The sequence below is a fragment of the Amphiura filiformis genome, chromosome 13 (assembly GCF_039555335.1).
Source record: "Amphiura filiformis chromosome 13, Afil_fr2py, whole genome shotgun sequence".
Classification (NCBI taxonomy): Eukaryota; Metazoa; Echinodermata; class Ophiuroidea; order Amphilepidida; family Amphiuridae; genus Amphiura; species Amphiura filiformis.
In genome coordinates, this window is record NC_092640.1 from 13907259 (window position 1) to 14051437 (window position 144179).

At 37.1% G+C, this 144179-nt stretch overlaps 4 protein-coding genes across 4 annotated transcripts; all 4 read left to right on the top strand.

The window, feature by feature from the left end:
* Positions 1-2931: 2931 nt before the first annotated feature.
* On the top strand, positions 2932-37396 carry LOC140168024 (ATP-dependent RNA helicase DDX55-like). Its single transcript, XM_072191328.1, has 18 exons — positions 2932-3070; positions 9175-9225; positions 10042-10128; positions 11029-11183; positions 12478-12627; positions 13449-13596; positions 15401-15442; positions 16653-16709; positions 17396-17553; positions 18636-18728; positions 19346-19460; positions 19937-20022; positions 22227-22315; positions 23975-24101; positions 25845-25926; positions 28636-28728; positions 30047-30115; positions 35274-37396. The coding sequence occupies exons 1-18, from the start codon at positions 2975-2977 to the stop codon at positions 35358-35360; spliced, it is 1785 nt and encodes a 594-aa protein (XP_072047429.1). The 5' UTR covers positions 2932-2974; the 3' UTR covers positions 35361-37396.
* A 23810-nt stretch (positions 37397-61206) lies between these two features.
* Positions 61207-82804, top strand: LOC140167430 (peroxisomal sarcosine oxidase-like). The gene is made up of 8 exons (XM_072190737.1): positions 61207-61357; positions 62145-62293; positions 63955-64171; positions 65060-65242; positions 66472-66606; positions 75979-76140; positions 82067-82142; positions 82659-82804. The coding sequence occupies exons 1-8, from the start codon at positions 61229-61231 to the stop codon at positions 82787-82789; spliced, it is 1182 nt and encodes a 393-aa protein (XP_072046838.1). The 5' UTR covers positions 61207-61228; the 3' UTR covers positions 82790-82804.
* Positions 82805-87738: 4934 nt separating this feature from the next.
* On the top strand, positions 87739-107396 carry LOC140168025 (peroxisomal sarcosine oxidase-like). The gene is made up of 9 exons (XM_072191329.1): positions 87739-87862; positions 91936-92069; positions 92825-92973; positions 97976-98189; positions 99362-99544; positions 99809-99943; positions 101813-101974; positions 102651-102726; positions 105013-107396. The coding sequence occupies exons 2-9, from the start codon at positions 91941-91943 to the stop codon at positions 105141-105143; spliced, it is 1179 nt and encodes a 392-aa protein (XP_072047430.1). The 5' UTR covers positions 87739-87862; positions 91936-91940; the 3' UTR covers positions 105144-107396.
* A 4998-nt stretch (positions 107397-112394) lies between these two features.
* On the top strand, positions 112395-128930 carry LOC140167431 (uncharacterized). The gene is made up of 12 exons (XM_072190738.1): positions 112395-112698; positions 114463-114533; positions 115506-115666; positions 117204-117387; positions 121024-121070; positions 121568-121829; positions 123106-123181; positions 124564-124637; positions 125368-125525; positions 126000-126174; positions 126982-127031; positions 128445-128930. The coding sequence occupies exons 1-12, from the start codon at positions 112628-112630 to the stop codon at positions 128715-128717; spliced, it is 1602 nt and encodes a 533-aa protein (XP_072046839.1). The 5' UTR covers positions 112395-112627; the 3' UTR covers positions 128718-128930.
* The last annotated feature ends 15249 nt before the right edge of the window (positions 128931-144179 follow it).

Genomic DNA, 144179 nt, shown 5'->3' on the forward strand with positions numbered 1-144179 from the left:
CTGGGCCTAATATTAAAACAACGGACTATATCTCAAAACATTGATTCTCAGTGTCTTTCACAATTGTAAATACTATACTTCTTAAAAACATTAATTCTCAGTAGAATTCTTACCAACAAACACACGGGCAAACACAATACGGTTTGACGACTTGTATGGGTTTTTTTATGGTTTCCGAGAGTGTGTGGTTCCCAGTAGTTTCTCTCCCTATGGATAATATAGGTACACGGTCTGTAACACAGACTACATCGAAAAGCACTTGCAAAAAATTGCTAAATTTTGCGCTTCGCGATTATGCGAACGGGCCCATCAATTTAAAGTTCGGCATGCAGTATAGTGTAGACAGGAGGCGGAAGGTCCCCTGACAAAAAATGAAAGAGAAAATCTGGAGGGCAAACGCAAGGAGCCCATAAATTCAACCCGATCATGGGCCAAAATTGTAAATACAATACATTGTCACAATAAAGGCATTTTCATCCCATCATGGGCGAAATACACAATTTTTGCACGCGTTTTGTCCCAATAAAGCCTTTTTTGGAATCTCAAATACATGTACAGTCTCTCTAAAAAACAAAACCGGTATATGTATTTGCAACTGCAATTTCTTTTTTCGTCTGTGCCCCCGAAATTGTATTCACCCCCGACCAAGAAAACTGGCCACGCCCCTGTATTTTGGGCTAAAAAAGTCTTGTTTTTGCGCGCTTCGCCACAACAAAAAGTCCCAGTAAACATATATAGGTGTAGATCCCGGGGGATGGCCCATACAATCATCCCCCAATGTTAACGCCCCGGGGGTTGACGCCTGTATGTGTGTTTCTGACCGGTCGACCAAGCTCATATTTGGCCATTTTAACCCCCAAAGTACAAAATTTTGCGCTCTTCACACATATTTAATCCACTTTTGCATTAAATTTCAAGCGTTTAGCTTCCAAATGGCAAAAATGTTATTCTGTCATCAAACGGTAGGGTATACTCGATTCATTATACTTTTTCCAACCCCCCCCCCATGTCAAAAAAAAAAAAATCTATGCCACTGTCAGTAAAACCAGAACAAAATATACTCATCCCCGACCCTCCTAAATTATAATGCTTCCGTCGCCACTGATTCCAATCATAAATATATGGTTTATTAATACTGGGTTGCATAAACATACTTATGCTACTTAAAAACATTTTCACAATACCACATATTTTATATCAATGTAGTCATTAATATGTTTCCTCTGCCATTTGATGCAGTAGAATGGTACATTATGCGGGGGGCAAAATAGTTTTGAACCTATATGAGGGGGGGCCGGTCAAAAAGTTTTAGGTCCATTAATCGGAGGGGGGGGGGGTCAAAAAGGTTTGGGTTCGCGAAGAGGGGGGTTAACAATTTTTTCGACATGAGTATTTCTGAACACTCCCTTATGCCAAAACGATGATATTTTCCCCCTATAATAATTCACCACCCCCGTGTAGGCGACATAATTATTGCATCAACCACGGGACCACCCTAAAGGGTAGCTCCGGGGGGGCACTCCCACTTTGGAGGTGACGCGTATGTAGGACCCCCTTTTTCAGCGTTGCTCTCACCCAAAGACCCCATAGTATTTTTTTACGAACACATGTTCTGTCACCCGAAGACCCCTTATTTTCCATTTGATCTGTCACCCAAAGACCCTTATTTTTTAATTTGAACAGCAACTTTCATTTATCACTGATTTTGTTACCTATTTTTGAAAAAACAAAGAAATTTTAAGCCTTTTTGAACTAAAAATTTGATTTTCGAGGTTTTTTGACGCTGTTTCGGCTCTCACCCAAAGGTTCCAAATGTCATGTTCTCACCCAATGACCCCATATTTTTTACATTTTGCTCTCACCGAATGCCAAAATCATGCTCTCACCCAATGATTACATTCAGTTTGCTCTCACCGAATGCCCCTTACTGCGAAAGTGCCAGCCCTACACCTATATCCATTTCATATTGAAGTGCCCCCGGGGGTAGCTGATGTTCAATGTCTTTAAGGTAGTCAGGCGGGCACTTTTTTGGTGCTGGTAGGCCTATCAGGAGATTCCATTCTGGAAGAAAGTCATTAGTAGGCTAGTGGGTAGTAGGCCTAGGGCATATTTGTCTTTCTTGGTGGTAGATTTGATGAGGGTGAAAGGAGATTTTAGTGTGTTTTTTTTTGGGGGGGGGGGATGCTGATTTTAACAGCTTTGACAAACGTGCAATTTGCGGTGAAAATAGACTCCCCCCCCGAAGGGGGCCCCTTGAGTCACATGGGCCTGAAATCATATGATGACGAAAATATCAATGTCTCCCCTCACATTTGGTCCTTTAAAAGTGACTTACACATGTTTTTGAACGGTTCGCCATTTACAACAACAACCAATAATAGAAAATGCCCAAAAAGTGATAGGCCTACAATCTACATCAAATTGAGGCCGGCCACTACCATGCCATCGACTACCAAAAAATGTTTATTATATTAGGCCTAAAGGAGTATTTCGTGATCCTAGCATCCTCTTATGACATTTTTCAGTACATATCCACGAAAAAAGCATATTCCCAAAATTTCAGTTGATTCCGATACTTGCGTTTGCGAGTTATGCATGATTATGTGTATTACACTGACAATACGTTGTAATTTCGTTCTGGTGCACCAGAACGAAATTCAAATTTCACGATATCTTTGCTAAACGAATTAATCTGAAAGAAATATTTTGTACATAAACATTATGTAGCCAGAGGTTTCCAGTGATATAAATATCTCAACTTTTTTTGAGAAAAGTGGGGGATGAGGCTGTGGATCACGAAATGCCCCTTTAATCTCCTTGCCTCACGGTCAAAATTCGTGATTGCGCAATGTTGCTAGCGCCAGCACGTGGGCTTTTATTAGTCTATTTTGCAGTCTGATACAAATAATCCGGTCCATGCACAATTGACTTTAGACTTCCGAACAGACTACGCAAATAACAACATTGATTCAACATGGAGGGGGAATGGAAGTCTCTACGAACTCCTTTGAGTGAAAGTACACTCAAAACCTTGGATAAACTAGGCTTCACTAACATGACACCTGTACAGGTAACGTACCGTTTTAATAGGTTGACGTTTCGGTGTAAAACAAAGTGTTTCGAGTCATCTTAAGGGACATTTAAGCTTTATAAAGTAACAATTTTAGCATGGCATGGTAGTATTAAGTAGTGGACGTCACGAGTTACTGTATCTAAATTAAGACTATAGTCAAATGTAGATACAGACTTTAAGGTACATATTTCGAGGTGCATAACAGACACCAAATTTGTGTCATAACAAACACCAAATTGGTGTCGATGACCTGACATGCATGCATTCTTTTGTGATGGTCTTTCAATTTGTACCGAGTGTCCTTGGCAGACTTGACTATGCTTCAGTGGTCATGAAAGGATTCAATAGATAACCTCTGGCTCTGCCCCACTAATCCCCAGCTATTGTCTGAAATTGCACCTCGGAAGATATATTATAACAACTCAGTCCTCAAATGATAGTCATATAACGACCAAAAGATAAATGACTGACTATCATTGAGGACTGAGTTCCGCAGTCTAAGTCAAATGCAGCAAACCTTTGACGAGCGCGACTACTGTGATGTTGCAAATTCGGCGCTAACAACGCGTACGGCGCACAGTTCATTCATAAATTTCCACTCAGCAACAACATATCGCCTTAGCAGCCAATCAGAGACAAGTGAATGCAACGCAGTAAATACGCGATGTATCCTTACAATACGCGCTCGTCAAAGGTTTACTGCATTTTAGTACATGTGACTACGACCCTACCTTAGGACCTGCATAAACAAGTCACATGGATGGGCCCAAAAATGTTATTTATTTCTGACACCTAAAATAATGAAAATTCATGATGCATTCAAACCCATTGTGATGCTGATAACAATAGGCTACTTCAGTTGGAAGTTTCATGACAATAGCCAGTGGCCACTTTAACCAGTGGTGTGTGAAATTATACTAGCCAAATACTAGTCATATTCAGACAATCATACAATTCTTGAGGATTGGTGTGCTCGAGAATTATGATCCCCAAGTCAATCCCTGAGTATGTGTCCACATGACTGAATTACAGCCTGTTTTGCAATATCTGGAATTGCAACCGGTAGCTTATAGTCCATACAGGACCAACGCAATATTTAGCACTATAATCAGCGCCGTCAGGCGTTGGTCCTTATAGATTGGTGCTCTACCCCCAGCAGCGCACTCGAATTACCATAAGCAGTGACCTGAACCAACCCAGTTAATGACAACGTAATAACTCCAAATATGGTTGGTAACCCCGCCCATTATTTAACTGCATCTGTTATGTAACTGGGACGAGTACGCTAGTCATCTCAATCGATTGATTATGAGATTGCATGGATCAAAACACTTCACACTTTTGAAGTAGCTGGGTTTCGACCACTGTAGGCCTAAATCGTGATATCATATTGATTTATTTTGTAAAATCAGTGTTGTCTGGCTCTATTTTGGAAATGTGCTTATTTAAGCATGAAGCGGCAAGTTCGCGTAAAAGCTGGCAACCAAATTGTTTTGTTTAATTCGGGTATGCTGAATTCAAAACTTTTGTCTACCAAGCTATATATTGGAACTCCGTGGCCCTCAAAAAAGACCCTCAAGCACCCTACATGCTCATGTCATATAGGGGGGCAAAAATGCTCCAAATTCACTAAAAACATGTCAAATTATTTGTCTGGGTCTAAGGATCACAAAAGTGTAACATTATTTGCGCACGTAGGATATATTGAGTTTTGAGGTTTGACAGGTCCAAGGTCAATTTGCACGCTTAGGGTGAAAAATTAAAAGTTGCTCCGATTTTCGAAAAATGGATGCAAACTGTTCTTCAAGTTCAAGGATTCTTTGATTATCACTCAATCGTTGGTTCATTCAACCAACGATCCGTCCCAATAAGTATTCAACAAACAATCAAGAAAACAATCAGAATCATTATTGAATTGATTGATTAATCAATTAATTGATATGGTCATCCAATCAATCAATATAATAATATAATATAATAGAATCACAATAACTTATTAGATTGATATATCGATGAATTAATAGTCAGTCAATCATTGAACTACTCATCAAGTATCAATCAATAATCATTCTGCTTTCGATCAATCGATCAATTATTAACAAATTACATTGTAGTCTCGCAATTAATGTACCGTATCTTGGTGTTAAAATATCAATCAATCAAGTAATCGAGTCAAGCAACCACTCAATTTATAATCAGTCTCTCAATTGTCTCTTCATGGTCTTACACTAGGATCCACAACATGCTCATCTATAATTAATAAGGGCACAATTCTTTAACCCCAATACATTTGTATAGTCATTGAATGACCTTTGAAAATTTGGATACAAAACTCATACTCTGAAACTTGATGTACAAATTTGCACTATTGAGTATTTAATTGAGGTTATTGAACTATGTCATTATGATGAGGCCATTGTGGTCCATAGTGTTAGATCTGGCAATCTCAATCAGTCAGCCAAATAGTTATTGACCGCTCTTAACTTCATAACCAGTCTCTCAATCAACCAATCTACCAATCATTCATTCTATAATTCAATTACAAATTGCATTCGTTTATAATTCATATGCATGATATTCATTCATTAGTGACTGATTAAGCATCAATAATCATTAATACTCTGGTTCTGATATGATTAGTCTTTGATCTAAAAATCTCTAAACAAGCTCTCTAAGCAAGCAAAAATGAAAGAGATCATAATTTCTCGATATAAGCTATATATAAGCCTGATCAATGGCAATATATAAATCAATCAACGAAAATAAAATAAATAAATGAATAATTAATGAACACACATTAATAATAAAACATAAATGATGATACATGAAATAAATGTAATTATAGGCCCGTATTAAATAATGAAAGAAAGAAAGAGAGAAGGAAAGAAAGAAAGAAGGAAAGAAAGAAAGAACTTGCTGAACTTCTTTTTTTTTTCAAGAAAAGGAATTAAAGTAAATAAATGAGTGAAACCCAAAGTTTTTATGAAGCGCGTGTCCTCCAATTCTATATTTTTCTTAAACATGTTAAACGAATAGGCCAACTATCCCAATTAATAGAGGTTATGATATGACGATCATACCGTAAATATGGCGGTATACTCAAATCCATTCAACAAAAGCATGATTGCAATCTACCGAGACAGTTCGTCTCACACACATAACAAATGCACTACGATCAAATAGGTTTATGACAACATTTGATTGAATGGACTGCACTGCAATCAATAATTTCAAGCACAACCTTTATACAAAAATAGTAAGGAATCGAGGTTAACCATGCAGGACAATATTAAATGTAGTGATGACAAAAGGAATTGATTGTGTGCAACCTACAGGTCAGTGAACTGAAGGTAAGAAGAAAACCGAGTATTATAACAGGATTAACACATGCAACTGAAGAGGGTTAATAATCAATTTTGTTACGCAATACTGGTGTCAATTCCAAGCTGGAAGCTAGTGTTCTGGTAGCAGGTAGGCAAGCCACACCTACTGACAGCTATTGATGATATTTAGTCAATCGGATTGGCTGAATACCATTAGTAGCTGTCAGTAGGCGTGGTTAATCAGTTTGACATTTCCCTCGACTTTCCAGGTCAGGATATGTCTAATCTAGAAGGACCCACGCCTGACGGCGTGGACTATCGTACTAAATGGAGCGTGGTCCTCCTTGAAGGACTAGTAGCTTACTGTAAGCATAGATTTTAAATACTTGCTGTAACCCAACTAATTGAGCCGTATTAAATATATTAATACAGGGTCATGTAGGTTATGCTCAGCACCCAAGAATCGGAAAATGTATCGGTCACACACAGTGTCATCAACCCTATATCTTCATGGCAGGAATCGCCATGGTAGGTTAAATCCACAGCCACGATTAGCCATTTGGTTCAAACCTTTAAAGCTCTTTAAAACTGATAATTAGTCGAGGGACATAACTAAGGCTACTCACAATAGCTGGGTAATTGATCTTGGTCGTGCGTGAATAAGCTTGTATGCCCCATTGAGGTCAATGGTCATCGACTTTTATACTACCTACAGTGAGTGCAGCTGTACTACACGCTGCACGCTGTAGTCTGGATACAGGACCAACGCAATATAAAATGGTCAGATTTTGAGTTCAAAGCGCACGGCCAATTTTCAAAGCGCATTCTAGCGACTATCATATCTGTTCAACACGTATTTTCAAGTGTATGAGACCACATCTGGTTTCTTGAGAAAAATTCATTTATGGAGATATTCATCAATTTCTAACCCAGTATCGGAAGATTTTCGCCTGATATCAAAATCGTGCATAGCAATTCACGTGTATCGATCCCGTGTATTCATTTTAGTGTCTCTGCTCCACCAAATAATTATTAGCCAGGCGGTGTCGGTGTGTCACATGGCAGTGGAACCCGAGGATCACTTGGGAAATCATGAAATTTCTTGGGGATAAATTTGGGGATACATTTTGGGGCAGACTTTAGACATTAAAATCCTCCAGAGCGTTCATACGGCAGATTTCCCGAGGCTTTTGCTTGATAACTGCATTGCTTAAGCAAAAAGTCCTCCGTGTGGACGTGCCTAGTACTGTGATCAGTTTGTCCTTCATTGATTTATCTCTATTGTCTGGTAGGTGACAAATCTATGAATGGACTGTGTATTCAGTCCTATTCAGTCAAATGGATGAATGGGGTTTATTTGTTGACTTTCTTGGGATTAAAAGTGTGTCCCAGTGCAGGAGCCAAGGTATGCTCGAAGTGACATGTATAGTCACAGTTGTAGTAACTACAAATTTCGAACGTTTGACATGTTTGAGGACTCTGTTCTCAAGTTGTAGCAGGTCACACACGATACTGTGAAATTTCAATTGTAGTCATTATTTAATGTTGCCAAATATTGATATTGTCAATAATTTTTGGAAGTTTTTGACCTATCCATATATTCATACATTGCTTACCTATGTTTTTATAACATATTTTGTGGTGAACAATCATTACAAATGTGTAATTTGTGATCATTTGTGCAGCACACATTTCTCCGGTCCGGCAGCTAAGTACAGACAGCGGTGATCGATGAAATGAGTTGTGGGATACCTTACCTATTCGCGGATAAACACATGGTGGCGTGTTTACTAAAATTCTCCTTCAGCCGTATGCGGTGCGGTTGGTGCGAGGTTTTTGTTCTTAAATGATTTACTGCTTGAATTATTCATGAATGTGGACAATAGAATCATGAATATTCCCTGTCTACTTTCGCAGGAGTTTTCACTACAATATTCACTGTTGAAGGGATATGGACGGGGTTTTCTCTATATTTCTTGTTATCTTTATTTCTTTCTTTTTTTCAGCCATCTGTTTTCCTACTAATAGTAGGCCTATCGTATTTAGAATTGCGTAGAAATGCCACTTGTTCAATTCATGCCACCAATTTACACTTTAAACAATTACCACCTATTACTCCGGGCTTTTATTGCGTAACTAGGGGTAGCTTGGTTTTAGGGTCATGTTTGTAAGCATCGCCTAAATTTGACACATAATATTAATATATTTCATTCCTTTGCCATTTTTTGGACGGTAACGATATGAAGGAACAAACAGCGTGATTATTTTCTTTATATTTCGAAAAATGTAATTACCTTCGTAAACGAATTGAAGTTATATCCAACAGCAAGTGGCGTAGCCAGGGGGGCTAAAGAGGAGAAGCTGCCTCCAATGAAAAGTCTTGCCCCCCTGACAAGTGACAGAAGTGTGAGTACCTCAGGCTAACTTTGCTGATGTGTCAATTGAGCAACAGCCAACAACTATTCTAGGGCTACATCCATCCTTTTCGGCTTTGTTTACTTTACATCACATGCTAGAAAGAATGCCTGGCTGATATGATTCTGACACAATTTGAAATAGCTGGCAGGCTATCTATCATCGCCGGTTATCAGTGGACTGAATTGAGGATAGCCTTCTCCTCTATCCATCGTCTCGATCAACGCCTCACCCATTTTTGCTGCACAGATTATTTGGGTGTAAAAGATACTGCATTAATCACCCTTTATTTCTTGCATGTATGTATCAGTCATATGGAAATATTAACTCTGTTCAATTTGCCATTGTATTATGTTATTCCAGGCTGCAACAATTCCTCTTTTTATGAGCAACAAAGATGTAGCAGCAGAAGCAGTAAGTATACCCCCCGAGTTGCAGGGTTGGGAAATTACAAAATGTTACAAAACGCATCAGTTGGCTAAATCTCAGCTGACATGCCCCACCGGTGCTCCACGTTTCGAGGATGGGGGTGGGAAAGTACTTGAATAGTGCAAGTTTCAGTAAAAAATACATTTTTAGTTTTTTGTATTAAATGTGGTACTTGATCCACTAAAAAACAAACACAAAATCATATACTAAGTATATAATTATAAACATTTCTTATACTTTTAAAAAATGCAGATAAATTACATAAAATGTCCTTGTTTTTCCTTATTTTGAAGTTACAGAATAATCACACATGTTGTGCAGCTGTGCCTTTGAATAAGGATTGATCACCATGGGTTGTCTGAGTACAGTAATAATTATTGCTTCTAGATATAGTGGTGTCTCATGCATACATTGTAACTGTATCTTTATTAATCTGATAAACCCCCAAATATGACATCAAAATTCAAAGTGAAGATAAATAAATGTATGTTTGTACATTTAAGAGCTGTGCAATAATTACATGTACAGTGTATGTGTACCCCCAGGGATGGCGAATACTCTAAATGGTCTGCCAAAATGGCTTGCCCCCCCTTTGGCCATGCCAAAAAAATCTTTGCCCCCTTTCGATGTACCATAAAATCCTTGCTCCGCGTATACACATGCCAGATATTGGGGAACCTAAACATAGAACCTTATAAATTGTTAAATCATGTTATGCGAGCGGAAACACAGATGTGCACATCGTGTTTAAATATTTGTGCCTTGTGTAAAACTGTACATGTACTTAATTCCTTCTCACAGGTTACTGGAAGTGGCAAGACATTGGCGTTTGTCATCCCAATACTAGAAACACTACTGAGGAGGGAAACACCACTCAAGAAAAAAGAGGTATGAAGCAACAATAAGTGAAAATCGGAATAAGTGAATTATGTTTAATTCTGCATTGAATACATGTCTGAAATGCTAAAATGAGGACAGCAAAAGTTTACTCAATATTGGGTAATAATCAGGGGAACAGCCTTTAAAGATGTCAAACCATTTAAACAAAAGCATGTTTTCCTGTGAAGATCACATGTCCAGATAACACAGAGCTCCATATAAAATAAGTCCTGATATTGGAGGTTGGACCGCATAACATTATAAATATTAGAGTGCCAAGCAGGGTATGTATGCCAATCAGGGGCGTAGCATTGACAAGGAGCAGTGCGGTCCTTTTACCATCTCCTTTATTAGCCCTTACTTAATTTTCAATTTTGCTCAGGGCCCCTGGACTTGTCCACCCTGTCCACCTGCTTGCTATGCCCCTGATGCCAATCATGATTGGCTTGTAACCCCACACCAAATGACAAGTATTATACAATACAGAATATTGTTTGGTTATTGGATGCAGGGGTATGCTGGGCAAGGTATACAAGGCAGGCATGAGAATTTCCAGTCAAAACTCTGGAACCAGTCTTTTTTGATGTCAAAATTTCCGCAGTTTTATTTATTGTCAGGTGTTTTTGTCCAATTTTACGCGCTTTCCAGACTTTTTCATAAATGCGTAGTCCTATGCCTGACAAGGGGGTAAAACTGCACGGTTGTTCTTTGGTTAACTCTTATATTAATTAAGGGGTAAAATGGATGTAGGTTGGTACAATAATTAAAGTTTGCTTTTCTAAACTCGGTCAGTCCCCCTTTGCAAACTGAAACCACAGATAGATGAGGTCACTGCAAGCTTCCTGGGGGGGAATTGACAAAGTTTCAGCAGCTGCTTCTGATTGGAGTCTCTCTGTTTTTATTTTTCAGGTTGGTGCAATTATTGTGACTCCTACCAGAGAGTTAGCTGCACAGATAAATGAGGTCATTGCTAGCTTCCTGGAGGATTTGCCACAGTTTCAACAGTTGCTTCTGATTGGAGGAGTGAATCCTATTGCTGATGTTAAAAGGTTGCAGGGAAATGGGTAAGAGACAAATTTATAAAATCATTGTTGCTCTTTGTTCTCTATGTCATCAGCAATATCATGCCATCATGATCATCATTGTTATTGTTGTTGTCATCTTCATCATTATCAATGACATGGTCATCTTTATAATCATCGTCGCCATCATCGCCAACGCCATCATTATCATCATCGCCATCGCCATCATCATCATCATCATCATCATCATCATCATCATCATCATCATCATCATCATCATTACATCATCGTCATTAGCATGGTGGCGATCGCCACCCCTCCTCACCATCTTCCTCCTACTGCCCCTCATGCTCCTGTTTCTTCTCTTCTTGCTCCTCCTCCTCCACATCATTATCATTATCGCCATACATATTGAGCATTTATACATACATATTGAGCATTTATAAAGCGCTGCTACATTAAGAGCGTAGCGCTACAAACAATATTGAAGGTGGCAAAAGGCCAAAATATATACACAAGCAAAATATATACAGAGCAACAGAACAATTAGAATGAATTATACAAATGTGTCTTAAGAGCCTTCTTAAAAACAGCAAGTGATGTAGATTCACGGATATTGATAGGTAAATAACTATTCCACATTCTGGGAGCATTATAGTAGAAGGCCCGCGCTTAGCAGACTTCAGCAGTTTAGATGTATTGTGTTCTGTCAGTCGTGTGGTGTCAGATGCTGAGCGCAGTCCAGCTCTACCAGGTTGATTGAGAGTGATACAAGAGGAGATGTAATTAGGAGCCATATGATTCGGGCATTTGTAAACAAATAAAAGTACTTTACACAAAATTCTTTTGTCATCATCACCATCATCATCATCATCATCATCATCATCATCATTGACATGGTGCCATTGCCACCATGCACCACCACCTCATCATCATCTTCCTGCTGCTGCTGCTGCTTCTCCTCCTCCTCAGGATCATATCATCATCATCATCACCAACAGGATTCATTGTTCTCGTCATTGTCATATTCATCATTATCATTGACATGGTCATCATCATCATCATCATTATCATTGACATGGTCAATCATCATCATCGTCATTGACATGGTCATCTTCATAATCATCGTCATCATCATCATTGACATGGTGCCATTGCTATCACCTCCTCATCATCTTCCTCTTGTTCCTTCTGCTCCTCCTCCTGCTCCTCCTCATCATCATCATCCAACATTGTCAACATGAATGATGATGTTGTTGTCTTCAACATTATCAACATCATCACCAACAGGCATCAGCAAATACATGATTTTATCATCTTTTTATTTTCTACACAGGGCCAATATCATTGTAGCTACACCTGGAAGACTAGAGGGTGTTTTCCAGAAGAAAGAACCAGGAGTAAACTTAGCCGCCATGGTGAGGTCCTTAGAGATGTTGGTCCTGGATGAAGCGGATAGGTTATTAGACATGGGATTTGAAGCAAGGTAAAGATGGAAGAGAACTCATTTAAAATATAGGTTTTATTACTGTAGAGGTCATCAGCCTTCCGCCATCTTGTGGTTAAATCAATACGGTTGCATCCCCCTTTATTGTCATGGGTGCAAATCTGTGTAATCTTGCCTTGGTTATCGCATGATTTTCTTTTATACTTGAAGGTTTTATTTTTTTTTGCCTTTGCCCTCTTAGAAAACTTAAATAATATCACACTGAGCATGTCAAATACCCTCCAAAAAAAAAAAAAAAAGGATTTTTACAACCACCACACTGCACCACATGATAGATGGTGCTATGTTGCACTCAGACAAATGGCATTTATGATGATGACAGAGTTGCAATTTATGGGACATTTAGCCTTGAAATGGCCACATTCACTGAAACAACCTAGACTGTTGCCCTCATTCGTCAATCTTCTGGATTGACGACTGAGAAAACTACATGGAAAAAAAGTGGTGGACTTTTGCAACCAGATTCTGGTTGCACATGAATATTAAGCAGGTTGCAAACTTTCACTGAGAATGCGCAGTTGTGTCCAAGACCGAATTTGTTGTTTTTAGAACTTCAGAGCGTGATTTTGTCACAACGGCGCAGTACACACGGCGCGGTACACGGGTGTCGCTAGTCAGTCGCGCTATGGCGCATTAACCAAAGTAGCAAGCATGGGTCCGCCACAATTTGAACTATAAGATAATCAGTCGTCACTACGAAGCATAACGCATTATATGCGCAGTGTAGACGGCTGGTGGAATAAGTCTATGAAACAACCATATGCTTAACAAACCTGTACTGTTGCTATTGTTTATTTCAGTATCAACACCATCCTCGGCTATTTACCCAAACAGAGGAGAACAGGTTTATTTTCAGCCACGCAAACTGATGAAGTTGAAGCATTGATACGAGCAGGTCTTAGGAATCCAATGAGGATTACAGTGAAAGAAAAACACACAAAATCTTCTGTAAGTATTATCAGTGTAAATGTAGAGGGAGGGTCCTATTATGTAATAGGTTTATTTTCAGGGACATAAACTGGTGAAGTTCAAGTGGAGCATTTATTAGCTGGAAACAGGAGGAATTCTGATATCCGGATAGAATTTGCATTGGAAGCTGATGATGTAAGTCACCTTTTGGAGGCTGGGTTGTTCATATATTCCAGCAATCCAAACATACAAAAGTTAATGAAAACATTCAAAATCTGCAAGTTCTATTAGCCCCAACTCCCTCTCTGCTTTTTGCCTAAGTGGAACGAAAGAAGGAAGAAAGAAGATGAAGAGAATTTTTTCCCTTGCCCAGGATTTAACCCACCAACCCTTGTGCCAAGTAGCAAAACCATGCGTGTGACCTTTGCCCAGCCAACAATTTTGTGTATATGTGTAGTGTGGCAGGATTATGTAATCTGATCATGTGGGATGCATGGTCTTGCAGTCACTTCGTGCTGTATGGTTTTGTATGGTCTTGTAGAGTTAGGGTTAGTGTAGATTTGACTGGGTGGCAAAATGATTTCTCAAAAATTGTAACAAACATGAGAGAAACTTTAAATGGCATTCTCTATTAAGATTCAATTGAGTTGTCATAATGGGCTATTCCAGTTGAAATCCATACTCCCCTATGGAAGACATGACCTTAATCTTCCACATAGGGAGTGGGGATTTCAAATGGAGTTTCTAGTAGAGGTGATTCCATTTGAAATCTGCGGCACTCCCTGCTTGGGAGATTAAGGTTTGACATCTTCCGTAAGGAGTGTATGGATTCCACTTGGATTAGTCTCTAATTCTTGACCTAATTGATTAAAAGCAATAATAATGGATAATTGTGTTAAATGCAGTTTGATACCACACTTGTAAACAAGAATTCCAAATTGTCCAAATTTTAGCAATTTTGTGAGAATTGGTGCTATTTGAAAAAAGCAATCTACAATCTGAACAACAACATTCCACTGGTTGACAGAGTCAAGACAACCCAACTCAGATTTCTTGGCCATATACTTGTCTTATACAACAAGCCTGTGAAAGAATAAGCCCTTAATATTCCACAACATGGGAAGAGGAAACCAGGATGACCGTGCACACTGTACTTGCAATATGTTCAGCACCTCCTGGGAGATATTGAAGGGATGTTTCAGCCAAAAACATTTGCTTTGCTAGCCCAAGATTGCAGCAGTTGGAGAAAGCTTAGTCAGCTTGATGATGATCAATAAATGATACTTCTTAAAATAAATCGAAAAATATTTGACGAAATGCAAACATGTAAAAAGGTATGGGTAGCCTTATTTGTTTTACACATATGGACCAATTTATAGCGTCACATGTCATTGCGTTCAGTCACAGTGGTTCATTATGTAAAAAAAGAGACCATTTTAAACAGTGTTAAAAGTTGCATCTGAGTCCATAGGAGTCAGCTTTCAAACAATACAGTAGGCCAGGTCTTTTCATGTGTTTGTTAACGAAAACCTGACTGCTATGGACTCAGGTGCAACTTATAAAACACCCTCTTTTCTTACACAATTAACCATTGTGACTGAACGCAATGACGTGTGACACTATAAATTGGTCCACATGTGTAAAACAAATAGGGCTATTATAGATATTTGTTTACATTTTTACATTTCGAAAATATTTTTTGACTTATTCTAAAAAGTATTAGGGGGAACTTATAAGTTGTGGACCATATATATATAAACTGCTCAGGCATAACCAACTTTTTATAATGAATCTAAACAAATTAAAAATAAAGATATCAATTCTACTGTTTGTTCTTTTTCAGATTGTCCAAAGAACTCCATCCACACTCACAAATTATTATACAGTAAGTACTGATATTTTATGCCCGGGGTACTCAAGTTTGGTTTTGGTAGGGATGTGCCGCTGAGATTTTGGAAGTAGACCCATAAATATACCAATTTTTCAAGAAATTTGGACCCATTGATATACCAAAAGTCAAAATTTTCGGCCGAATTTACCCAAAATTGTCTTAGTTTTTACAAATTTTCCCAAAATTTTGGGAGAATTTTGGCTAGATTAAGGGAAAATTGGGCTGTTTTCCAAAAAATTGAGAAAATTTTGAAAAAGGACCCATTCATATACCAAAATAGGCTTTGAAAAGGGGTCATTGATATACCAGAAGGCTGAAAATGCTACCCATGTTTATGCACGTCCCGTATGGTCATTTGTACTGAGTACCCCCGGATTTTATGTTCATATATTGTGATGAAAACTGTTTTTGCCAAGCGGTTAAAACCACAGTTAAAACTGCCGTTTTTTCCACTTGCGGCAAAAACCTGCGAACCCTGATTGCTGGAGACTTCCTTTAAGTTGGTATTACACCCCTTGATAAATTTGTGACTATTTTTGCATTTTTCTCAAAAACTAATAACACACTGGTAACAAAAGTTATGTATATTATAGGGGCAAGGAATCCAGTTACCACACTGGAAATTCAGTGACTCAAGACAAGTAGTTATTGATTTATTGATCAAATATTGGTTTCCCTCATTTTTGACTGTAACTCCACCACTGTTGTCTGTGCTGAAATAAAATTTCCAGTGCAGTAATTGTAGTCCTTGCCCCTATATAATATACATATCTTACTTGTCACTAATGCGCTATAATTTTTGAGAAAAATGCAAAAATTGGCCAGGGGTGTAGTACCACCTTAAGTTTATTATATGTGCCATTGTGAGAATTATTTTTAACAGTCACATTTATATGCTTATCCTTTTCATTTCGCATTAAGTAGGAACCTACATGTTATTAACTTAATTTCGCACGTTTTAGTGGAAAGTTTTTCTATCTTTGTTTTAAAAAAATCAAATTTTGCAAGATTTTTAAAGCTTTTGGTGATATTTTAAGCTCATTTTTGCCTGACCGACTCTACTTTAAAAGTCTGTTCGTCTGTAAAACAGGAGTTTTTCTAGCGCATAAGCCTTCCATTTATACACCACTGAACAACTTATCTTGGACAACACTACTACAAAATAGCTTGTTTAAATTTTTCATATTGCCTCCTTTTCCTGTAGGTATGTGAATGTCAGCAGAAGTTCAATTTATTGGTAGCTTTTCTCCGGAAACACAAGGTAGGAAGATGATGAGAAAATACACATTTTATTATCAATGTGAAAGTGGATGATCCGATTGGATGGTCTCATCCATCACTAAACCCCCATCAAAATGGAGCTTATGGTATCAGGTGAAGAAAAAATCATATTTTTCTTATGTTTTCTTACAATTGCAGTCACAAAATTCACAGACTTGGTACAAATTTAAGCATTCAAAATCTTTAGTATAGGCTAAGGGGAACAGCGTGGCACACTGCTTATGGTCCTGCTTTGGTACGAGTGGTCCCAGGTTCAAGTCCCCGCAGGACCAAAAAAAAATCTCCGCTCTCCCCATGGTTCATCTGGTAATGGCAGGGCAGATGATCCATGATAAAAGACCTTGTTACAGTCAGTTCCGATCAGGGTAATAAGCCCGATTGATGGGCTACACTTGCTTGTCCTGTAAAAATACCACGACCAGCTATCTACGGCGACCCCCTTCATCAGGTCACCTGTTCCTGACCGAAGTTTTGTCTGCGTTATCTCCTAGATTTCAGCTGTTAATGCCTAAATATGCTCAACATAAAAAAAAAGGTTCACTCAAAGTTTTAATATTTTATGTTAATTTCCGCCTTATATAAGCCGAACAAACTTTAATCACTGTCAAAGTTTAATACCTTAATCCTTTAATACTTTAATCCTGTTATGTTTTTTATTCTCTATAGAATTTGAAACACATGGTATTCTTCAGCACCTGTGCTTGTGTAGAATATTTCTCTAAAGCGTTAGAAACACTTCTCAAGAACGTAGCCGTTCTCTCATTACATGGAAAAATGAAACACAAACGTAACAAAGTATTTGATGAATTCAGGAAACTTAGTAGGTAAGTATGGTTTGGGTAGGGGTGTGCTACTGGAAATTTGAAAGTGAACCCATGATTATAACAATCTTATTTGTACAACTTTTCCCCCAAAATTTTGGCTGTAGTGAGGCAAAATTAGGATATTTTCAAAAAAAAAGTTTGAAAAAAGGATCCAAGGATATATTGATATACAAAAGGCCAAAATGCTACCTATGTTTGCGGCAAATCCCTGTATGGTCATTTGTGCCGAGTACCCCCTGGGGTGTCACCAGACTGCATTTCAAGGGGTCAGTGTAAGAAGGCCCTATCTGCAATAGCTGCTCTATAGACATTTGACAATTTCTGCATTCATTATATAATGTGTTCAATCCAAATATATGACACCTGGCAGCTGTTGGAGAGGTGTCCCATGTCTTTTAGAGAATAAACGATAGGAATTTTTATTTTGCCTATCCTCTAGTAGTGGATGCCGGCGCAGCCGGTATCCACTACGATAAAAATATTGGACCTGCCTGTCGTCTATCATAGGTTAGGCAAAATAAAAAGTCCTGTCGTTTATTCTCATTCTTAGTCAATTAAATATTATATTAATAACTATAAACAATTTTTCAAAGCAAAAACTAAGTTACCGTCATAAAAACTCCCATCATTATAAAATGAACAAAACTTGTTTACAATTTCACGTATTCTGTTGCGCGACTGCTAGCGCGTCGCAGATTCCGCACTAGTCTCACGCATACTGCGCGATACATACGCCAAGCGCACCTCTACAAGCGCAGTTACGCATTATCAAGATGCATGATGATGTGGGGTCGTCTATGGCCTGATAGACGACACCCGAAATCATGCGATTGTCCAATCAGAAATGTGTCTACGAACTAGACCACTCCCACTGACTAAGAATGAACAATGGTGTTCAGTTGGAGGGAAAACAATGTTCAAAGAGGGTTAATGAAGTGTTAACTTGCATTTTGACATCACAATTTATCATACCAAATGCCTGTAAAACATACGGTCAAGGACAATTAAGTTTGTCCCATTTGTTTTAAATTTTGTTTAAACTATGTTTTTGTTTTCTTCAAATAATCTTGTTTTTTTTACAGTGGTGTATTAGTATGTACAGATGTGATGGCGAGAGGAGTAGATATACCTGAGGTGCATTGGGTGCTTCAATATGATCCACCAAGTAGTGCAAGGTAAGCCAATTAAAACTATAGCAAGGGTCAAAGGTTGAAAGGTCAAACATGAGTAGATATACACAAGGCTCATTGAGTGCTATATGGTGATAAGTTGAAACAATTCACCTTTTCGGTAAATCCCATAACCCTTTGCGAGTACACCTGAGAACTCGTCATTTGACGTCACGCCGACTTGTAATTCGCGGTAACGATGTTCGAAAAACGATGTGCACATCGGCGCGACGCAGTATGACGAGTTCTCAGGTGTACTCGCAAAGGGTTATGTGATTTACCGAAAAGGTGAATTGCATGCAACATATGAAACTGGATAAAGCTAATATGATAACATTAGGGTTATTGGCCGTCGTAGTGTGTGTTAGAATATGACCGTTGCTAGGTCAACTGGCTCACGCTTTCTTTGTTATGAACCACTGATCGAAATGATCACAACACAAAGCTTATAGCATATCAAAATTTAGAACAGGTGTACGAGCCCAGGCTTGAACCAGTAACCAATGGTTACTAACATGCACTACGGCAGCGAATACTGGGGGTATTTATCCCATATATCCCCCAAAGAATACTCATTACATGTATTTAAACTTGACTCCTTCATTTTCCCCCCCTGCACTCAGTGCCTTTGTTCATCGGTGTGGCAGGACAGCTAGGATAGGCAATTTAGGAAATGCTCTGGTTTTCTTGTTACCTTCAGAAGATACTTACATTGACTTCATCAATATCAACCAGAAGGTAAGTGTCATTGACGAAAAATATACAGACCACTTTCACAGCAAAATAAGTAAGCACATCACATATTTTGCAATTTTGAAAAGTTGGACTGTCGGTACACTTGCCCCACGACCATCATGTAACAACGCATATGATGTCTGGGGAAGGGAGGGCTGTAGCTAGCTCCTGGTTACACCACTGGTTTCAGTCCATTTTCAGTGTGATATGACAATGGGCATTTGCATACTGAATTAGAATAACAAAGAACTATTTTAGTGTTATTTTCATTGATTGTATTATTTAGATTTTCAGCATTGATTTCAGATATCAGTATGACTTTCAGTGTTAGTCCAAATAAGTTCAGTAAGACTCTGAATGTGAAAATTAGCACTGACCACCAATGTGACAATTAAAGTCAATTATGGACAATTATAAAATAATGAATTACCGATACATCAAACCTTTAGCATGTGTAACTATGTTGTTTCTAATTGCAGGTGCCACTTGAAAAATACCCCAACATTGATGAATTAGAAATAGTCGATGTGTTACCAAGGTTACGAAAGATATCAACAAAAGATAGGTAAGATTACACTTTAAGGTGGCTGTGTACTCTCAGACATGCATGTAGTAAAAGTGCAATAACTTTGTAATTATTCACAAAAACATATAAAAGTATACATTTTTATGAAGGCAAGACATCAATAAATCTTAATATAAATACAGATTTGGGGTAAAAACAACAATTTTGAAGAAAATTACAAAAAAGTGAGTTTTTGTTAATTTTTGTTAGGTACATCATAACAAAAAAAACACTCTTTCCAAAATATTTTATTTTGTTTTTAGCTCAATCTTGAGGCTCCATTCCAAAAACTGTTTTTTATTTTTTGATATTGGCCTTATTTTTTGAGATATTGACCATATAAGGCATCAAAATGAACTTTTAAAATTCAAAAACGCCTATTTGCCCAAAATGATGCCCAAAATCGGAAATAGACCAAAATATAAAAAAATGAGAAAACCGTTTCTTGAGTCGATCATGCTTTTTACGATGATCATATTTGTTTACCTATAGATGCTGTATTTATTGAGTTATCGTGTACCTAAATCGTCATTTTACCGAGAAAATGAACATTGAAATAATGGCCGTTGAAGTTTAAAGTGGTCACATTTTGCACTTTCATCGAATCTCACAGGAGAATGCGACAGTTTTCGTTTTTGTAACTTATATTACGTGAACATCGGGTAAATCTACAGCCCCTTGAGAAGTTTGAGCGAAATCCATTTATAACTTGACATTTAAATCGGGGAAAAGAACTTGAAAAACCCCACATTTTATCAGCTAAAACGGAGCCATTTGACCACTAGGTTTTTGTGAAATCAGTGCTTCCGTGGTGTTTCCATAAGATGATTGGCCAGCGGCAGATATAAGCGTCGGCGTATCGCCGCGTATTTGTGCGTTAACAAATTGCGCGATACGCAACGCGATGAGTTGTTGCGCGCGTGTACCTTGCTGGTACAACAAAGATTTTCTTTCCTTTTCAATTTCAAACACGAGTGGAATAGTGAAATAAAATCCTTAAAATATTGCAGTTGGAGTTTACAAATCTGGATTTTCATTCCTTGTATTTATAAAAAACATAACAAGGTACAAACATATCATAAAAACTCAATTTTGAGAAAGAAACAATGGCTAGAGTACACAGCCGCGTTAAGCCATAATATACAATCAATCTTTTTTTACAAAACTGATATTTTGGCATATTAATAATGTTCCAACTTACACGTAATTGGAACCAGGTAAAGATGTCATGTTTGTTTATATCATTATTAGACAATAAAAAAACACCACCCTGTTCTACGGGTAGACGACCTTTCAAGTAGGGTTCGATTGGTCTGGCGTTTAATTTTCTTCCTTTTTTTTTTTTTTTTCTGAAGGCTAAAATTGGAACCAGGTAAAGATGTCATGTTTGTTTATATCATTATTAGACAATTAAAAAACAACACCCTGTTCTACGGGTAGACGTACCTTTCAAGTAGGGTCGATTGGTCTGGCGTTTAATTTTCTTCCTTTTTTTTCCTTTTTTCTGAAGGCTAAAATTACCCTAAAGTATCACCAAAATCTGACAAATTGGGAAAAAATCGGAAGATTTTTGCAAGCATATTTTCTAAAAGTTCAACCGAAATTAATACATTTTGGCTTCAAAACGGATGATTTTTCATGATTTTAGCTAAATTAAAAAAAAGTCTGACAAATATTTTCTAAAAAAGTTCAGCCAAAATCAATACATTTTGGTTCCCAAATGGCTGTTTTTTTGTTGCTGTTGTTGCCTTAGCATGATTTGGTAAGTGGTTTTTCTTTATCGTTAAGAAATATTCAAATACGAAATTGAGAGCTGTCCCTTATGAAATCTGTAATGTAAGAAGCCTCTTATCATTTTGAATAATATTGTTGCAAAGTAAAGTTTAAACAGTCATTCAACATAGAATTAATTGAGAACTTACCTCAATATTTCGACATGTGACACACATCTTCATCAGGAGAACTCCAAAGATGTTGTGAAAATGTTACTTCACGATTCACCTGAGAACTCCAATAATGTTGTGCACTCATGCTTCACAACATCTGTGGAGTTCTCCTGATGAGGACGTTTTTTGACACGCGTCAAAATATTGAGGTTCTCAATTGATTCTGTGTTGAATGACTGTTTAAACTTTACTTTGCTGTATAACGTACCAACACGTAGGAATATTCACTTGATTAATATTGTTGTTGTTTCAATGTAGGGCCCAGTTTGAGAAAGGCACCAGAGCATTTGTTTCTTTTGTACAGTACTATGTCAAACATGAGTGCAACTTGCTCTTCAGAGTCAAAGGTAAGATCAGAGGTCAATGGGTAGGGTATAGTATGAATTTAAACCATTGAATTGGGCAGGGAGAACTACGACTGCTTGATCTATCGTTATTAAATATGAAATATATATTATGAAACTAAGCGAAGATATTAAGTTTGTTAAGTTAAATCAAAAGAGATTTACATAGCGCATCATACAGAAGTCCTGATTGCTTTACAGAGCATAAAACATACATAAAACCAAAAACTAAGTAAGTGTACAAAAATGCTATAAGAATACACCTTAAAATACAAACTTCATTAATTAGGCTACACCAAGCATCCCTCGCAAGGAGCGAAGAACACTTAAAAATGTGACCATCCATCTCAAACCGCTCGTAAAGTCGGCAAATTGTATTTCGAGTTACAGTGCAAAATGTGCATAAAGCTTGTATTCATAATGTACCCAATAATTGTCCTACATGTTACTCATTTTAGTCCAGTAAAACACCAATCTTTAATCCCATTGTTGAAGAGGATAATAAGCTTATACTTATAGGAAATAGCTTTAGTCTTTGTTTGCTTTGGCTAAATCCTGTTCAAGTGGTGGATTAACCAACAATTAACAATGAGAGGACATTCCTGAACCTCGTTGAGTTGGGGATGATTTGAAGTGACCGTCAATTATGACCATTTGATATTTAATACCAGCAATGTAGAAAAAGAGAAATATTGTAGCACCAAAATAATGTACCCTTTTACTGAAGGAGCAAAGTTTAACAAGCCATACCTCCGCTTCTGGACATCGTGTGAAGTCAAATGATATTATCATTGTAAAGCTAATGATATATATTTTCTAAACACGGAAGAAAACTAAATTGACCAGGGGCCGACTTTACGAGCGTTTCGAGGTGGATGGTCACAAATGAGCAAAGGGTCCCAAATCAAGTGAAAGACCCATGGTAGCACAACATATGCATACAAGCAATATAAACAAAGACCTTATTATACTTGCAGGCCATACTTAGCAAAAACAACTTCAACATGATCAGTATAAAACATAATATGAAATGGCAAATAAGATCAAATCAGACAGAAGCTACAAACATTCAAGATTTGAATTACAGTAATATGATGGTGGCACAGCACCCTGCTGAGGGGAGAAGTTACCAGCACGCCACCCTCAGCTGGAAACATAATAAATAAAGCAGCACAAATTAATAACAAGATATATTAAGTCACAAAATACGGGGTGGCACAACACCCTGCTGAAGGGAGAGGTTACCAGTATGTCACCCTCAGCGAGAACAAACATGAAAATACAATTAAAAAGGAGTTGGCGAGACCTGCAGCAAGGACAATAAACATTGACGCATCAATGCTAAAAAGGAACCCCTACTTCATGATAATTAGTTGGACTTAATTTCAGCAAGCTATTTACATCTGTAACTATTATATATAGCTTAGTCAAACATCAAGTGTGTCGATTTTTGCACAAAAGCATTTTTGTCAGTTAAAACAGGGCTTCATGGATTAAAACATTTATACAGGGCTGTCAACTTTTTGGAATTGCTGGGCGTGAGACACTGTCAAACACAGGCATACCGGACAGAATTATTATTTGCCGACTACAATGTTCATTTTGCAGGTTGATTAATATTATTATTGTTCAATTATTGCTTGTATTGTTTGATTTCTATAGATCTGGATCTAGGCCAGCTAGCCAATGGCTTTGCATTATTGCGTATGCCAAGGATGCCAGAATTAAGAGGGAAGAGTTTTCCAAACTTTGAAATCACAGAGGTGGATTATGATGCCATTAGGTTCAAGTAAGTTGAAGCCATTATATTTTGTTTGCCCTTCCAGTTTGGAAGTGACAAAGATGCATGTTTTGCTAGTCGCAGTATTAAATTGCACATGTTAACCTAATCCCATAGTAAACACATAAATACAAGTGTAGTTGATCAGCACACTTGCAGCGCAACAGTGTAAAAGTGTGTTGTCCTACAAGTATGAGGATAAAAGTAGTCCAACAGGGCAAATTTGTTTTACTCTATACTTCTACCAGTGGAGGAGGCACTACGAACTTACACACTATACCACTGTACCTAAATACTTGACAGCTTTGTAAGGTCAAACTTTTCACTGTGAGGTTACCACGCTTGCGCGGAAGCTGTTTTGTGTGACCTTTATGCTAATTTAGTGACCCGTGTTCACTCACGCTGCACTGCACTGCACTGCCCGCCGTGAATCAAATCATCCTCCAGACACGCTCCATAAGATATGCTAATGCATGGAGTACAAAGAATTACTTTGATCAATACCAGTTAAACAGGTGATTGGTATTGTACTCCATGCATTTGCATGTCTTCTGGAGCGTGTCTGGAGGATGATTTTAACATAGGCCGAGTAAAAATAAAAACATGTTTCTCGTCCGGATTTTTAAAAAAGGAGGAAGAGGGGCTTGAGGCCCTTTTTATTTTATTGTTCTGGTAGGTATGCCCCTCTAGTGATCACAGAACCATCCAGAAGTCTTTCTTGCATTATTAGCAAGGCTATAGAGAACATCTCAACTTCCAATCTTTCTTCAAAAGTTTTGACTGAATTAAAAAAAAAAAAATTAATTTGAAGCGCCCTAAAAAAAAAGCAGCGGGAGGGGACGAGAAACATGTTTTATTTTTTTCGGCCTTATGATCTTCCGTGCAAGCACCCTATACACGTAGAGACGGAAAATCCGAAATATTACTCAAATTTGGTCCAACTTTGGCATAAATGTAACACAAAACTCAAAAATGTAACACGTTAAAACTTGCACAGTGTTATACTGTGTAGTTTTCCGATGATGAAAAAAATCAAAGTATTCATCGAAAAAATCCACAAAATTGTGAATTTTGCGATGAAATTTATACCTCAAAATGTTCCATAATTGTCAACTTGCCTAAAAATTCTGATGATCAAAAAGATGTGCGCTGATAAATGTCATTATTTTCCTTATTTCTTCACCGATTTTCAAGGTTTAAAAATCTTTGTGTAGATTGCCATTTTGTCTAAATGCGAGTAGAAAGTTGTCAGATTCAAAGCATCATTGAACCCTCAAACACCTTCCTAAAATCCCAGTGCCGAACACACAAAGATGAAAAGTTCGGCTGGTCATTCGGCAATCATCGGCAGGATCTCGCTGAGTCGACTGTGATGGGTCCAGCGGCTGGAGCATGCGCGAGTAATTTAACAAGCATTTGGATACAGTAATATTTGTAGTGGGAGGAGGTCATTGTTACGTTCAATGTAGTCCTGCAGTAGAATAATAGGCCTACTGTTAGTCATACAGGGAGGAGATTTTACAGTTGTCTTATTTTATAGTCACATTTTTTTAGTCGCTGCACAATTGTACAGGGGACTTTTATTCTTAACGGGAGGGGATTTCTCCCCTCATGTCTTCAGCAATTTCATCTTCATGGCCACAACGTGCAATGATAAAAAATAAAGTCCAAACTCTATGCATTTACGAACCGCGAAAGACGGGTGATCTGCTAGTCATAATAATTATAGTAAATTTCATTTTTATTTTCTAGAGATAAGAACAGAGAAAAGCATAGACAAGCCAAACTACAGAAAGCAAAAGAAGGCAAAGTGTTTAATAAGAGAAGACCCAAGGTAAGCTTTATGTCACAAGCCCCTAACCCTAACCCCAAACTGCAACAAGCAACATTATATAAAAAATTAACTGTGTATGAGTAATGGTTTAGAGGTTAATAACTGCGCATCGGTTATTTGGAGGGCATTGTGAAAAATCTAAACATTTTGCCTTTGGAACCGAGGGATATTCCGAGGTCCAAAGCAAGTTTAGATTTTTCACAATGCCCGACATATTACCGATGCAAAGTTATTAACCTCATTCATAACCGTCACTTTAATTCTCTTCACCTTACAAAATAACACACAATTTTGCTCAAAAGTTTATAAAATAGATGATTTTTACATCTTCCCTTGCCAAAAATCGATCAGGCTAAAACAGAACGACCAATAACAAAAGTGCGTATCACAATCTGTGCAAATATGGTAGCGCGCAATCCAAATACGACAGCCAGCGCAGCAAGCAGTTTGTTGGATGCACAATACCGCGCACGCAGAAGTCAATTGTGTGCGACATTGGAACAATTACGCATTTTGCGGTCAATTGTGAGATATTAATGACCTCGATTTGCGTTCGCGTTTTCGCAAATAATAAAATATGATTGGACCGCACGCATCGCGTTTATTAATGAGGTTATGAATAAAATATAATCACATGGTGAAAGATGGATTGTTCCATTTTACAAGTGATTATATTTCTGACATTCAAGACAGTTAATATTTGTTTTATATCACTCATGTATAAATTCATCGTACAGGCTAATGTTTTACTCATCAACACAACACTCAATTTTTTTAGCTTTGTCAAAATTAAAACAGCCATTTTTTGGCCGAAATGGATTGATTTTGACTGAAATGTTGTGAATTTTTTCTTCAGATTTTTCAAGTTTTCGATGATTTATTAGGGTCATTTAGCCTCTTCCAAAAAAACAAAAAACCCAGACTGACCAACCCTTTGGCAAGTCCATCCGCTCATAGAATAGTTTTTTGTTTGTTTGTCACCTTACATAATTCATATTTCCAGTTTTTAATTTACCCACAACTAAGTCAGCAAGCCCAAGAGGCTCACATATGTCTGGCTTGGTCAGAACACATTGCTTGATTATAGGTGTTGTAAAATCTATCAATCAGTGTTGGTTGATGGTAGACATATTGAATGGTAATCAACTAACGAACTGTCTAGAACAGGCTTCCTCAAATAGGTTTGTTGAAGTGCCACATGAAATAAAAGAAAACTGTAAAGCGCCACTCAATGTTTTAGCACCGCTGGAGGGGGGAGTCAGGGGGGTGTATCCCCCCTCTGAAGCTATCGATTAAAAAAAAATATGAGGTGCAAATGACGCCATTTGGTGCAACATTTAGTACTATTTTAGCCGTCAGTAGAGGACATATTTTGAGGGCAAACAAGATGGCAGCCCGCAGCGGCGTAGTTTATCGTGTCATGTCATGCTTCCCGTCGGTGCCATAATTTCAGCTATTCTAACATTTACAATTCACAATTCAAAATGACTGAAATAGATTTAATGTTGAAATGTAGAATATTGGAGATATTCCTGCTGGATGAAGTTTGATCAAGGGGTTTGATTTTATTTTTTTTAATTTAAAATTTTTTTTAAATTAAAAAAAAATCTAAACGGCGCCGCACGCCACTCGGGAAGCCACAGCGCGCCACAAGTGGCACGTGCACTGCTATTTTCGGAACGCTGGTGTAGAATATATATGAGTGATATAAAAAACAATGTGACCAATGAAGAAGTTCTGGTATTTTTATCCCTTATTTAATCCCTAGGCTTTACAATGATTTGATTACTTCATCAAATATTACTAGCAGTGTTAGAAAAATGGCAGACCCTCGTACCAAAAGCCAGCGAAACTCACTCAGGGCCCACTGATATGCTATCCTGTGACATCAAGGCCTACTCAATGCTGACTTTAGCATCAATCCTTCTTCAGTCCTGTAAAGTGTCGCAAAATGTAGACCATTGTAACATTAAAATACCATATTTCCTCAAATAGTCGCCCCCCTCAAATAAACGCCCCACCACTTTTTTCACCCAAGATGTTTAAAAAATGCAGATATTTCCATGCTATCTTGTGTAGTAAGCTTTGCACACATGGTCAATACTAGCGTTGATAATCGGTGAAAATCTGGTTGGAAACCTGGAAGTGAACCAGAAGTCAGTGTTTCTAGTTCATACTTCGTCATTTCAGCGTGAGTTTTAAGCTTACCTAATGATTTTAACGGAAATTATCATTCTGAAAATGACCTCTAATAAACGTCCCCTGTTTGGAAAATGCAACACCCCTGGGGCGTTTATATGAGGAAATACGGTAAACAAAAAATGTATATAATGTGTCGGCATGAGTTTTCACCCACAAAAAACAACAGATAGGCAGCAATTTTGCTCCGATTATGATAGGTACAGACCTTTCTTGGAATAGAGAATAAAAAACAGCTTCAAGATAGGTGATGACATACCACAACCTAAAGGTGCACCTGACATTTTTGTCAAAATAGAGTTTTCACTTCTGGTGATTGATATATCTACTTATGTAAAATCTGAAGACACAGTTTCAAGCCCATATCCCCAAACCAAAGTTTTGAAATTTGTGCACATAAACAAGTCAGTCCATTACCCATAATGCACATGCATATGCCAGTTGTGCCCCTTTGTTGTGGTAGGTCAGTATTATGTAATGTGAAAATAATATTTTTTTTTTGATTTGCAGAAAGTTGTACCTTGGTCCAAGAACAAAGAGAGAAAAGGGAAGCGTAAAGATAGAAAAGAAAGACAAGAAAATGCCAAGAAAAGGAAACAAAAGGTGAGCTGATGACCCCATGTCACAGATTTGACCTCATATTATAGATTTGACCCCCTCCCCATGTGACAGATTTGGCTAAATTCAATCCATCAGTAATCTACACTATGGCTACTGCTAGTGATTGTGTGCTTGGCATGCAAGGGGTCTAAGGTTTGAATCCCAAGGGCACCAAATGACTTCTTTGTTCATCTTTTCTCCTTTTTTTGTTTCTTCTTTTTCTTTCTAACACTGAACACCAAACAGTGTTCAGTGTAAGGGTTAAGGTGGCATTTTATGTATCTACATTGGTTACATTGAGAAACATATCAAGTTTTTCATATTGTATAATAATTTATCATTTTATAGTAGACACAAATGCAGTAACTTCATTTTCATACTAGCAGTGGGTGTACAGTTTGTTATCACCCACTGACTTTAGGTGCTTTATTTAAATCGATTGTACATCAGAATTAAGGCTGCCATGTCCATAGGTCTTTAGTACTATATAATGGCAATACCAGCTACGTTTTTAGCTACGTATACATGTAACATATAATAAGTACTGGTGTAGGCCTATAGAAAAGTTGTTTCACAAATTGACATTTAATTTTATTTTAAGAAGTAGATTGGCATATACAGTGGGGGGGGCAGCTCTTCTGTGAGAGGTCTTGGGAGGGGATGAGGGAGGAAGAGGTGGAGGAGGGGATATGGAGAATGAGAGGGGGACTGGAGGAAGAGAGAAAGAGGAAGAAATGAAGAGAAAAAAATAGAAGTAAATAAATAGAAAGATAAGGAAAATGATAGGAATGAGAGAGGACAAAAAGTAAGAGGGGATGGAGAAAAGGAGAGGGAGTGATACTTTAGCAAGGAAAGAATAAGTACAGAGAAAGGGAAAGAAATGAATGATAAATAAATGTAGGCCTAATAATAATTATTATAGAAACTAAACACGGCCCCCACATTGGCCTAACACTAACAGCACTATAGGCAGCCATTCGATGATGTCAATGCCATTATGCGTTCGTAATTAAAATACCCAGTCAGATGTACTTCACACCTACCAAGCACAAGTCACCCAATTTCGAAACTTGGACGTTGAATGTACACTCTCATGAATATTGATTGGCAACATTTTCCAATATGTGCAGCGCTCAAATCGGACACAATAGAACAATAGACCTTGCAGTGCGTTGTTCAGAGCGGCCTTGAAGATGGCACTCGCTAGAGTTCCGAAAGCTCAGCCCTCTGAAAAGGATTTCTCTAGGGAAAGATTAAATCTTACTCATGTTTACCGACCTAGTACCAAATCCTAATCCCTTTGTTTGTACATTGTACACAGTTTGATGAAGATGAGTTGGAGGAGTTAGCCAAAGATGCTCAGCTTGTGAAGAAACTCAAAACTGGAAAGGTGAGAAATGGGCTATTCCATTTGAAATCCACACTACCCCTGTGGAAGATTTTGGAAATATCTTCCACAGAGGGAGTATGTATTTTAAATGGAATTAGCACATTAGGCCATTTGAATTTCATACACCCTCTGAGAAAGATTCAACCCGAATCTTCCACAGAGGGAGGGTGAATTTCAAATGGAGCTGCCTAATGTGCTAATTTCATTTAAAATTCATACTCCTCTGTGGAACATATTTCCAAAATCTTCCACAGGGCAAGGGTCGCCTAACCTGCGCCATTGCATCATGGACGCTTTTCTGGAGCTTCTGACGCACAGAAATTTGTTTCAGTAAAACCCATAAAGACTTTCCGGGCCGACTGTAATGTAAACAATGTCAAAACTATCATCATTCTTAGCTTGGTTTTCATCAATATTGACAAATGCACTTGATTTTACAGTAGATTAAGAATCAGCAATGATGACTTTATGGTTGAATTTGCAAAGATCACCAAGTTTCATAAGTAAATTGATGGAAATTACATAGCAATTTCTGACTGACGAAAGCAAAAATGTCACCGAAAGCCTGACAATCTTTACAACAAAAAAAATGGTTGCTGGGAATTGATCAATTTTCATAACTTTAACAAAAGAAACCTTTTTCATGTTTCATAAGAGCATAGGATAGAGTATATTTGACCTCAAACTGTTAAAATAAGACTGTTTTGTTGCCCCAAAAGGGCAAAATCTGAGCTAAATAGGTTGCTAAAAATAGAAAAAATTGGACCATTTTCGGACTTTGCTATATCAAGCCTGTATGCCATTATTGTCATACGCCCACATTGCTCAATAACAGGCAGTGATTGGTTCATTAGATGCTAACAGCTAATGAATATTCATAATTCTATCAGGAGTGCTGAAAACTAGTAAATAAATAAAATAAAGAGATAAATAATGAAAATAAAAACCTAATAAGGCAGCACACCACTAAATCCTTCCGCATTTGGTGTAACCCTTGATAGTCCCGGTAAACATAGGTCGGTAGTGCAAACAAGTGGGTGTCCCTTGGGAGCAAGATGAGTAGCCATGATTGTTTATTATATTTAAATTAAAAGATATGCAATTGGTAAATGTTCAGAATATCACAAAATGGTGCATCTTGATCTGGTCAAAAGTTTGGCTCCCAAAACTAATCCAGCGTGCACGGACATGGTAAGGAGGCATTCGTGCAAGCTGAAAATAAGGGTGGCGCTGTTCAAGTCCCCGTAGCTTAAAAGTTAGTCTCAAATTAAGACAAAAAACCCATTTTAAATTAAATTTTAATCTTTATTTAAGACATTGGTGCTACAAAAATATGAAAAATGGTTTTACATGGGGTAGAAAAACAAACTTACTTTCATGTATATTTACACGTATTTCAATGGGAGTTTATTTAGTGGTGTGCGCCCATAATTAATGCAAAATTAAAATAAATAAGAGTAAAACAAAAATATAAAGCAAATAAATTTTAATAAAATAAAAAATGAAATAAAAAAAGAAATTATGAAAACTCCAAATAAAATAAAATAAGAAAATGCAAAATTACTAAATAAGAGTAAAACAAAGAATAAAAGAAATACATTTGAATGAACTAGATAAAATCAAAAACCAAAATAAAATAAGAAAATGCAAAATTGATATAAATAATAGTAAACAAAGGAAAAAACATAAATTTTTAAATGAAATAGATAAAATCAAAAATCAATTAAAAAAATTATGAAAAATCCAAATACCTTGTGTGGGTCCAGAGGTTGGGGAGCATAAGCATAGTTACGTCATGAGAATTGTTCACTTGACCCCTAGTTTTAACCTGCCAGCGCTACCCCTGCACAGGGGTAGTGTGGATTTCATATGGAATAGCCCAATCATTGTGCTGGCCACTGCTGTGACATTTCTCCGCAAGGTTGCCAAAGCATCGCATGTGTTCTGTTTATTGCATGAAAAGTACCAGTAATTACAGAACCACATTTTTCTTTCTCATTAAGGGCTGGGGTATGAACGTTTGGACAGTATTTATTTTGGGACGTTAGAGCACATCCGACATATCGAATTGCATTCTGAATACGAAATGTCATTCTGATATCAAATAATTTTGATTTTTTGAAATTCGCAATTTAATACACAACTTATGGCAAATCATTAAAAATTGATATTTTTGATATATAACAGTACTTGAAGTGAACTTTATAAATCTGATGATTTATACTTAAAGTGTATGTTGGTGAGATGAAAAGCCGACGATCAATTGAAAATTGTGACCTTTCGTATTGAAGATATTGATTTTTTTCCCAAAACACCAACAAAAAATAGGTCTTTTTGGGAAAAAAATCCATATCTTCAATATGAAAGGTCAAAATGTTCAATTGACCGTCGGCTTTTCCTCCCTGCTACATACACTTTAAGAATATATCATTAGATTTATATAATTTACTTCGAGGACTGTTATATATCAAAATTTGAAAAATATCAAATTTTATAATTTGTCATAAAATTTATATTATATTGTGATTTTCAAAAATGAAAATTATTTGATATCAGAAAGACATGCTTCAGATTCAGAATGCAATTCGATAGGTCTGAGGTGCTCTCATGTCCCACAAAAATACTGTCGAAACGCAAATAAACGCTCATTTTAGATCCCTTAAACTATTTCAGTTTTAAATTTGCCAGCATGCTCAGAGTTTTGTGGGAATAGGTCACATATGAGTGCAACATCGGCATAGTGCTGACTGCTGAATACCTAATAACTACAGATTTCAATTGAACGCCCGACTACTTTTTTCAACCCAGATGTTTCAAAAATGGTGATATTTCCATGCAATCTTGTGTAGTAAGCTTACCAAAGTGCACACATAGTTGCTAATGGCGTCAGTAATTGGCGAATATCTGGTTGTTAACCCGGAAGTGAACCGAAAGTCATCGTTCCTAAATTCATAGTTCGTCATTTCAGTGTGAGTTTAAAGCTTACCTAATGATTTTAACAGGAATTATTGTTCTAAAAATGACCTCTAATAAACTCCCTCCTTTTGGAAAATGCAACGCCCCGGGGCGACTATTCGAGGAAATACGGTATGAACTGTTCCATCTCTATTATTACCCATGGATGCATTAGGCGATTTGCCTGCATGAGTAGTGGCCAGGGCAAAAAGGGCTTTGTATTATAAAAAAATTGACAACGTCATCCTTTGAAGTCAATATAAGGTATAATTACCGAATAGAGTACAACTTGCTAGATTTGAGTCCAGACCTCGTTTACGGAGTTTAGGGTTAGGGGTGGGGTAGGGCAGTCATGTAATAAGACTAGTAGAGTTGCACCCAATTCAGTAATCGCTCCCAATACAATACACAGAGGTGCATCAGTTGTCAGCTGTTTGTCAGCATGTGATGCGCATAGGGTCATGTTTTTTATGTTGGGCACCAGTTGCGTAGCATGTGTATTTTTCAAACAAATCACATGCTTTTACAGGTTTGGTACCGGTACTATAACTTCAAAAGTTTACATTAGAACCCAATAAAAGTATATATTCTGAGAGCATATACTCAGACGATTTCAGAAACAATACAATGGGAGTCATTATACAGGGTGACCCATATAATATACAGGGTGTAACAAGCAAAATAAGGATGAAAATATTAATTCAGTTAGGGGTGTCACCCCTCGACGTACATTGATAATGTAAAGTTTTGACACATGTTTAATATAGTTAACTTAATTGCCCACCCAGCCATATGGAACTTTTAGCGGTCAAGTACTTCAATTATGTAAATACAGGGTGGTCAAAAATCTATCAATATTTATATAAATTTCTTCAAAACACCCCTTATCTGGCACTGGAGATGCAAATTTTCATGATTGAGGCATGTAACTAGATGTAAAATAAGCTCAACAATCCAGTTTTGAAAGTTAAAAGAGAATTCGACAAAGCGTTTTCGTAAAAAATGGACTTTTTGGATCAAAAGTGAGCATGAGGGCGCTCTTTCAGATTTGTCGCAAACTTTCTTTGTTTTACTAGTTTTTAGTTTACTGAAGTAAAGAGGATCACAACCAAGGTCTGCTTAAGAAATTTGAGTCTTTTCTCATGTTTCGTTTGTCCATAGCACCCTTTTGAATGTTGCCTACATTAAATCCCTATTCAAATACATAGAGGGTAACGAACTTTATTAATGTAGCAACAAGTAATTAGTAATTTGTAATTGTCTAATTAACACATACTGAGGCAATGAATGCTAAATATGAGATCACTTGGCTGAGATCAAGTACAGATAAGTAGAAATCCATCAATAATGTTTATTGAAGATCATGTGGCGGAGGATCACCATTGTACAGCATTGTGATCCTCCGCCACATAATCCTCCGCCACATGAGCCACCCCTGACTAAATAGACTTAACGAGTTACAGTAATTAGTACAAATGAAAATCATAAATTTTTGTTTCAGAAATTGAAAGACCAATGTCTAAGGAAAAAAATAGTACTAAACAAGCTCGTAATAAATATCAAATAAACAAGCTACATGCATGTAAACACGTCTTGATGAGTAAGAATGCAACAAAGCCACCCTTTTTAGGTGCCCAGTATACAAAACATGACCATAGGAGGGGGGAGGCACTCAAATCCAATGTGTTGTCATCAGCAAGCAGGAATGCAGTGGAAAGGGTAGTGATTTCATCCAACATCACTGACCACATTGAGAGTCCCAATTTCAGCCTCCTTTGCTAAAAGGACTAATGGCACTCTGTTTAGTGTAGGAATCTCAATGAGGGCTATATTAAACTCTTTTTTCCCCCAGCCATTTCACTCTGCGATTGCACACACAAGCAAAAATAAACCGTTACCCAAAACATTGATCAGGAAAAACGATCCCCTTTTCAAGAAGTTGTCAAGGAAGATGAGTGATTATGGTTGGTATTTGTACATGAAATATTTGTTTTGTAGGTCAGTGTGGACATGTGAGGGCCCGGCCTGCTCCAAAACTGATCGTTTGCAAGTGGTCTCGCCCGGGGTTACTCATGACAACATTATTTTATGAGCGACATCTTTATCTCCACCATCGTACATTTACCTCCAGGCTCCAGTCATTTTCATTGAATGAGAACTGAGCATCGTGCAATAATGATTTCCTTGCTTTTATTTCTTTCAGATTTCTAACGAGGCTTTTGACAAAGCCATCGGGATTGAAGACGATGATTCTCCTAGTAGTGAAGCTGAAGCGGATGAACAAGTGTAGCTTGGCATATGATCCCGAGTTCTGACTCCACCATGATTTACTGTAGCGTTATGCACAATGCAATTCTGTGTCTGGACATTTCGAGAGTGGCACTAAAAATATTGCTTGTTGCCATAACAGTCTGAAATCAAATGAAAATGTGGTCGATAATTTACTCATCTGCTTTTTCCCAATTATTGGAAAGAGTTATTTAAGAAATAAAGGATAATGCAGTATCTGATACATTTAAATAATGTGTCAGAATCAGTAAGCACATTAAATAATGATCCCATGTTTTGGCATAAAAATCTCACACCAAAAGACACTTAGATTTTATCTAACTTTGAAAGTGGTGAAAATTGTTCAACTCCTTCTACCCTATGCAGAGATTCGTCAAACTTTGAGAAGTAGTTTGAAATAAACACATATACTGGTACTTTAGTACACTCTAAGAAATAAAGGTTCTATAAAGGTTCCAAAGTTGTCCTCTCAGGAGAACCCTTAGAGGTTCTCTGAAGAACCAAAAATGGTTCCAAAACCATCAAAAATGGCCCCAAAAATGTGATACAGAACCATTTTTGGTTCTTTAGAGAACCTTGAAGGGTTCTCCAAAATTAAAGAAACTTTTTAGAGGTTCAAGAGGGAGGGTTCTCCTGAGAGGACAAAACAGGTTCTACAGGGTGTATCAAAATTAAGTATACAGTTTGAAAAATGCCGCTAGATTAAAATGTATGAGGTCTTTGGTCAAAATTCTCTAGTTGATAACTTAATCAATTCAACATCTTGTCCTCCTATAGCTGAAAAATCACTGGTGTGTGACCAATAATAAGGATTTGGTGGCTACTTTTGTGAACCGAGTACAAAAAAAGCAGTCAATTAAAATCAAAACACCATACAAATCTCAAAAAAGTCTCACCACTTTCGTTACTGTTTACAGTTATTGACAGTTTTAGTCTTAGTCTTCCACATGTCCGCAATTCTTCTGTATGCAGATTTCAGCTCTTCTCAACATGGCGTTCACACCACGTCTAATGAGAGGTTTGTCCTGGCTGAGAATATCAACTTGTGCAATTATGCGTCCCTAAAGTTCATCAAAGTCTGCAGGAGGACTTGTGAAAACATTTAATGCAAACTCTGCTTCATCGCCAATGATGAAATCTTCCAGGAAACGTAGAGGACGGGCAAGAAGCCACTGACAAAACACAATGCGACATTGGTGATCTGCTTGCTGAACTTGATGTCTCTTTATCGTCTGATAAGGATGAAATCGCAAGTCATAAACAAGTTATTCTGTTAAAGGTTGCAGAGGGTATTCCTTTCGACGGCAGCTAATTTGACCTCCTGCTTGCCGCGCCTGCAGAGTGTTACGGACTGCTAGGATATTAGCAGCAGATCTTCCAGTTCGGGGGCGACCACAATGTTCTCTGTTCAGATTATGACTCGTTCCAGTTATCTGATACTTCGCAACATTTCAGTAAATAGCGCCATGTGAAGGGGGACATAAATCTTCAAAGCACTTCTGCTGGACTCAGGGTGCGATGGTACACTGCAACAAGGAAGGCCCTTTGCTCTGGCGTGTGCTGTGGAGTATCCATTTTAATGTTGCTATTCTCCTTGTCAAGTAAAACCTAGCATATGTAAGGAGATAGTTGCCCAGATTTACCAAAAGTCACGTGTTATGTAACTCATGCACAGAATTAGAACCCTAACTGCGGACAAATGAGCTGTACACCTGCATGTTTCTTCTGGCTGCAAAAAATAACAAGCACAGGGCATTTAAACCCAATTAACTTTGCGCAACTGCTTTTTGTACTCGGCTCACAAAAGTAGCCACCAAATCACCAAATAATGGTCACATGGCAGTGATTTTTCAGCTGTAGGAGGACAAGATATTGATTAAGATATTAACTAGAGAATTTTGACCAAAGACCTCATACTTTTTAATCTAGCGGCATTTTTCAAACTGTATACTTAATTTTGATACACCCTGTATATAGAACCTTTATTTCTTAGATTGTATACTTTTTTGTGTTTTATAAAGTAACCCCGTTATAAAGTAATCCGACTGTTAAGACAAATGCATACTTGTCTTAACAGTCGGATTTGTATTACAGATATCTGTATTTTGTACTCGGCAAGCACAATACCTTTTTGACTTCATTCGCAATAGGTTACTAAAAATGTGTAAATGTTGGGTTATAAAGGGTATAAAACGTTTTCATAACATTCAATAACATTTCTTGAAAGTTGCTGCAAAATATTCTAACATAATGTAATTCTAGTGTTGACAACATTTTAAAAATATCGTTGTAGTGTGTTTCATACAAAACGTTTGAAATGTTTTCATCAGTAGCGTAGCCAGCGGGAGGGGCTACTGGCGACACCTTAAAATGGGGACGGAGAAGCGGAAAAATGGGGACGTGAAGAAGTGGAGAAAAGAGAGAAGGAGAGGGAGAAAGAGAAAAGAAAGTGGGAGGAGAGGGAGAACGAGAAGGGAAAGGAGAACGAGAGGGGAAAGGGGAGGACAGGGGTGCAAATTGTGATTTCTTCCTCAGAAGCAAGGTTTTTAGGCTCAAGATTTCCTCAATCATACCAGACATAAAATAGCTTTATTCTGTACTTCAAAAGATGAGAATGGTAACATAGCATGTATTTTTGGAGCAACATTATGTTAGGCCTTATGAAGTTTTGAGGATAATGTGCGCGCGTAGCGAGCAAAAAATGTTATTTTACACTAGTTTGTGGTCAATTTTTTGTGGGACACAGGATCCTTTCTCCTTTTCGTTTCCTTTGCCCACCCCTCAATTTCCTCTTTCATTTTTTGTCAGAGGGAGCACACTTTGGTCAGTGCTTTATGGTTCTTCTTTTTGAATTTCCTCAATATTTTTCAGGTCGTCCTCTCCTCACTGGCATTAGTATTGATACACTGAATTCCTTCATGATTTTTGTTCCCAAAATCCTCATTGCCGCCTCTCTATTAGTTTCCTCAGATATGATTACCGCCTCTCTATAAATTTCCTCAGTTATGTGCCCTAGTTATGTGCACTATGTGCCTTCACCCAACTTCTTTTTTCCTGTTATATTACATTGAATACCTTCTCTGGTGATGAATTGTAAACTTCCTCATATGCATTATAACCTAATTTCCGTATTCTAACACCAACACCTTCCTTTTTTTGCTATTATTTCTTGAAAAATCAGATGAATTCCTCCAAATTTTGCACAACAGTGTCTTGAGATTTCCTCTCTTCCTTATCAGTTTAGCTTCACTGCCTCACAATAATAATTAATTACCTTTTCCTGAGATCTGTTTCCCTCTATGTAATCTTCAACCTCATACCTCTCCTTTTTCTTTCCTCTTCCCCCCCCCCTTCCTCTCCTCCGATTATTTTCTTTTCCCTCCTTTTTTTTCCTCTCTTTCCTTTTTTTTTCCCAAGGCATTATTTCCTCAATTTTGACTGTCATTTCCTAGGAGCGGTGCTCCCCGCTCCCACACAATTTGCATCCCTGGGGAGGAAGTGGAGGGAAAGGGAAGAGAAATAGGGATGGTACTGACGTTTTCCCCCACCCCAAACCCGTATTGACAATGCTGGCTACGCGCCTGGTTTTCATAGCCTTTATATATACCGACATTAAATGTTATTAAAAAGTTTTTACCAAAACGTAAAATATAACCCGTTTAAAAAACGTATTGTGTTTGTTGGATATGTATTTAAGTGAAAACATAATCTTTACTGTACTTTGCATCAAGAGAAAGTATTAAATCTTTATCAATAGTAAATGAAGTGATCCGTGGAGTGATTTGTTTGTACTGTTCTCAAATAGGCCCCTACTTTCATAAGTTTCAATGATAAATTGGCAATTTTGTATTATGATACAATACTTTACTTTATTTTATTTTGGTTCTGAGATTGCCTACAAAAAGCTGGAAAAGGTATCAATATACATTTGCAACCAAGTGTAGATGACATTCCAATGCTAAGTTTGAAGAAGCTACCTTTTACCGAACTAAAAGTTATAGGAGTGGAGGTAGAACTTTTCGAATGACCCTCATGTATAAACACGTTTGCAGCTCAGAGATATGAGAATTTACAGGTTTAAACCTGAATTCTTGTTTTTTGTTCCAAAATTTACACATTTTTTTATATTCCGACCGTTTTGGGTGTGTTATTTCTCAATTTCACGTGCTTTTTCGGGTTTTTCTAGGTTCGAGTTTTTCCGTGAAAGTTTATTCTCCACCTGCGTTATTGAAGAAAAGTCTGAAATACCAAAAAAGTTAGCCGTTCCTAAAAATCACGAAAAAAAAAAAAATGTATAGTAAGTGCACCTGAACCAAAATAATATACATAGGCCTACCAAAAAACAAGACAAGGACCATCGCGGGAAAAGATTTATTTTATGTAGAGATGAGTTTTTCTGAATTGATTACGGAAATGTTTTACAGATTTTGAAGTTATCAGATGTTTATCTAAAGAGTTCCAAATATCATCATCAGTCTCGATTTCTCAAGTTTATTTTCACTATCATGCATAAGATTATAACAACAATAGTAGGCCTATAGATATAGACAAATATTTAATCTCTTGGGTCTTTTTGAGTAATAAAATTATTGTGAAAAGCATCACGCGACCACGCGCAAACGCTTTAACCACGCGGCGCGTATCGCAATGATCGCAATCAATTACGCAAATGGAATGATCGCACCAATCAACGAATACGCGCGCCCAATGAGGGTTGTTCATCTTTCTCTAATTTTCAAAATATTTTCCCAAAAAGAAATAAATTAAAACCGAAACAAAATAGTTGATTTAAGAAGCCAAATTTCGTACGTGGACGTTACCAAAGTACTCAGTATGGATGTAATCATTCTGGATCATGCGCTCAAGAGGACCAGCTTTGTTTGGCTCCCGATATTAGCTCCTGTTCTATGTGTTGGCACGATTCTGTCCAGGTAGGTGTAAATAATTTCATAATTTTGAAAATCACGCAAATGGCAAACGTCAGCGATCTTTTTTCATAGACCACCCGCAATTTGAAAAAATATTGTTAAAAACTTTAGATACTCTTTGGATTGGAAAATTAACAAATGAAAATATTGCTATTTGGATTTTGGTACAAAAGTCACATTTTTGTTCAACTTTATTCAGAGTATGATAAAAAAATTAAGACAATATTCACATGTTCATGTCCATGGTTTATATGTTCACTTTTACGGGCAAATTGGTAAAAATTAAGCTCTTAAAATGTTTACGGAATTCGAAATTACACCAGAATGAAAATGCGGCAAGCATTCATTCAATTTGTGACACTGGCGGTCAGGACGATGTAAATTTAGATGCTTCTAAGACTAATATATAGGAAGGTGACCTGATATAGCTGACATTTATACAGCGTGATACTGGTCATGCTGGTAGTCTATAGTGTTTTTATTTATGATAACCATCATGAACCTGTAATAAACTGATAGGAAATTAAAGATCCTATTTTTCTCATTAACATATTGAAATTAGGAGTTCCAAATTGGTGTAGGCCTATTTCCGAAGATATCATCAAAAAATTGTTGAATTAGTCTCAAACGTGGTATGCCATAATTGAGACTAATTCGACTGTTTTTTAATGATTTCTTCAGAAATATACCGATTTGGAATGCCTAATTTCAGTATGTTAACATGGTTAATGAGAAAAATACGAGCTTTCACCTGATACCAAAATCTTCATTAAAGTGGGGGATGAGGCTGTCAATCAGGTTACCCACATTTAATGCTGTTTCCTAAAGATAGCATTCCCTGAATAAATGTTGTCTAGGCCTACTGAAGATAGCATTCACTGATTTAAATGCTGTCTACTGAAAAAAGGATTCACTGATGTAAATGCTGTCTTTTGAAGATATGATTCACTGATGTAAATGCCGTCTACTGAAAATAGAATTCACTGATTTAAATGCCGTCTACTGAAAATAGAATTCACTGATTTAAATGCTGTCTACTGAAGATAGAGTTCACTGATTTAAATGCTGTCTACTGAAGATAGAATTCACTGATTTAAATGCTGTCTACTGAAGATAGAATTCACTGATTTAAATGCTGTCTACTGAAGATAGAATTCACTGATTTAAATGCTGTCTACTGAAGATAGAATTCACTGATTTAAATGCTGTCTACTGAAGATAGAATTCACTGATTTAAATGCTGTCTACTGAAGATAGAATTCACTGATTTAAATGCTGTCTACTGAAGATAGAATTCACTGATTTAAATGCTGTCTACTGAAGATAGAATTCACTGATTTAAATGTTGTCTACTGAAGATAGCATTCACTGATTTAAATGCTGTCTACTGAAGATAGAATTCACTGATTTAAATGCTGTCTACTGAAGATAGCATTCACTGATTTAAATGCTGTCTACTGAAGATAGAATTCACTGATTTAAATGCTGTCTACTGAAGATAGAATTCACTGATTTAAATGCTGTCTACTGAAGATAGAATTCACTGATTTAAATGCTGTCTACTGAAGATAGAATTCACTGATTTAAATGTTGTCTACTGAAGATAAGATAGAATTCACTGATTTAAATGTTGTCTACTGAAGATAGAATTCACTGATTTAAATGCTGTCTACTGAAGATAGGATTCACTGATTTAAATGTTGTCTACTGAAGATAGAATTCACTGATTTAAATGCTGTCTACTGAAGATAGAATTCACTGATTTAAATGTTGTCTACTGAAGATAGAATTCACTGATTTAAATGCTGTCTACTGAAGATAGGATTCACTGATTTAAATGCTGTCTACTGAAGATAGAATTCACTGATTTAAATGCTGTCTACTGAAGATAGAATTCACTGATTTAAATGTTGTCTACTGAAGATAGAATTCACTGATTTAAATGATGTCTACTGAAGATAGAATTCACTGATTTAAATGCTGTCTACTGAAGATAGAATTCACTGATTTAAATGTTGTCTACTGAAGATAGAATTCACTGATTTAAATGCTGTCTACTGAAGATAGCATTCGCTGATTTAAATGTTGTCTACTGAAGATGGCATTCAATGATTTAAATGCTATCTACTGAAGGTATAATTCACTGATTTAAATGCTGTCTACTGAAGATAGCATTCATTGATTTAAATGCTGTCTACTGAAAATAGCATTCACCGATTTCAATGCTGTCTACTGAAAATAGCATTCATTGATTTAAATGCTGTCTACTGAAAATAGCATTCACTGATTTAAGTGCTGTCTACTGAAGATAGCATTCATTGATTTAAATGCTTTCTACTGAAAATAGCATTCACCGATTTCAATGCTGTCTACTGGAGATAGCATTCACTGCTTTAAATGCTGAAAATAGCATTCACTGATTTAAATGCTGTCTACTGAAGATAGCATTCATTGATTTAAATGCTGTCTACTGAAGATGCATTCACTGATTTAAATGCTGTCTACTGAAGATAGCATTCATTGATTTAAATGCTGTCTACTGAAAATAGCATTCACTGATTTCAATGTTGTCTACTGGAGATAGCATTCACTGCTTTAAATGCTGTCTACTGAAGATGCATTCACTGATTTAAATGCTGTCTACTGAAGATAGCATTCATTGATTTAAATGCTGTCTACTGAAGATGCATTCACTGATTTAAATGCTGTCTACTGAAGATGCATTCACTGATTTAAATGCTGTCTACTGAAGATAGCATTCATTGATTTAAATGCTGTCTACTGAAAATAGCATTCACTGATTTCAATGTTGTCTACTGGAGATAGCATTCACTGATTTAAATGCTGTCTACTGAAAATGGCGTTCACTGATTTAAATGTTGTCTACTGAAGATAGCATTCAATGATTTAAATGCTGTCTACTGAAGATGCATTCACTGATTTAAATGCTGTCTACTGAAGATAGCATTCACTGACTTCATTGCTGTCTACTGAAAATAGCATTCACTGATTTAAATGTTGTCTACTGAAGATAGCATTCAACGATTTAAATGCTGTCTACTGAAGATAGCATTCACTGACTTTATTGCTGTCTACTGAAGATAGCATTCAATGATTTAAATGCTGTCTACTGAAAATGGCGTTCACTGATTTAAATGTCTACTGAAGATAGCATTCAATGATTTAAATGCTGTCTACTGAAGATGCATTCACCGATTTAAATGCTGTCTACTGAAGATGGCATTCACTGATTTAAATGCTGTCTACTGAAGATAGCATTCAATGATTTAAATGCTGTCTACTGAAGATGCATTCACTGATTTAAATGCTGTCTACTGAAGATAGCATTCATTGATTTAAATGCTGTCTACTGAAAATAGCATTCAATGATTTAAATGCTGTCTACTGAAGATGCATTCACTGATTTAAATGCTGTCTACTGAAGATAGCATTCATTGATTTAAATGCTGTCTACTGAAGATAGCATTCATTGATTTAAATGCTGTCTACTGAAAATGGCGTTCACTGATTTAAATGTCTACTGAAGATAGCATTCAATGATTTAAATGCTGTCTACTGAAGATGCATTCACCGATTTAAATGCTGTCTACTGAAGATGGCATTCACTGATTTAAATGCTGTCTACTGAAGATAGCATTCAATGATTTAAATGCTGTCTACTGAAGATGCATTCACTGATTTAAATGCTGTCTACTGAAGATAGGATTCAGAGGGTTTTTTTAGGCACATGGACATGAACAATATGGGTAATGTGGGTGTTTTTATAGTCATGATAATTGGAGATTATTAGGCCTCAGGCCATATAAATAGTACATTCGATTTGCCACTTCATTCCAACACATATTTCATTTTATTTTTCTATAGAAGGCACCAACCAGCAATCTACTACTGGCCTTGGTTTCCATTAGCGGAATACGTGATTGCAGCAGTGTGTGAGTATAGTTATAGAACTTATGATACGACTTTCTCCAGATTCGAAAAAATATACCAATAAGTTTTTGTAATTAAAAAGACATTGTTTACCAAAATGAAACATAACTCATTATTCTAATCCTAATCTGAACTGACAATATTTTGTGCTGAAATTGTGCAATTTGAGAGAAGAGGCCCAAAACGTGCAATTGTGCATGTTTTATCAGCTTTCAAAATCTTGAGTATTGTCTAAGAGTTAGCTCATAATTTTAATACTTTATGTTATTTTTTTAATTGTTTTGATTGTCATAGCATAATATGTGACGTGTCATGTCAAAAGGAGACACTTTTACTTTTGGGCAGGTTATCAATTTTGAGGTTTTTACATATCTTAAATATAGATATATTTTGCTCCACAACGCCGTTTTCCCCAATGAAATCAAACATTCCTAAGCGAAGATATTGAGTTCGTAAGTTATGGTATTATAACATTTGAAATTGAGATATCGGCCTTTAAAAATATTATTGACAATGTTGAGAGTAGGAATTACCTTAAAAAATGTCTTAAAAATACAAGAGGTCAGTTATATTCCGGTCTGAAACTATCAGACAATATTTTTAACATTAATAACATCACAAATTAGCAACAAACCCAAATTGTAAAAAAAATCACCCAGGGGAGATTTTTGGCTATTTCTCCATTTACAATCCTGCCCAAAAGTGTCTCCTTTTGACATGACACGTCACATATTGAAAAACGCTCTTTGTTTTTCATTGCCAGTTAGCAGATAATTAGGATTTAGTTATGTTTTTTTAAATGTTTTATACCCAAAAAGCTTTGGTGCTGTATATTTCTTGAATCAGGAGTAGGGCTATCAAAAGGTCAACTGATGAAAATGCAATTAAATATCACTTGACTTGAGAGAGATGGAAATAGAAGAGTGTGGGGTGCGTATGGGGGCAGATCAGAGAAACAGAAAAATAGAAGGACAAAGAGATCATTGATAGAAGCAGAAGATATGAAAAGACTTGGCCCTGGAAAAGACGACGAGAACAGAGAGAAGAAAGATAAAAGAGGGAGCGAGAGGGGAGACAGAGCAGAGAGACCGCAAAATAGAAGGACGGAGCATTGATTGAGGCGTCTCTTTCAGGTAGAAGAGAGGAAAAGACCAGGGTCATGGAAAAGACGAGGAGATCGAGAACAGAGAAGAAAGAGGGGGAGGTGGGATAGAGAGAGATAGAACGAAAGAGGAAGAGGGGGGGGGAGATAGAGAGGTGGGATAACGCGATAACTTATTATTCCTTAATTTATAAGAATTTGTTGAATCTGCATTATGTTTCCTCTTTCATCTCAGTTGCATTGATCATATGGTCCAGATATCTTCACGTACGTCAGAGTTTAAGCGCCAAGCAGAGGACAGGAGTCGCCAAGACATTGAACAAAGTTTCCATGAAAATTGGGTTCCTTGCCGTGATCTGTTTCCTAATAAGGACCAATATCAGCCTCATGCCAATCGGTACCAGGGAGCATGTAAGTACTATAGGCAAACTATCTAATTCTCGATCATGAAAGCCAATTTTGTCAACACTTAAATAATATTATGTTAGAATATTTGCAGTATAGGTTATGAAAAATGTTTCTAAATGGTATAAAACGTTTTATAGGCCTACCCTTTGGCCTATATAACCTGACATCGTTTTTTGTTTTCTAACCTTTTTGCGGATGATGTCGAAAACGTTTTGTGTTTGCTGGTTATGCTGGGGTCGTAACGAGTAGAAAAAATTGCCCGACGGGTCTATTTAATTTGAGCTATATATTTCATGTGGACACAAAATTCCAATAGTCGTTGTCGACATCATCATTGCAATCATCATCATTGATCTTCATCATCATCATCAGCAGCAACAATATCAACAACATCTTCATTCAGTCGATCTTCGGAAAACTTGGTTTACCGAGAAGTGGAAAAATAACATTATTTACCATCTGTAAGGCAAAGTTCTAACAAGGCGAGTGAATTGTCCAGCCAGGGCCGTTCCGACCATTAGGCCAGGTAAGGCGGTCGCCTAGGGCGGCAAACGCAGAGGGGCGCCAAAAAAAGGCGAAAACAGAAAAAACGGGAATGGAGAAAAAAAAGGGGAGGACAATTGAGGGCGGATAAAAGAAAAAAAAAATGGGAGGAAAAATAAAATGGGGGCGAAAAGAGATTAGAGAAACAGAAAACAGGGCGAAAAAGGAAAAGGGGAACCTGCGCGAAAAAGAAAAGAAACGGGGCAGAGAAAAGAAAAAGAAGACACGGGGCGGAAAAAGAAAGAAAAGAAGAAACAGGGCGGAGAAAAAAAAAAGAAGAAACGGGCGGAGAAAAGGAAGATGAAAATGGGCGGTGAAAAACCAGAAGGAAAAAAGAAAAACAGAAGAGAAAATAGAAGAGGAGAAAAGAAACAGAAAACACTAAGTGTCGAAGAAGAACAAAAAGTGGGATAAAAAGTACAGAAAAGAAGGAAAACCATAGGCGTAGATCCCGGGGGGATGGGGGGTAAATATTTTGCCAGGGGATGGTCTATACAATCATCCCCCTCCCCCAATGTTGACGCCTGTATGTGGGTTTTTAACAACCTCAGAGTTGACCATTTTAGTCCCAAAGTGCCAATTCTTTCGTGCTTCACGCGACTTTATTCCATTTTTGCACTACATTTCAACAGTTTAGCTTCAAAATGGCAAAATTTTCCACAAAACCTATTATGTCGCCAAAAGGTGCTGCAATCACTTTACTTCACCTTTTGGTATGCTTTGGTGGAGCGGCAGGGAGAGGTTTTGCCTAGGGCGGCAAAATCCCTAGGAACGGCCCTGTGTCCAGCAAGACTATAGGCCTATTTCATGTCGACTCGAGTCATAGAATTTCAATAGTCGTCGTCGACAATGTCAATGCTATCATCATCCGCAGCAGCAGCAACAGCAACAACAGCAAAACAACAGCAACATCTTCTTTCAGTCGGATGTTTAAGCATCAGTACATCATCTTGGTTAACCGAGAGGTGGAAAAACAACATTATTATAGCGCGATTGTACGTGGCGGTATATTCTCTTTCTCTGATAGCTTCAAATTCTGTGGATGTAGGCCTATAACTGCAAATCGTTAATTTGACGAAATGAGTAAATCGCCTGTCGAGTCCATTCAATTTGAGCTATTTTTCAGGTAGACTGGAGTCACGGAATTTCAAGAGTCCTTTGTCGACATCGTCATTGCTATCTCAGTAGCAACAACTGTAGGCCTACCTGCAGCAACAGCATCATCATCAGCTTCAGTATTGCCATCATCGACACCGTCATCATTGCTACCGTTAGCAATGACATATTCTTATAGTCTGGTCAATCGAAAAGGGGAAAAATAAAAATTATGATGTAACAGCAAATCAACGTTGTCAGCGATTGGAGTATAAATGGCTCAGTCGATTCAATTCGGGCTATGTAAATTATAATTTTCAATATCATTTAATCTGATGTCCAATGCCATACATTACCGTAATTAACACATGAAAAAACACCATCATTAAAAAAAGTGTGAAGGATATCGAATTTTTAAGTCAAATATGTTTTGGTTTGAATAAGTTTATGTTTTTCTTTTTCTTTGTCCCGTATATAATTCTTTGTTCTTTCAGCCGTCCATCTACAAGAAAATATCCGTGTACTTCCGTCTGCTGATGCCGATATTTCCTACGATCTACTGTGGTCTGCAAGTACGCCTCACCAACATGACGAGGTTTTACCATGGCCAGAATATCCTGATTCGGCTTGCTCGGCCTGTGATCGCATCGCTACTTGCTTTGGACGTATTTTTGTGTATCCTTTGTCATTATGATTTTTGAGCATATTATGTAGGTAAACTCCAAGAGCGTATAAAATGTCGAGAACAGAGGCGTAGCGTGCAGGTCAGGAGTGGTGGTCAACTTTGGAACTGGTGGGAGATGTGATGTGACTATCAAGGCCTGTGAAAATAATGTTGACACACTCTGACACACTAAAATGTCAATCACCATGCACCCCTCTCTTCCATGAAAGCACTTTTGACATTGGGCTCTTCAGTCTAGCCAACATTGATTGAGAGGGAAGGAGGTGGGCGGAGAAAGGTAAAAGTTTGTCCTTCTCGTCAAAAATATAGTTGTGTTTATTTCGGGAACAGGTCGTTATTCCGAAGGGTCGTTATTACGAAGGTTCATTAAAAAATCCAAATTTTCAACTAGGTTCGTTATTTTGAAGGGTCATATCTCCGTAGGCTCCTTACTTCGAAGAGTCATTACTCCAAAATTCGGCGTATGACCCTTCGAAGTAATGAGTCGTGTTCTAAATTCGGAGTGTAAATTCGGAGTAATGACCCTTCGGATTAATGAACCTTCGGACTAATGACCATTCAGGATAACGAACCTTCGGAATAATGGTTCTTCGGGCGGAATAACGAAGCGTAACCCTAATTTTATTGAACTGGCAGAGCGGCAATGAAGAGTTCCAACATATTGTCAATGAAGGTGTGCCAACACTGTAATCCATGATTGTATAGGGACTCGAAACTTGAGGGATCTTTATCAGTGAGAGTTGGGTGAGACCGAGTTTCTGAAAAGGTGTCATTTGGCGAAACTTGGAAAAAAGTGGTCATGCAATACCAATGTAGGACAGAAATTGTCAAATTTCTGCGGAGAACTGAAATCGACGTCTGTCGTATTATTTTGTAACGTAGGCTATTTGGTTAAAATCAGTTAATTCTTTTTCAGAACTTAGTGTTTTTTTCAGTGAGTTTTGCTTTTATTCCGTGTTAAGGTTGGTCTGAACCATGGAATTATGGAAAACATTTTAACCTTTTAAAAACGGAAAAATCTGAATTTACAAATATGATGAACGAAAAAACCCAACCATTAGGAAATAAATTTGGAGAAAACCTTCTGTTAATAAAATAATATGCTGAGCCACCAGCCTGGGTGACTCACGCTCCAGTAATTTCAGATGATTGAGCTCAGTAATACATCAAAGAATGTCTTCCAATTCATGAAAACAAATAGATAATCAGCTTGTAATTATCAGAAGGTTTTCTCCAAATTCATTCTCTAATGACTGCCTGGCCTTCAGAAGTGGAATTTTGCTATCATAGAGGTTATCCACGTTGTGTGACTAACAAAAGGTGCTGGTTCTGTGTTCCCGTAACTCATGGTAGTGTCCCTCATTCAAACCAATTCAATGCACGACCTCGGAGTTAGCTGCATGACTTGGCGGGCTATTTTGAAACAGTCATGGTTGCACGTGCAGGTACTTCTTTTGACAATCCTAAACAAGGTATAGCAGTCGCTGATAGGATATGTAGCTTATACATCTATGTTGAGAATGCCACAGACTTTTCTTTGACAATGGATAACATATAGTACTTTTGTGGGAGTTCGTCAAAGCGAATCTTGGTGTACGTTCCGACGGTATGCCGAACTTCTTTCTTTACCCCGTGAGTATTAATTTCATCATTTGTTTTTGTTGATTAAAAGTTACTCAAAAGAACATTTTCGAGTCAAAATTCTTTAACAATTCTGTACAGTTTGTCAGCAATTTGTGTTCCTCTTTTTCACGAGGAAATATCGAAGCCAGCTGCAGGGTATTAACCACTTCGTAAGTATAGACACTAAGCCAAAAAAAAAGAAACTTATAATTTTTCACAAGGTCATATCTTATAATCCTGTCCATCAAAATGAACCCGGGACCCCTGTGTATCAATGCTTTTATGAGTACAAAAAATTGAAAACCCAAAATTACACACAGGATTACTTCAATACTCTACTCTAAACACATGTCAGTAACCAAGCAGTTGTCCAACTGACACAACAGGAAAATGCACTGACATGGAACAACTTCCTGGGCCACATTCACAGTCCAATAATTGGCACCAGCTCAACTGCACAAGAATGTGAACAAGATCCCTGCACAGATGATTATTCCCAAAGAGTAGAAAAGTGTGGAACAAGACCTGTTTCTTAAAGAAAGTGCGTGAAAAGCAGAAAGCAGCACCGTTTTATAAATTATCATCTGTTCAACGATTCTCACAGATTTCTTGTGCTGGGTGCCAATTATCGGGCTGTGAATGTGGTCCAGTAAGCTGTTCCATGTCAGTGCAGTTGGCTGTTTTGTCAGTTGCACAACTGCTTGGTTACTGACATGTGTTTAGAATAGAGAATTGAGGCAATCCTGTGTGTAATTTTAGTTAATTTTGATGGACAGGATTTTAAGATATGATCTTGTGAAAAATTTCTTTTTTGGGTTGGTGTATAATGAGATGAGAGGAGTTTTCCATGTTTGGTTGATTTGTACAACACAAAGAGAAAGCCCATGGAATTGCTCATATTTTGTTCTACCAGGGATGGTTTTACTTTATGCAGATTTTACCACACTGACTTTTAACATTGTTGGGCAACCCTGCATTTGTGTATTTCGTTAATCTTTTATGTGATTCAAAGAATTATAGCCTTTCAGAGAATTTGCTATAAGGGACCTATATGTGGAGTGAAGAGAAGTAATAGTCCGAATTTTCCTCAGAGTGTAACTATGAAATTGTTTTCTTGTTCCACAGTTTATGCTCATGAAGCCCTACTACGGTTTGATGTACTGGCTTATGGCAGTTCTCGTCTCGCTCTTCATGTCAACATTCGCCTATGAATTCTACTGGGCTCGTATAGCACGCCGAACAAATCAACAAGAAGGTGAAAAGAACAACACGGAGTAGACATGATTTGTTAACTTTTGTCTACAATGGCGTACTATGAATGGTAGTCATACTGCGGATACTACTTTTTGTATCTTTACAACATTTAGCTGTCATGTATTTCATAATTACATTGTCACTTGTCACACCAAATTAAAGAAAATAACGACGATACAAAATGCATGTAATTAGGAGATTTATGAGACTATATAAAGTAATTTAAAGACAAGTAAATTGACTCACTGGAGCTTCATGCCGTCATATGACGGTGTACTTTAGTTGAAAGACTTCCATTTTGTTAAATCATTTTCACCGCATTGTGCTATGGATATAGGAAGAGGCCTACATGATTAATGACGTAGGGCCAAAATTAAAGTATTGAACGACGTCATCAGCAGTTATGGTTAAATTGTTTTTAATTTTTTGTACTCATAAAAGCGCTGATACACAGGGGTCCCAGGTTCAATTCCTACATGGTCCTTCCTAGGACTTAAGGGAGAAATAAAATACGAGAACATCACCTCTTGTTCGTTTTATATTTCCTGCTACCTTTATAAACGTTTATATAAGTGTCCAAATGGAGTTGTAAGACTCGTAAAGCGACTGATAGATTATCAGTGGCGGCACCATGATTTTTTTTTGGGGAGTGAATTTCAGGGGGGGCAAAATCGATAAATCGACAAAAGTGGAAATTTACGAAATTTGGCGGTTATGCCTTTTAAGTGTGGGGGGGGACGGGGGCAAGAAAAATATTTGGGGGAAAATGGCGCCTTGCCCCTCCCTCCCCCTTGCCCAAGAGCACAACAAGATGGCACCGCTGGGGCTCGAACTCGCAATCCTCCGATTACAAGGCAGAGCCCGTATACCGCTGCGCCAACGTGCCCCATGGCCACATTATTTGCCCAAAATTGCTAATGCCTGCGATGATGTTGATGTCAGCATTGAGTCCATCTGGCTGGGTGACAAAACTTTCCATCTTCACGGGCCTTATAAGCTCTTATACGGGTATCGGATAGTGTATTGGCGGATCCCATGGGGGCCAGTGACGGCGCAAAGGGAGGGGGGGTGGTGTATTTTAGTCACCACAAAAATCACCAACAATTCACTTTTTTGGGTGAATGTAGGCATTTTGGAGCAAAAAAATGCCCGTTTTTTGGACGAAAGCCACCCTATTTTTGGCGAAAATCGCCCTATTTTGGGCGAAAATGTCCATTTTTCAACATTATTATGTTTTGATGAATCCATATATAAATATTGGATCAAAAACATAATAGTGATAAAATTGGATGCTTTACGCTCAATATTTATTGGTCTTGCTATGTGTTTTAAAATATTGGACTCGACTGTACGTCTCGTCCAATATTTTTTAGATTCAGATTCAGATTCAGATTCAGAAATATGGGCTCAATCAATCCAATTTAATATCAAAATTTTCCTGATGTTTTGCCCCCAGTCAGGACAAAAAATCACACAAAAATCACTATTTTGGGTGAACATTTCCCATTTTTGGCCAAATTTCCTGATGTTAGACCCCCTATTTCACTTTCACCCATTGCCCCCCCCCCCTAAAAAAATCCCTGGTGTCGACTGCACGGGACAGTGATTTTCATGGGCTACCCGTGCCCAACTTATTTCGAGCACTGCAGCTATAATGAGGGTTAAAGTTTAATGTTTGCATGTTCAACCGGCTACGGGCCTGAGAACTTGTAATGAAGTAACATGAAGTACAAAGTTCGAATATTCAAGGTTTGATATCGCTGATACAGATCTGCAAGCCTGTTTCATTTTGCACGTTTCATGCATGGTATAGCTGCCAAATTACATGCATAGGCCTACTCACTCGGAAATAAAAAGCAGTCTGAATTTTTCCTGAATTTCGATTAACGCGTCATCAGGCTGAAACACGGTAAGTGTAGCAATTATTTTTGTATGAAAAGTCAAAGTCGTTTCTACAAAACCCTGGGAACATGTTGGCAGATCTAATTTTGAGATATTTGCCTTCCATGCGCGTATTTTGGGGGGGCTTTTGGGGCAGAAGAAGGGGCGGCAAAAACAGGGGCGGCAAAACGAATTAGCAAAGAAAAAAGGGCGCCAAAAATTGAAAAAGCATAAAAATTTTTGAAAAAAGGTAGCTTTTGGGGACGAGGCGCCTAAAATCATTTTTTTTTTTTTTTTTTTTTTTTTTTTTTTGCTCTTCACTTTTTCAAACGACCGTGAAAAAAATTGGGTCAACCCTTTCGGGCTGATAAGGAAGGGGCGGCAAAATTGTTTCTTCTTCAAACAATAAATGGAATTATTTGTATTAAAAGCTGGAAAGAACAATTTCCAGTTACTAAATAGCGCCACCAATTTTGTCATTTATAGATACATTTTATATCAGAAAAAGCTTTAAAAAGTGCTATAAAAGTGAATAATTTTGTAAAAGAGGGGAAATTAAAGTTGAGAATGACTCAAAAACGTCTGTATACATTAGCATTATATCACATTAAGCTGTTTAAACCTAAAATGTGGTTGTACATGATGTTTCGTTTGAAAAACTAATAAATGATCCCATCAAACAACCGTGCCCGGGGTTGGGGCGGCCACGGTACGCCACTGCCTTCAGTGGCGGATTTAAGCTGTCAGCAAGTCAGCAAGTGCTAACAAGGCCCCCTGTTATTTTTGTTGCTTTAATTGTTTTCTGCAAGGTTCAAAGGTCCGGTGGGTAGAATAGTACTGAAAAGGTTATATATGCCCGTGCATGCAAGAGGACATTCTATTTATGCCTGCATTTATGATTCTTGAAAAGTTTCATTAAATTTTGCCCGTTTTGGCCACACCAAGAGATCAAAAGTCAAGGGCCCTAGCTGCCCAAATTTAATATTTGGGAATATAATTTCTATAGAATCAGGACTACGAATTGGTGCATTACACATTCTCAAAATACAGGTAGGTCATCTAGTATGGGTCCAGGGCCCCCAATGTCCAGGCCCCCAATAGATATAAGCGTATCATCAAAGCTGGCTCTAAAACTACAAAGGACCCCGTATGTGGACCGTGATGCACTTAAGCCTGAAGGTATTTCCCCTTAGATATGAATTTTGCCACTTTTGGTCCGGATACCCAAGATCAAGAGTTCCCGGGGGCCCAAATGTCAATACAAAGGGCCTGTCGTTTCTCAATAACTATTCATGAGTTCCAAAGGTCAAATATTATAGGTCCCCGGGGCCTAAAATGTTTTAAAAAGTAATTTAGTAATGTAAATCTTATATACAACAATTGTATTATTGAAAAGGTTGATGATTTCAAATATCTAGGTGTTAAGTTTGATTATAATATGTCATGGTCCTCTCACATTGATTATTTATCTAAAAATGTTTCAAAAAGAATTGGTATCATTAGGCGTTGTAGACATTTTCTTCCACATCACACTCTTGTTATGTTATCAAATGCTCTTGTAACCTTTCATTTTGATTATGCCAGTTCAGTGTGGTGTAACTTTTCTCTTGAATATCAAAGAAGGCTTCAGGTTTTACAAAATAGTCTAGCTAGAACGATTCTATGTGCTGATATTAGGACGCCAGTAATAGACATGTTAAACTCACTAGGATGGATCAAACTAAGTGACAGATGGAATAATCATATGCTTATTCTTACATTTAAATGTTTAAGAGCCAGTCTCCCTTATTATGTACCCAAATCAGGGGGGTTGTGATACAAAAAAAAATAGAATTTTCTCTAAAAAATAATTTTGGTACATATTAGCACCAACAACTCACATGTAAAATATGAGCGTGCACAGCGCCCTCATTCAGCTTAAAGAAATTCTTGAAATTTCAGCCTCTCTGAGCCTTACTTGCAAATGGTAAACTTTGGAGGTGCATAACATCGCGCCATCATCATCCCAACCTGCATTTTGCATATTTTTTAAAGTACCAAATGGTTACATTACAAAAACCAAGAAAAAAATTGGGATCTTGATGGCGCACAAAATCAACAAATCAATGATTTGATGAAAAAGCGCCCTCGTGCAAACTTCAAAGCATCATAACCATCAAGATCCCAAGTCCGAACAAGTTTGAAATTAAAGACCTCCATGGCAAGTTTCATTTTTCAGCAAAAATTTTTTGGGATTTCGTTGGCGCACAGAGTTAACAGAGGTCAAAGGTCAAAATTTCCTATTTTCGCACATTTTTGCACGCCTGTATTATTGCGCGCCAACGTCACATGACTCTCCGAATAGGATTTCATCAAAGAAGAAGTAATTCTCTGCAAGAACTGAAAAAATTAGCTTGGGATCTCTTGATCTTCATATTTTTCTGATTTTTTGAAAATGGACTTAGCCTCATTTTGGAGGTCAATTTGACCTCTTTTTTTTTTTTTTTGCACATGTGGGCTTTTACTGCATCACAAAAAGATGCGCCAACAAGATCCCAATTTTATTTTTCATCGTCTAGCTTCTTTGGCGACCAGTAGACAAAAAACAAGCAACAGCTAATTGGGATCATGTGGGCGCACTAATATAAAAGAGGTCAAAGGTCACGCTTTGTGCCAAAGTGATGCATATTTGCCTATGTGCAGCACGAAAGTTTAAAAGTAGAACTTTGACCCGCAATAAAAATGTGCGCCAACAAGATCCCATCTTACTTTTTGGATGATTGGATAAAGGGGCTTATGTATAACTGATAACAAGTAAAAAAAAAGTGGGATCATGTGGGCGCACTAATTCAATAGAGGTCAAAGTTCATACTTTGTGCCGAATTGGCATTACTTTGCCTATGTGCAGCTTAAAAGTAGACCTTTGACCCGCAATAAAAATGTGCGCCAACAAGATCCCATCTTACTTTTTGGATGATTGGATAAAGGGGCTTATGTATAACTGATAACAAGTAAAAAAAAAGTGGGATCATGTGGGCGCACTAATTCAATAGAGGTCAAAGTTCATACTTCATACAAAATTAAACGATTTTTAGCCTAAAGTTGCCAAATTCAGCAACCTTTCACTCAAATTTTGACAAAATTTTTTTTTACTCTCACCAACTACCATGATGGAATCAGCATCATCTGAAATGCACTCACACAAGTTTCTATGAGACATGTCTGGTGATCCCTATTGAAAAAAAAATTTGGCACAAAGTATGAACTTTGACCTCTGTTGAATTAGTGCGCCCACATGATCCCACTTTTTTTTTACTTGTTATTAGTTATACATAAGCCCCTTTATCCAATCATCCAAAAAGTAAGATGGGATCTTGTTGGCGCACATTTATATTGCGGGTCAAAGTTCCACTTTTGTGCTGCACATAGGCAAAATAATGCCAATTCGGCACAAAGTATGAACTTTGACCTCTATTGAATTAGTGCGCCCACCTGATCCCACTTTTTTTTTACTTGTTATTAGTTATACATAAGCCCCTTTATCCAATCATCCAAAAAGTAAGATGGGATCTTGTTGGCGCACATTTTTATTGCGGGTCAAAGTTCCACTTTCGTGCTGCACATAGGCAAATATGCATCACTTTGGCACAAAGCTTGACCTTTGACCTCTTTTATATTAGTGCGCCCACATGATCCCAATTAGCTGTTGCTTGTGTTTTATCTATTGGTCGCCAAAGAAGCTAGATGATGACTAATAAAATTGGGATCTTGTTGGCGCATCTTTTTGTGATGCAGTAAAAAGCCCACATTGTGCAGCGAGTGGGAAAAAGAGGTCAAATTGACCTCCAAAATGAGGCTAAGTCCATTTTCAAAAAATCAGAAAACTATGAAGATCAAGAGATCCCAAGCTAATTTTTTCAGTTCTTGCAGAGAATTACTTCTTCTTTGATGAAATGCTATTCGGAGAGTCAGGTGACGTTGGCGCGCAATAATACAGGCGTGCAAATATGTGCGAAAATAGGAAATTTTGACCTTTGACCTCTGTTAACTCGGTGCGCCAATGAAATCCCAAAAAATTTTTGGTGAAAAATGAAACTTGCCATGGAGGTCTTTAATTTCAAACTTGTTCGGACTTGGGATCTTGATGGCGCAGCCCGTTATGATGCTTTGAAGTTTGCACGAGGGCGCTTTTCATCAAATCATTGATTTGTTGATTTTGTGCGCCATCAAGATCCCAATTTTTTTCTTGGTTTTTGTAATGTAACCATTTGGTACTTTAAAAAATGCAAAATGCAGGTTGGGATGATGATGGCGCACGATGTTATGCACCTCAAAAGTTTACCATTTGCAAGTAAGGCTCAGAGAGGCTGAAATTTCAAGAATTTTTTCAAGCTGAACGAGGGCGCTGTGCACGCTCATATTTTACATGTGAGTTGTTGGTGCTAATATGTACCAAAATTATTTTTTAGAGAAAATTCTATTTTTTTTTGTATCACAGATGGGTACATAATAAGGGAGATTGGCTCTTAAGAAATCTTAGTCCTTCATATTTATCATCTCAGTTTGAATTTGTTCATAATACTCACGTAACCAGAAATCATTCGTCTAATACATTGATTGTTCCAAAATACAACACTAATTCTGGATTGCGTACATTTCACGTCAGAGCTGCTCATATTTGGAACAGTCTATCACCAATGATTCGAACTGATATGGAAAATATGTCTTTGAGACAATTCAAAACAAATGTTCTCATTTCATGTTAAAATGCATGTGTATAGTCTATGAATTCATAATTATGATTGCATTTTTTGTATATCTTATATTGTATCACTTTTGTGTACTATTATTATATTATGTTTTGTATTGACTGAGGGCCTGCTTGGAAAGCAGTGCTGGTCACTGAAGTTGTTACCCTCAATAAAGAAAGAATAAACTTTAAAGCAATAACAGTTAATGGATCAGCACTTGGGCAGTGTACCTTTAGGCCTACATGGGTATATGGGCCTCATAATGTCAAATATTATTGGGTACAGAGCCCAAATGGGCCCAGACCCATGGCCCCCAAAATGTGCCTCCCTCCCATTGCCCTGTGCACCTTCCTTTTTAGACCTAAAACACCATGTTTTGGGCCAAAATAGGGTAACATTTCATTGCCCGCACGAAGCGCGCACTGGACCTATATTATAGCAAATTCACCTTCATTTTTTTCCGTGCTTCACCCGCAAATGTCATAGTAAAAATCGAAAACAAAATATGCCCGACTCTCTCTAAATTGTTATGCTTCTGCCGCAATCTTATAATACGTAGATCAAATTAAACTAAGCCACTCGAGTGCATGCCTTCCTTACAGTGAGTTTGGGGCCCTCCAAATTTGGCCGGGCCCAGGGCCCCCAAAAAGGTAAATCCGGCCCTAAGGTGCATAGGCGTAGATCCGGGGGTGTGGGGATGGGGATAAATCCCCCCTTTTGCACCATATTTTAACAGTTTAGTTTCAAAATGGCAACATTTTTCGCGCGCTTCGCGCGCATTTGTGTCATAAACTTAATTTGTCGCCAAAAAGTCCTGGATTTAAGATTTTTTTCCAACCCCATTCCCCCTAATGTCATAATTCACGCGTACCAACGTATTGGCTTCTTATTCCTTGAGATCAGATTATGACGTTTAATCTGGGATTTTGCTTGCTTCTTGACTATCAAGCAAAAACAGACAAGGAAATATTCCTTGTTCTTTAGTACCGTTTAAACACTCACAAATCTTATAAACCCTCGAATTGGGTATAGAATAGTACCGAAATAATATAGGCCTACAATGTAGGCCCTACATCAACTTTTACTTCAAATAGTATGAAATGGAATGAATGTTTGCGCACTACGCGCACGTATCTCATAACATTGGGCCGAACTAATGATCACTATCAAATTTTGTTCTTACTCTCCTCCCGACAAAAATTCAGGTACGTTTTACCATTGGGCCCCAGGATATTTTGCTGACAGGGCCCTTTTCCTTAAATCCGCCTCTGATTACGGGACCAAAATAGCAGTATAGGGACTGTGCAGTGATAATTATGAGCCGGGGGAGGGGGGTAAATTTATACTGCAAAATTGCTTGCTGCTCTCGGTGTGCCAATGAGTTGCTCGTCCGGTCCTGCCCAAATCATGACAATAGACCCCCTTAAAGCACATGCCAATTTGGGTTTAACACTGCAATGGGTAGGCACCGTGTGTGGACGGGGGATGACGGCCTAATCCCTAACCCACTTATCAAAGGGTCAACTTCCTCCCCCCCCCATCCAAAAAAATGTATGCATTTTTAGCCTTACCTTGTTCAAGGCCCTCTAAGTTTCCTCCCTCATGACCAGCATGCACTTGAATCCTATCACTACTTTTGAGCTCGCCAAGTCCATGATATGAAGGCCACAGTCTGCGGCTGCTTAAAATCATGCGTAAGTTGAACGATCGAACTCGGGTTGAGCCTGCGTAGTCTAAGCCCAAGTTCGATTAGATAATACAATGGTTTCAAAGTAAACAAATTCAGGTCTATTAATGGCAAAAAGTCCTGACGTTACGTTCATGTTGTCACAGATACGTTACCTAAATTCTACTCCCCTGTGAAAAAACGCTGTGATAAATGAAGCCAAATACCATACCAGACTTTAGTACATTGGGTGATGACTGATTAAGTATGGGTATTAAGTCGGTACGTATTTTTTACACTTTTGCACGATTAAGACAAAGGTGGGAAAGGGCTTCACAGATACGTTACCATAGATACGTTACCCCCCCCCAATACGTACAAATAATATTGCTCAAAAATGAAGTATTGTTGAAAATCACCCATGCATTGTTTTGTGTTCTGAAACTATTAAAATTTACGATTCTGAATGATTTTCTTGAATTCTTCGTGCATGGTTGGCATTTTGTCATTCCTGAGACCAAACTTGAACCCTTTATCGGAGAATGTGCCTTTTAGCAAAGTCATAGTTCATTGAATTTACAACCATATAACAAAACAGGCGAAAATAGTAACTTTTTGCACAAGATTTGCAATTTATAGAGAATTGGCCATTGCTCATTCTAGTGACTCTAGTGTATGGACAATATAAGTGTGCTTTTTCATTTAGTGACATAAAATGTGACAAATATTGTAAGGAACACTTGATGGGTTTTGACTTTTAAAACCTACATTTTGGTCAAAAAAGTGCTTAGATAGGTAGTTTTGAACAGATTTACCACATTCGCCTTGCTACAACATTGAATTGCGTTATCTGTTGACCTAGTGTTTTTAGGGGAAGTGTTAGCTTTCGTTTGATATAAAAATTTGATTGGATGAAGGGAACAATTGAGGTTTCGACAAAAAACAATCAAAGAGGCCCATTTTTCAGCTAGAAGCTCCACAGCTCTCACATTGCTATGCACTCAACCGTGTAGTGTAATCAACGACTGTGGTGGAGACATTCACTGTTTGTTGTTCTCTGCTTGGAAGCTCTTGGAGGAAAATGTGTGCTCAGGTGTGTCGAGGTGGAAACTGTGCGCATGATGGTTTATAAGAGAATTCCATAATGTGCTTTCTTATCATATTGGTCGGCCCATATTGCAGCTTATATATGGTTGTTTGATGTTATCATTTATTATGTTTTCTAACAAAACATAGGCTAGAATTCTAGACCCGAACAATACCAACAGCTATCTTACTAATATACACATATTTTTTTTAGCTATTGTTAGCATAGATTTTCCTAATTCCTTTATCAAATTTTTGATCTTTTTCTGCCTTTTTGTGGTAAATTTTATTCTATAAGTTGCATATTTGTGTGAAAATTGAGGGCGCTATTTACATATTTTAGACCAATAATATAAGTTTTTCCTTTCATTTCATGAAAAAAAAATGCTTTCCATTTTTCTGATGTTTTAACGTCATTATGTGTCTACCCCTTGTAAAGATGCAAACAAGCAGGGAAACAAGATTGAAAATAAATAGCGCCATCAGTGTTCAACTTTGCTTTAAAATGAATACAGTACTACATGCCATCAAATAATTTTTTGTACGATACGGTAGGTCACAATGAAACATCAAAGATGGTGATTACTGACTATTCCTTATTCAGTGGGGGTCAAAATCATGACATTCCTGCAAAGTTGTAAATCTACAGTTTTTTATGGTTTTTATTGGGGGAAACTGGGGGAAACATCTCTAACTGGAAGGTTTTTGCCCCCCCCCCCTGTGTCATTGCCAATGTCCACATGTTCATATCAATTTTCTTGCTTGTAAATAATTGTGCTCAAAGTTATGAAGACTCAAACAAGTGGGGATATTCTTTTTCAGGTGATATTTCAAGCACAAGAACACAAAATTAATAATTATGTATGAACATGATGGAAGTATAATTTCAATGTTTTGTTCGCTCTCTCATAGCAAGCATGGATTTCCCAGACATACATTCCTTCAATCAGATTTATGATTGCATCGTAATTGGAGCAGGAATAGAAGGATCATCTACAGCTTACAGATCAGCAAAACTAGGATACAAAACACTGCTACTTGAACAGGTAACACACGAGGGTCATTCAAAAGTTACATCTCTGTTATCTTACGTGCTTGGAAATAGAAACGGAGGAACACAAACCGGCTGGGACCGAGACAAGTGGCTGTGCACCTGGGGGTCACTCACCACATGTTTTGCCACACATCCGCATCACCCCCAAAAGTGCCTACTTTCCAATTTTCATCACCACATGTTTTACTAAAACCCGCATCCAAGAAAACCAAAATGGTTCTATTTCCTGTGATGACTGTATAAGTGTATATCTCAGAGACTTTATGTAGCCTACTTGTGGCTGTGCATCCCCCCCCCCCAAAGTATCTACTTTCAAATTTTCATCACACAGCGTCGTCGGCATCTTTCTGAAAATTGTGAAAAAGGGATACTTTTAAAGAAAGTATAGCATATTTAAGGGGTCTATAACAGCCCCAATCCTTCTACATTAATGGTTGGTTATTATTCTGTGGTGACTTTGAAGTAAATTGAGACAAAAAAAAATCAGCAATTCTCAGTTTATTTCTCTGCTTTCTTTCCGTTTTCTCTACTTTCCCCGGGGTCTGAAATAATTTAGGGCACATTACGCTATTTAGGAGTGCAAAATTAGTGGATATGGTAATACGACATTAAGGGGGTCGGATGTGGGCGGGTAGTATTTGTTGGGAACAATGCCACCCTGGGGATGTGCGATGCAAATGTTAACTAAAAATATGATGTGCGGACTGTTTGTTCTGTGTATAATTTATACACACATTAAATAAGTTACTTTGTTTTTGATGTCTGTTTAACACCCTCAGTTTTGTTTACCGCATTCACGGGGGAGTTCCCATGGTCCGTCACGTCTCATACGCTTTGCACATTCAAAAATGCGCTATGCAGAAATGATGCCGGAAATGTATGATGTATGGAATAGGCTGGAAGAGGAAAGCAATACCAAACTATTTCAGTAAGTGTAATATATTTAGTGCTCCATATAGAGATGTGACACAACTTGTCATGATGCAGTCATGTCTACAGTAGAATTCACCACGACCTTTGCAGGACTTAAACCCCATTAAAAGCTATTAAACCAAGATAACACTCATTGAAAACAGCTCAACTGATTAAATCAGATCTTCTCTGGTTGTACACATGTGTCTGTTTTACCTGTGCGGTATCGCAATGAGCTGGTATTATAGTTTCAGTTGGGTAACCGATTATAAAGGAAACGCAAGGTAACAATGGTATGGTACTGAACTGTACTGAACTGAACTATGTGGGCATTTGTTCACGAAATGAGACAATACTCTGCTTATTGTTAACCAGCATTCTTGAAAATGAGCAACATAATGATTGTTGACTTAACAATAACACGGTTTGGAAATAATTTCTTCATATTTTTTGGTGTTATCTGTCGTTTACATATCCTTCCTAAAACACAAAAGTGCGAATACTTCCAAACACCTAAATTAGCTAAAAATTTAGGACATGTTACAAAACTATATTTTCTAGAATTCCAGAGAATACTTTAAATGTAGCTTGTATCGTTTTTTTTGTAGCATCCTTCAGAAGTGAGCGGTCCGTTACCAATATTTTCGTTCAAATCTCCATTCAATTAACACGGGGAGTTGGCTAGCTATGCCTTGCCCTCACTCATATTTTACCAAAGTGCGACTATTTCTGAACATCTAACCTAGCTGTAATTTTAGGTCATGTTAGAGAAATATATTTGCTAGAAGTTTGGAGAATACTTTAAATATTGGCCTGTTATTTTTCACACAGTGATGTTAACTAGGCAAATGCCTATACTTCTAACATACACTATTTGTAAAGGTCGCGCGTCAATGGTGAGAGCACTGTGTATTGTGTATAGGAAAACGGACAGTAACTGCAGTATGTCTTTAACAGGTATCATTTTTTTCTTTAAAAGTCTTTGTATGCCCAGACACGACCGACCCAAAATTTTAAAAAAAACATCAAACTTTTTTCTCATCTCTCTGACTTGGAAAACAATTTGGTTGACCATCATTATTTTCGCCAGATAAAGGCTGGCTATTTGAGTCGGAGAGCGGCTTTGTGAACATAAAAGATTATAGAGTACTCAGTAGTATTGGTTTGAAGCTGTTTGAATTATTTTAATTTTTTTTATAGTGAAAATATTTTCAACTATCGTTATTTGATTTGTAAGAAAAAGGAAGTACGTTTTGCTGGGGCTCACATACCCTCTACGTAAAATCATGCTACAGTTGATGGGGTGCTTAAAATTATAAAAAATACTTTATCTATTATATATATGTGGGGAAATTGCAGGACAGGAATGAACACTACTAATCATGAGCAATCCAAAATCATGCAATTTCTACACATTTTAATCTTAAACTTACTTGTCTTACCCTTTTTCCAAAAAAAACCCCAGATTACTATTTGGTGGCGCGAAATCTACAATATATAGTTAAGCTGTCCAAGTGTTGTCGCGTGAGTCATCCTATATGGGGGGGCATGATTGGAGGGGGGGCACCGAGCCTGATAAGCAGTTTTCGGCAATTTTCCTATGGGATTTTCTAAATTTTCAGATTGATTAGAGGGCACGTGAAAATTTAACCTTGTCCCCTGTCTGACTTTTAATAGAAAAACTGGCTTGCTGATAGTTGGGAGGCCCTCTAACAATGTAGTTGCAGAACGTGTTAAAGTACTCAAAGCTATGAAGACACCATATGAAGAGCTCACCCATCCACAAGGTCTTCAAAGACATCTTCCAGATGCGACGTTTGGACCAGATGCTATTGGATGTATTGATAAGATGGCACTTGTAGTGAGGGCTGATAAATGTTTAAAATGTTTTCAGGTAATACATGAATCAGTATGGTCTTTGCAGTGGGTTAGGGGGTTGAACCTCCAATGAGTTTGTTTACTAACTCAACCCCAGAGAAAATTTCAGACCCCCCCCCCCACTTAAAGAATATTTCAACCACTCTACTCCCTCACAAGTAATAATGTAAAATTGAAAATTTGAGTGGTAAACACAAAATTTCACCTTTATGATATAGCAGACTGATTTTGCTGAAAATTGCCATTGTTTTATTCAATTGTTGGCCCCACACATACATGGGGCTTATATTATTTTATATTATCATTCAAATGGTTGCCTATTTAATAGTTGTTTCTTTCTTTCTTTGTTTGGCTGAGTGTCCGGGCGGAAGCAAATTCATTAATCCACTGCACAGCTCCAACGTAAAAGCCAATCAACTTCAAACTTGGTATAGTGATAGTATATCACGACCTGATGTGCTGTATAATTTTGTGTCCTGTTATTGTGCGTAATTCTAGTTAAAAGGGCATTTCGTGATTCACAGCCTCATCCCCTCACCTTTCTCAAAACAAGTTGAGATTCTTATACCACTGGAAACCTCTGGCTAAATAATGTTTGTGTACAAAAAATTCTTGCAGATTAATTCGTTTAGCAAAAATATTTGAATTTGAATTACGTTCTGGTGCACCAAAACGAAATTACAACGCATTGTCTATGGAGCAGTGTAATACACATAATCATGCATAACTCGCAAACGCAAAATCGGATCAACTGAAATTCTGGGAATAAACGTTTTTCGTGGATAGCTTCTGAAAATGTTATTAAAAGAGGATGCTAGGATCACGAAATACACTTTTAAGATTTTTACTTGGAAAAGGACATGCATAATTGTATAATTTTTCATATAGTCTGTAATTTTTACAGGATCAGTTTGTAGCACATGGAGGGATTTTACATGATGAAGAAAAAGTCTTGGAGATTCTACCTGGAACTCTGGTTACCGTGGTAACAAACAAAGGCAAATACAGAGCAAAAAGTGTGGCTATTACAGCTGGACCATGGTCTTCAAAACTACTAAACCCAATAGGCTTGGAACCCCCTATTAAGGTATGTATATAAGTATTATAAGGTAAAATGATAATAGATATATCTCTCTTAATATAAAAGAGTGAAAAACTCACTCCTCAAAAGAGTGGGACACTTATAAAACCACTCAAAAAGAGTGAAATGTGTTTTTTTACTTTAAAACCACTCAAAAAAGAGTGAAAACCACTCTAAAAGAGTGAATTTCAACTCGTTCAAGGAGTTAAATGAATGACAACACGTTTTTAGAACTCTTTTTTGAGTGGTTTTAAAGTTTAAAAACACATTTCACTCTTTTTTGAGTGGTCTTATTAAGAGAAATATATTTTGATCATGCTTAACTTGTTTAGATTATAGTTTTTCAAAATGTTTGTAAATTTAAGAGTCAGAAAGATGTCACTTTTATGCTTTTTGGGCAAAATAGAAAGGTTGAGACACAGTGGCACCAGGTGCCTATACAGAACTCCAGCAACCGACGTGCTCAAATTTTCTTTTGTAGCCAGAAAGACCATAAAATGTGTAAATATGCAACCATTGTGTTGTGTAAATATACGGCCATCATGGATAAATACTAGTAAAATTTCCCTGTGGAGTTTTTGAGCAGTCAAGTTAGCTCAATCGATAAGGCTTTTTTTTTTTATAGTGCGAGAGGTTGCAGGTTCGAACCCGGGCGGTGCCTAGTAGGCCTATGCTCTCGTGAAAAATTGAGTTAGCTTGAAATTCCCCTGGACAAGGAACTTACTGCTAATTTGTCTCGTTGCAACCCGTATGAAACTCGGTCGCTGATCCTGGCTGCGACGGTTATTTGTGGAATGTCTAGGGTGTGCGCTCTTGAAGCAGCAAAGTCCCTGAATGGTCCCTGTTTAATGGTTTGTGGAATGATGTGGGCCGTAGTGGTCAGCGACAACATGTAAAGTGTGCTGAGGCTTGTGGATCAACGTGTAGGCGTTGTGCCTGTGCGTATAGCGCACTATAAATCACTTTTTTTAAGGCTTTTATGATGTGTGTTCCCATGAGATATGCCCTGTGGAGTCACTTACGAGGTCAGGTACAACCTTATGGAGATGTTTTGCTCCATAAGGAAAAAATATTCGGACAGTTTATAAAACTGTATGATAAAAGTGTATGATTTCCATAAGGTAGGAGTTTGCATATGTGGGGGTGCTTATGTTTGGGTGGGAGGGGGTTGGATGTACATTATGTGGTTTGGTTACAACTTTGAGCATTGGATGATTTCCTATTTCTTTTGACAGGTTTGGAGGGTCAATGTGTGCTTCTTCAAGGAGAGATCCATAGGAACATATTCAAAATGGCCAGTATTCATTGATTCAACAGATAGTGGGTTTGTTTGTGGCTTCCCTAGTAACGATTATCCTGGTTATATGAAGGTAAGTCTTATTACGAGCCGTGATGACTCAAGGCTAAATCACACGAATGCACAACAATAATACACTGTTTGATTAAATTAACAAAATCTAAGTTTTTATTTGAAATTCTATTACCCCCACGACCCATTATTCAAAATCGCGCACTGTGATTTGTTGAAACGCGTCACGTGAAAGACCATTAATTAGCGATAAAGTGTCAAGGGCAACGAACTTTATGTTCTTCTATCATCACAACACAGCGCACAGCAATGCGCACAGCACACCTGCTTATGTAGGGGAGAATGGAATGCCAGGGGTGTGTTATTGTATGTGCATACCTGCTTATAGGGGAGAATGGAATGTTTGGTTGTGTTATTGGAATGTGCATACGCTTTGGCTACGCGTAGGCGCTCCACCTTGAGGTAAACAACTTGAAATATTTGGGCAAAAATGTGATATTTTAAATCGCAATATTTTGTGGTAATAGAATAGAAATAAAGGGTGCAGCATTATCCTTGACATGCAAATAATGTGTCCTCTGCAGTAAAAACGTTTAAATAATGGGTTCGGCTGCGCCTCACCCATTATTTACGTTTTTACTGCCTCGGACACATTATTTTCGTGTAAAGGATCAAATGAGAGAATCACATTGTACATGTACTGTCTGCTGTACCATATGTCTTCCAACAAGTGCCGGAGTGTCGCGGTCTAGCTTTGCTCCAAAGCCGACCTATTTTCCACCCAATAGAAGAAAAACTGAAAAACCATGCCACATCCCCTCTGACCACACACTAGTAAAGACCGGCGCGTCGGTTAGTGGACTTTCGCGGTTAGTGGGGTGGGGTCATCAGTGGTCTTTCCTGCAGTGTGGCCCTGTTGTGATGTTGGTGAGCCACTGGCTCGCTTCGCTCGCGTGCCTTGCCTTCGGCAAGGGATAGTGCAGTGGTCTGTTACTTCTGAGCACAGATGTGTTGGTGACTAAATGTAGTTTTGCCTTAGCATGCTTAGTACTGGTAGTGATATCATGTTTTACTATACATTTTCTTCACTTGCTTATTGTACTCGTGGATCACTGGATCTTCTTAAAGGGTACACCGAGGGCTCAGGCCAAGAGCTAGTCGCGGTCCTGCCCTAATGTCTTAGCTGCGCGGAAGGTCGCGTGTTCGATTCCTATGTCGGTGCATTCACCGATATTTTATCTGGAGTTAACACTGACATTTGTTAACTTGTTTGTCTTAAGTTTTAATTGTAACACTTTTGGGTGGGTTAAGGTGGTACTACACCCTAAAATTCGTGACTATTAATTGCATTTTTCTCAAAAAATAATAACACACTGGTGACAAAAGTTATGTATATTATAGGGGCAAGGAATCCAGTTACTACACTGGAATTTCAGTGACTCAAGACAAGTGGTACAATAATAAGAAAAGAGGTACCGCTAGAATGTATCTCATTTCTTAACATATATAATGAACCACTTGTCTTGAATCACTGAAATTTCAGTGAAGTAATTGGATTTGTTGCCCTATAATATACATAACCTTTGTTATCAGACGCAGTTATTTTTGAGAAAAATGCAAAATTAATCACACAATTTATCAGGGGTGTAGTACCACCTTAAATCGTCCTTACTCTTGTTATGTTTACATTCATTTATGATCCCAATGTGTTTGTTTGTTCCAGTACACAATGCGTAACTCTATCTTTTGCTTTTAAAAGACCTTACTAATGATAGTGGTATTGTTAAATGTATTATCATTTATATTATACTAAAACAGGGTCCAAGAATTTAACCTTGGTTAAGGTGGAATCCCCCAGGTTTGGGTGATCTGGAATCTAAAGGTTGTATAGGTAAACTTAGTGAATGAAACTTCCCATAACTAGGTGGCATGTATACCTTAAACAATTTTATTCAAATCCAATACTCAGAATGTTGGTCATATCACCCGTTGCCATGGTAACGGCCGCCATATTGGATTTGGTAAATTTCAAAGGTAGAGACCTTTGGAACATGATATCTCAAAAAGTGTTTTATCAATAGAAATTAAATTTTGGGAATGTGTTTTTCATAGACAGGACTTGAATCTGAACTAGAATAACATAATTCCCAAGCTTGGAATTAAAAACTTCTAGTTCAATTTATAACCCTGCATATCAGCCACACTCGGTTTAAATTTGAAGTCCATACCTCATATACTTTTTGAGATATTGTGTTCCGTGTGGACATGCGTTCATAAAAAAAAAGTTTTCAAGATATCAGCAATTTAATGAATTTTAGTCTAGAAACACTGTTTTTAGGATTTTTTATATTTTAGAAACACTGTTTTACTTTACACCGACCTATTTTCCACCCAATAGAAGAAAAACTGAAAAACCATGCCACATCCCTCTGACCACACACTAGTAAAGACCGGCGCGTCGGTTAGTGGACTTTCGCGGTTAGTGGGGTGGGGTCATCAGTGGTCTTTCCTGCAGTGTGGCCCTGTTGTGATGTTGGTGAGCCACTGGCTCGCTTCGCTCGCGTGCCTTGCCTTCGGCATGGGGAGAGTGCAGTGGTCTGTTACTTCTGAGCACAGATGTGTTGGTGACTAAATGTAGTTTTGCCTTAGCATGCTTAGTACTGGTAGTGATATCATGTTTTACTATACATTTTCTTCACTTGCTTATTTTACTCGTGGATCATTGGATCTTCTTAAAGGGTACACCGAGGGCTCAGGCCAAGAGCTAGTCGCGGTCCTGCCCTAATGTCTTAGCTGCGCGGAAGGTCGCGTGTTCGATTCCTATGTCGGTGCATTCACCGATATTTTATCTGGAGTTAACACTGACATTTGTTAACTTGTTTGTCTTAAGTTTTAATTGTAACACTTTTGGGTGGGTTAAGGTGGTACTACACCCTAAAATTCGTGACTATTAATTGCATTTTTCTCAAAAATAATAACACACTGGTAACAAAGTTATGTATATTATAGGGGCAAGGAATCCAGTTACTACACTGGAATTTCAGTGACTCAAGACAAGTGGTACAATAATAAGAAAAGAGGTACCGCTAGAATGTATCTCATTTCTTAACATATATAATGAACCACTTGTCTTGAATCACTGAAATTTCAGTGAAGTAATTGGATTTGTTGCCCCTATAATATACATAACCTTTGTTATCAGACGCAGTTATTTTTTGAGAAAATGCAAAATTAGTCACACAATTTATCAGGGGGTGTAGTACCACCTTAAATCGTCCTTTACTCTTGTTATGTTTACATTCATTTATGATCCCAATGTGTTTGTTTGTTCCAGTACACAATGCGTAACTCTATCTTTTGCTTTTAAAAGACCTTACTAATGATAGTGGTATTGTTAAATGTATTATCATTTATATTATACTAAAACAGGGTCCAAGAATTTAACCTTGGTTAAGGTGGAATCCCCCAGGTTTGGGTGATCTGGAATCTAAAGGTTGTATAGGTAAACTTAGTGAATGAAACTTCCCATAACTAGGTGGCATGTATACCTTAAACAATTTTTATTCAAATCCAATACTCAGATTGTTGGTCATATCACCCGTTGCCATGGTAACGGCCGCCATATTGGATTTGGTAAATTTCAAAGGTAGAGACCTTTGGAACATGATATCTCAAAAAGTGTTTTATCAATAGAAATGAAATTTTGGGAATGTGTTTTTCATAGACAGGACTTGAATCTGAACTAGAATAACATAATTCCCAAGCTTGGAATTAAAAACTTCTAGTTCAATTTATAACCCTGCATATCAGCCACACTCGGTTTAAATTTGAAGTCCATACCTCATATACTTTTGAGATATTGTGTTCCGTGTGGACATGCGTTCATAAAAAAAAAGTTTTCGAGATATCAGCAATTTAATGAATTTTAGTCTAGAAACACTGTTTTTAGGATTTTTTATATTTTAGAAACACTGTTTTACTTTACACCGACCTATTTTCCACCCAATAGAAGAAAAACTGAAAAACCATGCCACATCCCCTCTGACCACACACTAGTAAAGACCGGCGCGTCGGTTAGTGGACTTTCGCGGTTAGTGGGGTGGGGTCATCAGTGGTCTTTCCTGCAGTGTGGCCCTGTTGTGATGTTGGTGAGCCACTGGCTCGCTTCGCTTGCGTGCCTTGCCTTCGGCAAGGGATAGTGCAGATGGTCTGTTACTTCTGAGCACAGATGTGTTGGTGACTAAATGTAGTTTTGCCTTAGCATGCTTAGTACTGGTAGTGATATCATGTTTTACTATACATTTTCTTCACTTGCTTATTGTACTCGTGGATCACTGGATCTTCTTAAAGGGTACACCGAGGGCTCAGGCCAAGAGCTAGTCGCGGTCCTGCCCTAATGTCTTAGCTGCGCGGAAGGTCGCGTGTTCGATTCCTATGTCGGTGCATTCACCGATATTTTATCTGGAGTTAACACTGACATTTGTTAACTTGTTTGTCTTAAGTTTTAATTGTAACACTTTTGGGTGGGTTAAGGTGGTACTACACCCTAAAATTCGTGACTATTAATTGCATTTTCTCAAAAATAATAACACACTGGTAACAAAGTTATGTATATTATAGGGGCAAGGAATCCAGTTACTACACTGGAATTTCAGTGACTCAAGACAAGTGGTACAATAATAAGAAAAGAGGTACCGCTAGAATGTATCTCATTTCTTAACATATATAATGAACCACTTGTCTTGAATCACTGAAATTTCAGTGAAGTAATTGGATTTGTTGCCCCTATAATATACATAACCTTTGTTATCAGACGCAGTTATTTTTTGAGAAAAATGCAAAATTAGTCACACAATTTATCAGGGGGTGTAGTACCACCTTAAATCGTCCTTTACTCTTGTTATGTTTACATTCATTTATGATCCCAATGTGTTTGTTTGTTCCAGTACACAATGCGTAACTCTATCTTTTGCTTTTAAAAGACCTTACTAATGATAGTGGTATTGTTAAATGTATTATCATTTATATTATACTAAAACAGGGTCCAAGAATTTAACCTTGGTTAAGGTGGAATCCCCCAGGTTTGGGTGATCTGGAATCTAAAGGTTGTATAGGTAAACTTAGTGAATGAAACTTCCCATAACTAGGTGGCATGTATACCTTAAACAATTTTTATTCAAATCCAATACTCAGATTGTTGGTCATATCACCCGTTGCCATGGTAACGGCCGCCATATTGATTTGGTAAATTTCAAAGGTAGAGACCTTTGGAACATGATATCTCAAAAAGTGTTTTATCAATAGAAATGAAATTTTGGGAATGTGTTTTTCATAGACAGGACTTGAATCTGAACTAGAATAATATAATTCCCAAGCTTGGAATTAAAAACTTCTAGTTCAATTTATAACCCTGCATATCAGCCACACTCGGTTTAAATTTGAAGTCCATACCTCATATACTTTTTGAGATATTGTGTTCCGTGTGGACATGCGTTCATAAAAAAAAAGTTTTCGAGATATCAGCAATTTAATGAATTTTAGTCTAGAAACACTGTTTTTAGGATTTTTTATATTTTAGAAACACTGTTTTACTTTAATTTTGATTTGGAAAAGACAAACTTGAATTATCACAAATAATAGTGAAGATTAGAGGTCAAATGCTTGATTGTTTTTTGAGATATGAAATTTTAAAGGGAAAAACGTTAAATATCGCAGCTGGAGAAAACATTAAAATACATAAGAATTAATTAAAAAAAATTTGCCTCGCGAAGTTACATTTTTGAATATAACTTTTGAATGAAAGCTCCGATTGTTGTCAAACAAAAAGAGGGTTTTTTTTCCTTAATTCCATTTTGTAAAGTTATTTTTTTGCCCTCAACCGGGGATTCCACTTTAAACTATAGTTTTGAAACTTTAACTTTATATTATCTGCAATTCTCATTTACAATTTTTCAAAATGTTTGCGTATCAGGACGTGTTGTAGTTTCTAAGACTATTTTACATGATTGGTCACACGATTAAGAATATTGCAAATAATAAGCATGTTAACCAAACGGTTCGTTAGTCCACCATTCTCATTATTTTGTGATGTGACGTTTTTTCTACCAAAACTAAATATCTACGAAACATAAACTTTCAAAGTGCATTTGACTCGATTTAAAAAAAAATGAACCTAGCTACAGCTCGATGAACGTACACCTGGTTCACTAATACCAAGTTAATGCTATTATGTTTTACAAAATGTTAATCAAAAATATATTCTGGGAGTTATTTAAATAGGTAGGTTTTTATTCAAAATATAAATCCATTTAATTGACTTGTCATTATTTTCACTTAGCTACAGCTTGATAAAAGTACACACCTGGCCCACTAATGTCAAGTTAACGATATTATGTTTAACAAATGTTTAAAAACGGTATTAATTTTTATGTTAATCAGAAAAGAAATTGGTTGGATGTGTTATTTAGAAGGGTAGGTTTTCATTTATAGATTTAAATCCATTTAAATGAATTGTAATTTTTTTACCTAGCTGCAAAAACGCATACACATGCTACAAAGGTGTACAAAGATTCCTACAATTTCTTAAAATATCACACAACAAATTATCAAAATGTGATAAGATTGCTGTAAATTTCGCAACTTTAGTGACACGCAAAGGTTCATGTAAGATATCTGCAAATTGTACAAAATTTGTCAAAGTTGCATTCAAGTATTATTACAAAAACATAAACGCACTGTCTATGAAACACTAAAGATGTTGATCAGTTCATAAACGTGGTGTCAAATTGTCTACAAGCAATACACATAAAGGTTAAATACCCAAATGATTTGATGAGTTTATGTTGGGGTGCGTCTACAGGATCACGCAATAGAAATAGGCTATGTGGATTGGGGACTTAGCTTAAAATATCGGCAGTAAACCTAAAACGTTCGTGAAGATTCCAAAACCATAAATTGTCTTTACAATGTTGCAAAATTCATCAAAATCACTGATCTGCTCGTCCCGAGGCTTTTCCTCACCAGTGACCAACAAATCATGGAGTAATGGGCATCGCCAGAGGCGTTGTATACGGCAATAATATTGCTTGAATTTTTCGCAAAATGAATGTTTGACTGACTACCACAAACTTTACCCATTTGCAGAGGATTTTCAACTTGATCAGTCGTGCTTTGTAAATGAACTTCTTTAATATCCTGGTCATTTGTCGGGTTGAAACTTGAATTGTATATAAATATTTTAAGCACGGATTTTTAATTCTCATTGCACGGATTTTCATCCTCACTGCACGAACGTGCCAGGAGGCACGTTAAAATAGCCCATGCTGATGTATACCCAGCAAACACAAAAACGTTTTTAAAACGTTTTAAATAAGTTATATTTTGGGTTTTGGTTTAGGTAAAAACGTTTTAATAACATTAAAATGTCGGGTTATATAAAGGTCATGAAATCGTTTTAAAACGTTTTGTATGAAAACACACAACAACAATATTTTAAAAATGTTTTCAAAAATGTCATTGTAAACTATTTTTGCAGACATTTTTGGCGAAATGTTTTGTCAACACTTAAATAACATTATGTTAAAATATTTGCACCCAGCAATCACAGAAATGTTCTTAAAATGTTTTTTACAAAACGTTTTAATAACATTTAAATGTCGGGTTATATAAAGGTCGTGAAAACATTTTAAAAACGTTGTTGTAAATATTTTGGGCAAACATTTTTTGCAAAATATTTTTTTTCAACACCAAAATAACATTCTGTTTAGAATGATTTGTACCAAGTTTTCACAAATGTTTTTGGAATGTTATTAAAACATTTTTATACCCTTTATATAACCCGACATTTAAATGTTTTCTGTAAAACATTTGTGTTTGCTGTGCAGTAAATTACCAACAAATGTTATTTAATGTTATGAAAACGTTTTATACCATTAATGAACCCTTTATATAACCCGACATTTAAACGTTTTCTGACAACCTTTTATAACCATTTGCGAATGATGTCGAAAACGTTTTGTGTTTGCTGGGTATATCCTTGTTCGCTTATCCTGCGAAAATCACTGTTCAACGAAGTCCATTGTACACTTGCATTAATTATATATCCTTCCTTTGTGTATAAAATCCTCGCACAGAAATGGTGGTGCTTTCTCCAAATGCTCAAATTTTACACAGTTGAAACTTTCTCCAGCTAAGATGCTTCTTTCGATGATCACACTCTTTCCCCAGGAAACAGTGGTTTTATAAACCAGACTCCAGCAAGTCGACAGAAGAATTATAATCTTTTGGGGATTATTAATATCTTCAGTAGATAACAATAAGGCTATCTTCAGCAGATATCATTAATGCTATCTCCAGTAGATAAAAATAAGGCTATCTATACAGTATATAACGTTCATGCTATCTCCAGTAAATAACAATAAGGCTATCTTCAGTAGATAAAACCAATGTTATCTTCAGTAGATAACAATAATGCTATCTCTAGTAGATAATGATAATGATATCTTCAGTAGATAACAATAACGCTATTTTCAGCAGATAACATTAACGCTATCTTCAGTAGATAACATTAATGCTATCTCCAGTAGATAACAATAATGCTATCTTCAGCAGATAACATTAATGCTATCTCCAGCAGATAACATTAATGTTATTTTCAGCAGATAACATTAATGCTATAGTATCTTCAGTAGATAACAATAATATTATCTCAAGCAGATAACATGAATACTATTTTCAGTAGATAATAATGCTATATCCAGTAGATAACATTAATGCTATCTTGTAGTTAACAATTGAAGGCTATATCTTCAGCAGATAACAATACTGCTATCTTCAGTAGATAACATTAATGCTATCTCAGTAGATAACAATAATGCTGTCTTCAGCAGATAATATTAATGCTATTTCCATAGACAACATTAATGCTATCTTTAGCAGATAACATTATTGCTATCTTCAGTAGATAATTGTTCCGCTAAATGAGTAACAGTGAAAATTAACATAGGTTTACCTGCCCAGCAAGGTTAATGCTATCTTCAGCGTATGATACTTCAGTGCAGATAATGCTGATGTTCTCTTTAATTCACAACATTATGCTATCTTCAGTAGATAACAACAATGCTATCTTCAGTAGATAACAACAATGCTATCTTCAGTAGATAACAATAATGCTATCTTCAGTAGATAGCAATAATGTTATCTTCAGTAAAGAACAATAATGTTATCTTCAGTAGATAACAAAAATGCTATCTCCAGTAGATCATATCCATTAGACCTAAAAAATTGTTTGATTGGCGTAACCCGACCTACCCTAAAATTAGGCCCGACCCTAGAAATTTTCCCTTTTTTTTTTTTTTTTTTTTAAAACGTTTTTTAGACCTTATGCTGTAAATCAATTGTCTTTTATCGACTTACATTTGTTTGGCACATACAGATGGGCTATCACCATTTATGGAAGGAGGTTGACCCAGATGAGCGTGACTATAAAATACACGGGGAATCGCAGGTTGATATTGAATTCCTGAAGAAGTATGTAAGGAGACATTTTCCTGGATTAGAAGCAGAACCAGCCATAGTGGAGACTTGCATGTATACTGTAAGTAGTGTGAAGAGTCACCAAAAGAATTGGGCTGAACATGACTCAGCAGCACAAAGACATATCTCCATTACCTACTAGCACAAATACATATCTCCATTACCTACTGTGTGTATAATTATTGCCTGTGATATATGCAAGAGTTTGCCCAATGCACAATGCATGCATCTTCTCATTGTTTTAACTTGATAACTCAGCAGCACAAAGACATATCTCCATTAGTTTCTATGTGTATGATTGCCAGTTATGACTGCAAGAGTTTGCTCAATGCACAATGCATGCATCGTCTCATTGTTTCAACTTGATGACTCAGCAGCACAAAGACATATCTCCATTAGTTTCTATGTGTATGATTGCCAGTTATGGCTGCAAGAGTTTGCTCAATGCACAATGCATGCATCATCTCATTGTTTCAACTTGATGACTCAGCAGCACAAAGACATATCTCCATTAGCTACAGTGTGTATGATTGCCTGTGATATATGCAAGAGTTTGCTGAATGCACATTGCATGCATCATCTCATCATTTCAACTTGATGACTCAGCAGCACAAAGACATATCTCCATTAGCTACTGTGTGTATAATTCCCTGTGATATATGCAAGAGTTTGCTCAATGCACATTGCATGCATCATCTCATCATTTCAACTTGATGACTCAGCAGCACAAAGACATATCTCCATTAGCTACTGTGTGTATAATTGCCTGTGATATATGCAAGAGTTTGCTCAATGCACAATACATGCATCATCTCATTGTTTCAACTTGATGACTCAGCAGCACAAAGACATATCTCCATTAGCTACAGTGTGTATGATTGCCTGTGATATATGCAAGAGTTTGCTCAATGCACATTGCATGCATCATCTCATCATTTCAACTTGTTGACTCAGCAGCACAAAGACATATCTCTATTAGCTACTGTGTGTATGATTGCCTGTGATATATGCAAGAGTTTGCTCAATGCACAATACATGCATCATCTCATTGTTTCAACTTGATAACTCAGCAGCACAAAGACATATCTCCATTAGCTACCGTGTGTATGATTGCCTGTGATATATGCAAGAGTTTGCTCAATGCACAATACATGCATCATCTCATTTTTTCAACTTGATGACTCAGCAGCACAAAGACATATCTCCATTAGCTACTGTGTGTATAATTCCCTGTGATATATGCAAGAGTTTGCTGAATGCACAATGCATGCATCATCTCATCATTTCAACTTGATGACTCAGCAGCACAAAGACATATCTCCATTAGCTACTGTGTGTATGATTGCCTGTGATATATGCAAGAGTTTGTTCAATGCACAATACATGCATCATCTCATTGTTTCAACTTGTTGACTCAGCAGCACAAAGACATATCTCCATTAGTTACTGTGTGTATGATTGCCTGTGATATATGCAAGAGTTTGCTCAATGTACAATACATGCATCATCTCATTGTTTCAACTTGATAACTCAGCAGCACAAAGACATATCTCCATTAGCTACTGTGTGTATGATTGCCTGTGATATATGCAAGAGTTTGCTCAATGCACAATACATGCATCATCTCATTGTTTCAACTTGTTGACTCAGCAGCACAAAGACATATCTCCATTAGCTACTGTGTGTATGATTGCCTGTGATGACTGCAAGAGTTTGCTCAATGCACAATGCATGCACCATCTCATTGTTTCAACTTGTTGACTCAGCAGCACAAAGACATATCTCCATTAGCTGCTGTGTGTATAATTGCCTGTGATATATGCAAGAGTTTGCTCAATGCACAATACATGCATCATCTCATTGTTTCAACTTGATGACTCAGCAGCACAAAGACATATCTCCATTAGCTACTGTGTGTATAATTGCCTGTGATATATGCAAGAGTTTGCTCAATGCACAATGCATGCATCATCTCATTGTTTCAACTTGATGACTCAGCAGCACAAAGACATATCTCCATTAGCTACTGTGTGTATAATTGCCTGTGATATATGCAAGAGTTTGCTCAATGCACAATGCATGCATCATCTCATTGTTTCAACTTGATGACTCAGCAGCACAAAGACATATCTCCATTAGCTACTGTGTGTATGATTGCCTGTGATATATGCAAGAGTTTGCTCAATGCACAATGCATGCATCATCTCATTGTTTCAACTTGATGACTCAGCAGCACAAAGACATATCTCCATTAGCTACAGTGTGTATGATTGCCTGTGATATATGCAAGAGTTTGCTCAATGCACATTGCATGCATCATCTCATCATTTCAACTTGATGACTCAGCAGCACAAAGACATATCTCCATTAGCTACTGTGTGTATGATTGTCTGTGATATATGCAAGAGTTTGCTCAATGCAAAATACATGCATCATCTCATTGTTTCAACTTGTTGACTCAGCAGCACAAAGACATATCTCCATTAGCTACTGTGTGTATGATTGCCTGTGATGACTGCAAGAGTTTGCTCAATGCACAATGCATGCATCATCTCATTGTTTCAACTTGATGACTCAGCAGCACATAGACATATCTCCATTAGCTACTGTGTGTATGATTGTCTGTGATATATGCAAGAGTTTGCTCAATGCAAAATACATGCATCATCTCATTGTTTCAACTTGTTGACTCAGCAGCACAAAGACATATCTCCATTAGCTACTGTGTGTATGATTGCCTGTGATGACTGCAAGAGTTTGCTCAATGCACAATGCATGCATCATCTCATTGTTTCAACTTGATGACTCAGCAGCACATAGACATATCTCCATTAGCTACTGTGTGTATGATTGCCTGTGATATATACAAGAGTTTGCTCAATGCATGCATCATCTCATCATTTCAACTTGATGACTCAGCAGCACAAAGTCATATCTCCATTAGCTACTGTCTGTATTATTGCCTGTGATATATGCAAGAGTTTGCTCAATGCACAATGCATGCATCATCTCATTGTTTCAACTTGATGACTCAGCAGCACAAAGACATATCTCCATTAGCTACTGTGTGTATGATTGTCTGTGATATATGCAAGAGTTTGCTCAATGCACAATGCATGCATCATCTCATTGTTTCAACTTGATAACTCAGCAGCACAAAGACATCTCCATTAGCTACTGTGTGTATAATTCCCTGTGATATATGCAAGAGTTTGCTGAATGCACAATGCATGCATCATCTCATCATTTCAACTTGATGACTCAGCAGCACAAAGACATATCTCCATTAGCTACTGTGTGTATGATTGCCTGTGATATATGCAAGAGTTTGCTCAATGCACAATACATGCATCATCTCATTGTTTCAACTTGTTGACTCAGCAGCACAAAGACATATCTCCATTAGCTACTGTGTGTATGATTGCCTGTGATATATGCACGAGTTTGCTCAATGTACAATACATGCATCATCTCATTGTTTCAACTTGATAACTCAGCAGCACAAAGACATATCTCCATTAGCTACTGTGTGTATGATTGCCTGTGATATGCAAGAGTTTGCTCAATGCACAATACATGCATCATCTCATTGTTTCAACTTGTTGACTCAGCAGCACAAAGACATATCTCCATTAGCTACTGTGTGTATGATTGCCTGTGATGACTGCAAGAGTTTGCTCAATGCACAATGCATGCATCATCTCATTGTTTCAACTTGTTGACTCAGCAGCACAAAGACATATCTCCATTAGCTGCTGTGTGTATAATTGCCTGTGATATATGCAAGAGTTTGCTCAATGCACAATACATGCATCATCTCATTGTTTCAACTTGATGACTCAGCAGCACAAAGACATATCTCCATTAGCTACTGTGTGTATAATTGCCTGTGATATATGCAAGAGTTTGCTCAATGCACAATGCATGCATCATCTCATTGTTTCAACTTGATGACTCAGCAGCACAAAGACATATCTCCATTAGCTACTGTGTATAATTGCCTGTGATATATGCAAGAGTTTGCTCAATGCACAATGCATGCATCATCTCATTGTTTCAACTTGATGACTCAGCAGCACAAAGACATATCTCCATTAGCTACAGTGTGTATGATTGCCTGTGATATATGCAAGAGTTTGCTCAATGCACATTGCATGCATCATCTCATCATTTCAACTTGATGACTCAGCAGCACAAAGACATATCTCCATTAGCTACTGTGTGTATGATTGTCTGTGATATATGCAAGAGTTTGCTCAATGCACAATACATGCATCATCTCATTGTTTCAACTTGTTGACTCAGCAGCACAAAGACATATCTCCATTAGCTACTGTGTGTATGATTGCCTGTGATGACTGCAAGAGTTTGCTCAATGCACAATGCATGCATCATCTCATTGTTTCAACTTGATGACTCAGCAGCACAAAGACATATCTACATTAGATACTGTGTGTATGATTGCCTGTGATATATACAAGAGTTTGCTCAATGCATGCATCATCTCATCATTTCAAGTTGATGACTCAGCAGCACAAAGACATATCTCCATTAGCTACTGTGTGTATAATTGCCTGTGATATATGCAAGAGTTTGCTCAATGCACAATACATGCATCATCTCATTGTTTCAACTTGATGACTCAGCAGCACAAAGACATATCTCCATTAGCTACTGTGTGTATAATTGCCTGTGATATATGCAAGAGTTTGCTCAATGCACAATGCATGCATCATCTCATTGTTTCAACTTGATGACTCAGCAGCACAAAGACATATCTCCATTAGCTACTGTGTGTATAATTGCCTGTGATATATGCAAGAGTTTGCTCAATGCACAATGCATGCATCATCTCATTGTTTCAACTTGATGACTCAGCAGCACAAAGACATATCTCCATTAGCTACAGTGTGTATGATTGCCTGTGATATATGCAAGAGTTTGCTCAATGCACATTGCATGCATCATCTCATCATTTCAACTTGATGACTCAGCAGCACAAAGACATATCTCCATTAGCTACTGTGTGTATGATTGTCTGTGATATATGCAAGAGTTTGCTCAATGCACAATACATGCATCATCTCATTGTTTCAACTTGTTGACTCAGCAGCACAAAGACATATCTCCATTAGCTACTGTGTGTATGATTGCCTGTGATGACTGCAAGAGTTTGCTCAATGCACAATGCATGCATCATCTCATTGTTTCAACTTGATGACTCAGTAGCACAAAGACATATCTCCATTAGCTACTGTGTGTATGATTGCCTGTGATATATACAAGAGTTTGCTCAATGCATGCATCATCTCATCATTTCAAGTTGATGACTCAGCAGCACAAAGACATATCTCCATTAGCTACTGTGTGTATAATTGCCTGTGATATATGCAAGAGTTTGCTCAATGCACAATACATGCATCATCTCATTGTTTCAACTTGTTGACTCAGCAGCACAAAGTCATATCTCCATTAGCTACTGTCTGTATTATTGCCTGTGATATATGCAAGAGTTTGCTCAATGCACAATGCATGCATCATCTCATTGTTTCAACTTGATGACTCAGCAGCACAAAGACATATCTCCATTAGCTACTGTGTGTATGATTGTCTGTGATATATATGCAAGAGTTTGCTCAATGCACAATGCATGCATCATCTCATTGTTTCAACTTGATAACTCAGCGGCACAAAGACATATCTCCATTAACTTCTGTGTGTATGATTGCCTGTGATATATGCAAGAGTTTGCTCAATGCACAATACATGCATCATCTCATTGTTTCAACTTGATGACTCAGCGGCACAAAGACATATCTCCATTAACTTTGCCTGTGATATATGCAAGAGTTTGCTCAATGCACCATGGCGCTTCATGAATTCTTTATTGAAAAAGTGGAGCTTCACATAAAGTACAGCTGCTAAAAGTCTGTGTACAAATTGTGAAGAAATAAAGTGATGATGCCTTTTTTATCTTTCTTCTTTAGTGCACACCAACAGAAGAGATAATCATTGACAGGCATCCAGTGTACTCAAACATTGTATATGCATGTGGATTATCAGGTACCTTAATAAAGACATTAGACTTATTGGTCTTAAACCTGGAGTCTGGTAACTTCTGAGCCTCATAACTTTTTAAAATGTTTTCATGACCTTTATATAACCGGACATTTAAATGTTATTAAAACGTTTTGACCGAAACTAAAATGTGTTTATAACATGTATATAACGTTTTATAAACATTTCTGTGTTTGCAGGATAGACAGTGGCATAGATTTCTTTTTTTTTTTTGTTGGGGGGTGGGTTTGGAAAAAATTCTTGAAGTATAGTGAATCCATCACCTTTTGGTACCAGAATAATAATTTTATGGTACAAATGTGCAAGAAGCACGTGAACATTATTGTGCCATATTGAAGATAAACTAGTGAAATATGATGCAAAAGTGGCACTTTTGGGCCTAAAATTGCCAAATATGAGGTAAATTTGGTCAGGCGTCATTTACTATGAATTTAAGTGTCGAAAGCCTATCTACTTGTCTATAACTTGATTTGAATTTTGTTATGTTGATATATGTTGCAGGTCAAGGCTTCAAATTAGCACCCATCGTTGGCAAGATGCTGTGTGAGATGGCTTATGGGAAGCAAACCAGCTATGACATCACACCGTTTACTCTCAAATCACTACTAGCTAGATCAAAATCAAAGTTGTAGTGTAGGAAAGTATATGAAGTAGGCCCTATTCAGATCTAAATTGAGATGTATCCAAAGGATGCTTATTGTTTTTTGTATTAAAAATGTTATTTTATGTAAAGAGATGGGATAGTCAATCCAATACTGATTGCTGCAGCCATCGCGTGTGCTTGTATTTAAGGTCAATGAAAAGCCTTTAATATAGGCATATTTAGTCCGTTTTAAAGGGAATTTCAGAGATCTTTCGAGGACCAAAAATATTGTTAATTTTTCTGAAATCACTGAAAATGGTATTAAATCTTCTGTTCAGAAATATCAGCATGAGGCTCTGGCAATCTGACCCCGGTGAATTAATCTGTCATGTTTATGTTTGTCTTATTGTCTTAGTTTCCCCTTTTAGTTTTTGTTTGTTTGCTTTGTATGTAGGGCTTCCCTTTGATTTAGCGCTCATATTGCCTGTGCTTTTTGCTAAATGAAATAAATAAATGAATAATGTATAATGATTTTTATGGGGTTGTAGCCCTACACTGCCAGTAAAAGTGTTAAAAATATGAAATGTATTACAGGTCCGAAACCATATATTGTATTGTGATTGAAACTGATAATGTTTTGTTTATGTTGTGGCGGCTTCTTCATATCTTAAAGGGGCATTTCGTGATCCACAGCCTCATCCCCCCACTTTTCCCAAAAAAAGTTCAGATTTTTACACCACTGGATACCTCTGGCTACATAATGTTTATGTACCAAATATTTCTTGCAGATTAATTCGTTTAGCAAAAATATCGCCAAATTTGAATTACAACACATTGTCTATGGAGCAGTGTAATACACATAATCATGCATAACTTGCAAACGCAAAATCGGAATCAACTGAAATTTTGGAAATAAGCTTTTTTCGTGGATACCTACTGAAAAATGTCATAAAAAGAGGATGCTAGGATCACGAAATGCTCCTTTAACTGGGGTGACCCGATTGACAGCCTCATCCATCCACTTTATCCCATCAAAATGATGATTTTGGTATAAGGTGAACTTTTTCTAATTAACTCAGTGACATTTTTGGCCGGAAAATGTTTTGTTCTGGTGATATAATTACAAAGACATTTTAGAATGTTGGTACCATGTACTGTTCTATGAGCTACTGCTATTACATTGTTATTTTAAGGCTTTAAAGGACAAAATGCTGCTGTTAAATATACATTGTATATATACTCATTAAATAGTCATTTGGTCGAATTGAGATTTTTTGTTGTCCCGTGTTTGTCATTATTGTGTGATCTCTCTATGAATTGTGGGGAACCTTTTTTTTTTTTAAAGAATCTCAACAATGAATTCAAATTCAAGATTTCTAACAAACTATGCAATGTCAAAGAAATAATATCACACCATTTTTTTTACATTTTATTTGGGATGACTGTGATTTGTTATTTTTCATTGCCGTTTTGGCATTGACAAGACAACAGAAAACTTGAATTTGAATTCATTATTGAGATTCTTTAAAAAATGTAGTTTTCTCTCAGAGGACTAGAGCACTAGACTAGACTGTATTCCTGGTGAATGGAAAAAGGGGATTATTGTATCAATTCACAAGAAGGTGAGTAGTTTAGTAGGTACGTTTAAGGTAGAAGTTGGGAGCCAAACTCAGGAGCAGGATAATGGTTGAGGTCATGACCCGACGGAAGTGGCGCTAATGACAAGAATTTCGCCTTTTGCAGGGGCGGATCCAGAACGGTAAACTATCGAGATCTAAAATTTGTATAAAAACGAGAAGAGAATGGCAAAAATGACCAGGATTGCCAAGATTATTAAAGGGGAGGGGGTGGGGGTACTTTTTTAATTTTGAAAAAGTGGACTTCCTTCCAGTGGATGGGGGAAATTGTAAAAAGTGGACTTCCTTCCCCAAATTTCGACCTTTTTTGACCAAAAAAGCTTTAAAAATCCGATCCACTGGCCCGCCGCCCATATGCATGCCTGCTAATTGAGTTCCAGTAAAATCATAGATGCCGCTTCTCAGTTTTTTGTGAGTCCAAATTCCCTTGTTTTTATAAAAATATTTGTCATACTACATATTTGTCATTCATTAATTTGTCATTTTACAAATTATTCATTAATTCGTCATTAAAAAAATTAACATTTATAAGTCGTGATTCGTGAATATATTTATTTAATTAATAATTAATTTGAAATGCTATAAATTGTTTCCTCGACATCCCAAAGAACATTTCAGCAGTTTTATCTTGAATGATAAATATTTCATATGCAATGACGATCAATTTTAATTTCTCACAATGACAAATTTTTAATTTGTCAAATTAGACCACTTTGTGGCGAATTAATCTTTTCAGTGTTTTAGTGTCTTACGCCATTTATTCATGAGGGGGGTGAAATTTGCTACCTATAATTTTGAGATGCTGTGACATGGGATCACTTTTGTATGCGAGTGAACCCCCTCCCCCGGTGGCAGCTTCCACCATCCTTCAAAGAACCATGCAGCGTATCTAACAGCTGACCCTAACCCCGGGGTCAAAACCGATTAATAGGCAGTACTAGAACTTGAAAAATCGGCAAAAATTCATAAATCAAAGGCAGTCCTTAGTTTCATTCTGGAAAACATGACGATCAAATCTTGTGAACTTTTATTTTTACATCAATTTCAATAATGTATTATTAAATGCCCATGTGTTTTCTATGGGTAACATACGTTACTAAGGGAAACATATTTTACCATTAGATTGAAAGGAGTACTGCAAGCTCTTTTGTTGACAATGCATAAACTAATATTTTTGCGTAAAACAATACAATGTCGCCTTTTAGTTCAAAAAGAAATATTTGTTAAAGGGGAATTGATTGCCTCAAAAAAGAGTTGAAAAAGAATTGACAATTTAGACGAAACTTACATTAGGATACTTTTCATTGAGCCTATTGTCAGAAACAGACACCCACACACAGGCGTCAACATTGGGGGATGATTGTATGGACCACCCCTGGTAAAGTATTAAGGGATTTACCCCCCCCCCCATCTACGCCTATGGTGTTTTGACCATAAATCCTTCAAACAACCTGCCGTGGTTTACAAAAGGAATTAATGCAAGATTTGAAAAACATTACCATTTTTCTGAGTGTAGTCATACACATTATACAAAATCAAATAAAAATGGAAGTTAAAGTATTCGTAAAAAATATAATTCAATGTATGCGACAAGATTTTTTCCAAGTAGGTCTACCGCGCGCGATACCGGTTTTGACCCATTTGGCCTGGTCCTCCAGAGGAGGCGGTGCCAATTATCAATCCAGATACAATAGCGCTGGCGGTCAATAAGTTTGTAGAACATTAAGGTATTTGAAAGAGGACTAGTCAAATTCTTTCTCACTCTTGAACATGGTCACTAGACTCACTACATACCTCAATGCACACGTCTCAATTTTTTTAAACCTTCTATGTCAACAAAATGGAAGTCTTCCAATTGCTCCATGAGCTACTCTTCAGTGAAGGCTCACCAGCATTGATCACCAGTAGGCCCTAAACCTGATATTATGAAGCTAGGACTTAAAATTCTAAAATAGGTTTCGCTAACTGGAGGCCATGCATGGACCACAATATGGTTGTTTTAGTAATCTGACCCCTCGGTCGTGAAAGGCAGCTTGACAAACTGAGAATAATGGACAAAACCGCAATCCGAGAACAGCCCCATTCCTACCACCAATCTTCTTCACTTGATGGCTTGCCTCAATTTTGCTATCAAAATTGTATGCCTATGATTGTATTTTCATTTGGCAAATGTTTTGTCATCAAGACTCTCCCTGTCCCTGAATCTCAGAAAACAGCGATGAAGACCTTCCACTCAGTGGTGATCGAGTGATGATCTTCTTAGGGGTGGGAGATCCGGGTGCTTCCACTGAATGGACTCATAATTCACGGTGATTAATGTATATGTCATATCACCTTAACCAAATATATATTAAACTTGTCTCGGTCTTCTAAGTGTATAGAAGGTGTGGACCTGATTATGTCAACTGGTCATGGTACTGGTAGGCATATCATCTTTGTGCATGCAGATTCTGGGACCCATGTAGAAGACACCCTGGAATACCCAAATGTTAATGGATTTATGTTGAAAACACTTTCATCAGAGATGTCATATTTTGTGGCTATCTGATCTTTCTTGTTTGGCTCTTTATCATTGTCAATGCCACTGTACCAGTAGGCCTACATATCATGATCATCAGTGGTGACGTCAGCTAGTCTTTTGGACCTTGGATGATCTTCAATGACGCTCATTCCATTCTTAAACTCTGAGGACCATTTCGTTGCTGTTGAATATCAAAGACTTCATTACCATTCAGGCCTGTTACCATTTACAGCAACTGTACCAGGCGGCGGATGACATGATCGAGCCGGCAACTTGTGAAACCGCCCGGCCGTATGGCATTTTCCAATATAGTCGGTTATAGTTTTGTGGGGTTCATTATCGAACCCCAACGGTTTTAGCTTGTATTTATATTATTTATCACTGCATGGTCCTATTTGTTTGTGATATTTCAAGCGTTTTAAAATTTCAAAATAATCCCATTCAATTACACGGTTGACGATGAAAATTTACTGAATTTAGAGAATGCAATGCGGCCACCACCTGAACTGTACATTGTTAAATTTCATTTGAGTTCAGTTTTCACCATGTCATGTTCCATGATAACCCTGTGTTCACTTCTGGTAGAAACTGTGAATGGAGGTAGGCTTCCTCTGAAGAGTGTAGGCCTACTAACCATATACAGTGATGCAAAAATGTAATATCTTGATTGTAGGCCTAATGTGTTGAAGGAACAAGCTTTTAAATAAGACCAAATTCAATACCGTGCGGTAAAGTAGCATAACTTGTTCAACAAACTTTTTGACCGCACCTCGTATCATTTCACTGGGGTCACTATCTTTACTACAAGCTGTATTTAACCGGTCTAAATTTTTATAGCAAAAAGAGCTCACACACAGTACCATGTACCAGATAATGAAATTCTGAAAGCTATTTTCTGCATTATAAACTGTCAGTTGATTAGCCACATGCGTAAAAGGTGAAGATCGACGGGCTTTTAAGTTCTGTGAGTATGACATTTATTTTGTTTGCAAAAGCTGAAGTTGCCAAATTTTGTTAAGCTTACATTTGCCTTTCTGTCATGTCTGTACGTCATGATGAATATGAAATTATGATGATCATGATGATGATCATGAATCATGTTCAAATGAATGAATTGCTTTCTTGAAATGTATGTAGTATAACATGACCATGATCGCTAAATGTATGATATTTACATGCATGTAGCTTCCTTCCTTCCTTCCATATATGTGCTTACCTCAAATGGTTGAGTATCAACGCACGGCACAGGCTTTACGTGCACAGTTTTACCCATGGTAGGTATTATAGAAGGAGCAGCCCTCGAATTAACCCACGGCACCGACGGCATGTTGCCGTGGGTGCCCAACCCCACTGCCGCAATGCCCTCAAAATATGTCCTTTACCGACGGCAGTCACTTGCCGTGCCCTCTAAAGAAGTTGCCGTCGGATTTGGTGACTGCAATGTTCATTTTGTACCAGGATTATTTGAGCCACGGTGCTCGAGAATGTGAAAAGCGGGGGGTGGGGGGGGGGGGGAGGATCGACAAATTATTCATTTTTTTTTACTACCTAGGCGTGAGATTATACTACCTTGGTGTGAGACCGTGAGAAAGTGACCCAATGCGTGAGACTCACGGCCAATGCGTGAGAGTTGACAGCCCTGGTTCTAAGGTCCTTGCCGACTTTTATTTACATTGATTTCCCCTTCTATGACCTTTTGAAGGGACACCTATGCTAAACTCAAAGCTGACCTCAGAAGACAGTTTTGCCGACAACCCCTTTGTGCACTCCTTTGTGATAAGTCTTGCCGACTTGTATTTACATTTATTTCCCCTTCTATGTGACCTTTTGAAGGACACCTATGCTAAACTCAAAGCTGACCTCAGAAGACAGTTTTGCCGACAACCCCTTTGTGCACTCCTTTGTGATAAGTCTTGCCGACTTCTATTTACATTTATTTCCCCTTCTATGACCTTTTGAAGGGACACCTATGCTAAAGCTCAAGGTAACTTTTGCCGACTTTCTAACTGTTTACATATTTTCCCTTCCATGACCTTTTTGAAAGGACACTATGCCTAATTAAGATAATTTATTATTTGATTTCTGGACATTTTTGAATTAATTCTTATATCTGTTGGATTCATTATACCCTCACTTAGACATGATTATAAATTCCATGGTGTTAAATTGGGTTTTTTTGCCGAAAATCATTGTCTGGTGGAGTAAAACAACTTCAAATCTATTGTGTTATATCATTGAATTAAAAACATATTTTTAGTGCATTCAGTCATAGTCACTAAATATTTTAATGAGCTAATTTGCATATTTTACCAAATAAGGAAACCTGTTTTGTAGTATAGGCCTACGCTCATATCAAAATATTTATGTAACATGATTAAGCTCATCAGTAGAGTAGACTATAATGACTTTATGCTTAATGCTTGTGGTGATAGCTGATGATGTCCAGGGGATGCTGATGTAGCATATATTATAATGAGCTAATTTGCATATTTTGCAATTTTTTAAGGAAAATACCTTAACCTTTGGTGTTAGAAAGGACAGAATAATTCTGGTATACCCTACACACAAGTATAAACCTAATCCAAATTGATATAGCTACAGACTGAAATAAAAGGGAATTTCCCAATTGTATACTTGCGAACTTCAATATTTGAAGACCAATGTTCGCTAATCACTAAAATCATCTATCATGATTGCTAACGTGAGTTTTCTTTTTACTTTTGAGAAATTGCCTTGGTGCCCTTCTCAAATTTTAAACAGTTGCCGTGATGCCCTTTTGAAATATTACAAATTGCCGTGCTGCCTTGCCTTTTCAATGGAAATCCAAGGCAATTGTCAACTTGCCCTAAAAAAGTTGCCGTGCCCCTTCAGATCCTTAATTCGAGGGCTGAGAAGGAGGTTCCACAGAAAAATCCTAATCCACTCAATAGGGTTAAGCCGATTACGCTATTCAACGCAAGTCATCACTTGAATGGATTTAATCAGTGCGGTCCCTCAAACACGGCCTTTGATGTTTATGATCGTTATGCGACAATATCGATCATCTATTTTAAAATTTAATTTAAACAGACCCCCCAGGTGACCCGTACCGGAAATGGATGGTATTAGTGCCCTTTTGCATCGGTCACATGATCTTCGATTAACGCCATTGTGTTTCCGAGTTCAAGTTGATTTACTAGCGAAAACCTGATCGAATTCCCTCATTTCCTTCCAAAGTTACGGTGAATTTATGTATTTTTTCTGATCATGATTAGTAATACTGGCGGGTGTCTGCGGGACTTTTAAACCAGTGGAAATGATTTGGAAAGGTTTTCCAAGACTGGCAATGTTGTTTCTATGATCCGCCAAGCTTGGCCATAAGAAATATTGGCGTTATAAAATTACCGGAAGTAAATTGTTTTCCTTTGTTCATGGTCACGGCCACAATGCTTTGTGGGTAAAAATGACGTCATTCTGCTTAGAAGTCGCGATAACGGTGGTTCATAACCGGCCAAGCTCAATAGATAAGAAGCTTAGCAAATCGATAGCAAATTCATACCTGATTGCTCAGTATCGACTCATAACGATCATAGTACAAAGGGAACTGGCATGGGTTCGTGAATTCTCCTTCTATTAATACCTACCATGGTTTACCTATGCACGATCCTGGAACCTAGGATTGATCCACAATTGTGGTTCCACAATGACTTGTTTGGTTGTATTGTAAATGTAATGGCAGGGGGCGGAGGGGAGGGGGGGGTACTTGGTGGGTACATGTGTGCCACTAACAGGTTGACCCACATTTATAATGCTAACTTTGACTTTGAAGGAATACTCTGCAACTAACTCCTCTGGAGACAAATGGTAAAAACTATGCCCAATTCTAGCAGTCAGATATCCTGATTTGTTTGACCTTTTAACCTTTTGCGATCTGCACTGTGTAGCTGTAGGAAACAGGTGCGTACTAGAGCACTGCACTTAAGTCATAGCACCCATGTTTTTGCTGAGTATTTCTCCTTTGTAATGTCAGCCACACCTTGAGAATTTACTGTGACATTACAAAAATGTAGACCCTTTGTTATTATAAACATTGCGTGTAGCATTTTGTAAGCACTTGTGTACAATCGAAACAATGAAATTTGGTGTGATTTGAAAAGTTTCAAATTCAAACGGATTATGCAGTCCAAATTGTATCTGCCTAAACATGCTCCACTCACCTTTGAGTGGCGGTCAGCGTCTCATTGGTGAGAATTTCACTCAATCATTAATTTCTGAATTTTTAAAATTTCTTTTTTCACTTACATGTAGTCCACAGAGGAGTAAGATAAGACAGAGCGCGTACCACCAGTCAAAGTCTCCGCCTCATCCGATAATGAGGGCCGATTGTTCCATGAAATGCAACAGGCGAGACTGCTACGCAATTACCGCGTATTTTCATGGTCTATCGCCGGGTCTATCGCGTAATCGCGAAAGCACGCAACGCTCTATCGCGTATACGCTGAAGGCACGCAGCGCGCTGGCGTGATTGTTTGACACAGCACGATCGAACAATCGGCCCTCATGAATATGCGAGAACTGGTACCATACAATACACGGGGACTTTGCCTGGTGGTACGCGCTCTGTCTTATCTTACTCCTCTGTGATGTAGTCTAACTTAGTGCTGAAACAATTTACGGTATATAATTTTTAAAAAAAATGCCCAAAGTAATGAAGACTCAAGCAAGTGAGGACTATTTTTGAGGTGAAGTTTTCTATTTTTGAGGTGATGTTTTTGTATTTTTGAGGTGATGTTTTCTATTTTTAAAGTGATGTTTTTGTATTTTTGAGGTGATGTTTTTGTATTTTTGAGGTGATGTTTTCTATTTTTGAGGTGATGTTTTCTATTTTTGAGGTGATGTTTTCTATTTTTGAGGTAATGTTTACTTTTTTTTTAGATGATGTGTTCTATTTTCGAGGTGATTTTTTTTGAGATAATGTTTTTCTATGTACAAAGCACAATGTATTCATGTATGAACATGATGAAGTATAATTTCAATGTTTTGTTCGCTCTTTCATAGCCAGCATGGATTTCCCAGACATACATTCCTTCAATCAGATTTATGATTGCATCGTAATTGGAGCAGGAATAGAAGGATCATCTACAGCTTTCAGATCAGCAAAGCTAGGATATAAGACACTACTACTTGAACAGGTAACATATTATGGCAATTATTACGAATCAGAAAATTCGTCATTTTCAGGGCTTGACTTTTACACACGCCTGCACGCCAATGGCGTGTACTTATGCTGTCAGGCGTATAACTTTCTAAAAGTGCACGCCTGACTGGCGTGGGGAATTTGACACTCATAGGTCACTCTATTTGGCAATTTAGCCTAAAAATGACATTTTTTGTTCTCTTTGTGCGAATTTATTCCAATTTTAGCTTCAATATGGCAAAAATTTTTGCTCGCTTTGCGCGCACTGGTACCATGAACTTGATTTGTTGCCAAAAGGCGTGTTTTAAAACTCCCCCCTCCCACATGTCAAAATGAAATTACGCCAAAATAAAGAACAAGTCACTAGCAGGGCTCACATCTAAATTGCTACATATATTACTATTAAAATTACTAGACTATCGTCTTCTTTTGGGCGTGTAACTTTTTAGAGTTACACACCTGACTGGCTATAGTGTCTAAAATAGTTAAGGTCGAGCCCTGGTCATTTTACATTATTCTTGTAGGAAATGGAATCATCAGGTTTAAAGGGGCATATAGCCTCATCCCCCACTTTTCTCAAAAAAGGTTGAGATTCAAATATCAACAAAAACAAAGGTATGTTTGTTTAAAAAATTTATTGCAGATTCATTTGCTTAGCAAAATTTCTTTTCTGTTAACCCTAACACCCATAAATACCACAAAATACCAAAATAAATTATTTTGTTTTTTTATTCTGCTTAACACCCTCAGTTTTGTTTACCGCATTCACGGGGGAGTTCTCATGGTCCGTCACGTATCATACGCTATGCACATAATGAACTGTACTATGCAGAAATGATGCCGGAAATTTATGATGCATGGAACAGACTTGAAGAGGAAAGCAATACCAAACTATTTCAGTAAGTGTAATACTAAGAATGGTAAGAAATAATACTGAGGCCATTTCAAGGACATATTTAATCCAGCCGTATCTAAAGACCTGATGATAAACAATGAATTGGAAGTTTAGATGTCCCATAATGTTCATGGAAAATCATATTTTTGATCATGTGCAGTTGATTTTACTTGTATTACCAGTATCATTTTAAGGTGGTACTACACCCCTTGATAAATTTGTGACTATTTTTGCATTTTTCTCAAAAAATAATAACACACTGGTAACAAAAGTTACATACATGTATATATTATAGGGGCAAGGAATCCAGTTACTACACTGGAATTTCAGTGACTCAAGACAAGTGGTACCTTATTGATGATAAGAAAAGAAGTACCACTAGAATGTACCTCATTTCTTAACATATATAATGAACCACTTGTCTTGAATCACTGAAATTTCAGTGAAGTATAAAAATGGATTCCTTGCCCCCTGCTTGTAACTTTTGTTACCAGTGTGTAGTTATTTTTGAGAAAAATGCAAAATTAGTCACAAAATTTATCACGGGGTGTAGTACCACCTGAAGGAATTATGTTAGTGCCACCCTTGGTGACAATGATGTCACTGATCCGTAACTAAGACAACCTGTTGAGTACTGATCCATACTTATTACGGCAACCTATTCGCTGTAGTAGTGATGATGTAACAGGATTAACTACCGTAGCAATAGGTCAAAACAATTTTTGAATATATCACCCTGCAAGCAGGTTGCACTCATCACCTGTTATGTCTGCAATCATAGATTGATTGAAATACCGCTCCTTTCAAAGATACTAATCTTACAGGTCCGAGTTATCATCATGATATTAATATTCTATAGAATTATGATCTTTATCCCTGTTCTTTGATGTCTATGGTTCAATCTACCAAAAAACGTTTCAAAAGCGTAAAAAGCGGCCAAAGTTTAAAAATCTTTCCTGTGTGGCTTTTCACCCTTTTTTAAACTTGGTCCCATTTAGAAAAGTAGTAATAACATGAAGAATGAGTCCTAATTTTTACATGCAACCATTATCAAAAACATTTCAAGGTTTATGTTTTATTATATTGCGTGATCATAAAGAGTAGTAGAGTATTATATATACTTAGCAAATTGACTGTGTGTCAACCTGCTACATATAGGCCCTACATCTGTACATAAGGCGCAGAATCGCACATGACGATGAAGAATTAAACAAAGTGAGTATTTGCTACAAAATACATTATAACGTCTATACGGAAAAAAATTTCAATTACGCACGAACATTAATTCATTTACTCTACAAAATAAACACTGACAACTAAGAAAACCAACAAGTAGCCTATAGATGACTTCGTATGGGTCTTTAGAAACTTTCATAAATGGGACCAAGTTTAAAAAAGGGTGAAAAGCCACACAGGAAAGATTTTTTAAACTTTGGCCGCTTTTTACGCTTTTGAAACGTTTTTGGTAGATATTAATTCTTTTTTGAGGTAAAAAAAAATATTATGCGCTAAGTGGTTCTTTGTAGCCATGCGAGGTGAACTAGTTGGATATCCATATTTCGCGGTTAATGGTGCTTTGTAGCCCTGCGGGCAAACTAGTTGGATATCCATATTTCGGGTGAGTGGTTTTTGAAGCTCCGAGGGCAAACTAGTTGGATATCCATATTTCATGTTAGCGGTTCTTTGTAACCCTGCGGGCAAACTAGTTGGATATCCATATTTCATGGTTAGTGGTTTTAACGACCGTAACCACCCCAATCAGCTGCATACCGCATCCAGCTATTTTATTTATCAAAATACTAGTTTTTTAATGCTATGGGGTTAACAGAATTATTAAAAAATTAATAGCTGAACCCAATAGTTCAGCCAAGGACTGGAAACGACATATTGATGACTTTATATAGAGTGTATTCAATAAACCCAAGGCGGAACGAGAGTTGCTAAGTAACCGCTATCCGAACCATAAACACACATGCATGATCAGACAACGAGTATTCAATTTCCTCATAGCATCCCACGTTGTTCACACATCAGTCGAATTTGGTGGTGTTGGTTTGTTAGCCCTCCAAGTTATAACATCGTTCACTTTGTGTTGAACATTGTATGTGAGCCTCGCTGTAATAACATAAAGATCAGTCTGATCAGTGTGATATCACAGAGCAGACATGAGGGCACTTGGCTCATTTGCATGGCAGTCGGACTCTCCATTGTATTTGATCATTTGTGTATGGAGTGCAATGGCGACCCGTCATTGTATTTGTTCATGTGTGTATGGAGAGCCACTCTTGGAGCCCATGGGACTTAGGCTAGGTCCTCAGGTAGAGTCAGACGCTGTATGTACTAGAAACGCCCATTCTTAATGATTCTGCGTTCATTCAATGTTAGCATTAAATTTGTATTGCCCGGCGGGCCGCGTAATGGAAAAACCTGAATTTGTTACATAAAAAGAAATGAAAATTAAAAAGGCAAGGTTCCACCTGAGTACATATTAAATGGGTGTAGAATTTTTTTGCAAATATATATATGAATTTAGACAAACATACGGGATATAATGAACCTTTGACATGACGCCATGATGACATGATTTTATTAGTCGTTTTTTATATCACCTATACCGTGTATCATAATACCAGTATTTGTAATTTTATATTATATAGAACTAATATTTTGCATCATAAATGCGCAGTTCATATGCACAGACGATTACTAATCTTCACGACTTCAAAATAACATGTTACAAAGCAGGTAATAGGTGCTGGCCTTGTCCTATTGTACTTGTTCATTTGTGTATGGAGAGCTCACTGACCTGTTAATAGAGGTCAATGGAATAGCTTCTTTATGGGGCACCTCTCCATCGGTTTCAGGGCGCAGTTCATTGAACTCAGCGGATTCTATTGCAAGTGCTTTTATATTATTACAAAACGGATCGTGGTTATTGCCTTGACAAACCTAATAAATAATTCATACCAGGGATGAATAAATCCAGGGTGCGGACATTTCATTGGTCGCAAAACCACCGGATTCGATACAAGTTTGCGTTGTAAATGAATGCGTGAATAAGAGTGTCATCCCCTTGGCGCGATATTTGATTTCTGAATATACTCAAGTTGCCGTTGAAAATGCCTACAAATCATCAAGATATTGCAATACTGTGAAATTGTGGCAAATTGGTATGATTTATCGCACATAATTTCTGCGTAGCGTGGAGAATCATTTACATAGGATTTGGGAGAAAAAATGTGATAATTTTAGGGAAATATAGAATGGCGGAAGAAACAAATAAAACATTTTCCTGGAATGTGTAGACCATACTCTTTCTGTTCCTATTGATTTCTATACTGAAATAATTCTTAAAATGAAGTTGTTGGATGATTTTAGTTGGCATTTCTAGAACGTAAACATGTAGGCAGATAGTAGAGAGGCACTCTATTCACGAGATTTCTTTTCCAACGCCAAAATAGCACGAATTTTGGTGGTTTTGCAGTGAAGAGTGTCCGCACTATCGATGGACTACGTAACTGTTCAATAGGTTTTTGTAAATGAGCTAGTGTTAGTGGGTAAGCTGTACATCTCTTTTTGCATTGTTAAGACAACCACGCTAGGTTTTTCGATCAACGTACTATGCGTGTTTGGTCAAGCGAGGATAATTTGTAAAGCAGCAAGTAATGGTGAGGATGTTGCCCTTTTTAACTACTTCTGACTTTTGATTTAGCCCAAAATGAATCAATAAAATCGTGTATAAGATATTTGTGGGGATATTTGGGCTATTACAACAATTTAAATAAATGGGCACTTCTGGGTTGGATATATTATAGACTCTATAGAATTTAAGTATGATATATTTTCGATGGTAAATATATTTTCACTTTCAAAGTTTGTAGTTTTCATAATTGCAATTTCTTAATATTATATAAAAGGTGAGAATAAGACTATAAATGTAAGAGTATGGGATAATTTTGATTGTTAATAAATGCTAAACGCCGGCGGTAGACATCAGCAATATCAGGGATTGCCGCAATTCTTGCAGTAGCTTTTATGAATAGAATACAATAGTGGATACAATAGCGGATACAATAGCGGAACAATAGAGCTCTCTTACGGGCAAATAAACCTCGTCGCGTTTTGCTAAATTTCACTTCTTCTTTTTCATGAACTAACCGTTATTTATTTAAACTTGTGGCAAAACTTCGACCGAAGTTTTTAATGCAGAGATACTGTGTGAATGTACTAGTGCAGTGAAATATATTCAAAAATTGTTTTAACCCATTGCTATGGTAATCCATGTAGATTATGGATAATGTCTGCATTTTCTACTAGCACAACGACTGTCATCTTGCAAATAAAGCACCTAGCACATTGGACTTTGCACCGTGCATGGGCATGACCAGTTTCCTTGATACTACATCCTTACGTATGGATTCTGTCAAGTATCGTTGTAGAAGTTGAAGTATCTGTGTAACCAAGCAGAACTAATTAGACACATGATACAAGTGTCTGTACCATGCTTTGCACCCTGTCTAATATCTATATATATTACATTTATGGCATTAACATTAATTTTAGTGACAAGAAAGTTACTATTGTTGCCAAAGACACTGTACACACTGGGAGGCCGGTCAAGTGCAGATCCATCGGAACACGCTTTTCAATACGGAATAAATGCTAACCTCATTGTGACATCATCCAAGCAGCAAACTTCATTTCGCATTGAAAAAGCGTTATCGGAAGGATCTGCAGTCGACCATTCTGCTGGTATAACCAAGCTGTGTCATGAGGCAGGCAAAAAGTAATCAAATTTCGTCATTGGGCAGGAAAAACCTCATGTGTCATTGGCTCCTGAACATGCTTAAAGCAAAAGCTCCTGGTTGGCAGTTTTGTTTTAAACTTATTCAGGGGCCACAAACACATCTAGCAGGTTTTCCTGCCCAATGACAATTTTGAAATTTAACATTATTTGCTTATTTATCTTCAGCACTTTTAAACCAATTGTCTTGATTTTCTTATAGACAAACTGGCTTGCTCTTAGTTGGGAAGTCCGGAAACAAAAAGGTTGAAGAACGTATCCAAGTACTCAAAGCTGTGAAGACGCCATATGAAGAGCTCACACCACAAGGTCTTCACAGACATTTTCCAGATGCGACGTTTGGACCAGATTCCATTGGGTGTATTGATAAAATGGGTGGTGTACTTAGGGCTGATAAAAGTTTAAAATGTTTTCAGGTAAGGTATCAAAAACAAGCCCAACCCAAGATAACACCAAGGTCGTTTCCTTAGGCAGCCCCAAAACCAAAATGCGAATATTTTAATTTTGTATTTTTTATTAAGTCAAGATTGATCCTGAAATTTACAAAATTGTAAATTGCACATATTGATAGTGAAGATAATTATACTTTACTATGAAAATTTATGCTTAGTGTTGCTCAGTTTGTGCAACACTGAGGCTAAAGGCATAGACCAATATGAAACACTTACGCACCGTTGATACCATCTATCTATTCCGTTCTCTGGAATAATGGCTAATTTATTGTGATTAATTTCATATTGGATTTTTGGCGATTCACAGCGAGTGATATTTGTTTTTATGGCAAGAAGAAAATCGCAATCCAGTTTAGGCAAGCATGACTGCTTGTCTCAAATTATTGCTCGCCTCAAACAAAAAGGCCCGGTTTTAATACGTTACTACACACATTTAACATCACTAAAGTCTCTTACTTTTGAATTTTACATTCCTTTTCCCCATTTCCGTGGTGCAGAACCTTTAAAAATGTAGCATCTTGAAATATTAGAATACCCGTGGTATTCTGAAAAAAACCCTGTTGGACCTGCGCTGAGCACCTCACTAAAGCTGAATTTATACTCGATCGCAGAGCGATTGCGATGTTCCGCTTTTGGAATGCGATTGGCAATCGCAGAATTTTGCGATGCATCGCCCGTCGCTTTTGCATTTATACTTATCACGGCGTTAGCGATTGCAGACGACAATCATAATATTTTAAATGCCACAAAATACATTTTTAGAACATTGATTGCTGTCTATAATTATTACCTTGAATTAATTCATCACTGAAAGTTAATAATCGAGAAAGGTAAATTAATTAGCAAAATAATAGTTGGTTGCATGGAAATGATTGGTTGATGCATTCACATGTCAATCGTGTTCAACTGGAAAAAGCGACATTCTTTTTGTCTCAACGTTTTGTATCAATTGATCAGCTTGAGTTGATGCTCAGATAACGGAAGTAAACACTGAGCTTGTGTGAGAATCACTTTTCTGCAAAAGCGATTGAGTATAAATTCAGCTTCATGCTTGTCATCTTGCTTCACTCGGCCCAATAAACAACTTGCACCATATCAGCCTAGTGACATCCCTACGTATCTTGTCTTTTATACAGGATCAGTTTGTAGCACATGGAGGGATTTTACATGATGAAGAAAAAGTCTTGGAGATTCTACCTGGAACTCTGGTTACCGTGGTAACAAACAAAGGCAAATACAGAGCAAAAAGTGTGGCTATTACAGCTGGACCATGGTCATCAAAACTACTAAACCCAATTGGTCTTGAACCCCCTATTAAGGTATGTATAAGTATTATAAGGTAATATAAGGCAACGAAAAAAAAACCCTATCCTACGGGCCCGACCGACCCAGATTTTGCATTTTGGAGAATTTGTTGTTGTTGATATTTTGCTCCATAAGGAAATGTATGATTTCCATAAGGTTAGGGAGTTTGCATATGTGGATGTGTGTGGGTGTGGGTGTGGGTGGGAGGGGGTTGGATGTACATTATGTGGTTTGGTTAAAACTTTGAGCATTGAATGATTTCCTATTTCTTTTGATAGGTTTGGAGGGTCAATGTGTGCTTCTTCAAGGAGAAATCCATAGGCACATATTCAAAATGGCCAGTATTCTTTGATTCAACAGATAGTGGATTTGCTTATGGCTTCCCTAGTATAGATTACCCTGGTTATATGAAGGTAAGGTCACAGACCTGTGGTAAGGCTAAGGAGGAAATGTAAGGGCTCGGCAAAATTGAAAAAATCAATTGTTCTAAGGGCCCAAGTTAAAACATATTGACCATTTTGGATTTTGGATTTTTATTATTTGCTCTAAGTATGAAAAAAGTGCTGTTTTGGCCAAGTTTGATGGAAATTGCTGTATACATGTAAAATCATCTGTTTTGGGTAAAAAGTAGATATATTTGACTGAAACGATTGAGAGAGGCAGTAGGGGAACAATTATTTACGGATTTTGGTGATTTAAAAAAACCCACCTGACTGACCCTACTTGAAGGGTCCACCCGTAGAACAGGGACGTTTGCTTGTTCGGCTTATACTGTCTCCAATAGAAAAACATTTGATGCTACCCCAGGTAGATAACACTCGTAGATACCATCAATTCAATCTTCAGGAGATAGCACTATTGCTGTCTTTGGTAGACAGCATTAACGCTATATTTGCTAGATAAAACATCTTCAGTAAATAACATTGATTTAATCTGTAGCAGGTAACAACAATGCTATCTTCAGTAGATAACGACAATGCTATCTTCAGTAGATAACAACGATATCTTCAGGAGATAACAATGCTATCTTCAGTAGATAACAATAATGCTATCTTCAGTAGATAACAACAATGCTATCTTCAGTAGATAACAATAATGCTATCTTCAGTAGATAACATTAATGCTTTATTCTGTATATAGCAATAATGCTATCTTCAGTAGATAATAATGCTTCAAATGATAACATGAATGTTATCTTCAAAACAATGCTATTGTCAGTAGATAACAACAATGCTATCTTCAGAGTAGATAACAATAATGCTATCTTCAGTAGTTAACAATTGTTATCTGTTTGATAGACAACATGCTATCAGTAGATATGCTGATGTTATCTTCAATATATGACATTAATGCTATCTTCAGTAGATAATAATAACACTCTTCAGTAGATAACTGCTATATTCAGTAGATACCAATGCTATCTTCAGTATATAACATTAATGCTATATTCAGTAGAAAATATTGCTATCTTCAGTAGATAGCAATTATGCTATCTTCAGTAGATATGCTATATTCATTATATAACAATGCTATATTATGTAGATAATAATGCTATCTTCTGCAGTTAACATAGTTGCTATTTCTGATAGACAACATTAATGCTATCCTCAGCAGATAACGTTAATATTATCTTAAGTAGAAACCAATGCTATCTTCAGTAGATAACAATGCTATTTGCAATTTTGCAGTAGTTAGCACATTTGTTATCTCTTTGGTAGACAACAATAATGCTATCTTCAGTAGATAACACAACACTAATGCTATCTTCAGGTGATACTGCTGATGTTATCTTCAATATATGACATTAATGCTATCTACAGTTGATAATAATGCTATCTTCAGTAGATAACAATAATGATCTCTTTCCTATCTTCAGTATAAAACAATTATTATATTTTCAGCAGACAGCATTAGTGCTATCTTTAGTAGATGATATTAATGCTATCTTCATTAGATAACATTAAAATAATGCTATCTTCAGTAGGTAACAATGCTATCTTCAGTAGATAACAGTAATGCTATCTTCAGTATATAACAATAATGATATCTTCAGTAGATAACAATAATGCTATCTTCTGTAGGTAACAGTGCTATCTTCAGTAGATAACAGTAATGCTATCTTCAGTAGATAACAATAATGCTATCTTCAGTAGATAACAATAATGATTTCTTCAGTAGATAACAGTAATGCTGTCTTCAGTAGATTATATCTGAATGTCCTTTATTGTGTAAAGCAATTGTCTGGTATTCACTTATCTTTGTTTGTTTCATGGCACATACAGATGGGCTATCATTATCGATGGAGGGAGATTGACCCTGATGAGCGTGACTACAAAATACAAGGAGAATCGCAGGTTGATATTGAATTCCTGAAGAAGTATGTAAGGAGACATTTTCCTGGATTAGAAGCAGAACCAGCCATAGTGGAGACTTGCATGTATACTGTGAGTAGTGTCCTTTAACCCCAACTCCCAGCCTGATTTTTGCCTAAAATGGAAGGAAAGAAGAATGAAGATGAAGAGAAAATTTGTTTTCCCCGTCTGGGATTTGACCCACTGTCCCCCCGGGTTCCAACCAGCAGAGCAGGTATAGCCAGCCATGTGTGTGACCCTTGCCCGGCCAACATTTTCGTGTGTATATGTATAGTTTGGCAGAATTGCACAATTAGCTCATGTGGGTTGCCTGGTCTTGCAGTCACTTTGTGCTGTATTGCTTTGTATGGTCTAGTAGTATTAGGGTAACTTGAGGTCTATTCAACTTTGTTTTGTATGGTTACTAAACCCCACCTCCCAACCCGATTGTGGAAGGAAAGAAGGAAGAAAGAAGGTGAAGAGAAAAGTTGTTTTCCCCACCCGGGATTTGACCCACCGACCCCTCGGGTGCCAACCAGCAGAGTGGCTATAGCTGTTTTGTATGGTTACTTTACCCCAACTCCCAACCTGATTTTTGCCGAAAAGTGGAAAGAAAGAATTAAGGAAGGAAGAAAGAAGATGGAGAGAAAAATAGTTTTCGCTGCCCCAGAATTTGACCCACTGAAAAGAAAGTCATTTCAGTCTGTGTACAAATTGTGAAGAAATAAACGAGTGATGTTTTTTTTTATACGACGTATTTCTTCTTTAGTGCACACCAACAGAGGACATAATCATTGACAGGCATCCAGTGTACTCAAACATTGTATATGCATGTGGATTTTCAGGTAAGTTCACAAGACTTCCTCATATACATCCACATACCGTATTTCCTGGAATAAACACCCCCGGGGTGTGCAATTTCCAAACGGGGGGCGTTTATTAGAGGTCATTTTTAGCACAACAATTCCTGTTAAAATCATTAGGTAAGCTTAAAAGTCACGCTAAAATGACAAAATATGAACTAGAAACACTGACTTTTGGTTCACTTCCGGGTTTCCGATGCAGATTATCTACTTTATTGTGTCAAAACTTTCTTGTTAATGTTAAAAATAATAAAAAGTGCCATGATCTTGTGTGTAAAGCAAAATAATGAAGCTGTCAGAACTTGTAAGTTTTGAACACACTAGTGTGATTGTCACACTACATGCAAGATTCCTGTTGGGGCTGTCTGCATAGGTACATCATCGCCAAGTCTTGGCTGGGATTGTGTAGTACCAGGGAAGTACTAGTACCAGTGCAGTACCGCTGTTGGTGGGTCCTGTGCAGTAGCAGCATTGGTACTGTGTAGGTAATACAATTGGTGATGGTGTATATGTGCAGGCATCCACAATAGGAATCTTGCAGTGTATATTGTTTGATATTATAAATAGGTATATATCAGCCCACCCTACTTGTAAATGTTCTTTGATTATGCCTACAAAAGAAGTTATATTAAATGAAATTTTAGAGGAAAAAGGGTATACCTTGCATAGTAAATCATAGTGTTTAGGGTCCTTTGAGAATAATGTTGCATGGCATAAAATTAGTTTACCTTTTGAATTTTTATTTTCCCCAGTTATTATGAAGGGCTTTAGGGTCAAGAAATAAATGATTTACTTGCTTCTATTGGAGGTAATACCAAACCTCTTTATGGCAGGAAATTGCATTTGTCATAATACTTCTTTAAGTTAAACTTGTTTAGGTACATTTTGAGGCTTCCTGGTCATGCATGATACCCCCTATCAATGACCAGCAATCTCTCAGTACTAAGCTGTACAGCATTGGGTATTTCCAGTTGATATCCACACACCCTATGGAAGACATGACCTTAATCTACTAATGGGGAGTGTGAATTTCAAAAGGGGTTACCTGAATGGGTGATTTGAAATCTACATCCCCTGTGTAGGAGAATTAAGGTGGCTGTGTACTCTCAGACATGCATGTAGTAAAAGTGCAATAACTTTGTAATTATTCGCGCAAAACATATAAAAGTATACATTTTTATGAAGGCAAGACCTCAATAAATCTTAATATAAATACAGACATGGGGTAAAAACAACAATTCTAAAGAAAATCACAAAAAGTGAGTTGTTGGCAATATTTGTTAGGTACATCATAACAAAGAAACACTCTTTCCAAAATATTTTATTTTGTTTTTAGCTCAATCTTGAGGCTCCATTCCAAAAACGTTTTTTTTTTTTTTTTTTTGATATTGGCCTTATTTTTTGAGATATTGACCATATAAGGCATCAAAGTGAACTTTTTGAAATAGACCAAAATATAAAAAAATGAGAAAACCGTTTCTTGAGTCGATCATGCTTTTTACGATGATCATATTTGCTTACCTATAGATGCTGTATTTATTGAGTTATCGTGTACCTAAATCGTCATTTTACCGAGAAAATGAACATTGAAATAATGGCCGTTGAAGTTTAAAGTGGTCACATTTTGCACTTTCATCGAATCTCACAGGAGAATCGACAGTTTTCGTTTTGAAACTTATATTACGTGAACATCGGGTAAATCCACAGCCCCTTGAGAAGTTTAAGCGAAATCCATTCATAACTTGATATTTAAATCGGGGAAAAACTTGAAAAACCCACATTTTATCAGCTAAAACGGAGCCATTTGACCACTAGGTTTTTGTGAAATCAGTGCTTCCGTGCATGCAGATAAGCGTCGCTTATGCGTCGCATATTTGTGCGTTAACAAATTGCGAGATACGCAACGCGATGAGTTGTTAACTTGCGCAAGTACCTTGCTGGTACAACAAAGATTTTCTTTCCTTTTCAATTTCAAACACGAGTGGAATAGTGAAATAAAATCCTTAAAATATTGCAGTTGGAGTTTACAAATCTGGATTTTCATTCCTTGTATTTATAAAAAACATAACAAGGTACAAACATATCATAAAAACTCAATTTTGAGAAAGAAACAATGGCTAGAGTACACAGCCGCATTAAGGTCATATCATCCATAGGGTGTGTGGATTTCAACAGGAATATCCCATTATTGAACCATGCAAAACAAAACTAACAAAAATAAAGTATACGCCTATAATTTAATATTTTTCATTTTTTATATAATTGCAGGTCAGGGCTTCAAATTAGCACCCATCGTTGGTAAGATGCTGTGTGAGATGGCTTATGGGAAACAAACCAGCTATGACCTTACACCGTTTACTCTCAAATCACTACTAGCTCGATCAAAATCAAAGTTGTAGTGTAGGAAAGTATATGATGTATTCAGATCTAAATTGAAATTTATCCAAAGGATGCTAATTTTTTTTATATTAAAAGTGTATTTTATGTAAAGAGATGGGATAGTCAATACAATACTGATTGCCAAAGCCATCGTGTGTGCTTTTATGTAACTTCTCTCTAGTCTGAAGGGTCCCTAGTCCAAAGGTTCTCTAGTCCGAAGGGTCGCCAGTCCGAAAACTAAATTAAGCTTTTCTAAGTCTGAATATAGAATAAGTGTTAGTGTTAGGGTTCAGTTTAGCCAGTCTTATTCTATCTTCGGACAAGCGAACCATATTTATTAATCGGACTGGCGAACCCTCACACTAGAGAACCCGATATTTTCAGAATTTGGACTAGCGAATGGTAAATTTTGTGTTCGGACTAGCGAACCTTCCGACTAAGGAGCCTATAGACTAGGGAACTTTTGGACTAGAGAGTTGTCACTGTGCTTATATTTAAGCTGCCAATGAAAAGCCTTTTTAAATAATCTTTTTAAATAATCTTTTTAAATAATCTTTTTAAATAATCTTTTTACAGGGACATTCAGATATCTGCCCAGGACCAAACATATTGTCGAATTTTCTGAAATCACTTAAAGTGGTTGATAAATTGATGGAATACACTTAACCATTTTCTCTTTTCTCAGAAATATCAAATGAATTTATGAGGCTTGGACATACTGACAAAATAATCTGAGAGACTTAAAAAATCAGGAATTGTTTTACCACGTTGTTACCTGGGTAAGCTGGTTCAAAGCTGGACAGGGGGCATGCCCCCCTTTGATTTTTCCATGGTGGGATATCCCCTAAAATGCTAATAGAATACAAAATGGAGCAATAATTGCTTGTGCATCTTCCATTTTAGCCCGAAAGATACCATGTTTTGAGCCAAAATAGGGTAAAATTGTAAAATTTGTGCGCTTGCATAATGGTGCCAACAACCAAAATACACCTTTGCATTTCCATAGATTTCTTTTGACAATGGGGGGAGGGGGATGGGGTTTGAAAATTCTTGAAGTATAGTGAATCCAGCACCTTTCGGTGACAGGATAAGTTGATGGTTGATGTGCACACGAATTATTTTGGCACATTGGAGAATAAGTGGTGAAATATGGCGCAAAAGTGGAATAAAGTCGCACCAAGCGAGAAAAAATTGGCACTTTTTAGGCTAAAATGGCCAAATACCAGGTTAATATGGTCAGAAACCCACATACAGGCATCAACATGGGGGGGGATGATTGTATGGATCATCCCCCTATCAAAATTTCATCACCTGCAATTTCCCAGTAACACCAGCACAAAATATGGTCATCCACCCTAAATATGAAGGCTTCTACAAGTGCAAAAACAATGATGTGTGTGGGGAATAGTGTAGTTTGGGATTGACAGATCTATGAATGTCCCTTTAAAATAGGATATTCCAGTTGAAAACCATACACCCCTATGGAAGACATGACCTTCATCTTCCACGCAGGGGGTGTGAATTTCAAATGGGGTTACCTGAATGGGTGACTCCATTTGAAATTCACACCCTCTGTGTGAGACATTAAGGTCATGTCTACCATAGGGGTGTATGGATTTCAACTGGAATAGCCCAATGCAGTATGTAACCAAATACAACTCAACCTATTGCCAAAGTAAAAGGTAGTATGCAGTAAATAACACATATAACAGATAATGCCTATTTATATGAGAGGCAGCTATTGATATTGTCATATCTCAAAAGGCTGCCTTGTATGACTTTTTGTATTATCACCTTAGGCCAAAAAATAAAATTGTTTGGTTGCTCTTCCAAGACAAACATTTGGATGGGCCGTAGGTCAATCCTTTTTTTTTTTCATGGGCTCTTCCTTCATTTTCCCTCCATTTTGAAAAAGGCTAGTATTGACAAATGCTTGATCATTTTATGTTAAAAAATTGTGTTTTTTTGGACTGAATTTAAATGCAAATACTGCCTGTTTTAATCAAATATGCATTTTTTTAAATAAAAGGAGTGAAGAACAAATATAAAATGTCTTTGATACTGTTCAAATTTAAGATTTTTCTAAAAAAATGATTGAAAAAGAAAAAGATTTCTCATTTTTTGGTCGGTCGCTGAGGGCAACCAAGCAATTTTTTTACCTTATTTTGAAATACAAAATTAATTGTTATATAATAATGTTAAGGTATTATCACACTATTATTATAATCCCATGTCCATTCATAAAAGAGAGAATCATGTTAAATATGATATATACTGCGCCAATAAAGTATCCTTACAGTTGGAAAAATAATCATAATTTTAAAACTGAACAATATTTGGGTAAATTTGTTTTTTTAATAGATGCACTATTTAATCCTGCACATTATGACACCACATTGAATCAAATGTGACTTCAAGAAGCAAAGTTACAAGCATTTGATTAGACGAAGGTCCAGTTTTAAAAGTGACAAAACTGGCCTATTCAAAATTCCACAGACTAGACATCTGGTTTGAGAGTGGTGAATGGCAAATTTATGCGTTTGGCTTTAATTTTAAAAACAAAAGGAATAAAAGAAAACTGAAACAAAAGAACTGACAAATAAAATGAAAGTTGTGCAAAATATAGAAGTAAAAACTGAAATAAAAACTGTTTAAAATAACGCTCCATTGAAGAAACTGTGTTGTCTCTTTGTTTCGCTTGTTGGAATCTTTTTACGCCTTGTATAGGCCACTAAGGCCAGTTTGTCACTTTTAAAATTGGACCCTTGTCTATTCAATTGCTTGTAACTTTACTTCTAGAGGTCACATTGGATTCAATGTGGTGTCATAATGTGCAGGATTAGATAGTGCATCTATTAAAAAAACAAATTTACCCAAATATTGTTCAGTTTTGAAATTGTGATTATTTTCCCAACTGTAAGGATACTTTATTGGCGCAGTATATAACGATGATGATCACAAGTCAGCATTTTCAGATACGAGAGTGTGATTGGATAGATGATTTGTAATGTTTTCATTCAAGCAAACAACAATATTTGTAAAAAGTTTTTGTAAACATTTAAAAATGTTTTTTCTTGATTTTTTGCCAAAATGTTTTTAAAAATCTATAATAAATTACTGAGTTGTATAATGATCATGAAAACATAAAATGTTTTGTATGAATAATTATTACATTAATATTTTTCTAAATGTTGTCAAAAATTATTATGAAGTACTTGAAGTACGTTTAGAAATATTTTGTTGATACTTATATAACATTATGTTGGAATGTTTTGCAGCAACTTTTAAAAATGTTATTAAATTATTTGTATACCCTTTATATAAGCTGACATTGACAATTGTTTTGGCAACCTCTTCTAAACCTTCTTGGAATCGTTTACAAAGGCGTTTGCATTTGCCAGGAACCTTCATCGTTCATGACTTTTTATTTTGAATATGTGGTGTCGCACATGAAAATAAATAATGGACCCATTGGTGTGAAGTTAGTATAATTTATTTTTGTATTCTAAAAAATGGGATGATAAAAAAATAATGTTTTAATGAAAAACAAACAGTGTGTTTTAGAAGTTTTGAAGAATATTTGTGTCAAAAATAATCCTATAGATTGTAAACACAATCATTTTTAGCAAACTACTTCAAAATTGTGTCGCTATTAGCAGAGAATAATGAAAGTGTAAAAATATGATATCCCATATGATATAGACTATATGGGACGCAATGCACCTTAAGGGAGGAACCACATGAAGGAGTAAATAGGGCGTTCATCATCAGAAAATTTAAGACAAAGAGGGGAAAGTCGTGATCCCGCAGAGAGTCGGGATGGGTGGTGAGTGTAGGGCCAGTACCGCCGAGAGTCATTATGGGCCCGGGGGTAAAATGAACGTCAGGGTCCCCTTTTTTACGGGCTCCTGACTGTTTCTTTTCTTTGCTTTTATGGGCCCATTAAGGTATGTTTTCTTTATTTTTTATGGGCCCCTAGGACCTTGGGGGTAATGCACCCGCTTAACCCCCCTTGTCGATGGCACCCTGTAGGGCTTTGGAATTCGAGTCTTACCACTATAGTGCTTTATTTCTTTTATTCTTAATTTTTCTTTCTCCGATTCTCTTGCTCTCTTTAAAGCTTTGTTTTCTTTTCCTCCATTTTTTGTCTTTTTCTTTTTTGAGTGTGGACATTTTACGGGGGTGTATGCTGAATAAAATAATTATTAAGTATTTCAGTAATGATATTAAGCTTGCTTTATGTACATTTTGCTTTTAAAGCACACAAGCATCAACAAGAAATAATGTTCATGTATATAATGATTTCTATGTGTGTTACAAATAAGTACTTCCAGTTATGTTTAAACCTATAATACATTTCATGTTATGCCTGATGCCATATTGTATTTTGAATGAAATTGAAATATAAAATAACATATTTTATTTATGTAGTGGAAGTCCATTTTTCAAAGCTCCTACTTGGCTATTCTTATTCAGGTAACCCCATTTGAAATTTTACACTCCCTGAGCAGTGGTGTATGTTTTTTTTACTTCCATTATCTTTTTTAACAAATAATCATCTTCATTTCTTCTTTTGCCTCTTTTTTTTCCTCCATTTCTTTCTTTTCATTCATTCCTTTTTTCTATAACGTTTCTTTCTTTCCTCATGTATCTCCTGTTTCTTTTATATACCTACTTTATTCTTTAAACTCCACATTTTACTCACCCCTCTATTGTTAATGGAACAATCTAAAACTTTTTACCTAATTTGCATAATAAACGATAGAGGGCTCACTTCCATTTACATGCCGGAGGTTGCACAACCTCATAAGCAATGAGTAGGTATACAGTACCGTAACACATTTACATAGTTGCTATAACATATTACATCCTCCAGCATGTAACTAAATGTGAGTGAGCCCTTTATATATTTGAGCCCTTGCCTCAAAGTTTCCCGCCACATTAGATAACAAGTGGTGAGGCACCTATGTATTTTGTTAATTTTTTGTAACATTCATTAATTGACAAAATGGATAAAATGCGGTTGTAACATAATTTAGATATTATACACTGATGCAGTGATGAACTGAATAAATATAGTCCGGAAATTTGTCTGAAGTGAGATTTAAGTTATTCTTTGTTTTTCAATATTTTGTGATATTTCTACACAGCAAACACAAAACGTTTTACAGCAAACGTTTAGGCCTAAATGTCGGGTTATATAAAGGGTATCAAAACGTTTTAATAACATTCAAAATACATTTTTGCAATTTGATGCAAAACATTCTAAACATAATGTAATTTATATGTTGAAAAATATTTTGCAATAATGTTGGCCCAAAATGTTTTATAATAACGTTTTATAAACGTTTTCATGACCTTTATATAACCCGATATTTAAATGTTATTAGAACGTTCTGAATAAACGTTTTAAGAACATTTTGTGTTTGCTGGGTATGCTCTAAATTACAAAGATTTAAAAATAAATCCTCAACGATTGTAATTAGGGACCAATCAATTTTAGATATAAAATTAATCTTATAGATTTGAATTTTAAATCTTAGATTTAATTTTAAATCTGTTTGAATTCTAAATCTAATACTTGATTGGTCCCTAATTACAATCCCTTAGGATTTATTTTAAGTCCTTGAAATTTAGAGTGTATGAATTCCTTGGGAAACCATCAAGAAAAACCTATATACATTTTTTTAAAAAAGAATCTCAAAAATGAATTCAAATTTCAAGTTTTCTATTGGTAAATGTAAAAATAACAAATCACCAAGGTTAGATGGCATCGCAAACGAATGGTTAAAACTGGTGGAGCGTCTTCTCCAACTTGTTTATGGGAGATGAGTTGGGTAATGTAAAAACATTAAACGACGTTTTCATAAACAATAGGTAAATGTGTGACAATAGGCCTACACTAAACCCCATAGATCATGGTAGAATTTAATTTTTAGGAAGACGGACCCTCAATCGTTTTGCATCTATTATACACGTCTACTGAGAACATGTTTACAGAGAAAGACATTAAATGTAAATTTATAATGTAAAAAATATATAGACTTTCATAATAACATTAGTTTTTTCGTGGTTTTATAATTAAGTGTACAAAGCTCGGCGCCCATTGCACTCCCAATTGAATTCCTGGATCCGCCCCTGTTGTGGTATGGAAACGTTTGGAAAGGTTCAGAAAGTGTCAGATGCACCCCCCCCTCACACACACACACACCCCCCATACACCCCCACGTACACATACAATTCCCTTCACACCAGTAGACCCATTTTATCAGTTCTAATTAAAAAACTAATTAGCCCAAGTTCTAATCAGTTCTAATTAAATTGGAGAAAACTGATTAATTCTAATGCTTATTTTTCTGCGTTCTTCAGTAGACAACATGTAGGCCTACACAAGTATGGCGTACACAAAAGGAGGGCAGTCTTAAATTTGGGTGAAACTCGGCAAATTCAAAAGACTTTACCCACTTTGTGTAGCGCCATCCTATATTGTGTCCGCCAGTCTCGAAAAGGCTAGGAGTTTCCCGTATGGCGTTTTGATAAATGGTATAAAAATACCGAAATAAACTTCATTAGGCCAATCAAGGCTTATTTCATTCTTTTTAATTCAAATAATTGAAGAAGACATGTTCTTTTATTTATGTTATCTTCAGTAGATAGCGCGCATCTTAAACAAGGCCTTCCCCCAAGGAGAATCACCAATAGCCGGACAAAAGGTATATACCGAAAGACTCTACCCTGGTCACACACGTCTCTTATTTCAAAGATCCCACATGAAGATCCACAAAACTACATTATAGGACATGAAATTAACAACTTTTAATTAAATGAACAACTTCTGATTTAAAAATTAGTTTCTGTTAGATTTTGTCAAATCCTCTGAGTGAGAAACCGGAGAGATACAAGGTTCAGACTAAGCCGTGCTATACGGCTGGACAAGAAGAAGAAACCAACGGAAAACAATCAGTCCAGCCGACTTTCGCTTGGGCTAACTAGAGGAAAGAACTTGCTGAAAAAAAAGTCCCTATGAGCAAGAAACTCACGGAAAGCAATAATTATAGTCTAGACGAAAGAGCCAATAAAAGACAAGATACAGTTTACCTTACATTGTATAACAGGAAAAGCAGGAATAAATTAAAGGAATAAATAGATATAGGTCTAAATTAGTAAACAAATAAATAAAAAAGTAAATAAACATGATAAATAGGCTTACGTCTTGTACTTGGACGATACGCGTCAATTACAGCGTGGTAACGCGTCAGCAGCACAAGCATTACATTACGCACACAAGGTGCGTACTGCAACGCGTCCGTTTCTATGGCGCTATTTAAGGTCTACGCGGTATTGCTGGCTGCTGCATCACAAAATGGGCAACGTTAGAGCCGCGGTAACATCTTCGCGGCTCTTTTGCCGATAAATTTACCTTTTTTGGATATAGATGATGAATAAAACAAGTATTAATAAATGAGAGAATAATTAGGACACAGTTTGTGGAGTTTTGGGCACCATGGGATTGGTAAGCTACGCATGGTTTCCGCTTTTTGCAGCTTCTTCTGCAGTTGGACTCGGAGTAGCGAGGTAAGTTATAGCCTATGCTATTATAGCCTACAATAAAAGCGACTTTGCGTACCCTGGGCACATAGGGAATTTTCTTTTAATACAGATCTACGGTGGGACTATGATATTTATAAAACCGTAGATCAGCCAATAGGTTAACCTCCAGGGTCTCTCATACCTCTACCGGTTGACGACCTCCTTCTGCCGATACTAGGCTACGGTCCTACCAGACACTCCGACTTTGGGGCGTGGGACAGTATACCTACAAGACAAGACAAGACAAGGCACTCTCATTTGAACTCTCACCAAATCATAACTCCGGATCCGTGACAATTTCACTCCTATAGGCCGATATGACAGGTCTTGATCACACTGAATTTGTGTTCTAGTATTTAGGACTATATTATGAGTTGATCCCAGAAAGTCAGGAGGAAGAGGATGTATGAAACGAATTATTTTTTGTACGTAGCCCCGACGCGACGTAGCCTTAAGTATGCTGTGATCTAATGGGCGGAACCAATAAGTTAGTAGCCGGAAGGTGCAAAGCATTTTGGTGTTTCTTTCAACTCTCTCTATCTTCCTCCTTCCTTCTTTTTTTCCCCTTTCCTCCTCTCTTTTGTTTTCCCTCGCTCTTGTTTTGGACATCTTGGGGGCATCCATCGCATTTGGTCCTTCATTGTAAATACAGAGTGGTGGATGTTTTTGAACACCAGACGCGTCCTGAGAACAATATTACACGCCTATAGCGTTCAAACTTAGAAGCCTTTTTAAAATTGAAAAGATTCCACAATCCTGGGCCATGATGCCGTCGTGTGGCTTTTTTAAATGTTTTTTTAAAAAACGTTTTTTAAACAAGCGTTTTTTTACAAAAAGGTTTAAAAAAAAAAAAAAAAAAGCGTTTTTTAAAAACGTTATAATACTGTTAATTACCATTTCCCTCTTGTTTGATTGCTTCCCGGTTCCGGCACTCTGTGTATCCGCGGGTACTCATGCTGGTCGAAAATTTCGCGAAATTTTATGGGGTATTTTCAGATAGAGAAACGCGATTCGCGAAACACAAAATCGAATCACGAATCAAGCCATTTTTTGGCAATTTTCCTATGGGATTTTCTAAATTTTGAGATCGATTGGGGGCACGTGCCCCCGTGCCCCTATGACGCTACGCCACTGAGTGGCGGCGTTACGGGGGGGGGGGGGCAAGTATATTTCTTTTCCCCAGTTTGCCCGCCCCAACACTTTAGAGGCAAAACCCCAAAAATTACGTTAATTTCCACTTTTTGCGGTAATTTTGCGCAAAATTGATCAATCCCCCCCCCCCCCTGAAATTCACTTTGACCCCCCCCCCATGCCCCGAAAAATATCCTGGTGCCGCCACTGTCAATTAAAGTACGCATACAACCACGATTGCCGTTATTTTTCCGGCAAAAAGGGTATATTAGAAATATCGTTCGCGTTTTAGCGAAAAAAGAGGCATTGTTGAAGGAAAAATCGCTAAAAAAGGGGGTTGTTTTTATCCTGAAAACTTCGCAAAATGAGATGCAAAAGGGGGTGTTTTCGAAGTTCGCCGACGAGCATGAGTATACCCGCGGAAACACACATGCCGGAACCGGGATTGCTTTGTTATGTAGCCTTTTTATTTATGAAAGCCAACAGCTTCAAAATCTACACCAGGTTTAAAAAATGTAAAGGTTTGTATAATTATGATATTCGGTTGATATTGACATTAAGATTCCTGTTTATAGACCTACTAATTGTTTAAACATTTCATTCTTTTCATTTTCCCAGATATTTTTACCCGCTGCACATAGATGGGCCTCCACTCTTTCCACTATGCCATTACATCGTGGACATTTTGTGTGAGTATTCAGTTTCCATATTCTTCAATGTCATTTATCTTTTTTTTATCTTCTTCTTTTTTAAAGCAAGATAAGGCAAACGATAGCCTTTTGAAGCAAAATGTTTTCTAAACTATTCCTTAATGTACAAAATTATACGTTTACTGCATGGTGCAAGCGGGGAAAATTGTCACAAGTATAATTATATTTATTCATGTTGTATAAATTTCAGGGGCAAAGACAATTCTTTCTTTTTTCCCCGGTTGAAAATTGATTTTAGAGAGATTGCACATGTATAGAGTTTCCAAGAAAGGGCTTTGGGTTTTTACACTCATGTTTTTTTTTTGCCCATGATCGTGAATTTTGTTGGGAAACGGGATCCTTTACCCTTTACTTTTCCTGTACATTCCCGATTTTCTCTTTCATTTTTTTGTTAGAGGGGCATATAAACATCTCAAAAAAAGTAACTAACCCCCTTAAATAATGGCTATTATTCCAAAAGGGGCTATTGTATTAGAAATCTGTAAAATGCGTTGGAAGCAGAATTTATTTCTGCGCATTTTGACACCTTATTTAATACGATAGCCCAGAAAACAATAAAATACCGGTCAATTTAATGTAGTGATGTCCAGATTTGAAAGTTGCACTTACATACAAATTTTAACAATACAAAAACACTCAGATATCATTACACAGATTTCCTTCCATTACACTAAATACAAAATCAATACAATTTACTGCAACTTTCAAATCTTGGGTTACATTGATTTAAATGTACGCTGTGACGTCAATATTTAGTCAATTGCTGCATATGAGGTGTCAAAATGTGCAGAAATAAATTCTGCCTCCAACGCATTTTCCAGATTTGTAATATATACAATCACCCGTTTTTGAATAATGGTCATTATTTAAGGGGGGTTAGTTACTTTTTTTGAGATGTTTATTATGTTATCGTTACCAATGAATTCTTTTGTATTTTCCTCTCATATACAGATCTTACATCCGTTTTATCCCGGTACATCTACGTGGACAAAGTGCAAGCAACATTCTGGAATGGATTCTCAATGATAGTCGGGCTCATTGCAGTCATCAGTTATATTTGCAGTATTCAGTTGGTATCATCTCGCACATTAGTCAGGGAATATGGGTTGCAGGTAAGAAGTGCAGTGGCAGAACCAGGATTTTTATCCGGGGGTACTGTGAATGTGGTGATCTCATGAACCGGGGGTCCACTCGCATACTAAAGTGGTACCCATGCTTGTCACAGCATCTCAAAATTCGACCCTAAATGGCGTTTTCAGGGATTGCAAATTTCACCCCTTATTGGCGTAAGATATTTGAAATTCCACCTAAATGGAGTAAGACACGGCCCCCTAATTATTATGGCGTAATGTGTAAAAATTGTGTATGGCAATTTTCTCACTTAATATGAGTACTGTTGAGTAGGCCTAAATAAACAGAATAAACTGGAACCGTACATATTCATTTATTTCTTTCCTTTGTTTTGGTTCATTACTTGTGTAGGCCCTACCTGAGTAGGCCTACCATCTCCAGAACCATCTCAGCGAATATAAGTGACCCTTAACGTCGAAGATAGGTTGAAATGACAACCCTAGACGTCGAAAATTACCCTTAAAGGTACCCTTTTCCTAAAGATAGCGTCTATAGGCCTACCAGCAGGTCAAAATTCGACCCTTTTCGACGATTTTTTGTGACGAGCATGCGTACCAAATAATATCCTATAAGTGAACCTCCGGGCTCAGGAAAGCCGGTTATCCCAATGTTTTGATGCCAAACACATAAACTAAATTTCTCTGAACAATTTTATTTTGGAAATAAGCTGAAATACATGTGTCTCTACCGACATAATATGTTGGGATCATTCGTACAAATTTTAAATGTAAACCAGGGGTCACTTGTAAATTTAATGGTTAGCACTTTTTTGCTTCTTGGGTTACATAAGCACCTCGATATAAGGCATTCACTCCATAAAAACGAACAAGAAAACAAGATGTCGGAACTCATGAATTGTCACGTAAATTACTATGGCAAAATTTTGTAGATTTGGAGATCCTCTAATTTAAATGTGTTGTAACAAACTAATTTTAGAGAAAAGCTAGTGAAAGCATTGAAGACCTTTCGACACTTTCGACGTCATTCGCTAAAGGTTAGAAAAGGTTGCCAGAAAACGTTTAAATGTCGGGTTATATAAAGGGAATAAAAAGTTTTCATAACATTCAAAAATGTTTTGTGATAACTTACTGCAAATATTCTGACATAATGTTATTTAAGTGTTGACAAAATATTTGGCAAAGAATGTTTGCAAAAGTATCTTACAATAACATTTTGAAAACATTAACAAAAATATTTTTGTAGTGTGTTTTCATACCAAACGTCTTAAAACGTTTTCTTGACCTTTATAACCCGACTTTTAATGTTATTAAAACATTTTTACCAAAACCAAAAATCAATCCAAAAATATAACCTGTTAAAAACATTTTAAAAACGTTTTGTTTGCTGTGAAGTTATCAAGCGCAGTTAATTTACAGTCGATTCTATTCGGCAAAAAACATCAAATTGTGAGCGGCTAGTTGCTGAAGACAAACAATGACAAGAAGTTGGTTTATGGATGTGCATACATGTTTAGGAAAAATCGTGTTCTTCATTTTTATAATACTTTATTTTTGACAGGATGAGATCTTGGAACACATCGAAAAAGGTCTTCTTTGCCTCACACCATTCGCAACCAACCTATACTTCATCTTACAAACAGTAGTTTCGTATAAGACCAAAGGATCCTCTCGCTACACGGGACCATGCATGAAAGCTGCAAGGGTTATCATCGCCGTCATTCTTACACCAGTTGCACATTACTGTATCCTTTTTTTTACTTAACTTCCTGAAAACACAATACGTTAAAAACTTATTCCTCTCCACACGGGTGTCGACCGCAGCTCTTAGATTTGTTTTCAAAAAATGTAAATTTTCGTGACCGTATTTGGAATCAGCATGAAAAATGCATTGAAATGAGTACAAACAAGTCCGGTAATGGTTCAATGGTTCTTGAGATAGCTCTTGGTATTTTGAGACAATATTTCAAAATTTGTGCTTTTTATGTTGAAGTCTACCAGCACGAGAGCATATAAACAAGATTATTGTACAGGCTTGGGGATGAAATCAAAACTCGACCGGCGGTTGACCGCCGCGGCGCCGGTTCCGTCCAGTTTCACTGGACGGAACCGGCGGTCAACCGCCGGTCGAGTTTTGATTTCATCCATATTGTTATGTGAATTATCAATGGAATCAGTAGACTGGCCCCAGTCTCGGTTCGGCTCCATCTCTGGATAATGAAACATTTTCTTCAATGCCAAAAACCCATTCCTCTTCATCCACAAATCGACGCCACTAATTACACCCACCACAGTCAACCATGCAGCAATATAGAAATATACTCGTATTATAAGTGAACGCGAAAGTCCATTGAGCGCTGATTCCTCTATTGGGTTGATTTTTAATGCTATGTAATCTACATGGACCCGAGGGAGGGTCTAGGGAATCAGCTGTACATGTACAAGGCACCACAACCAAATTTCTTCGATCTTTGGATCGACCGTGGATGCTGCTTCGATGCTTGTTGTAACTGATTAATCAAGTCAATGATGTCATGCAATGTTATCACAATGATTCACAATGTTATCACAATAAACATAGTCAATCAATTGATTTCATAAGTAATATGGATCGATCAAGCGTCGATGATCGATCGAAATAGCGAACTAATTTGATTCCATTGTCTGAAGCGCAAATCTTAGTATTGGTAGGCCTATACACTGTTAAAACGCTGGGTAATAAATACATGTGTCTCTCTTGATAAATTTTAAATCATAGCGTATACGTTTATGGAATCCTCGTAGTCATGTACGTCCTGTATTTCTTCAGCCTCGACCTGTAATGTATCTGACACCCGAGGATCCATATACGCGTCACCACTAATCATGTCCCCAAGATCCATATACGCGTCACCACTAGTCTTGTCCCCAAGATCCATATACGCGTCACCACTAGTCATGTCCCCAAGATCCATATATACGCGTCACCACCAGTAATGTCCCGTTTCTGCAGTGCTAAATAGTTACCTTCTTGCTGGTGCATTTTCTTATGAGCTCTATTGAGTTCATCTTCATGTTTCTTCCGCAAGATCACCATTAATACTCCAAGGATGACGTTGCAAATTGCAGAAATTATAGCAATACCGATGACTGTCATGAATAGAACATTCAGGTTCAGCATTTCTTCAAATTCTTCTGTCTGTGTTTTACATGCCGTGAAAGAAGTTACAGCGTCATCGGTAGTTACATCATGTGTTGACCGGGAAGTGGCAATTGTTGCATTTGCCACTTCAGAGTTGCCACTTGTGTGGCGACCCAAACTTTGCATGGTGTTAACAGTCGTTGTCATTTTGGATGTGATTGTCTCACCTACACTAGTAGTTTTTGAATCTCTTGTTGGTGTCACAGGCTTAGTGTGAATAGGAGTAGACACCGCAATGCGGCCCATGCCGGCAACTGTAAGGTTGAATTCCGCGGTAAGCGGAACGTCGCTCCTCTCGTGGTAAGCAATGCACATGTAGTCTCCTGCGTCTGATCGACTAAGTCCAGTAACAGTAAGTGTATACGTTCGAACTGCGGGTGGTGCGCCTGTCTTATGAATTTGAAATCTAGGGCTATCTACTTCTACAGTAGTTTCATTGGTTAGTAGATCGGAATTGAGCGTCCAAGATGCATATAGCAAGCCATTAACGTCCACGATACAATGTAATGTTACACTATCCCCCTCGTCTGCACCTACTGCATTTTCGGCAGTAATAAATATTTTACCACTGGATCGAGGAAATCGGAATTTATGAGTTGACGTGTGGTTTAAATAATCCTTAATATCTTTGGTCACCACTGTACCGTATGTGAAAATCGTAAACCAACAGAAACACAACAAGTTTTTGAAATACGCCATTTTTCTTTCAGCTTTTGTACTAAACAAGCAGTTTCCAGAACTGTTACATGAGCTGTTGAATAAAGAGATCGAAATTAAAAACTGTATTCAAATCACACCGAGACGATTCGGAAGTAGTGCACCAATATTGAACTCTTTGATGGGAAAGTGACGTCGTATAATTATGACACCCAAGCCAGTGACCAAAACTAAACATTTTACTATCACAAACTTCCTCATTATTGTCAGTGGAGTAGAAACTTAGTTTCATACGTAGCCTATTAGGCCTATTATGCCAATACTGTGTGTACGATTCTCTCTAAAGCTTGTTTATATAAATCACAACTCAGACTAATATAGAAACATAATATTAAGAAAAGAACAAGTTCAACTTCAGTTTGTTTGGGGTCGTAATTATGTAGCTTGCGGCCAGCATTCACCATTTATACACTCTTAAAGCGATCTACTTATATTTGAATAGAAACTTGTAAAAGTTGACAATGGAAACTATTCAGATGGGGACATAACAGATTTCTGTTCAAAACGAATGGGATATTCTCATGAAAATAACATCAAACTAATCAACAAATTTGATAAGATTCCTTGTCATTTAAGACAAAATTAATAGATTCTTGTCAAAATGTCCCAACTAATCAAATTCAGAGTAGCTTGTCTTGTCAAAAATTACCCAACCAAATTTATGTAATTTGTCTTGTCAGAGGGGGACTTAACAGAATCAAAATGAAATGGATAATGTTGTCAAATAATGAGTTGGAGATCATGTTAATTTGAATAGTAATTATACTTGTTAAAATAAAACGGATAAACTATTCATTTTGATAAGATTGTTGGTTCAAATAAACCCAATCAAAATGAACAGAATATTTCATCAAAATGAATAGTTACGGATTTACGGGATCAAAAATAAATGAGTATGGATTTAATGTTAAAAAAATGAATAGTACGAACGGACCGAACTTTTAAGCCTACTATACAGTGTCATGTGATTTGGTTGCAAGCATAATGATAAAATAATATAAAGTGTATTATTTACAACAAATTTGTAGGCTTAAGCCCTATATCTTGCGATGTACCCCTCTTCTGCTACGTGACAACCGGGGACACAACGCACAGTTTACGCCTTTTACCGACTAACTGGCAGATTGTTCAGATGTTTTTTTCACATATAGGCCTACTCAATTTTCTACCCCATGGCATCCCCGGTTGGAATAATGCTATTTTTTTGACATTTTCAGATAGAGGGGTGTATATAGTATAAGTAGCTCCAACCGGGAACCTGAACTTGTAAAACCGCGGACATCCTCGGTTTGCTGCCCCCTCTTGGTGTGAAAAAGATACAAAAAGGTCGTTGGTGAAACGGCGGTGATTAAAAAATGGATCTCTTACGTAGGCCTATAATTCGGCTATACTGTTTTGCCAAAAGGGAATCTTCATTGTATTTTGAGATGATTGTCTATCTTTGTTTTTCATCTAATATCATCCTTGACTTACTATTTGACAGTGATCTTTACGCATGTAACCACATACATCCTCGAACTAGCAAGATTCGTGAGTATAATGATAGGGTTTCCCATGTTTTCTATACATAATTGACTGCATCCATATATTCTTTCTTTCTGTTCTCCCTTTCGTTTGTATTTCTTGGGGTTTTTTCATTCATGTTTTGTTATTATTTCTGCGTGTCTCTTTCCTTTATATCTTTCCCTTTCGCACTCACATACGTTCGTTCCTTCATTGATTGATCAATTGATTGATTGATTGATTGATTGATTGATTGATTCATTTATTCATTCATTCGGTCATTCCTTCATATCAATCTTCAGGCATAAAACTTTTCAGCGTTTTAGCTGATTTCGGCGGGTTTTTTTTTTAGTTTTTTTTGTTATTGTTTTTCAGCCTATTTCGGAATCAAATTCGCCGAAAATGGTAAAAAAACCCATGGTTTTAGTGTTTTTTCTTTCGAGACCAGTTTTCATGCCTGTTATCATGCATTCATGTCTACGGCGCGGCTCTCCTCGATTTAAAAATATATTTTTCTCTTATAGGGTTTTCTCGTGGACTATTACCCATACGTTTACTGGGGCTTCGGAGGGCTGACATCCCTATACACCCTAAGCTTAGCAAGTGAATTGAGCCACATCAAATCATACTGTGGATGCGTTATCGGCAAGACTACTGCCAAAGTCAGCCCTCTGGGGATGATAGTAACCACAGAGGAGGCTGAGGATGGAATTACAACTATTGATACGAAGACTGGTCGTATTTATGTTGCAAGGGAATTTACCCCTCTGCCACCACCACGTAAAGGTATTTCAAAAAGGCTGTTTTTCAAGAAGTGAAAACAAGACAGGAGTTCCTCTTTTGTCAGAAATTGCAAAATGACATTATTTTGTTGCAGATTTCCTCTATTTGTGGTTACAAAAACAGGACACGTATCATAATAGGCCTATAATGGGCGATTCCAGAAATTAATGGCACCCCCCTAAAGAAGACATGTAAGTTTGTACCATACATTTTTGGGAATTCCCAGACCAAAATTTTATCCAAAAATATGTGAATTCCCATTTTGACAATAAAATGATTAAAAAATTGGGAATTCCCAGTGTCCCTAAAGAATTTTTGGGAATTCCCAAGCCTAAAATAAAAAGGTGTCTTTTTCTTGGGAATTCTCATATCTTCTATAGGGTTGTGAAAATAATGACCATTTTTTTGGGAATTCTCAGATCAAAAAATGGTGAAAAATTTCCAACGTCTTCTTTAGGAGGGGGGTGCCTTTAATTTCTGGAATAGCCCAACAGTTCGGTTGTTAATAATACAATTCATATAATAGACTTATATTCGTTTGGATTCTATCCGGTTTGGTTGGTATCTTTCATCAGGCTAAAAGCCATATTTCCTGTATATGGGACTAAGTAAAATCCTAAATGCTAAACACGTTTTATTCTAATTTAATTTTTTTAATTGCTTAGTATATCATGGTAACATATACCTCGAATCACTTGTATTTATTGCCAAATCAATACAGAAAAGGTATGATCTAAAAAGTGGAAGTTTAAGGAAAAGTATAGATTAATTTTGGTAACTATCATATGACCTAAAATTGCATGTAATAATACGGGTTACCTATTATACGAGGGCCATTCAAAAAGGATACAAAATGAAGATTGATTAAAATGTGATTTTTGGTTGTTAAGATTATGTTGGATAATTTAGCGAATACAGATTTGGTACGTCGGAAACGGTTAAACTGAAGCCAAAAGTTTAGTATAATCGCCATCGCCACATGTTTTCAAGAAGTGGTTGTCCAACTGCTTACTCAGTGCTCAGAATAAATATCTTGGTCCTATTTGAGATCCCTGGCATGCCGCGGAACTTCAAAATAAAATCAAACATGTTTTATATGAAAAGAAAACTTGGAAGGGTTCAACAGACACACAATGTTAGTGAAATTTACCATATTTCGACTAGACTATGTTTAATGGTAATTCGTAATTACGTCCTATTTTACACAATAGATTCATCTTGACGTAGAAATAATATAAACAGTTTGTTTAATAAATCTTTGTCCATGTTATGATTACAGAGGACCTCCGTGGCCTTTCGTACGTATGGCTACCGTTAATAACAGGGTTAGCTGCAGTAGGACTGTTTGTTGGCAGGTAATTATAAATAGACATAATCCTCGTATTTTTTGCATAATACCGAATAAAAGTTGAATATAAACCGTCCCTTTGCCAAAATTAGATTTGCAGCCATTATAGTATGGTTAAATGAGTGCTTTTTTTAATAGCTAAAACGTTGGCAAATAATTTGATTTCTTCAAGGAGCGACGAGCGATTGGAAATTGACCAATGATGTAGCGCGCTTTTGCCGATGCAACAAATATCACCCTACCTCATTGGCTCAAAACCAATCGCGGTCGCTCAGCGATGTAGTATAAATTCAGCTTAATGAGGTTATAGCGATAAAAGATAGTGAACCTTGAAGGTATCGTACGGTATTCATGTATACAGGCCTATCCGCGAATAATTTGATAAATGAGTAGAATCCATCAAACTGCAGCCACTGTTAAAAAGTGATTTGATGCCAGGGAGTTTGAAGGCAATATGAAGAAAGTGAAAATAGTTCTTTCCATGATCTTTCATTTTAAGTGTGTAAGCGGGCCAGTATGCTACTGTAGTCTATTACCTGGTGCGTGCGCCGGCCTGGTGCTTGATTATTCTTTTGGTTGGCTGGCCTGTGCCTATACATATTTTGAGATATACAACCTGTATATTTGAAGAAATCTTTCTGGAATGAAGGAACAGACAATTTTTTTTTTGATGATGAAATATCAAGCCAGGTATAGCGGCCACACCCCACAGTGTCACCGACCCTATATCTTCATGGTAGAAATCGCCATGGTAGGTTGAATCCACAGCCACGATTGGCCATTTGGTTCAGACCTTTGAAGCTCTTTGAGACGAATAATTAGTCGAGGGACATGACTAAGGCTACTCACAATAGCCGGGTAATTGATCTTGGTTGTGCGTGAATAAGCTTGTATACCCCATTGAGGTCAATGGTCGTCGACTTTTATACTGCCTAGTAGTGAGTGCAGCTGTACTACACGATGTAGTCCATACAAGACCAACGCAATATAAAAATTTTTGGTCCGATTTTGAGTTCAAAGCGCACGGCCAATTTTCAAAGCGCATTCTAGCGACCATCATATCTGTTCAACACGTATTTTCAAGTGTATGAGACCACATCTGGTTTCTTGAGAAAAATTCATTTACGGGAGATATTCATCATTTTCTAACCCGGTATCCGAAGATTTTCGTCTGATATCAAAATCGTGCATAGCAATTCACGTGTATCGATCCCGTGTATTATATAGGCCTATTCATTTTAATGTCTCTGCTGCACCAAATAATTATTAGCCAGGCGGTGTCGGTGTGCACCCGGCCATGGTTTTCAATCTTGATTCTGACTGTTATGGAGGATTTTCTGAATGTGTGTCTTATCATAATGTTAATAATCATAATTTTGTCGTTTACAGATATTTTACAGGTGATTTGCTGACAGTAACACCCATGTTTCCGTACCTAGACCATGCGGTAGTAGCAGCACTTTGTAAGTAAAATATCGAGGAGTTATTGCAAGAATGAAGCATCTAGAAATGGTCATGTCTATTTGTGAACCTATTGCAGATATGGCCTGATTCTAATATAATTGCTCTCTGGATTACAAAGTTTTATTTTTCAGGCTTTCACGCGGGCCGTTACTACTATTAGTGACAGAAATATAAGTCATTTGGAATTCAACTTAAAACTTTAAAAGGTTACATTTTTAAGTCGAAAGGACTTGGATTAACTCTAAATCAAATGCTGATGAAATTGTCAATGTGATATCAGGGAACGGATATCCCCACATAATTTTGTGGCTACCCCAGGTAAAATGATGGCTTTCAATGCATTCACGAACGCACAGTCTGTTTGTACGATGACCATGTGTATAATTTTAAAGGCAAAACCATGCCAGAGCAATACCCACGTGCCGAAGTACCCATTTCATTTTGGGTCAGACTCCCCCTGAATAAACTTGTTGTAGGGGCTGCCAGTCTTCCTGCACAACGAACCTGTTTTACCTTCCCAGCCGGTACCCATTTATACACCTGGATGGAGAGAGACAATAGAGGTTAACAGCTTTGTCCAAACGTACAACACGGTAGCACTACTGCCCGGCGCGCTGGGGTTCGAACCTGCAACCTTCCGATAATGAGTCTAAACCACAGTGCCCTTTTGAATGTTGTAAACAAGAATAACTGTTTGATAATTTTAACAAACTATTTTCTTTCTAACAGTTTTACTGACCATAATCGTGCGATGTGCCCACGTCCGAAAAGTTCAACCTTGTTTCTATAACGGAATTGCCATCGTTTTGGGGCTGCTTGCGATCATCAGCCAGACGGGACTGATACAGTTACCCATCACGCCTATTCCCATCCCACAAATAGGATTGGTAAGTTCATTTGTGACTGATTTAAAGAAAAACTCAAAAACAAAATGATGGTAGCGTATAATGTGCAGAACTTATTAGTTAACGCCATTCATGAATGCCATACATGTAGTATACCGAAGAAGTTGGACTAAGGGAATTGTTTTTTTCCCACAGTTTTATTTAAACAAGAGAAAAATGCCCATGTGCAGCGTCACTCCTACTGTGTCTCCGAATTCTATCAGGTTCTTCGAGGTGGAAAGTTGTTGTAAAATACGTAGTTTTTGGTTTTGAATGTTTATCATAAACTTCTAGCAGAGACGGATAAGACGAAGAAGAAAAAAACCCATATTGCTAGCTTTAGACGATACGCTGAGACAGACGAATTGTGGGCGTATCCGTCATGTCCGTAGTAAGTTTGTCCCCGGAGTTTGTCTAGTGCACTTCATAAAAAGATAATTTCATCGAATGTTTTCTATCATTTTACATCACCTACAGAACATTGTGTGGATTATGTTGGGTCTTCAATGCCTACTGCCTCTGTCTACCTCACTCTACTGTATTCTACAAACAGTGGTTTCATTTAAGACCAAGATCCGACTGGGAAGCGGCAAATTCATCCGCGCACAGAGAGTGTTCGTCAGCATTTTTGTGACCCTTGCCGCATTGTACAGTATCCTTTATATTATAAAATATTATACCGTAAAATCTCATCTACAAGCATCCCTGCTTATAAACGAGTTCATCTGACGAAGTCAGATGAAAAGTAATTAATACAGGGTGCCCTCCCAGAGGATGATTTAAGCACTTCCCACCACGCCACTGTGTTGACTTGCGGTTAGCACAGCTGTGTGAGTGAACATGACACCACTGCACGCACATTGCATTGACGGGCATTGAATTTGGACTGATATATTTACAATAAAAACGCATTCACAATGCCAGTCGATTTCACATTTTATGTTACCTACAGAAGGTGTGAATTATCCTTCATGCATACATCACTTTAGATCTGAAATCGACCAAGTAATAATGACACACGCACAATTCTTAAACAACATCTTTTGCACAGAATTCAATGGGATTTGAAAAGTAAAGTGGCAGTTGAAACTCTGGTGATAACACGTTTGCAGTGCATGATGGGGCTTCCTTAAATCATCCTCTGGTGCCCTCCACAAAAAGCTAACATCTTTTTTCAGTGCAAATAAGATAATACAGAAGCTTTTTCACAACAAGCTTTTCTCTACTTTCCTCATTGGATTAATGGTGATGAGGTCGATGATAAAAAATAATCGCTCGGCATCAGCGATGCAGTATGTTGAATGTTCAGATTTTATTTGTGCAATCAATTTAGTTTCATGCTAAATATAGGCCTGTATAAACATAAGTTTGTTTCAGACAAGACCATAAGAAAATAATTGCATTTAAAAAAAAAAAGATAGTCATACAGCCATTGGCCTTGACTTTATTAACTCTTCAGTTATTCTCACCCACGCTCTTCCATACTTACCATGGACGCATTCAGTATTAGTAAGTATAATCAAAATATTATTATTATGAAGAATATAATTTGATATATGATAAGAAAGTATGAAATTATGGAGAAATGAAACATAATCATGATAATCAAATGTACCTGAAATGATGGAAGTAAAACGTGCATCACATGGCATGTAGAGTTTACAGACAACCAGTAAACACAAAAATGATTGAAAATGTTTTTGGTTTTGGTTAAACCGTTTTAATTACATTTAAATTTTGGGTTATTAACAAGTTATATAAAAACGTTTTTAAAATGTTATCAAAATGTTACTGTAAACAATTTTGTTTTCTAAAGGTTTATACAAAATATTCGTCAACATTTTAAGGGGTATTATTGTATTAATGATTTTAGCATCCTATTTTTAGGGTATATGGTTCAATTGCTCATTTTCAAATTTCAATTTATTCAATTCTAAATTTGCAAATCGAATAGATTAAGGAAGGGGTATGAACGTTTGGACAGTATTTATTGTGGGACATTAGAGCACATCAGACATATCGAATTGCATTCTGAATACGAAGAATGTCCTTCTGATATCAAATAATTTTGATTTTTGAAATTCGCAATGTAATACACATTTTATGGCAAATCATTAAAATTGATATTTTGATATTTAACAGTACTTGAATTTAACTTTATAAATCTGATGATTTATACTTAAAGTGTATGTAGGTGGGATGAAAAGCCGACGATCAATTGAAAATTTTGACCTTTCGTATTGAAGATATGGATTTTTTCCCAAAACACCAAAAAAAGGTCTTTTGGGGAAAAAATCCATATCTTCAATATAAAAGGTCAAACTTTTCAATTGATCGTCGGCTTTTCCTCCCAGCTACATACACTTTAAGAATATATCATTAGATTTATAAAATTTATTTTGAGGACTGTTATAGGCCTATATCAAAATTTGAAAAATATCAAATTTTAATAATTTGTCATAAAATTTGTATTATATCGTGAATTTCAAAAATTAAAATTATTTGATATCAGAAAGACATGCTTCGTATTCAGAATGCAATTCAATACGTCTGAGGTGCTCTCATGTCCCACAAAAAATACTGTCGAAACGCCATAAACGCTCATTCTAGATCCCTTAACATGTTAATCTATAATTTAAACGTTTTCTGTAAAACGTTTTGTGATTGATGGGCAATCGAGTCACCCACCTTATTATCTATTTTGTTGATTTAATTGACACCAGAAACATATTTGTTCGATCTTTGGATCGACCATCGATGCTACTTCGATACTTGTTGTTAATCATGTTAATGAACAATAAACGAGGAACCAAAGCCAAATTTGATCGATCTTTGGACCGACCATCAATGCTGCTTCGATGCTTGTTGTTAATGAACAATAAACTTATTATGTTAACATTTCTATTATTTATTATTTCACAGACAACCATACAGATCTACCTCGTTCTCTACTACCAATATGCATACTGGGCTTTTGAAGCGCTCATCGTTTTCTTCATCATCGGGTTTGCCAATGAATTCAGCCGTATTGCTATGTGTTTTGGCTGCTGTAAATGTACCTGCTGCAAGAAGCGACAATTACGCAGGATCCATCCGATGATCGATGATGAAAGTCGACCTATGACGAGGTTGTCGATGATAGCAGAGGGCTCTAACAAGGAGTACCATTACGACCATGGCTGTTTTCACTTGTGATTGATATTGGATTTAGACAATTTGATATGTGGCAAAGTTCATATTTAGAACAGATAGTCGATTTATGAGGAGAGTTTGACTCAGATAGTTTAATTTTTGGAATTTTGAACTAAAGAAAAGTTTGCAGCTTAGTTTTTAAAGAAAATCTAAATACTGATAAAATTTTAATCGTATACTCCATTGTTGATAGCAATTCTATGGTAATAAACAGTACATTTCAAGCAAATAAATGATTGTTTTGTTTTCTGTGATTAACTTATATTAAGGTCTCGAAATTGCTTAGGGATCAAATCAAAACTCGACCGGCGGCAAAGATGTAATGTGGACCTCTGTGACAGGCGGTCAACCGCCGGTTCCGGGCGGTTCCGTCCGGTTTCCATTGTTTAGACACCCTTTTTTGAGTACATTGAAAAAATATGGGTTTCTCAGTTTCTTTCCTTTTTGGAAAAAAGAACAAAGGTTTTACATAATTATTGACATTATTGGTCATTCAGTTTTTGTCAACTAGGGCTAAATATAAAATACAAAATAAGAAAAAGATGATGATGATGATGGATGATGATGATGATTTAAATTCAAAGAAGAGCTCATCCAAAACCCATGAAACCAGGTCACGGCAGTTGTCTTCGGAAAACTTCGATTTGAAAATGTCCGCAGCTTTTTTGCGCGACCACTGTGCAACACGCGTTGCGTTGCGTCTCTCACTGCTCTACGCGCAAACGTGAACACGTGCATTTTGTTAGAATCAGTTGTGAAAACATGAAAATCTAAACTCTCAGCGAATGCCGCCGAGAAAGATATATGCTTTTTTAATCATTTCGAGAAGTCATTGGAGAATCATAACGCAAAGGAAAAGTTCGTAGACCGCAAAAGTTACTTCTCTTACTACCAGAGACCGATACTTCTACTATAAAGTCTGGATCCAGTCTACGGTTGATAGAAGAGATGGCCCGGAGTATGTCGAATTTGGCGACATTTATGTGGTTGCCGATCATTTCTTCTCTTTGCACCGTGGTAGTAATAGCCATAAGGTAAGCATTTAGACTTTAAGTTTCTTTCTACCTCCTGTTATCCTATACCGTTGAGATACATTCCATCCATTGTTGTAATTTGCAAGTTAAAAAGGGCAAACGGGTACAAAATGGGTAAAGTTTGGGACCCCGCCTCATGGCCTGATAAAAAGGGCTGTTGCATCAAAGTAGGTGACTCAAATCAAATTGACATTACATAATGATGCTTTTTATGGCCTAGGCCTAAGAGATGAATTTTTAACTTTTGCATCATTTTTAATAAAATGTATAAAAATAAGGGCGTAATATCTAACGCATGCATGCAGAACGATAGTACCCACAAGATGGCGGATCCCGCGGAAAAGGCTGACGGCCTCTATTTTGTAAGCACTTTTCAGTTTTTGCTTTGGCAGGCGTAGTCTAAGTAAAATAATATAATCTTTAATCAAATATTTTATGCGATAAATGTGTTTCGTGGGATATAGGCCTAGTTTATAATCATAAGAAAAGTCAAATTACGAAATGACCAACAACTAATGCCATAATCCATTTCGCATACATCCATCTTCTAAATCCCAGCAAACACAAACATTATTCGCAAAATGCTAGAAACGGGTCCCAGAAAACGTTTAAATATATCGGGTTATGTGTAAAACGTTTTCATTCAAAAATATTTTTAGAAAACTTACTGTAAAATAGTTTAACATAATGTTATTTAAGTGTTGACAACATATTGGGCAAAAAATGTTGGCAAAAAATATTTTGCAATATCATTTTTACAACAAGATTCCTTTTTTCCTTTTTCAACCATAAAACCGAAAAAGTCAGACCTTTGATTTTGACCATTCGCAGCTCCGAAAGACCCCCTTTTACCGGTAGACGTCACCTCCCAAAGACCCACCACCTCAAAATTCCGGAGGATCATACCCACCAAAAATTGATGATGTGCCTCCCCCCTCACCACCACCATCGGGACCTGTAGCTGCGTAAATTCCTATATACCTGGTAGTTTATCGGCAAGATAAACCTGTTTGATTTTTTTTTTTTTTTTTTTTATGACTCAGGATGGAGGTCAGGAATTCTTGTCTTTACCTATCGATTTCTACGGGATTGACATCGTTCTAGCACTTATAGGTAAGGAACATCCTGGTAGGCGAAATCTCCGATGAAGTGTTTAAGTTTGGTCTCAGAAATGACCAGTGGCGTAAGATTATATGCATTTTTGTTCTTTTTAATTATGTTAGCCCTTTTTTTTAACCATTTTCGTCAAATTTTTCCCCCTTTAAAAGCTACCCTGCCCACCATTGCCCCATCCCCTCTGAAAAAGTCCTGGAAATGACACAATGGGCTATTACAGAAATTAACGGCACCTACCCTATAGAAGACATGGGATTCCCAAAATAAACAAGAAATGTCTTTAAAAAGACAATGCCTCCAAGATACCAGTGGGCACCTTTTGTTATTAGTTAAGGAGACACTTATAATGCTAGCTTTAAGGTAACGCTATTGGATATAGATTTTTGTCTGATTGAAATATGTGAGTCCATTCTCTCCTGATTACAAGACTGAAAATTTTATTTTAATCGGATTTTCGGTTTAGGCCTATACCAAAATATATGGCCTGTCAAAATGGCGCGAAACCAAGAAGTTGGCAACAAATTTCTTTTATTTTTGTTATGCAATGTTGCCAGGTAGGCCTTATTTTCTAATTATATATGCAAGAATTGTACAAAGTAAAATGTTCAGATCGGCTACAAAATAAGATATATGGATGTTTTTTTCCATGCAAATTTCCATTTGCATAATTAATTAGGGCCCTAATCACATTTCTAATAAGTGGCCCTCATTAATTATGCAAATTGAAATTTGCCAAAACGCAATCGTAATTTTGTAGTAGGCCTACAGTGTGTGTTCTACCCATGGCATGTACCATGCCTCAGTACTATACTAATTGTATCTGAAATCTTTACTTTGCATAATTCATGCATGTAATTAGAAAATCATCTGGCAACTGGACTTGTCAAAATATAGAAAATAAAAAGAAAGTTGTTGCCAATTTTTGTTTTGGTTTCGCGCCATTTTGACAGGCCATATCTCAAGAACCGAATGTAATCTACAGGGCATAAGCTTTAACATATTATTTAAATAGAAAGAAAATCTAAATTTGTGCATTAGTATAGCCAATAGGGCCACGGTCACCTAAAGCCATCTTGCAATCTTGCAGATAATTCTGATGTATGAAATAAGACCTTCAAACTTTCAGATGAAGAGTTCCAGATGCAGGCAGCCGTTTCTGTTTTTTTTTTAAATATTTGCCCAAGTTGTATCAAGAGTCATTTCTCGTGGATTTTTTGACTGAAAATTACGATTGTAACGTTTCAGAGTAACAAATTTTCGTATCAGATTTTTTTTATTCTTGTTTATTATATTTTGTATTCAAGACTAAAATAATATTAATATTATTATATTTAGGGGGGTCTTTTTATAGGCCATTACTCTTTTGTATGTGTAATTGAATAAAAAATCAAAAACATTATTGTTTTGTTTTGTTTCCTTCATTTGTGCTTTGTCTTGCATCGAAAGGGCCAATATCAACACCTTGTTTGTAAGAAGTATTGTGTGGGGAAAGATGATTCTTGCATTTTATTTTTATTTTATCTTAACAAACAAGCTGCTGATGAGCGCTGAGGCTAAAACCTATAATTAAAGGCCGAATTAAAAAAAGACTAGTTTGCGTCTGACGTCATGACAAAGGCGCGCCGTGATTGGTTGCTGACCTGCGCAGTATGGCATTTTTGGCCTGGTTTACAGGACGGCATACGCAAGCTAGTCTTTTTTAATTCGGTCTTCAATTATACAACATATGAGTTTGAAAATATTCTAATGCATAATTCATTAACTTGATAGACCCACGCCATTGGCACCACGTGCTAGGTGTTTCTAGAATCGCTATAGAATAAGATTAATTTTAATGCTAATTTATTGCACATGCTGAGGAAGCGTGATTACCTTTTTGAACATTCGGAAATGGCGATAGGCGAATTTATGTATGCCGCAGAGAGGTGGGGGATATATATTGGGCTCTCAATATTGGGCGGAAATTAGAGTACTTGTCAGAATATAAATTTGTACAATCGGCCTACATGCCGCGCAATGTGCGGCATTTTAGGTGTCAATTTCAAAGCAAACTACCTCCTGCGGAGGCAGAAAAAGTGTCAAATTTGTCTTCTATAGGGTATGTGCCTTTTATTTCTGTAATAGCCCATACAGAGCAGGGTCACGTGACACAAAACTTCGGACGCTCTGAGAGGTTGCATATCAATCTTCTGTCACACTTCCATAACAGAGATTCAAGAGTGAAGCTAAAGCAGCAGGCAGAGTTGGGGTATGAGGCTATTATTGAGTTAGTTTCCAATATTCTAATATAGGCCTAGTTTGGTTATTTCTTCATCATATAGCCTTATTTTACACGAAATTAGGATTAGGGTTAGGGTTAGGGTTATTAGAAGGATAATGGTTAGGTTTGGGTTCGGATTAGCGTATACGAAATCATTTACATGGAGTATCAAACGAGTTTGAAGAAAATTTATCTTCTAGTCCCAATTTTTTTTCTTGAGAAAAAGGCAGTTTTGTGATTTTTCTTCCATAGATGACAATGTTAAAACTATTTTTGTTTTTATCCGTTTGTCAAAATGGAGACTCGGATGGCTTTCAAAATAGAGTACCACGTGCCCACGGATATGATGATTGATATAAAAAAGTTTGAAATTGACAACCAAAATCCGAAATATTTTTCATTTTATACCAAGAGAGATTTTCCAATTCAGAACAAAATATTTGATGTGCATTTTACGAAAAATGTCAATTTTAAGCTGTTGAAATCCAAATCGGAAACAAATTTTGTTCCTTCGAGTTGCAAGAGATACGATGTGCATAGAAATGGTCAAAGAGTGTGCTTTTCTAGCACTTTGGAGAAAATCATATTTTCAAATTAATGCAGATATCCCGTTTTGTCGGTTGCGTAGGTCTATACATTTTTAAACATTGTATATTGATAAACTAATGATTGATGATCGATAATCGATAATTGAGTATCGATAATCGATAATTGATTATCGATAATCGATAATTGATTATCGATAATCGATAATTGATTATCGATAATCGATAATTAATTAGCCATAATTAATTCCCCGCACAACCCCATACCCAGAAGGAATCATCCTTAGCGATTCCCAGTTTTGTCGGTTGCGTAGGCCTATAAATTTTTCAACATTGAATAATTGTTAAATGATTGATTATCGATTATTGATTATCTATAATCGATAATTGATTATCGATAAGGCCGTGTAAAATTAATATTTTGGTTCTCGTCCCTCCTCCTCAATTTCTGGGATTTGTCAGATTTTTTTGTTTTAATAGATTTTTAAGACTTTGGAATGATTTATGAAATCTTCATACAAATAAAAAAGTTTATTAGAAAACAAGCATCACTTCCAAGTCTTGTACTCTAGGGGTTTATCCTCAGAATCTCACATTTGAAAAAAAGGGCCTCATCGTTTCCTCGAGCACTGTTGGAGAAGACCGAAAACTACTGACAATGCTAATTTTACATTGAAAAACAAAACAAAACAAAAAACAAAAAACCTCCCTCCCTCATCAATTCATGAAAATCCTCTGGACGAGAACCAAAACATTAATTTTATACGGCCTATAACCATAACCATAACCTAACCATAAACTTTTTCATTGACTTTGCTGATTCCAGTTTTGTCAATGATTCATCAATTGTACCGTTATCTTCAACGTGGAGCTGAGTCGTCGTCTGACCAACAGAGCAGACGACAACAAATGGACCTGGACAAGATTGCTGCAATTGTTGGTGTTGTCGCAGCACTATCATTCATCGGATCAGTAGTGGTGGGTACTATCATCGAAGCAGAGGTAGGTTACGTTTCGTGTCATATAACGGGCTATTCCATTTAAAATCCACACTACCCCTGTGGAAGATTTTGGAAATAAATTATCTCCCACAGGGGAGTGTGATTTTCAAATGGAATGAACACATTAAGGGGGAATAATACCCTGATTTTCATCAGAACCCCTCTTCTTTTTTTTCTTGCAAATTTATGTGTTGTAAGGAAAAGAGATTAAAAAAGGCTATAAGGTCATCAAAGGTCAGGTTATAGGTCAATTGGTTCAGGTCAAATTCAGGCATCAATTTTGAATACATGTGATAGTCTGTGATATCATACATGTCATAATGAGGCATCAATTTTGATATTTTGTCTGTTACTGGATATATAATGGAAATGTGTGAGGTGGATATACTAAAATACCTTCGATGTAAATGGTGAGTACAATTTAGATTGCCTAGTTGAGATGGATTGGGCAAATAAATATAAAATAGTTACCAAAATCACAAAAATGAAGCTTACGGAAAACTACCTAATATGGTGGTATAGGTGACAAAAAATACAATCTTTTTCAACATTGCTGTAGTGTGGTTGTGGTAACCTGTTACCTATGGCTTAATTAAGTTTCAGTGAAATAGTGTCGCAAGTTCAAAATACAAAATATAGCTCAACATTGAAAATAGAAGCATTTTAACCGGTTCGTTTTTTGATAGTTGTGGAGCACCAAGTTCATGAAGTCATAAAAGAAATCAGGGACCACTTATTCCCATTTTACATATCAACATTATTTCCCTAATGTGTTAGCAACACATATCCAAAATTTTAACGAAATCCGTTGATAGTAAGCTTTCCAAAATGAAGTGAATTTAAAACATCAGTGATGTACCGCTTTGTGGCTTATACCATTAGAAGCATGTATGCGTCATTGATACTGATGCCACCAATTGAACGAGAAGATTTGCCCCTTCATTTTGCATACCACTTTGTCCAATTTCTTTTTCTCATTTCTTCACAAAATGCAAAAAAATGCAAAAAAAAAAAAATGCAATGGATTTAGGCATCTTTTGTGCAGATAAGCGTTTGTGGATTTAAAAAGTTCATTTTGATGCCTTATATGGTAAATATCTGAAAAAATAAGACCAACGTAAAAAAAAAATTAAAAACAAAAACAAAACCGTTTTGGGAATGGAGCGTCTTTGGAAAGAGACTTTTTTGTTATGATCATGATGTGCAAAAAAAAAAATTGCCAAAGTTTCACCTTTTTGCGATTTTCTTCATGATTATTATTTTTACACCAAATCTGTATTTGGGCAATTCCAAGCAAAAGTGGACATGACTCAAAAAAATGAAATTGCCAATATATATTTCTTTTAACTTTTATATTATTCCAAACAGATGTAAGGTTCAAGTTATAAACTTTTTCGGCATTTTTCTAACATTTTTTGGTTTTTTTAAGTTTCTTTGGAGAGTGTATTTTAAGTGAAAAACTCATGTTCAACTTAGATATTTTCCAAGTGGGCCTATTTTATTAAACATGGGCACTTTTCTGTTAAATTTGATACATTTTATATCTCTGAAATATGGTCTTCAAGAAACATCCAACACATTTTAAATAATCCCCACTAATTTTTTTCTTTCATTGCGTTTTCATAGCACTAAATATGGCGTAGCACGAGTTACCGAAAGATGCATTTTTTTATGTATTTTCAAAATGTTGGCAATGTAATTGATGCCACTTATTATTTTCCTTCTACTAGTAGTGCCTTGAGTAAAAATAAGAAATTAATATACAAAACACTATCCATCACATAATAATGACCCATTAAAAACTGTAGCACGAGTTACCATAGCCCACTTCCCCCTGTACCAGCAAAGGTAATGCAAAATCTACCACTTGGCAGCAAGAGGATCTCCCAACTACATGAATATGCATTTATATGTGACCATGGTATTGTTAACTATTTTTTTTCTTTCATTGCGTTTTCATAGCACTAAATATGGCGTAGCACGAGTTACCGAAAGATGCATTTTTTATATATTTTTCAAAATGTTGGCAATTTAATTGATGCCACTTATTATTTTCCTTCTACTAGTAGTGCCTTGAGTAAAAATAAGAAATTAATATACAAAACACTATCCATCACATAATAATGACCCATTTAAAACTGTAGCACGAGTTACCAGTAGCACGAGTTACCGATGTAGCACGAGTTACCATAGCCCACTTCCCCCGGTACCAGCAAAGGTAATGCAAAATCTACCACTTGGCAGCAATAGAGGATCTCCCAACTACATGAATATGCATTTATATGTGACCATGATATTGGTAACAGCTTTCTAGCAGCAGTGTAGCCAGTGTGGGGGAAGGGGCAGCCTGCCCCATGACAAACTAGAATTATGCAGTTCGTAATTAAGGTGCCCATACACACACACACACAAAAGTGTGTAAATAACAAAGGTTTGTAAATAAAAAATAATATGCAATATGCAAATAAGCTCATTAATATTCATAAATATGCAAATAACATGACACAAAATTATACAGCACATCAGGCCACCATATCCAACCAAACCAAGTTTGAAGTTGATTGGTTATTGTGTTTATAATGCTGCAAAGTGGATTAATGAAAATGTAGGCAAAATTTGTAAATAAGCTCATTAATATTCATAAATATGCAAATAACATAACACAAAACTACACAGCACATCAAGTCACCATTATTCTATCACCCTACCGGTACCAAGTTTGTAGTTATTGTGTTGGAGCTGTACAGTGGAATAATGAATTTGCTTCCGCCCGGACAGCCAAACAAAGAAAGAAAGAAACAAACAACCAGGCAACCACACATGTGTGGGGGCCAAAAATTAAAGAGAAAAGTGACCTCCTGTCGCAGGAAAATTAAAGTAAAAATATGGAAGGCAAAGATAGAGATAAGATTCAAGGAGCCAGTTTCCACCCCGATCATGTGCCAAAATAGTGTAAATTTATTTATACCAAATTTTTGCACACACCAATAAAGTCCTTTTTTTAAGCTCAAAGACTTTACATTGTACAGTCTCTCTAAAAAACATGCTATTTAGCATATATCCCACTATCAATACCTGGTCAAAATGATGCAACCAAAATTTTTAGCCCTCCACCCCTAGGATCTAGCCTAAGAACCAATCAATTAATATGGGCCTCATGGAAGAACAGAGGATACCTTAAAACATCCACTGAATGAGTAACCGAGGCAAAAGAAGAAATAAAACAAACAAAATAGATACTGGAAATCCTGAGATTAACAGCCACAGTGACATTGTTGATACTGAGATTTGTATAGTTCTGAGATTTGTATTGGAAATTGGTTTGTTGTTGAGTGTAATGAGGCTCATTTTCCAGCTTAGTGAAGTGATTGAAATCAGGCAAACTAGAGTATTTGCACCAAGCAAGAAATGGTCTCAACCAAAAGATGACCAAACATTCCATAACTCAGAAAGCAATTTTTAAAAAACTTACAGAGCAAATAACCATGAACATTACAAGTTTTGTGAGGAATTTAGAGTCAATTAACATGGAAGTAAAAGTCTTATCAATTGTTGACTGTTCAATTTAACTGTTTAAATTTAAGCCCCAGAATAAAATATCCAAACAGGATCAAGCAAGGCGTATGTAAGGCTGGGATGTTTGTATGTAATGTGTGTGGTACATTGTATGCTGGTACATACACTGAATAGTGTTATTTGTACATAGATGGGTTATTTGGAGGGTTATTTGTACATAGATTGAGTTATTTGATCATTACACCAGTTGTTGAGGAATTGTTATCAAAAAAAATTGACATTTAGATGAACAATACCATTTTATATATGGCCGGACAAACTGTAGCACGAGTTACCGTAGCACGAGTTACCATGTTTTTTTGCCAGTCAATGTAAAACTATGAGGGGCACAACTTTTTAAGGTATACCAAAACAAACCTTATTATAGCAATTACTTATCATATAATCAATAAGGCTTTAGTGTTTTTTGTTTTAGCACACCATCAAAATAAAAATGAGTGATTTTTAAGCATGTCCTCTGCTCGTAGCACGAGTTACCGATTTTTACAGCTGTCCCATACATACAAAAGTTGATATCCTGAATTAGCAATACTATGAGGATCTAGCCTTGAATGTTGGGTATTAAAATACAAAAAATACAGATTCCAATCAAATCAATTTAAAAGCTGGAGCACAAAGTATGTAAAAGGACGCCATAAAGTGTAGCACGAGTTACCATGGAATTGCCCATTTATATTTTATTCTTTGATGTCTTGCCTTTAAAAATGTGTACTGTCTTGGGTGAATAGGCCTAATTTCAAAATTATGGCACTTGCATGCATGTCTGAGAGTACACAGCTGCCTTTATTAAAGGGAGTCTCCGGCAATCACAACATTATGCCTTATATATGCCTTAAATAATTATCAAGCACGAATCACATGGTTTTATTCAAAACAAACTCATATTGACCACAAAAACGAATAAAAACAGTCGGCACTCAACACGCGATATTCAAAATTCCCGCGCCGAAATTGTCTAAGTGCAATGACGTAATGGTTATTTGTGCTCAATTGTCGTCAGCTTTTATTATATTACTGGGACGTCATTGCACTCGACAATTTCAGCGCCCGGGAATTTTGAATACCGCGTGTTGAGAGACGAATGTTTTTATTCGTTTTTATGGTCACTATGAGTTTGTTTTAAATAAAACCACGTGATTCGTGCTTGATAATTATTTTTCTTTCATATAAGGCATAATGTTGTGATTACCGGAGTCATCCTTTAAAACTTACTCGAAATGAAAATTCAACTTTGTTGTATTATTTTACAGAGTGTAATGCGAGTGATTGGTTTGGTTCTTAACATGCTGGTACCCCTTTGCACTGTCTCCTATATGATTCTTCAGAGCGTTATCTCATTCCGAGCTCCTGCGACATCAAGAAGGACAGGAATGGGGAATGTGTTTATTTATCTCAGGATGGCGATCTGTGTCGCCATGATGGCCATCGCCATTTTCCGTATCCTTTTCTCTGATGATTCAACCAAGAAGACGCAGAAAAAGTAGACGAAAATAAAGAAGAGAAGAAGAAACTAGAAGGCTATATATTTGTACACAAATACGGCTATACCCGCATGTTATCGGTCTACCCAAACTTACAGTCCTTATTTGCTGAGGACTTAAAATAAAGAAATTGTAAAAAGTCGCCCAATTGGGCAGAAAATGTAAAAAGTGAAAGTCCAAGTCACAAGCTTTAATTGAATGTAGGTTGCACTATCGTAGCACTTAAAATCGTCGGTCGCAACACATAGTGGCGTAGAGTGATTTTTCAAACTTTCCGTTTCACATAGTGGCGTATAGGTTTCGAGCTAGCTTTAATCCTATAATAGTTATTTCTTGTTAACTATTAAAGATACAGTATAATAGTTTGAACTTTATACTTCAATTTCAAATGGAATCGGGCCACTGAGATATAACAGTGGACGATTATCGACTCCGTTACTAGTAGCATATCCTTCAAAAATGTTTTGCTCGGAGACGTATTTTGTCCTTCACGTACGCCACTATGTGTTGCGACCGACGAAATAAAGAAATTGTAAAAAGTCCCCTTTTCCAGAGGGAGTATGTAAATTAGATGGAACAGCCATTTCAGAGGGAGTATGTAAATTAAACGGAACAGCCTTTTTTGGGGACATTTCAGAGGGAGTATGTAAATTAAATGGAACAGCCAATTGGTAATAGTCTCTCTTACTCACAGTGAGGCTATGCAATATGATTCAGGGGAAACTATTCCAGAGGGAGTATGTAAATTAAATGGAACAGCCATTTCAGAGGGAGTATGTAAATTATACGGAACAGCCTTTTGGGGGCCATTTCAGAGGGAGTATGTAAATTAAATGGAACAGCCAATGGGTATGTAATTTAACTGGAACAGCCTTAACGCTTCACGCTGGTATTTCCAATTATGATAATACGATCTGTCTGTTTAGTCCTACGTGTGTGGGGTGGATGGGTGTGTGGGTGTTAGTAACAATATACTTCTCAGGTGCTATCTGTGTACATATTCTGAGCACGGAAGCTGCTTTCTTTGATGAGAAACGGCCGGCCCTTTGTTTTAACATTTGGGGCCCTGGGGCCCAATATATATGACTTATGGGGCTCATGTACATATGTTAAAGTATGATTCTCAAGTGCTATCAGTAGACTGAAGCTGGGCATTGTAGCTGCTTTATTTACTGAGTAACGGCCGGCCCTATGTTTTAGCGTTTGGGGCCCTGGGGCCCATATTATGTGACATATGGGGATTATATATACATATGACAATATAATACTAAAGACCTATCTGTGTACCAAATCTGAACCATGTAGCTGCTTTATTTACTGAGTAATGGCTGGCCCTATGTTTTAGCATTTGGGGCCCTGGGCCCATATTATGTGGTATATGGGGCTCATATGTACATATAACAATGTAATTCTCAGGTGCAATCTGTGTACAAACTCTGAGCCCTAAAGCTGCTTTAATTGATGAGAAACAGCCGGCCCTTTGTTTTAACATGTGGGGCCCTGGGGCCCATATTTTTTTACTTATGAGGCTCATGTACATAATGTTGAAGTATAATTCTCAAGTGCTATCAGTAAACTCAAGCTGGGCATTGTAGCTGCTTTATTTACTGAGTAACGGCCAACCATATGTTTTAGCGTTTGGGGCCTTGGGGCCCATATTATGTGACGTATGGGGTTATACATACATTTGACAATATAATACTAAAGACCTACCTGTGTACCAAATCTGAACCCTGTAGCTACTTTATTTGCTGAGAAACGGCCGGCCCTTTGTTTTAACATTTTGGCCCCTGGGGCCCCTAGCCTTGTAAATCTGGGGCCAAAACGGGCAAAAGGCACATCTACAACTTAGGGCCCATACATATACCATGTATGAGCCCTAGTGATCTTGTACTTTTAGAGCTAGGCTTGTCAATCTGTTGCACCATATTGTAACATTTGGGCCCCTGGGGCCCATAATATATAACATATGGGGCTCTTGTATATTTGTAAATATAGAGTGCCCCTAGGGCTATCAGTGTACCAACTGAGGGCCCTGAGGCTGCTTCATTTGATGAGAAACGGCGTGCTTTGTATTTTCACATTTGGGCCCCTGGGGCCCGTGACCTTGACCCCTGGGGCCAAGATGGGCAAAAGGCACTTCTGAGGGGTAGGGCCCATAAGTGTACCACATATGGGCCCCAGGGCCTTTGTAGTTTTAGCGCTAGCCTTGACAGAATGATGTGTTTGATGGAGAAGGAGAAGGAGAACTAGAAGGCTATATATTTGTACACAAATACGGCTATACCCGCATGTTATCGGTGTACCCAAACTTACAGTCCTTCTTTGCTGAGGACTTAAAAAAATGTAAAAAATCGCCCAATTGGGCAGAAAATGTGTAAAAGGTGAAAGTCCAAGTCACAAGCTTTAATTGAATGTAGGTTGCACTGTCGTAGCACTTGAAATAAAGAAATTGTAAAAAGTCCCCTCCCAGGGGAGTCTCTCTTACTCACAGTGAGGCTATGCAATATGATTACGGGGAAACTATTCCAGAGGGAGTATGTAAATTAAATGGAACAGCCATTTCAGAGGGAGTATGTAAATTAAACGGAACAGCCTTTTTTGGGCCATTTCAGAGGGAGTATGTAAATTAAATGGAACAGCCAGTGGGTATGTAATTTAACTGGAACAGCCTAAACGCTTCACGCTGGTATTTCCAATTATGATATAATACGATCTGTCTGTTTAGTCCTACAGGTGTGGGTGGATGGGTGTGGGTGTTAGTAACAATATAATTCTCAGGTGCTATCTGTGTACAAATTCTGAGCCCGAAGCCGCTTTCTTTGATGAGAAACGGCCCGCCCTTTGTTTTAACATTTGGGGCCCTGGGGCCCATAATATTTTGACTTATGAGGCCCATGTACATAATTATGTTGAAGTATAATTCTTTAGTGCTATCAGTAGACTCAAGCTGGCCATTGTAGCTACTTTATTTACTGAGTAACGACCGGCCCTATGTTTTAGCGTTTGGGGCCCTGGGGTCAATATTTTGTGATATATGGGGCTCATATGTACATATAACAATGTAATTCTCAGGTGCAATCTGTGTACAAACTCTGAGCCATAAAGCGGGTTTATATGATGAGAAACGGCCGGCCCTTTGTTTTAACATTTGGGGCCCTGGGGCCCAATATATATGACTTATGGGGCTCATGTACATATGTTAAAGTATGATTCTCAAGTGCTATCAGTAGACTCAAGCTGGACATTGTAGCTGCTTTATTTACTGAGTAACTGCCGGCCTTATGTTTTAGCGTTTGGGGCCCTGGGGCCCATATTATGTGACATATGGAGGTTATATATGCATATGACAATATAATACTAAAGACATATCTGTGTACCAAATCTGAACCCTGTAGCTACTTTATTTGCTGAGAAACGGCCGGCCCTTTGTTTTAACATTTGGGCCCCTGGGGCCCCCAGCATTGTACATCTGGGGCCAAAATGGGCAAAAAGCACATCTACAACTTAAGGCCCATACATATGCCACATATGAGCCCTAGTGATCTTGTACTCTTAGAGCTAGGCTTGTCAATCTGTTGCACCATATTTTAACATTTGGGCCCCTGGGGCCCATAATATATAACATATGGGGCGCTTGTATATTTGTAAATATAGAGCACCCCTAGGGCTATCAGTGTACCAACTCAGGGCTCTGAGGCTGCTTCATTCGATGAGAATTGGCGTGCTTTGTATTTTCACATTTGGGCCCCTGGGACCCGTGACCTTTGACCTCTAGGGCCAAGATGGGCAAAAGGCACTTCTATGGGGTAGGGCCCATAAGTGTACCACATATGGGTCCTTGGGCCCTTGTAGTTTTAGCGCTAGCCTTGACAGAATGATGTGTTTGATAGGAGGAGAAGGAGATGGAGAAGGAGAAGGAGATGGAGAAGAAACCACAGGATGGGAAGATACCCTGCATGCTATTGCATGCGGGTATAACTAGAAGGCTATATATTTGTACACAAATACGGCTATACCCGCATGTTGTCGTGTACCCAAACTTACAGTCCTTATTTGCTGAGGACTTAAAATAAAGAAATTGTAAAAAGTCGCCCAATTGGGCAGAAAATGTGTAAAAAGTGAAAGTCCAAGTCACAAGCTTTAATTGAATGTAGGTTGCACTGTCTTTCTTACTCACAGTGAGGCTATGCAATATGATTAGGGGGAAACTATTCCAGAGGGAGTATGTAAATTAAATGGAACAGCCATTTCAGAGGGAGTATGTAAATTAAACGGAACAGCCTTTTTGGGGGACATTTCAGAGGGAGTATGTAAATTAAATGGAACAGCCAATGGGTGTGTAATTTAACTGGAACAGCCTTAACGCATCACGCTGGTATTTCCAATTATGATATCATACGATCTGTCTGTTTAGTCCTCCGTGTGTGGGGTGGATGGGTGTGTGGGTGT

Coding starts and splice junctions, on each gene's coding strand:
- LOC140168024 (XM_072191328.1), top strand. CDS start 2,975: ATGGAGGGGGAATGGAAGTCTCTACGAACTCCTTTGAGTGAAAGTACA. Junction 17,554..18,635: donor GAATTCAGGAAACTTAGTAG/GTAAGTATGGTT, acceptor TTTTTTTTACAG/TGGTGTATTAGTATGTACAG. Junction 25,927..28,635: donor TTAATAAGAGAAGACCCAAG/GTAAGCTTTATG, acceptor TTTGATTTGCAG/AAAGTTGTACCTTGGTCCAA.
- LOC140167430 (XM_072190737.1), top strand. CDS start 61,229: ATGGATTTCCCAGACATACATTCCTTCAATCAGATTTATGATTGCATC. Junction 64,172..65,059: donor AATGTTTAAAATGTTTTCAG/GTAATACATGAA, acceptor TAATTTTTACAG/GATCAGTTTGTAGCACATGG. Junction 76,141..82,066: donor TGGAGACTTGCATGTATACT/GTAAGTAGTGTG, acceptor TTTCTTCTTTAG/TGCACACCAACAGAAGAGAT.
- LOC140168025 (XM_072191329.1), top strand. CDS start 91,941: ATGGATTTCCCAGACATACATTCCTTCAATCAGATTTATGATTGCATC. Junction 99,545..99,808: donor GTCTTGAACCCCCTATTAAG/GTATGTATAAGT, acceptor TTCTTTTGATAG/GTTTGGAGGGTCAATGTGTG. Junction 102,727..105,012: donor ATATGCATGTGGATTTTCAG/GTAAGTTCACAA, acceptor ATATAATTGCAG/GTCAGGGCTTCAAATTAGCA.
- LOC140167431 (XM_072190738.1), top strand. CDS start 112,628: ATGGGATTGGTAAGCTACGCATGGTTTCCGCTTTTTGCAGCTTCTTCT. Junction 112,699..114,462: donor GTTGGACTCGGAGTAGCGAG/GTAAGTTATAGC, acceptor TCATTTTCCCAG/ATATTTTTACCCGCTGCACA. Junction 121,830..123,105: donor TCTGCCACCACCACGTAAAG/GTATTTCAAAAA, acceptor TTATGATTACAG/AGGACCTCCGTGGCCTTTCG.